Source organism: Hippocampus bargibanti, linkage group LG13 (assembly GCF_051943395.1).
Source record: "Hippocampus bargibanti isolate YZ-2025 linkage group LG13, ASM5194339v1, whole genome shotgun sequence".
NCBI lineage: Eukaryota > Metazoa > Chordata > Actinopteri > Syngnathiformes > Syngnathidae > Hippocampus > Hippocampus bargibanti.
Window position 1 is genome coordinate 9,018,346 of NC_142746.1, and position 144,179 is coordinate 9,162,524.

The 144,179-nt window shown below is 41.6% G+C and overlaps 1 protein-coding gene and 1 long non-coding RNA gene across 2 annotated transcripts; one reads left to right on the forward strand and one right to left on the reverse strand.

Annotated features, from left to right (window-relative positions):
- Positions 1-8,059: 8,059 nt before the first annotated feature.
- meis1b (Meis homeobox 1 b) lies at positions 8,060-111,199 on the reverse strand. Its single transcript, XM_089011410.1, has 13 exons — positions 110,684-111,199; positions 109,515-109,735; positions 108,612-108,753; positions 108,420-108,470; positions 108,204-108,254; positions 105,907-106,053; positions 92,566-92,677; positions 62,753-62,898; positions 36,712-36,788; positions 18,823-18,881; positions 16,773-16,862; positions 15,669-15,773; positions 8,060-8,737 (listed from the first exon to the last, which is right to left on the reverse strand). The coding sequence occupies exons 1-12, from the start codon at positions 110,693-110,695 to the stop codon at positions 15,715-15,717; spliced, it is 1,167 nt and encodes a 388-aa protein (XP_088867536.1). The 5' UTR covers positions 110,696-111,199; the 3' UTR covers positions 8,060-8,737; positions 15,669-15,714.
- A 137-nt stretch (positions 111,200-111,336) lies between these two features.
- On the forward strand, positions 111,337-119,402 carry LOC148889247 (uncharacterized). Its single transcript, XR_016116818.1, has 3 exons — positions 111,337-111,432; positions 113,236-113,446; positions 117,011-119,402. It is a non-coding gene; the product is annotated as an uncharacterized LOC148889247 (long non-coding RNA).
- Positions 119,403-144,179: the final 24,777 nt, after the last annotated feature.

Consider the following 144,179-nt stretch of genomic DNA (forward strand, 5'->3'; position numbering starts at 1 on the left):
AAGGACGAGCGTAGCTCAGGGTCACGCAAGAAGACGAGAATGGACAGCGAGAAGAAAGAGATGTTTTTACAAGACGGATAAAGAAAAGACAGCACAGCAACAGAAGCTTTGCGGCCCCAAGCATGAACAGCTCATCGTTTTCAACTGATGACTCTCAATGTATATATTAGCAAATTCTAAAATGCAAACCCAAGTCCAGAAATCGAATTAAAATCTCAATGATTACTTTTCAAGTTTTGTAGGGAATCCATTTGTAACCCAGATTTGAAATCCAATCATGAATTGGAACCCACACTTGCACTGTAAACGTGTGATCCTACTTGAAACATGAATTTTGTTTTACCGCCATAATTTGAAACTAATCAAACTTGTTTTGAATCGCCAAATCTAACTAAACGTGCTTTGATAGCCCACCGCTTTAAAATGATTCATCTCAAATCCCCCAATTTAAACCTCAAAAATGGCTTTTAACTCCTAACTGAGACCCTAATTCCAACCCTAATTTGAAACCTAAATCAAATTTCAAAACTTCTGGGCAAACCCTTTACAACTTCTTCTTCTTCTTCTTCTTTCGGCTTTTCCCTTCAAGGGGTCGCCACAGCGAATCAGTGTCCTCCATCTTCAGAGGTTTGATTCGCATGTTTGTTTTAGCCAAGCTTTTACGTCAGATGCCCTTACTGACACAACTCTCTGTATTTACATATAGTTTGAAACCTGAACACTGGATTTTAAAGTCAACCTCTGGTCTCGGGTTCAAAGCCGAAAACCCCAATTTGAAAAACCCCTAAGTGATACAAATAACCCCCTTTTGAAAAATCTAAATTCATACTATGATGTAACTACGCGAAATTGGGAGAACGCGCGATCAAGATAGCTAGCTAAATAGCTCGCTAGCTAGCGAGCGGTTAGACGAGGTGATGCGAGCGCTGGCTCACAGTCGGTTGGAAAAGAAAGTGGCCGTTGGTGCTCCCTGCTGTTTTATGTCCCAGGGGAAACATCTTGATCACGGTGTGTTATTCCACAACACGGCTTCTTTCGTGGAAAAACTACCCCTGCCTACACGCCCGCCCGCCCGCTTTCCCCCTTCCTCGTTCGCTCTCACTGACTGACTGCGTTGCTTCATAAAGAAACTGTCCATGCGCCCCATAAATAACACCATGCAGAGCAGAAGACAGCGGAGTCAGCCCCCCTTTCCCGCGGTCCGCGAAAGCTAAAAAAATGCTCCCAAAAAGACGAATGCTTGAATGAACGTAAATCCAGAAACACGTCATTCGTTCATTCGACATTTTGTACAAAATCCGTCAGTCATGCAAGGTCGTAGTTAACTGCCGTGTACGAAAAAGAGCGTTATGTAATTACTGTGATCTCACCTTTCTAAAATGATTGACAAGTTCTGGTGCAGTCAACGATTTTGCATTGAGTAACCACGTCAGTTGCTCATGTTCCACTTGACCATTTTTGGTAATCTAAGTTGTGCTATGTAGGTCGGCGTACAAATGTTACACATAATGAGGCAGTGAGCGTTGGTGTGAGGCATAGTGGGGTGAAGGGGGCAATGGAGGGGGGAGGCTTTGTCAGAGCTATGCTGGATTCGAGCGTTCCTATTTACTTTGCGAGGCCTCAGCCCGGCTTGCGCTCAATGGCACCACTGTGCACCCAAATAGCCAACCCGAGACCTCAAGAACACTCGAGAACCGTCTGCGTGTCAAACCTTTGACAGTCATATCAGCTTGTCCGTTTGCAAAACCCTAAAACAATGTTTGAAATCATACTTCAACCTTCGATAAAAAGGTTTCTTCAGCCGTCATCTGTACTTCTTTGAAGGTGTCGGACATTTCGCTTCTTATCCAAGAAGCTTTGTCAGCAAACTAAAGTCTTACTGGTAGTTTCGGCCTATATATATATATATATATATATATATATATATATATATATATATATATATATATATATATATATATATATATATATATATATATATATATATATATATATATATATATATATATATATATATATATATATATATAAACCTTTGACATATATATATATATATATTCCTACTGTCCAGACGTGGCAGTGCCGGACTCTGCCAGATGAATTGGGCAATCAGGCCAGTCGTCAGTCAGGACAATAGAAGCAATCAGTGAAGCCACAGCGATAAGTCCTCTGCTCCCCCCAACCTGAGAGCAGGGACCAAGCATAGCCGAGTCTGGCACCGCCATGTCTGGACAGTAGGGATATATATATATAGCGCCAAAAGTAAGACATTAGTTTGCTGACGAAGCTTCTGGGATAAGAAGCGAAACGTCCGACACCTTCAAAGAAGTACAGATGATGGCTGAAGAAACCTTTTCATCGATGGACCATTCCTGTACGACTGAGAGCTTACACAGACATACTTCAACCTTGAAATCCAAATTTGAAACACTAACACAAGTTTGAAACCCTAATTTGAGATCCTAATCTTGGGTGCAAAGTCAATTTTGAACCCCTGGTTTGAAAACCTTACCACTCTAATCTAGGTGTGAAACCCTCATTTTGAAACCCTGACATTTATTTGAAGCCACAATCCTTTGTCTTTGGGCAAACATTTTGGCTTCATCTGAATGTTGGGTTTTCATTATAATTATTTGAAGCCATATTTCAAAACCCTAACTCAAATTTATAACTTTCATTTGAAACCCTTTGTTGCGATTCGGTTTCAACCATAACACGTTTCAAAAATTGAATCCAGGTTTCAATTCATCAGAACCGAACCTTCACACGAAGCCAAAATTTGAAAGCCTTACCTTACAGATCCTTGCGCAACACATTCAAAATCCAAGCAGCGTCAAGTCCAAGTCAAAAACGGGGTTTTGCTGATCTATCCATAGCGCTGCTCAACTTCTTTTTCAAGCACTTCTTTTCATTTACCAATCACGGCAGACTCCATATTTCATGCGGCGTTGAATAGCTCATTCATTCATATCATATCGAAAAGGCACATTGACATCTCATAATTCTTCCCAATCGTAAACGCTGCTGTTTTCGCCTACTTGCTTGATGAATGTGCAGAGCAAAGTTCAAAATATGTCTGAATTTTATTCGATGAAACCATGGCTGCAGTTTGTGTGATGAACGCTGACTCTTCAGCCATGTTTTTGTCCTGCGAAAATTTGTGTTATTCAACCATTTTCATTGTAAGGGTAAAAACAATAAAAATTTGAAAGAGAGATTCTTAGAAAAATTTGGGTTTAGGTATGTGACTCTTGATTGGCTTAGTTTGGTTTGTATTTTGTAAACACAAATGTAAAAAAATGTAGGCTAGTCTCTTGACGGGGGAAAAAAAATAATATACAGTACAGTATATGCTTTATAACTTATATGCTTGATATAACTGGCTAGCCCATCGTGGATGCGACTGCTGTGTCCGACAGACAGTCACGGCGGTGGCGATGAGAAAGCGGGCCCCGTTGCATCCACATCTCAAATTCCCAGGCCTGTCCCCCCACCCTCCATCTACCCCCACCTTGCATACTCCCACCGCCTCCATCGATCCTGGCCGGCCTGATGAGGTAACGCAATCACAAACATCAATAAGAAGCGATGTGGGCCCATCATTATGCTGTGACGCTGATGAACGAGCCACCTCGCAAAACGATCCCCCTGCTCGGACCCGAGGGGCTTCGGAGGTAAGGCACCGCTCCGTGCGGGTGGGGGTCCCGCCTCGGCCATCGCCAAGGAGACAGATGACATCTAAAATCTCCCCACCCACCCAACCCACGGCCTTCTTTGCCTTTTCTAGTCCCGGCTCCTTTTGTTTCAAAGGCAGATGCCGCCCGCCTGACCTTTTGGCCAAAGAAAGATTTGCAAAACTTGCAGCATTTGCTTCGTGACTTTTTTTTTTTGCTCACGCGTGGGAATCACTTTGGCACTGGCAAGCAGTAATTGGCACGAGTAAAAAGCACTCTCAATACATTTGGAGATAAAGCTATAATGTATACATTGATGCTGTTTTGACCCCCTGAAAAAATACTCTGACAAGAGCACACCTGCAGTCAAATGACATTCACCCACCAACTAAGCTGTGTATTTTCTAATTGCGTGTTGCACTGTTTATATTGGCGAATTATTTTTTTACAATTATTATTACTTTATTTATTTTATGTTGCTTATCTCAACCGATTATCCGCATCAACTCTCGGACACGGGCTAATGTATAAAGTGCGTAACTACAAAGCTCTTTTGGGCGATATCATGTTACTTTAGGCGTCGCAATTTTGGTTGGAGCAAAGTTACGCCACACTTTGGTCACCGTCTCTCTCGCGTCCTCGATTACTTCCGCGTTTTCTTCTTCGTCGGACTCTGCAATCGTCTCATTTCATTCAATTCTCGAGATTCGTTGACTTTTCTGATTTTATTATCTGAGTCCCGGATAATACATGCATCGGTTTTTATTTTTTATCTACACCAGACAAAAAATGTTTAACTCGTCGTTAAATAAGAGGGAGAAGTACAACTGTCTATACCACAACTTGGTCGTTTTTGTTGTCAACATAAAAAAACGCTTTCGAGTGAAAGAGAAGATCAAACTATATTTTTCTAAATACAAGTATTACTTTTTTTGAAACGCAGGATAGGAGAGAATGGTCGTTTGTTCGTTCGTTTAGAATTAAGTTGCATTCTTCAAGATATATTAAAATGTATTTATTTTCCGAGAAAAAGGTGGAGGCTGCACTTGAAAACATTTGTGTATATATATATATATATATATATATATATATATATATATATATATATATATATATATATATATATATATATATATATATATATATATATATATATATATATATATATATATATATATATATATTAAACATAGAACGTTTTTTTTTTTTTTTTTTTTTTTTTTTGGGGGGGGGGGGTTCCCTCCCGGGGATAAAAAAATGCGTTTTAATCATATTTTCCCATGTACATAATATCTTTGTAAAATATTTCGGGAGGTCAATTTTTAAGAAAAGTCGAGATGGAGAAATTGAATCTATTTTTTTCAGTCACGTTTAACTTAAATCAACATTTGAAATCGAGCATACTTTACCTCATGAATTATTTTTAAAAAGACAAATGGTTAATGTATAAAGTCTTTCCAAAACGTGTGCGAGTTTCTATCCCATTTTTATCAGCTTGAATTTTGCTTCACGTTTGGGTTATTTTGTTCAGTCATTACGGACATTTTTCTTTCTAATGCAATTTATTTTGTAAAGACGGCGTTAGCTATCTAAAAGGGGATCCTATTGTTGCTGTTGCTCCGTTGTTTCATTGAGATTCAGCAGGTGTACCTAATGAAGCGACCACTGGTTTTATCGGTGCCTGGGATCGCGTGCAAGAAAAAAGGCTTATTCAATAAATAACGGGGGGGGGGGGGGGGGCGAATCTGTCATTTGTCAGTAAAAAAGAAAAAAAACCCTAAGTTTCAATGTCGGGCAATAAGACAAGTTTGAAGGGAATGTAGGTCAGCACTGTGTGACGTAGTTATTGTTCTAAAATTTAAAAATATATTATTAATAGCTCGTTTGCAAAATTCTTCAGTAATTTTAATTCGTAATTTTATGATGATTGTGTCAAAAATAATAGACTTAAGCCCAATTAAAACATCTGTCTTATTGGCCAATAACATTAAAATATCATGAATTATGTTTAAAAGTACGTTTAAAACACATTGCTATTAACATGGATATGGAACGAATTGTCAGTTCAAAAAACAAATATAAAATGCATTAAAATATGCATATTTTTTCCTATATGAGATTCCGTATGGCACTCCGAATATTACGATTTGTATTTGCCCTTTAATTCCGTAACATATTACTACAAAGGGAGACTTCTCATAATATCTTCGAAAATGGCGTGAGTTTTCAAACGAGTCTTCTTCTTTTCCTTTCGGCTTTTCCCCTCAGGGGTCGCCATAGCGAATCAATGTCCTCCATCTATCCCGGTTTTGTGCCTCCTCTTCTGAGTGAGTTTTCAAACGAGTGTTTTTTTACGAACTTGTCATTCGTGTGAGTTTTCCTTCACGCTGGAACAGCGCCGAAGCCTCCCTCTAGGGGGCGCTCCAACACGGCCTTTTCCATTTGCGGTCTTGGCTGCTCGCTGGCCGTCTCACCAAACTTCAAACTGAGATCACGACGTCGCCAATCTGTTTTTGGAACATTGTAAAGCAAATGTGTTCACGCCAAAACATTCCAAACATCTGGAATGCGGAAGGACGTTCAAGTATTTGAAAGTAGCAATAATGCAACGCGGTGTCATAAGTGCCGGATTCAGAACGCGGTGAAGATTGAAAGAATATTTAGAATTGCACCTATGTATAGGTTGGCAAAGCCTGACAACATTGTCTGTCTTTTTGAACAATGCTGTCGAAACGTTTTCAAACGTGTTTGTTTACCAATTAAAAATTGCATTAAATTATATTCTTGTTTATGCCTCCAACATTGAAGTTTTTCAGAAGAGATCTCAATAATTATTTTTTTCTAAGTAAAAATAAAAATAAAAAATCCAACAATACATCGACTTTCAGGAGGTTTTTTTCCCTGATTTTAAAAATATATATTTGAAAAGTTTTATTTTAAGCTGCATTTTCCTTTGAACGTTATAAAGTCTTATTTATTCAAAAATGACGATTTGACAAGAATAGTGATTTTTTGGAGGGGGGGACGTTTTTTCTAAAATAAAAAAATAAGAAAGAAAAAAAATAATGTAGAATTTCCCCCCCACCCAAACATGTCTTTTTTGCAAGTGAAGTGTGTGCTTTCTTTATTAGATGTAAGTAGTTTTTGGGGGGCAGGGGGGATTTAAAGAAAAGAAATGCAAGAATACAATCATATATTTGAGACATAAATCTAACTTTTGACAAAAAATAATCTTGGGCATGAAGGAAAAAAATCTCTGTCAATTTTGGGAAAGACTGCGATATCTTGGAAGAAAATGTAACTCGTCCTCACAAGGGTCACAGTTGTGCTGGATTCACGGGCGGGCCTACATGATGGCCCAGTGTGGCCATGACCACCCCTTTGTCACTCTGGCCACCCAAAGGGAAAATATTCATATCTGTGATTTTTCTGCCATTTTCAGATGACTGAATCATTTTACACCTCTAGATAATTGAACCCAAATTATTTATATTGTCAACATATAAAGTATAAATACGCAATTGATCTGAATGCAAACTTGAAAACAGGGGTCTCAAACGTTGGTCCTCGATTGCCGCAATCCTTCAAGTTATAGATATTTGGAATTGTTGTGCTCTTTTGATATGACTTGAATGAATAAGCCGTTGATTACAATTACAAAACGGTCTAAGCCGTTGGTGACAATAGATCACTGGAACTGGCTTGTTCGCGGGCAATCCTGACGATGGATGCTATGTTGAAGAATTACTGAGGTGTTGTGCAGGGCATCGTAGGGTGAAAATAATAATAAAAAACACTATTCAGATTACAGACCCAAACATATAAACACACGCACACACACACACACACACACACACACACACACACACACACACACACACACACACACACACACACACACACACACACACACACACACACACACACACACAGAGGCAATGCCGTTAGCATGTTCAGCTAATGATACAGAGGTCAAGGGTTCGAATCCAGGCCTCGAATTGATGTTGTACGTCCCATATATATATATATATATATATATATATATATATATACACACACACACACACACACACACACACACACACACACACACACACACACACACACACACACACACACACACATAATCGTTTCACACTGCATGTATCGAGATACAGTAAAGTCTCGTTATATCGATATTCTCTGAAGTCGGAAAAAATATCGATATAACCGGACTATCGATATATCCGATCCTGCGGCATGTAAATTTTCTCCTTGCGTTCATAGAAATAGTATCGTAATAAGCAGTACTATCGATATAACCGATATCGATATAACGAGACTTTACTGTACTTATCGGATGTATGCATGTAGGTCTAATGTAGGTCTAAAAAAATGGAAGGGGGTAGAAATAATTGAGGCTTTTTTATACAAAAAACTCTATTAGAAACAACATAATATGCAGAACAATACAATAGCATTTACAATAGTTGTTGTGAGAGTCCAGCATGGTTTGACAGCGCTTGACAGTGTATTTCCTCTTTCGTTCGCTTCCCAAACAACGGGTTCCATATACTTTTTTAATACCTTTCGTGTCTTTCCCATGGCCACATTTCTCTGAAATTTTCTCTTTTTGTCTTTCTTTTGAACCAGCCACCTTCTTTTTGGGGTTCCTTAAGTGCCCTGTCAGCTTTAGAGACATCGGCTTGTCCTCGCGGCGATCTCCCGTCGCTGTCGTCTTGCTCGTCGTCCACCGAACAGTTTTTTTTTGTTGAGGAACGCCACAGGAAGTCTCAACGGAGCCTTGGAAGTGTGATCGAAGAGCAGCACCCACAAAATGGGGCGGGTGGTCAAGGTGATCTTTCTGGACTTGGTGGAGACGGGAAAGGGGATGGCGGGGCGTGGGAAGGGGAGGGTGAGGGCACCTGTTGGAATTGGGCTGGGCGATAATAAACAAGTCCAAGGGGTGTCGGAAGTGCGCAGGAAGGAAGATGGCCGGCGCTGCGGTCGGGACGGAGGGCATCCCCATGAATCCGTATGGATGCCCCCGCATGGCAGGGGACCTCCTGATGTGCCCTGTGGTCCTGAACACACACACAGAAAAGGGGATGGTTAAAAAAAATCAATTCTAAAGCTAATGGTAACAAGAAGCAGCTTGTAATGGAGTTGAAAGTCACACCAGTGTTTGTCTGGACGGTAAAGTCAAATGAGGATATCAGCGTGGGCTGGTTCCATTTTTCGGGAGTGATTCCAAGTTTGACGCCGGCCACAAGACAACCGCGTTTTGTGCAACCGCAATTCAAATTCAAACATTCGTCAAATCTGTCAAGTAAGATGATATCATTGACTCACACGATTTTTTTTCTTTTTTGCCATTGAGCCATTCATTTTCATTTATATAACTTTGTACTTTTCATTTGTGCACTTTATTAAAATATAGTGGGAACGCTGTTGTTCTCAGGACTTTTTTGGGGATTTCCCCCCCCCGTCGGAACAAAGAAAAAAAAATTAGAAGAGCGGATCCAGTGTTCTCAAATTAAATTTTTGGCTCGGGTCAAGAGGGCGTTCACAACGATAAAACAAAATTAGTATTGAATTGTCTCATCATACAAAATCAATAATAAAAAAATGAATAAATAAATAGATAGAAAGATAGGTAGGTGGGTAGGTTGGATAGAGAGAGAGAGAGAGAGAGAGAGGGACAGAGGGAGGGAGGATGAGCGCCAGACAGACAGACAGACAGACAGACAGACAGACAGACAGACAGATAGATAGATAGATAGATAGATAGATAGATAGATAGATAGATAGATAGATAGATAGATAGATAGATAGATAGATAGATAGATAGATAGATAGATAGATAGATAGATAGATAGATAGATAGATAGATAGATAGATAGATAGATAGATAGATAGATAGATAGATAGATAGATAGATAGATAGATAGATAGATAGATAGATAGATAGATAGATAGATAGATCAAACTATACTGTGGTGGGTGAATTTTTTTGGGGGGTCGGGGTTATTTTTTCATGAATTAAAAAAATTAATTGGAAAATATTTTTTTGTCAATTTCTTACAGATTATTAAAGATATTTTTTTCCATGCGAAAAAAAAAGAGTTATTTTCTGGTGAGAGCAATTCTATCCTCCCAAAAAAAAATCAATACATTTTTTAAAATGTCGTTTCATTAGAAAAAGTTTTTTTTTTCAACAATGGCAGCACTGTATTTTCCGATGTAGCACCCCCAATGAAAGGGGTATTTTCAAACTTTTTCCAGATACAGTGACACCTTGGCTTACGAACTTAATTGGTTCCCAGATATATATATATAATAAAGTCACTTTATTTACATTTGTGATGTTTGTGAATTTTCAACTAAATAAGCCTTAAAACTACACACAACACACCTTATTCTATGTATAATAAATGTGCTATTGTATTGTAATGAAAGAAATACACAGCACTATATAATAAAGTCACTTTATTTACATTTGTGATGGTCGTTGATGGCTTTTAATTGACACCTGTTGCTTTCTGACTTGTAAGGTCGTATGAAGCTGAGGCATCACATTATCATTCATCATGTTGATGATTCTCATAGCCAGTCTTTTCTGGATAGAACTGTTCAATAAAAGCCTGCACATCATTCCACTTAGCAAATCAAATCCTGTGTGTTGAGGACCTCATTATGGTCAGCAACAAGCTCCTAGATGTCATCAGCATCCACTTCGTGTCGCATGTTCTGTCCAATGGAAACAATGTCATCCAAAACAACAGAGTCATGAGGATAAAATCCTTCAAAGTCCCTCTCAAGGATGCATGCGGGCCACAACTTCTTCCATGCTGCTTTCAAGGATCGAAGGGTAACATCATGCCAAGCCTTTTGTATCAGCTGAACACAATGATACACATTGAAATGGACTTAGCATATCCGCTAAGCGGCTAAATCAGACAAACGCACACCTCGTTCGTGTTTCTCAATGATCGCCTTCTTCTCCTCGACTGTAATTTTGTTTTGTGTCTTCTTCGGCTGAACACGAGCCTGTGGTGTCTTTTTCGGTCCCAAAAAAGCAAAAGTATCTGTAAAAAAGTCCTTGGAGGCGATCGACGTGTGTGTGTCTCTCTCTATCTCTCGCTCGCTCTGGATCGACGTGTGCATTCAGAGAAAGGGGGTGGAAAAAGGCCGGCTGGGGTACTGTTCGGTCATGTGCCTTAGTATTCTTCCGTACAAGATTACTCAACCAGCCGTGGTGGGCGGTGTGTATCGCGAAAAGTAGTGCGTAATCCAAGGTTTAATGTTCATAAATTTAACGTTCGTAAACCGAAAAGTTCGTAAGGCAAGGCGTTCGTAAACCGAGGCCCCACTGTATAAGGTGCACCTTTAATGAAAAATGTGTAGTCGTGGCGGCCGACAGTCGTTGCAAGACCTGTTGTGACTCAACAATATAATATATAATAAGGCACACCGGCATAAAAAGCGCAGGGTCATCTTTTGAAGAAAATCTAAGCTTTTGGGAGTGCCTTATAGCGAAAAATACGGTATTTATTATTTTTATCTTTTTTGTGTGAAAGGTTCCTGGTGTTGTAAAAAGCCCTGGCTGCACTGCAGTGTGCTGAGTTGGTATTGTGGTCAAAATACCCTTTATTGTATTTGTGGCCTTTTTTTAAAGAGCTCTGAAAGTCATATTTAAGAATGATGTGATGTTTCAGACTAATAAAGGCATCACACTTTGGAAAATCCCACATAAAAAAAATACATTTTCTTTATCCTCAAACATTACCTGCAGTGACAAAGCCAAGTATGTAAACGTGGCAGTCAAAGAAAAATCCATATTTTGGACGCTTAACAAGAACGCGCTGACTTCAAAGAGTCGATGCGTGTGCAGTTGATGCGCGTCGAGTCCCAATAAAGAGCTTGAAGGAGCACAAATTGCTAATAAGGTTTTCCACTAATAAGCCAATCGATGCGCGCAGCTTTAAGGCTTCCCGTGTTGGGAGTCCACAGAGGTCAAAACAACGAGGATGAGCATTCATGTGGACAATAAGTGTGTGTGGGGGCGGGTAGGGGGTGGGGGGGGGGGGGGGTTATTTTACTTTCTTCTTTTATCAGAAAAAATAGTTATTTCCTAAGTTATGAGTATTTAGTTATCTGAGCTTGAAATGGAGGCAGCTGTACAAAATACAATGCAATACATATATATTGGTTTCTATAGCCTTTAACAATAGCTGAAGTTGGAACAAAGCGCTAGCATGGAAAAAAGGGACATGCTGCCCCCTTGCGGAAGGGAAAAACATTGCCAGCGCTTTATAAAACAAAACCTGAACAAATTTGGGAATGGTGTTCTACGTCATATTTTCAATTCCTGAATACATTCATGAATGGCAGGGAATGAGTTAATATGTGAATGAACAAACTCAAAAACAAACTTCAAAATACAAAAATAAAATTCTCATTGTGGTTTGAGGAAAAAAAGGTTTGTCTACTTTTTTTGCTGCTTGTAGTGTTTTTTTCAATAGTTTGAACCTTTAGCAAGCATCCATGGCTCATATTTTATATTATGAAAAAATTGAAATTATGATTTGGATCCAGAGAGTTGGGTCGGGGGGGGGGGGGGGGGGTGTTGTCTGACCAGAGCAAACGGGGCCAAAGGTGACTTGCAAGTTAGCTCGGCGGCGTTCAAAGCGTGAGTGTCTGTGTGTGGGGGGGAGGGGGTCTTCTGCTTGGTATGGCCGACATTATGCATGCTGAAAGGTGTACTGTTTCACAGGGGGGGGGGCAAACTGGAACGTCACTAAGCAACACTAATTGGCTGAGTGCGCCAATGAAGACGATGAACAAGAAGCAGAAGAAGCTAATGAAAAATTCTTCGAAGACATCATGAATCTTTTTTGTACCCCCCCCCCCTCTACATCATCATACACTATTAATTTAATCGCTCACAAAAGACTTTCATCATTTAATTGACCTAGAAAGAATGCCACCAATACAAGCTGATGAAGCTGTAACTCCCCCCTACTTCTTTCCTTCCCTCCCTTTGGTCCATTCCATCTTTCCCTCCTCCTCCTACCACATTGACCCCCCCAACCCCCACGTCTCCTCCCTCCATGTTTCTTGCTCATCTTGACTGGGCCAGGATTCCTCTGGTGGCCCAATTACGGGATTGAGCAGGCAAATTGAGGCTGTTTAAAGCGACGTCTGCTGGGAAGGCGAGCAGCTGCTACCGAGGACCAGGAGAGAGAAGGTACTTGGGCAAGCCAAACACAAACGACTATACACACGACTATACACACGACTACACACACACACGCACACGCACCCACAGACAACAATTCTGTAACTACCTTCCCTCACGGTGAGATGCTTTGTTTTTGTTTTTGTTTTTTTCATAGCGCCGCACTCCGCGTAGGGGGTTAATGGCGTCCATTTCGATAAACTGAATAAGTCAAATCCATTGGTCACACCTCTGCTGATGGCATATTTAATTTGGATCGAGTCAATTAGGCCCTGCTAAGCTCCATAGCCTGCTGGCTACCTCCTCCTCCTCCATCTTTTTTTTTTTTTGCAGTAGTTTATGTTCCCTCTTCCTGTGCCAGCTGTAATCCTATTACCGCAGACTCACACACATCCACACACACATGTATTGGCGTATATATCAGCGTGCACACACGCAAACATTTAATGCGTGTTTTCATTTGGCAGACGCTCAGGTGTGCACTTTCTAAACACTAGACATTTGCCGTACACCGTAACGGTATGTTCCGGAATAACGTGGGAGTCCATTTGGCCTTGGGACATGAGAGGGAGGGAAGGATGGAGATGGAAAGGGCGCAAGAGAAAATAAGAGATTGACGAGAAAAAAAATGTGAAAAGCTGACCTATTGAGAAGAACTAGAAAGCGAGGGAAGCTTAGGCAAATGGGCCTTAAAGGGAAGTCAAGTCACACATTTTCTTTACAATATGTTCAATGCGACCCCCACTCGTCCAAACACGGCATTCTGATCAAAATTGTGTTTGTGACTCATGAGTAAAGGAGCAAAATAAAACAGTTTTTAATTATTTTGAGGGAGCAGCCATGTTGCCATTTGTTAACTAAAAATGACATGACAATTAACTCATTCAATGCCGAACGTACAAAAGTGTGTCCACTCCAGTGCCAGGGTTTTTGTCATTGTCAGTTGAATTCAAGGACCCATAAAATATTGCGTTTAGGACTACATAAACATTCAATGCAGTGTAATAAACCTTAGACTCTCTTCTTTCGTCAGAAAAAAAAGAATGAATTGCTAAATTATATGGGTCCAGACTTATATGAGCTTGAAATGAGGGGAGCTGTCCAAAATACAATGCTATAAATACAGTAAAGTCTCGTTATATCGATATCGTTTGTATTGATAATTGGATTGGATTGGATATGCCTTTATTAGTCTCACAGTGGAGAAATTTACATTTCACAGCAGCAAAGTGATGAAAGGAATGAAAGTAGAAAAACAAAATACATGAGCTGCTGGAAAGGCAGCCACTCTCGCGGCGCCGCAATATCAGAATCAGAATAAGAATCAGAATCATCTTTATTGCCAAGTATGTAGGACACAAGGCTTATTACGACACTATTTTCATTTTCCCGTGTACATTTCTAGTCTTTTTATGTATAATTAGTTCAGTTTAGTACGATTCGTGGTTTTTACGATAATCCGGTTACTACGGTGCTCTTGTTCATCTCCCGCCGGCCATTTTGCTATGTTGCTATGTTTATATGGATACAAAAGATACTTTCTATACAGTACCACCATTATCGAAATCTGTATCGGTCGTGCCGTTGGGCGACTTGGTCACGTGACTTGGTTACGTGACTTGGTTACGTGACCAGCTCCCGTGTCTTGCAGTGGAGCAGACGCCATATTGCTACAGTCTTCAACCATAGCAAAACGAAAGAATTCTGACCTCGGAAGGAAATACAAGGCAATCGTGGCTGTTGAGGAGAATCCAATACAAAATTAAAGCCAAGTATGCCTCAGAAGATTCCCACAATGACGAGGATGAAGAACCAACAAAGACACAAGCGTTGCAAGGTGTTACGGACGTACAATCTTACTTAGAGTTTAAAGAGTTTGATGTGACGTGCAGCAGAATACTTCATCAACGTAAGTAATGTAAACAATGCAGTTTTGGTTTTTCATTCATGTATTTAATTGTGTTCCATTCAGATATCTTTATCGCTTGCAACATTCACTGTTTTTAATATGTTTGTACATGCTGGCGTCCGTGGTTTCGTGTGAATAGAACAACGTGAGGATTTTTTTGCATTGGTTGCATTTTTGAAAGGAAATAGTCATTAAAAAAGTGTAATGACGTTTTTATTTGATGCACAAGTTTATTTTTCACTTCACTACTGTACAAAAAGCATGCTAGATACGTAATCCATGAACCCAATGATAAATTTACATGCCATATCAAAGTTCCCCCATTTACATATTGCCCCCCCTTTTTTAAAGCATTTTTTCTGACTCCCGAGAATATCAATATAACGAGACTTTACTGTATTGGATTATATGGGGCTTTAACAACAGATGAAGCTGGAACACAGCGCCAACATGGGAAAAAAAGCTAAATGCTGCCCCCTCGTGGAAGAGAAAAGAAAAAAAAGAAAAAAAAGCGCTGGTCAGCCTGAGGGCTGACCAGCGCTTTATCGACAGTCCCAGCATTAAAAACAAAAAGCGGAACAAATTGGGGAATGGCGCTCCACATCATATTTTCAATTCTCGAATAAATTCAGGAATGACAGTGAGTGAGTTAACAGGTCTGAGGTAACAACCCATCGCAGCTCACTTGATTTCAGGGTTTGTTCATGTGACTTTCGTCAAAAAAATGACCCCCTTAAACACATTGACGTCCCTGGCAATCGACAGCAAGCGGCCTAAATGGTCGGCCAGATATGTATTTGAAAAAATATCTACAACAAATCTGCAAAGAATGAAAACATATGCGAGTAGAAGACTGCAGACTTACGTTCGCCTCGCTGTTGCGATTGGTCGGCCCCGGGGTGGGGACGGGGCTACATGTAGTGCCACTGACCTTCCATGCCCATGTTCATACCCATACCGCCCATTGGTCCTGAGGAACATCACATTCGAATAAGTCAACGGAAAAAAAAAAAAAAAAAAAAAAAAAAAGTCTTGCAATGTTATGTTGTCTTGCTACATCTTCTTATACAATGGTGATTTTTGTAGAAGATACGCTAATATCATGCTACTATGCTACACTGTAACACAATGATGTTTAGTTGTGACGTCTTGCTATGACGTTGTACACTATTTCACGCTACACTCACCCTGAATAGTGTTGTGCTATGACGTCATGCGACAACACCAGGCTATGATTTGATGCTACGAGGTTACGCGACAAAGATACGCTTCAATGTTACATTATATCATCCAAAAATGTTATGCTATAGCGTACCACGATATATAATACAATACATATTGATTTCTAAAGTGCTTTAACAACAAATGAAGCTGTAACAAAGAGCTACATTCTACGAAGTCGCGCTACCACATCATGCTAAAATGATACCATATTTACCTACGACTTTGCATACGACATACGTTCTTGATGAATTTGTGTTCCTGTTCTCATCCCGAAGAACACTACGTTACTTGGCCACACTATGTGGTCATGCTACAACGCCATGCTACATGACAGTAAAATTAGTAGTTAAATTACATGCTACATGACGTTATGCTACAATTCCATGCTGTTTACTTGATATTACTGTGTTAAGCTTCAACCTTGAGCTAAGACATTTTGCTAGGACCTAATACATTTTTATCACGCAATACCATGCTACATTGTCAAGCTAACTACACAGTTGATAGAGCTGGCGCCGGGAAACGTTACAATGTAGCACAATGTTGTCGTGCTATTAATGCACCTGATGGCGTCGCCTACCGCTAACGTGACATCACAATATGACGCCATGCTATTAAGTCATGGAAGTTTTGTACCGGCCGCAGCTAGCAGAGTCAAGACTCTTTCGTCCGTATTTTTCATACGATGTTCGATGGCCGGTGAACGGTAAAAGAAAGACCCCCCCCCCCAAAAAAAAAGCCTTACCAGGTGGTCTGATTCCCATGTGCTGTTGGCCGTCCATGACGAAGCCCCCCATCGGCTGGCCATCTGGATTATACGGAGCTCCTTGACTTACTGTGTGTGCATATGGAGAAGATATCGAAGGGGAGAGAGAAGAGGGGCGGGGGTGAAGCACAGTGGTCAATTAGCGCTTGTAATTAAGGCTCAGTGGCCGAAGCAGGATCATCTTCCGACCGCTGCACGCACGAACGGGAGCAGGAGAGCCCGTTCTCTTGTAACAGACTTTTTACATCGCTAAGCTCCTCGTGGGCTTTAGTGCTTTAATGAGGTTTTGAACAGCACTCACACAGACATACATATAGTCGCATACGCAAGATGTACACAATCCATTAAAAAAATATATACATGTATTTTTAGATATTGTGTAATGTATTATTTTTATTGTAATTATATTTTGTTAACATATTCTGTATTTTTATATTAAATCTTGTGACAAAAAAAATATATAATATATTTTTTTGATAAATAGGCGCAAGAGTTCATTAAAAGACTGGAGAGCTTGTGCAATAGAAGTCGGTGTCAATTAGTTCCAGTCTGCAGGATGCATGCAGACAGACATGAGCAATCGCTCGAGGAGAATCCATCCATTGATTCCCACCAAAGGAAAAAAAGGAATCAAGTTTTGATTGACTCTTGGGGTTTATTTGTCGCATAGTGATTATTTTTGTCGACCAGCAAACCTCCAACAAGTTCCAAAAGGTGTTTTAGAATTGTGTTCTGTGCCATCATTTTGTCAAGTTTTTGGCAGGTGTTGTTTTGGTTGCCTTGCAGTTTGGGCTGTTTTCAACATGCTTTTTGCTCTGTTTTTTTCTGCATGTTATTTTTCTCCATTGTGCTGAGGTTGATTATGTAACCAGCTTCAAACAACATGTTGTGGTTTTTGCTTTTGCTATTGTTTATCCCTGATAATTTCCAGGTTTCCGAAATGTTCCAACATTTTTTTTTGCACTCTTTTTGGTCTCTGCTTATTAAGTTCTGGAAGTAAATTTCGACAGAGATATTTGTTGTTTCTTCACCTGATTCTTAGTATTATCTACATATGTTATTGCCGTTTTTTGTGTTGTAGCCCGATGTGTATAGGTTTTAACATTTTTTTCACTCCATTTTTTAATTTTCACTCATCGGGTTGTACGCGTTTTCCCGCTTTTTGTATATTTCAAAGGTTATACAACCGGTCCCATTATTTAGTTTTTCCTTCTATTCTCTTCCTTGTTTTTTTTTAAATTTGGCATCCCCAACCAGCTTTTAACAGGTGTTGTTGTCTTGTGTAATTCATTTTAACTTTGTCCCCGGTTCCAACAGGTGTTGATATTTTTATCCCCCAAATCTCCCACACGCAGTTTTATATCCAGGGTCCAACAGGCTGTTGTCGGTGGTTGTTAGAAAAAAAAGAAAGAAAATACAATTCTAATATTCTTTCTGATTCTTGGCATTTAAAATGAATTAATAAAATGCAAGAGGATCGTTTTATTGAATGTGTTTTTTTTTTAGTTTATGGCACAGGTTGAGTTCTAAAGACAATATTTTTCCTTGGACGTTGATGCACTTTCAATGTAAACAGCCGGCGAGAGAACACAATGTGTGCACATCGTAAAACGGGAGGGGGTTAAGGGGGGGGATTCTGCACGGACTCGAGGGCGCTGGGCGAATCAAGTGCAACCCGAGAACGCTTGGCCCATTGTGACGCCCTCATAGAAATCCACTTAGCTCCCACTGAGGCCGTTAGTGGGTCAACTGGAGCAGAAGCAAGATCTCGCCCCCTCTGGATGCCTTTGAACTTTACTGCGGCCCCTAATACCACCCCGACCTCTCACCCCTATTACAGGTAATAAAGTTTACAGCAGCCCAAACTAAGCTGTGGAAAAGGGAGGGTGTGTGTGGTGGTGGTGAGGTGGGGGGAAATAACCTTTCCCTGAAACAGCCACAAATGGGGACAAGATGGTAGTGGGAGTTGCGGAAAGGAGCTCTGGAGCCAAAAAGCTAAACAACTTGTCGGACACATGAAAAGACTTGCCTGCGCGGTTCGACTGGTCGATCATGGGTTGCACTATTCTCCTCCTGGCGTTGATGAACCTGGATGTGGAAGACGAGGAGGAGGAGGAGAGGAGGAGGAGTGGAAAGAGACAGAAAACAAGATTAAAAGAGCTGCTCTGGCGCCCTTGCAAAAATGTGTAGCTTGAAAACAACAAGTTAAAAATAAATAAAAATAAATAATTGGGACCACATAGAAATATTTTAGTATACACAGCCACTTGCTTTTGTGCAAATTGTCCGTTGTTTTTATTTACAAACAGGAACAGGCATAAAACAACAAATAAATAATATTAACTCACTCATTCCACACTGCCAGACATGTTCAAAAAAGTGTCCACTGCAGTGCCAGGGTTTTTGTCATTTTCACTCAAATTTCAGGACTTGGAGAATATTTTATATAATATTTTTATAATAAGTTTTAGGACTACATAAACATTTAGCTGTGTAAGAAACCTGAGACTCTCTTCTCAACAGGAAAAAAAAGAGTTAATTTCTAAAGTATATGGGTCTGGAGTTATATTACCTTGAAATGAAGGCGGCTGTCCAAAATACAATGCAATACATACATATTTGTGTATATCGCACTTTAACAACAGCTGAAGCTTGAACAAAGTGCGAACATGGAAAAAAGGGAACTGCTGCATCCTTGTGGAAGGGAAGAATCATTGCAGAGGCCATGGCCAGTGCTTTATTAGCACCCAAACAAGAAAAAAACGAAACCTGAACAAATTCAGGAATGGCGCTCCACGTCATATTTTCAATTCCCGAATAAATTCGTGAATGGCAGGGAATGAGTTAATAATATCACATGAAAGTGATTTCAAAATGACAATACAATAGTCTGTAGTACTGGATATGTAGAATAATAATATACATTTCAAATAATGAATTAAAAACATTCAAAAAAAATCAAAAAGACATCTTTTAAAATGCAGCAAAAGTAGTCGTTTGAATCTGCTGTTTGTTCATTGTCACACACACACGCACGCACACGCACACAGACACACACACGACACACACACACACACACACACACACACACACACACACACACACACACACACACACACACACACACACACACACTGACTTGCTGTGACCTAACCCCTGGTGAATCGACCCTTTGACCAGTGCAATGACCCCCGAGAAGAGCGAGGCCTTTTGGGGATTTGGGGACTTGATTTATGTGTTCCTGCTGTTGCCCCCACTGGACTCTTGCATTTGACGTCTTGTAAGGGGAGCATTAGCCAAAGGTAAAAGAAACAAAAACTACCCCGCACCCCGTCCACTCAAAAAAAAAAAAAAAAAAAGCAGCATTTCAAGGGCCAGCCGCCCTCGGAGAGAAGAACAAGGCGAAGAGCAAAACAAAGGGGACACATTTGACCCCCTCATTGAGGTGGGGAACGTGTACTTCTTCGGGTTACAAAGTGCTGGCAAAATCACAGAAAAAACAAACAAACACGAGATATGTAATGAAGGATTAAGCGCCATTTGTCAAAAAAAAAAAGAAAAAACATTACTCAAACCTATACTTTGACTTAATAATTTCCGATATTGGGGTTTTGTGTTTTTTGGCGACTCATTCAATTTCATAGACATAATTCACGCACACGCTTAACCATTTTTGGGGCATTTTTTTCTCGCATCCAGTATGCATGGCTCAAATTCAGTGGCAAGAAGAAAAAATATATTGTTTGTCTTTGACTGCTTCAATGTATTAAATGACAGCTCTAAGCCAAAATGACAGACTTTGCGTCTTTTCGTGCATGGCTTCCTGAGATCGTTTTTTGCTTTTTTTATTATTTGGGGAGAATCTGCATTTGATGATGCTAACCAAATTTTATGACGCTAAATTTCAAAGGTAATGTTCGGGAGGAGAGGTTGTCGCTGAAAGGTTCTTGGAAAGATGAACCTAAAATGGCCACTTTAAATTAATGGCACACTTATCGTTTGGACATTTGTTTTCTTTGTTGGTCCACAAAATGTCCATCCATCCGTCCATCCATTTTCCGTACCGCTTATTCCCCATTAGGGTCGCGGGGGGTGCTGGAGCCGATCTCTGCTGTCTTCGGGCACAAGGTGGGGGACACCCTGAATTGGTTGCCAGCCAATCGCAGGGCACACAAAGGGGGCTTTAAAAGAAAATGGCGGATTTCCCCGGTTGTGGTAAAAATATATTCTTGAGAGCATTTTCGGTTGGTCCACCAAGTTTCATGTTGTCAAGTTAAAATGGTGTCGGGGGTTGAATTTTCAAAATATTCTACGAGGAAATGAATAAACCAAAACCGCAAGACTTCATTTGTTGTTTTGGACTTTTTTTGTTTGTTTTATGGTAGCTCTACTCAAGATATCACATAGCTATCAATTTCAAGTAGCTCTGTGGATGAATTAAAAAAATGGCAACAAATGTTTGTCTATAAAGGATCACAGAAAATTAGTGGAAATGGCTGCTTAAAATCAAGCTAGTGAACTTCCTGTGTCTTGATTATATTTTTTTTTGGTGGGTGTACTTATGATCGACCATGTAGTGTGCTTTGTATTGCAAAGACTTGTTTTGCAACTTTGCTGGAATCAAAAATGGGGAATTCTGTGTCTGTTTGGGGTGTTGGTGGAGGGGGGCGGGGTTATGTGTGAGGACAGCAAGGGAGGAATGCGAGAATGTACCGACATGGCAGAGCACCATCAAATGAGGGAACGTCTGGAGTTTTATCACCAACACCCTCCCCTCCCTCCCCCTCCCCAACCCCAACTCTCCCAGGCGGGGGCCCCTTTTCACTGGGGGAGATATGAGAGTCCGAGAGCATTCTTCTAACTCCTCTCCTCTGCGGGCCCTTTAACAGAAGGTCACACGAGGGCCAGCGCTGACTAACTGTTGACCTCCACTTCCCCGCTACAACTCCCTAAAGGAAGGCCCCTTCCATATACATACACACACACACACACACACACACACACACACACACACACACACACACACACACACACACACACACACACACACACACACACATATATATATATATATATATCTCATCTCATTTTCCGTACCGCTTATTCCTCATTAGGGTCGCGGGGGGTGCTGGAGCCTATCTCAGCTGTCTTCGGGCACGAGGCGGGGGACACCCTGAATTGGTTGCCAGCCAATCGCAGGGCACACAAAGACATACAACAGTCACTCTCACACTCACACCTAGGGACAATTTTGGAGTGGTCAATCTGCCTGCCATGCATGTTTTTGGAGTGTGGGAGGAAACCGGAGAACCCGGAGAAAACCCACGCGGGTCCGGGGAGAACATGCAAACTCCACACAGGGAGGCCGGACCGGGACGCGAACCGGCGACCTCTGCACTGTGAAGCCGGTGTGCTAACCACTCGACTACCGGGCCGCCCTATATATATATATATATATATATATATATATATATATATATATATATATACACACAGTAAAGTCTCGTTATATCGATATTCAAGGGAGTCCGAAAAAATATCGATATAACCGGGACTATTGTTATATCCGACCCTGTTTGCATGTAATTTTCTCCGTGCGTGCATAGAAATAGTATCGATATAACCGGGACTATCGATATATCCGATATCGATATAACGAGACTTTACTGTATATATATATATATATATATATATATATATATATATATATATATATATATATATATATATATATATATATATATATATATATATATATATATATATATATATATATATATTGAATGCTTCCATTTTTATACACTGCACATCGGCAAACACGGTGATGCAAGACGGAGGAACTTTTGGCAAGATGCCCTTGTTAGAAAGCCAAGGGTGGTAAAACTGTGACGGCCAAATCCAATTTCCTTGTTTTAGAAAATTGCATTAATTATGCGGCACTTTCCTCATATGGATGACAAAGACGGAGAAATTGCCTCTTATAAGATGATACAGTTGGGATACTTGAGCAATAATGCTGATCATCACAATATTTTGGGTCGTAGTGGATTCCAATTGGATTGGATTCCAATTCCACCACAATACCAGTACGTATTTATTTTTTTGCCAGTGAATTGGATATTGCATTACACCAACGGGTTTTAAACAGTTCAGTTTACTGAACAATCATACTGATGTCACACGTTCCGGGCAAAGTACTGCGATACTTTACCAACAATACAAGACTGTGATGATACAGTGTCACTGAAGGAGATAATATCACAATTCTTTTGTTCATAATCAGAATATAACAACAACTCTTTTGTTGTTATACATTGACATTGTATTGTCACAATACATATGAAATTAATATAATGCCAATGATACTGCCGTATTTTCCGGTGTGTAAGGCATAGCAGACTATTAGGCACACCCCCAATGAATGGTGTATTTTCAGTTTACTGCAATAGTGATAGCATCATGATAGTTTTCCAATAATTTTAAAAGTACCATGATAGGTTGCCTACAATATGGAGAGGATCATGATCTATTGCCACCATTTCCAAGAAGCATCGTATTTCACCAAAGAAATCAGAAGTATCAAAATACGGTGGCTCGAATATTGGTTGCGTCATAGTGTATCAGACTAATGAACATATAAAAAGTCAGTAGAAAAAATAAGCCTCGTTTCAGAGGGGACCGTTACGTCTCGTACATAAACCCGCTCCACCACCCCTCCTTCATGTATTTACTTCCTCGGCCTGTTTCATCACCCCTTATCATACCTCCTTTCTCTGGTGGAAAGTAACAGTCCAGTTTTGACACATATTGGTCAACACCCCCCACCTCTTCACCCCCCCCCCCAACTCTCTCCCCCTGCTTCCTGTCCCCAATGTGCCCATATCTGAGGCCAGATGCACCATGGGGCCTGGAACATAGGAGAAAATGCCTCTCATAATAGCAGCCGGGGGAACAAGAGGCAGAATGGAAAGAAGCGGAGGGTGGGAGAGGAGGGGGGGTTTAGACGCTCTCACTGCGAGCGAGCGTTAACAAGCCGAATGAGAAGACGAGGAGTAAACGGCGAGCTCCTCTTCACCTTCGCACGACCCCCCAAGCCACCATACATGCCCAGTGTTTATAGCCTACCACAAGGCAGCACAATGAGGCTCACTATTCAAGCGCGACCACAATGGTCAAGCTATTTTGGCCCAAAACAGAGCAAGGGAAGTGTCACATACGAGGTGACCCCAAATAAAAAAATGTACACCCGTAGCCACGTCGTGGGAGCCAAGCGCCTGGGAGTTTGAAGTCTCAGCAGGGGCACACACGCACACAAACGCACACACATGCCGTCCATGTGTTGAGCCACAACTAAGGACGCCATGCCGTCTTTGTTGATGCGCCTCCATAGTACGGAAGGCCTTCAAAGAGTGTACAACTTGGGGGAAGACCAATATTTTTGGGGTGACGGGCGTGGAAATAGGCCTCAAAGCTGTCTTTTCAGGCACACACGTCAGTGTAGGCCAGCAAGTGTTTACAGTTTTATGTGATATTGCAGACAAATAACTTTGCTTTAAAGTCTGCTAGCTTAATGCTAATGCATCATGCCGGTGTGCTAAACCAGACGATCGCAATTGACCAGGAGCCCGCGAACTAGAGGTTTGTTTGTCTGTGTGCGTGTTATTTTATATTTTTTGTGTTAGTATCCGAAGAATCTTATAACTTTCAATTCCACGCAATAATATGCATAGGTTGTGCCACTTAGCAGGCTGAAAAAGGTATTACCCTTGACACAATTCATATTTGAATACGAGCAGCTTTGCAACACACATAGACATGCAGCAATACTCTGGCATATATTCTTTATCCTCTCTCGAGAGTGATTAAGAGCTGGGACGGCATCAGGTTTATCCTTCAATTGTTTTTAAAGCGCTATATAAATTGTATTGCTATATGAATTGTATTGTATCTGTGTACACGTCAGGAGAAGAACCAGCACAATATCCATAGAAGTGAAACAAAGAATATTTTAAATTCATTTCTTTAAATCATATTGAATGATTTTACTAAACTAAACATGACCAAACTAAATGTTTTTATTTTAATACAGTATAATAAACTTGAGAAGAATATTATTTTTCCATGTAAACATTTCCATCAACTCACCAAGTATTTTGGTTTGTAGTCTCTTTTTTTCTACGTTTTGAAATGGCTTCCCATTATTTCTACCTAGGATCGGGGGTATGGATTACATATTACATATTAAACAATTCAGATTGTGTTTGTAGTGATTTCCCATATCTGGTATGAAAAGAGACTGGAACTGAGTGTGACTGCCGAGCTAACAGCCTATTCTCAATACATCACACACACATGCACTATACACACACACACACACACACACACACACACACACACACACACACACACACACACACACACACAAGCGCACAGGTGTACGTGCATCGCACGTGAAATGGCCAATTAAAAGCAAGAAATTGTCTTTTTCATCAGCTGCCTCGGCGGTGTGACCAATTGGGAAGTAATTTAATAATGAGATGGTGGAAAGATGCAGATTGAAGACACAAAAGGTTACGTGGCAAGCTCGCTCATTTCAATTCACCATACACGCACACGCACGCACGCACGCATACACACTTACACACACAGGCAATATTTTAGGAGAAAGCTCGCTACACACAAATACACACACAGGCTGAGCAAGGATTATTTGGCCTAGATGGGCACCCGCCAACACCGGTGCACGAAGCATATTCAAAATCTCGGAGAGCTGGAAATAACTGGTAGCCACCACGCACACGCTGCTGCCGTCTGCCACTCAAGGTGATTTAAGAGAGCGAAAAGGAGAAGGCAAGGACTCGGCATCGGCGCTTATCGTCGGCGTTTCAGTGCGTGGATGACATCCATTGTTTGCTCCTCAAACCACAATTAACGCCTCGCCCACATGTGCTTCCTGCTCACAACACATATATATGCACGCACACATGCACATACTGTACATGCAAAGTAACTGTAAAATGGTGAAACTTTTACAGAGGAAAAAAGAGCTAATTTATTACCCTAATAGCACTTGGGATTTAGTAGCACCATGCTGAAATACATACGTGTGAGACATTGTTTCATTTGCATAAGCTGAACTCAACAAACAGACGCAAGGGTGTACAATACCGCGATACTTGAAAATATCCCGATATTTTGACCAAGATACTTGACAGCCGTGCACTTTTTGGCTATCAATATTATTATAACCACAGGGTTAATATGTATAATCATTCTTACAATGCTTTTGTTGTTTTGTGAAACTTTGTTAACGATTCACAACACATCTGGTGCTAATAGTATCGCTATACATTGTTCATGTTTGAGATAGTATCGCGATACTTTACCAATTACGCAGATAATTTCATGCTATCACAACATTTTTGTGTTATCACAAAATACTCTGCCGACAACCGACAGAAACACTGTAATTTGTCGATACAGATAAAATAAGATAAGATCTTGATACAATCACAATATCGTAATACTAGTAGTATAATGATGTTTTCTACCAAAATGTTAACTTTGAGAAACCCGTAGCCTCACAATATATTCAAAAATGGATAACATTGCACCAACAGTACCGTGATAATTTGCCTATGATAGACAGCAAAATGGAACTTGACTGAAGACAGTGATTGAGTAGAATAAAAATACTTTTGAAACTGAGATATACTACTCATCACAAATACCAATAAAACACATTGCACCAATAACGAAAGAATAGCCAGGGATAAAACAGCATCATGAATGATACATAGTCACAGCCACCTTATGTCGACTCAATACAGTAACATATATCAAATATGCTTTTGTTACTTGCACTATGTACAGCTGTTTTTATGAAACTTTTTTGTGTAGTTGTACATCAGGCTTTCTGTAAAGGCTTTCTGACTGACTGACAGTGAAAGCATCACAGTCCTTTTATAATATCAATAGTATCACGATACTATTGTACATACTGGTGAAGTTGTCTTCATACCAATTGTAACAAGTCACTGTGGCACAATGGTACAAAAGAATATGATAAAGGCACAACCATCACAACATGATATGCTCACACACACGCATGCGGTCAAAAACAAAATAAACATTGATCATGCCTTTTGTGGTAGTTTAATTAACATCATAACCGAGGCAATTTTCAAATGAGGTGAGTCACGTCTATAATGTCTCTCTATTACTAGCAGCAACATAGTTTCTCAAACTGGCTGGCACACACGTTGAAAACAAACCAGCATCAGTTCATCTCAACGTGCTTATTCTGTACTTTTAAACATTGGGCTGCAGCACCTCTGGTGGTTCCCAAATCTTTTTTGGGTTTGGGGGGGGGGGGGGGGGGGATCATATCATGAGACATCACCCAAGGCTTCCCACCTGCTTTATGCTTCATTTGACTCATACACAACTCCTGAAGGGATGCATGTGTGAAATGCGGACAAAATGCCCCCAAAAAGTTACGACAGACATGCTCATGATGTCTGTATGTACAGTACATCAATGAGATCATGTTGTGAATTTGTTATTGGGGTTGCCTTGGCGATCGAAGCTTGGTTCTTGCCTAACTGTAATCAGGCGCCGTGTATGCTTGTGTGTGTGAGTGTGCGTGTGTTTGTGTGTGTGCGCGCACATATGTGTGTTTGTGTGTGTATGCGTGTGTATGTGTGTGTGTGTGTGTGTGTGCTGACATTTGTGGGGGAGTGGCATTCATCCGTCCAGCTTTCCAGAATTTTCGAAATGGGGCGGATCTCATGTTTTTTTATTTTTTATTTTAATTGCCATCCCATTCACATTATCTGAATTTCAAAAATAAAAATAAAGGACAAACACATGAATCATGCCAATAAATGAATTTGAGGAATACAAGAATAGATTTTGTCAGTTAAAAGTAAAATGAAATAACTAATTAGAATAAATTTTCAGAAATTGTGAGGGAAAAAGCAACAGTAATCGCCATGCTGGGACAAGCTCCAGGAACAGGGACGACGCCAGTTTGACCCTGGAACGGATTATTTCAATTATCTCCAAAATGCTGTATTTTTTAGGGGGTGAAAATTTCTTTCAACAAATAATCTTGAACTGTAAGAGTCATGTTTACTTTTCAAGCAGTTGGTTGCCATGGATACTGTGTGTGTGTGTGTGTGTGTGTGTGTGTGTGTGTGTGTGTGTGTGTGTGTGTGTGTGTGTGTGTGTGTGTGTGTGTGTGTGTGTGTGTGTGTGTGTGTGTGTGTGGTTGCCCTACATGTCTCCTTGCTCTGTAAAACCAGTTTAGCTGTTGTTTCACTGCAGTTGCAATGGACGCCGGACTGATGCATGGAAGTGCATTCGTGCATGGAATGTGTATTTCACCAGAGAGAGGGTGGGCGAGAGAGTGGGAGATTAGGTGACCCCCACAGCAGCTCTAACTTTAAAGCCCCTTTTAAATTTCACACTTTTCTTATGTTTCCTCGCATCACATGCACGTAATCCCGGCCTCCTGTTAGCAGGAGCTGGATCCAACTGTGTGTGTGTGTGTGTGTGTGTGTGTGTGTGTGTGTGTGTGTGTGTGTGTGTGTGTGTGTGTGTGTGTGTGTGTGTGTGTGTGCGTGTGTGTGTGTGTGTGTGAGATCCTGCTCACATGTCTAAACACAGCCAGTGAGGCCTCCTGACTAATAACAGCCTGGCATGGGCCCAGCCAGGTGACCCCCATCTCACCTCTGCAACAACTCTGCCTGTTAAATGTGTGTGCCCTTTTATGACAGAGTGTGAGTGTGTGTGTGTGTGTGTGTGTGCGCGTGTGCGTGTGTGTGTGTGTGTGCGTGTGTGTGCGCGTGTGTTTATCGGTTTGCAGTTTGCAAGTAACACCCTCTACCTCGTCCATGACAACCATGACGATCCTCGACAGTGAAATTGATCATAATTCCTCAGATTAATGTGGAAACATCCCTCCGCTAAGTAGCACATACATTCATAGAGCGTCATGAAGATGTGGATGATTTGTGAGCAGTGAGGAGAGGAATTCACACATACACACACACTACACTACACTGATTCATGACAGTGAACCTAAGTGTCATGACATGACTAAAAAAAATTGTAGCACTCAATTGAGATGACAGAACTTCCTTTGGAACAACACACTTGACTCAACAGTCGACTTGTGCTCGAGTGTTCTTGACTTTCTATCTTTGTTCCTATCCGTTCTTTTGAGTCGATGCATAGGCAAAACACAATTCTGTGTGTTCTTGTCTTCCCTTGTTTGTGAGGACCACCCCTGACAATCAAACGTATTTCGCATTGATTAGTCCTCACAAATCAAAGATTAGACTGTATGTGCGGTCAGTTGTTTCTATTTTAATGTGACCCTCCAAACAACCCCTGAAAAAATTAGTTGTGATTAAGTTCTACTCTTGTGTGGCACCACTTCTGCAATCCCACTTTTATTTTGTGGATGTAGTCTGAAGAGTTTTGTCCCCCCATGCGTGAAATATGAGACTGTGGGTTCTTGTCAAATCATGGAATGACCCACTCCACCTTAACCCACACACACAAGCAAAAGTGAGCCTGATGACCAAACTCACCGAACCAGTTCATCCTCACAATGCTCTCGACAAAAGCTACCTCTCCGCGGTTTGCCGTAATCATTGTTTGCGTCGGGCTGATAGCATCAACCAGACCGAGGGATTCCCCGGGACTTGATGTCAAATCCTGATAAGCCGGATGTCATGCCTAATGTTGGAGAACTATAAAACCAGCTCCACTACTCTTTTATAATGTCCATCTTCTGCAAGTCATTTACCATCAACAACCCTTTCTAGGAAGACAACGACACTGAAGGGCAAATGTGTTGGCTCCCATTTTTTGGAAAGTAAAAAAAAAAGGCACGCTCAGATGACTTTAGTAGATAACTGAAAACAAAGTGACCCAAAACTGTCTAGAAAAACTAACAAAAAACAGATTGACACTGTTGATAATATAAATAGATACAGTCAATAAATTCAATATATTAGAGGTCATTAAGATAGTGCTCGGGCACCAAACGGTCCCCAAGTTCTAAGAGTAAGTTCTAAATAAAACTCACTGATGATGGGATGTCATGATTTTGTAGTTGCGCTCGGGAGTGAAAAATGATAAATCACAAGCATAGATCTTTCCTAACCGTGAGGAAATATTAACATGACCAGTGTCTTCATATTGAGAATAAATACAGTAAAGTCTCGTTATATCGATATCGGATATATCGATAGTCCCGGTTATATCAATACTATTTCTATGCACGCACGGAGAAAATTACATGCAAACAGGGTCGGATATATCGATAGTCCCGGTTATATAGATATTTTTTCGGACTCCCTTGAATATCGATATAACGAGACTTTACTGTATATAATTATATTCCCCTGATATATATATATATATATATATATATATATATATATATATATATATATATATATATATATATATATATATATATATATATATATACAGTAAAGTCTCGTTATATCGATATCGGTTATAACGATAGTACCGCTTATTACGATATTATTTTCATTTCCCTTGCACATTTCTAGTCTTTTTATGTATAATTAGTACCGTTTAGTACGATACCCGGTTGTTACGATAATCCGGTTATTACGGTGCTCCTTTTCATCCCCCGCCGGCCATTTTTGTTGTTTACATCGATATATCCGTCGCGCCATTGGTCAACTTGGTCACGTGTCTTGTTACGTGAGCAGCTCTCCCGAGCAGACGCCATTTTCAGACGGCAGCTCGTGTGTATCAGACGGCTGCTCGTGTGTCTTCAACAATGGACTGTTTTGGATGCCATCAGAGCAATTTCCAAAGCGTGGAGCACGGTGTCCGAAAACACCATCAAGAACTGCTTCCGTCACTGCAAATTTGAAAATCCAGGGTGCAGTGAGGAAACATCTGCAGCTAACGAAGAGGATGACGACAACATTCCTCTTGCAGTGTTGGCTGAAAAGCTAAAAGTCGCCGACATTGCATCGTATGTCGCAGTCGACAAAGACATTGCGACATTCCCAAGCTCATCAGATGCGGATATCGCAGCGGAGGTCAAAGCCAAGTATGCCACAGTAGATTCCCGTGATGATGATGATGCTGATGACGATGAAGAAGAAGCGACTGAATGCACACCTTTTGCAACTTCGACAAAAGCGTTGCAAGGGGTTGCGGACACGCGATCTTTCTTTGAATCCGTAGAAAATGCATCCGTTTTTTAGAAACGTTATAACTAAATATGTTGCAAATTTCCCCATTGCGGGACGAATAAAGGTATTCTGATTCTGATTCTGAAACAAGATGGAAGTGTTCATATTAAAATATAAAAATGGGAAGCAGAAGAAGATTGATGACTTTTTTAAATAGCTTACATACATACTAATTGCAGTGTTATGTACATGTACTGTTACATGAATGCAAGCGTTTTTTGCAACAATGTTTGTTGTTTTGTCTGCTGAAGCGTCATGATTTTGAAAATGACTGTACATTCCATACTGTGCATTAAAGGGCAACCAACATCACTTTTTGTGTTTCTTGAGTCAGTCAAAAAGCTGTTGTAACGTCACAGCTGCGCGCCGGGATTCTATTCAGCCACTCTCGAACGTCACGTAAGTTATGTAAACGTTGCAGTTTTGGTTTTTCATCCATGTACAGTATTTAATTGTGTTGCATCCAGATATCTTTATTGTTTGCAACAATCACTGTTTTTCATATGATTGTACATGCTGGCGTTCGTGGCTTCGTGTGAATAGAACTTGACGATTTAGCATTGGTTGGTTGCATTTTTGAAAGGAAATAGTCATTAAAAAGTGTAAAGACGTTTTTATTTTATGCACAACTTTATTTTTCACTTCACTACTGTACAAAAAACATGTTAGATACGCAATCCATGAACCCAATGATGAAATTACATGCCATAACAAAGATGCCGCATTTACGCACCCCCCCACAGGATCGGATATATCGATAGTCCCGGTTATATCGATATTTTTTCGGATTCCCTTGCGTATCGATATAACGAGACTTTACTGTATATATATGAAAGGAAATCTATGCAAAACAATTCTCAGACCTGCACCAAGATTTGTTTTCCCGAATCCACTTTGAAAACATATGTTATTTTTGTTTTTACAATGGCCCACCAATTTCACCCCAAGTAGACGTGGACAAACAAATGCGCGCATTGTGTCTTGATGCTATCGCCTACACAAGAAGTTCAAAGAATGTGATTCTCTGCGTTGTTGGTCCTTCCAGAAACGCCTCGATGGGCCCCTCCCGCCTTAAGTAGCCTGCGCTCGCTTTATCCCGGCTTTTAAGATGTTGCTAAAAGCGGCCTTATTGACCCAACAATAGCTCAAACGTCGCCTTTTAAAGGCCCGTGATTAAATTGTGCGCAGGAAGGAGAAACCTGATGACCCTTGAATTGATTTTTACATAAGCAGAGCATGTAAGCGCGACTTAGGGAAAATCTCCTCTGCTTGCTTGCGCGCGTGTTACAATACAAGCATCCCTTTCCTGGTGTGTGAGCGCGTTCCCGCTCCAGGTACCAAATGACAGCAAATGAATGACACGCCATGAGGTCACGACCACAATGACAGCACACAATTCCCGAATGGACTCGGGAAATATTAGCATGTGTGCGCGAAGAGAATGTTACTATGTATGTAAAAAATTGTATTCATTTATTTATTTATCTATTTATTTATGTATGTATTTATTTATTTATTTATTTATTTTTCCTGAAAACATAACATAAAAAAACTAAATACAGTAAAAGTTCTTCATATAATTTCAGCAGACTAGACTGACTGACTTGGACATATATATTTGAGTATGTGACAGCTATCTATTACTTTGAATTTATGACCAGCACAGCTTTTGAGTAGAAGACAAAGACTAGAAGTGCAGGGGGGTGCTAATCTTGCCTTGTGTCATTGATTAAGAAGAACGGTAAGGCCAACAAGTCTATCAGCACCTCACACTTGAACAGAATATGTATAACCGTGGTATAAACAGACATGCATATTCCCATATTGGACAATAAAGCTGACTTTGACTATTTAACATAATACTTCGTAAAGAGTGTGTGCCATGATCGTGAGAACGGACGATAGTCCATGGAGTGAATGGTGAACGCCATGAAAAAAAAGCCACTGGTGTTCAACTTGAGTCATGTGGTGGTTCAGCGTCGCTCACAGTGCCTTTCTTAGTTATATGCAGTGTTTCAATTTCTATTACTTCCTCGAGAGCGGTTTTCGTTAAATAATCCCTCAAAATACTTTGAAATTGCAGTCAGCTGAGAAGCTAAAGGCTAACTGACAACTTGGCACCGACTGCTCACATGACTGCATAGGTCCCCTTCAGGACATGTTGGTGGTGTAAAATGCCCCCCCCCCCTCTCCGTTCAAACGGAGAACTTCCCTGGTGTGGCGTCATGGCGCCAATAATTCATGAGCGATCTGCACCCCACGCCGGCCTTTAGCATTTTTTATTTAATCTGCCGAGCTCCACTACTGCTGCCGGCTCATCAATAATACACAGCGACGTGTGTTAACACATCCATGCGGTGCCAGAGTGCAAGCGAGGGACATGGTCATTGTTAGGATGTGTCATTGTTAGAGGTGAAATGAGTTCAATAGCATATCGCGGATATAATTAAGATTATCGACGATTTCATATCCTATAAACAAATGACACTCACGGGCAGTTTCTTTATCCTCTGCAAAGAGCAACGAATATTACTGCGGTTGAATGAAGAGTCGAAAATTGGATATCATCACATCAGTACGTCTGCATTGTACCGCCTCCAGGTAGTCAAGGTGTGCACACCATCAGGAGCAGCACAACAGAGTTAAATGGAAGCAAAAAAACGAACAAATAAGTAAATAAACATTTAAACAAAGTACACATAAACAAAGTACACATTTTCCATCAGTCATCATCATCGAGGGAAAAAAATGTCTGAGCGGCTCTTTTACATTCCCCTCAGTGTGCATTTGTGTGTGTGTGTGTGTGTGTGTGTGTGTGTGTGTGTGTGTGTGTGTGTGTGTGTGTGTGTGTGTGTGTGTGTGTGTGTGTGTGTGTAAATGAGTGGCAGCCAGGCCAATTGACTCCACCAAATCAGAGGGGTCAGGAGGTAATATCACCGTGGGGTTGCTATGGCGACATCCAATGGAAACTGAGCTTCCAGGACAGCACGATACCACAACATGATGCCAGCACAATGGCAATGCTCTCTGTCCCTCTCTCTCTCTCTCTCTCTCTCTCTCTCTCTCTCTCTCTCTCTCTCTCTGTCTTTCTCTCTCTCTCCCTCCCTCCTCAGCTAACCTTGCTCACTCTTGTATGCTTCACCGTGACAGCGCATTGGAACACAACAACAACTTTCACACAGACAGACATATTTGCACAATATGAGGGGGCAGCAAGATACAGGCATGTTGACTTTAACAGCTAATACCCTCTAGATTAAACAACCCCGGTTTCCCTCTCACATGTATTTGAGCAGAGATTACCCACCCATGATGTACACAGTTCGTGGACACACGTACACACACAGATACACACTTTTTGGTTGGGTGTCTTGGTCCCTTGACATAATACTGTTAAAAAACAGTCTAAAAAAGTACATATTTTCCTTTGCAATCGGTCCTTGAGACTTTTTCTGTGTCCACTTATGACAAACAAAACTTCATATCACATAAAATTAGCAGCACTTTTTGCGGGGGTGCAACTGGATGAATTTTGGAGCGGTTCGTGTTCACCTGGATGCGCGCACCTTCCGAAATAGGTGAGGGTTTTTCAAGCCTGTAGAGGCCTTCAAAAGGCGATTCGGGCAACAAACAGACCAGCTTTTATCTGTGCTCAAAGAATTGATCCCCTCATGGATTTCAGCTAGGTCACCTGATGTGATAACCACCACATGGGCCTCCCTGCGGTACTTATTCCACCCCTTTGTGTGTGTGTGTGTGTGTGTGTGTGTGTGTGTGTGTGTGTGTGTGTGTGTGTGTGTGTGTGTGTGTGTGTGTGTGTGTGAATTCTCCATAGACTGCCTGGCATGCTAATCTGCCGCCTGTCTCTGGAGCTCTTCCCGTTGAACAAAGGCGGGCATCATGTTAACATCATTAGCGGGATTAATCTCCTCTCCTCCCTGCTTATCTTCTCCTCTTTCCCCCTTTTCGTCTCAATTTGGCTCTCCCTCGCTTTTCAGCATTCATTTTTCTTCCCCTGCAGATCAAATGCGGGCCACGTGTAGCCGGGACCGCGCGAGAACCTTTAATTAGCTGCGGCAAATAATGGTGAGCGTGTGGTGATAGGCATCTCTCTGATAAGACCAGGAAAAGATGACCCTCTTTCTACCTTTCCCTCCCGATGCTACCTCAGGTTAAAAGCCTCATTTTGAGTCAAACTCTGCACCCAATTTAAAAAAAGAGGCTCCTTCGAGCTAAGCTAACAAGCTAGTGGAGAATCTTAATAAATAATATGGTGAATTTTTAAGCAGACAAATTGCCAATCTTCAAAGAAATCCCATCAACGGCCAATACTTTAGAGGTGTAATAGGGCTTACAGATGCAAGGATTCGGATGGACTCAAATTTGAAACATTTGGATGGACATGTTCATAGACAAATATATAAAAACGGCTCAGATTTGCCAAAGTGTAAACCCAGCCGAAGAGAAGCTTGTCACAAAGACAGAACAATGTCACTCGGATGTTTCCCAAACAGAGCTCAAGTTAAAAGCTATGTTTTGCATAATACCAAAAAATGTCACTACAAGCAAAGTGAAACAGCTGGGGAACAATCTTAATGAAGAATATCAAGAATTCCTGATGCTTCCAAGAAACATCATTAACTCATTTACTGCCATTCCCAAATGTGTTCAGGTTTAATTTTTTTCTTGCTTGTTTGCCGATAAAGCACTGGCCAGATCTCTGGCAATGTTTTTCCCTTCTACAAGGGGGCAGCATTTCCCTTTTTTCTATGTTCATGCTTTGTTCCAGCTTCTGCTATTGTTAAAGCGCTATATAAACCAATATGTATGTATCACATTGTATGTTGGACAGCCGCCCTCATTTCAAGCACATGTAAGTCCAGACCCATATAATTTAGGAAATAACTCTATTTTTCTGATGAAAGAAGAGAGAAGAGAGAAAGGTTTCTTACGCTGAACTAAATGTTTATGTAGTCCTAACACTCAATATTCTGTGGATCCTAGAATTCAAGTGACAATGACAAAAACCCTGGCACTGGAGTGGACACATTTTTGCACAAAAATATATTCACGGAATATTTTGTATTGAAAACACACAAAAACATTGAATTAAAAACTGTCTGGGAATTGAAATTGGTCATAAGGCCCTTATGCTAGCTAGTTCCAGTTAAGTTAATTGAAAAGATGAAGCTAAGCTAACCAGATAACCATCCATTGCCAATTTAATCATTCATTTATTTGTTTTTGCTCTCTTCTGGGACAGAAATTAAGTGTGTGGGTGAAAAAAAGAAAAGCATTTCAATGTATACCATTCACAATGCAAAAACGCGGACATGTTCAAAATCGCCTGTTCCGTGCTGTGCCACAAACCTTCTGCGTGCCTAATTATTTTGTTTTTAATGCTTTCCAATGCTTGCTTGACTCTTAATTAACGCTGCTTTTCGGAAAATGACTTCGGGCCATATCTGTCTGGATTGATCTACACCAGCGTGATTCCGTAAGCGTATTGCCACTGTGTTTTGGGAACGGGTGGAGGATTGGGGGAGTGGGCGGGAGCGGTAGGGGGTGCTGATGTTGGAGTGGCGGTATTAATTCTGATCACCGGCAGCCGGCATGGCCTGAGGGAAGGATGGGAGCGTACATACATGATGCTGAGCTTCTCTTACCAGTTGTTGACTTGTAGGATGGTGAGGCCCGTGTCTTGTGCCAGCTGCTTCTTCTGTTCCTCTGACGGGTATGGATGCTGCGGCAAAAAGACATAGGTTGAGGTTGATCACTTCCTGTCAAGGGAGGTGTCAATTTTGTTTGGATCGGATCAGGTAAACGTTGCCTCTCGTGTGGCATCATGATTGTTTTTTTTAAAAGCAAAAATCTGAGGGGTCTCCAATGGTTATGAAAATTGCGTGATGCAACTATGGATTATCAAGTTCAAAGACATTCTAGAACTTTCCGACTGACACCCATTAAAAGATTGACATCACTGGATGCATATATTGGAGCCTGTACAGTATATGTATCACTCTTGATTGAAAAAAATCCATCGTGAGCTCAAACTTGTTTTTAGAAGAAAAAAAATCATTGAACATGTATGTTGTATAATCATTTTACCCTAAGGTTCAGATGAATTATTAACTGAATCTAATTCATACAATATTCACGCCCAAATGTCGGGTTTGACTTTGAGAGTGATTGAACGGAGACCACACCAGCCATAAAAGCCATAAAGTGAAGGAGCTTGCATAAATTTGTGATAGGATTAAGTATGTGAAATCACCATCTTATTTCGACTCAATGAACTCACATCAGGAGAAAAAGAAGAAAACAACAACAACAGCGGGAAGATTTAAGCGGCCTAAATTTATGACTGTATGAATGACACAATCGTCAGTCTTATTGTATTTTTTTCAGAAATCAGCATCCTTTCAATACACATTCAAATATGACATGGAAAGTAAGCTGACACATGCTGACACATGCTGAGCACAACAAACAAATGTGTAATATTGGTGTGGCGCCAGCATGTTTATTTCTATTTTTTAAAGGAGAACCGACGTCTCCGGACAAGTTGTGTCCATAATTTGTGAAATGGCTTCAAATGACTTCTACTGAGCGTATTTTACAAAGATTCCACTGCATATAGCTATATTTTACGTTTTAAGACTCGCTCTGAATATTCCAGAAGTCTTGTTTTTCAGTTGGTGACGAGTCCGTACGTGACGTCACTGAAGGAACGCCCCTGACCGAAAAAAAAGGACACATTGTAGCAGTCCTTCCATCCACGTCAATGCATTTTGCTGTGCTTGTTTGGTCTGAAAATGGTGTGTTGCACCAAAAAGAGCCAGAAGAAGGCGACCAAGCTCCATATAAGGAATTTATCAGCCTGTGGAAACGGGCTGATTAATTCCTCACTGGAAGTTCGTCGCCATTTTCTTCCTCTTTGTTGGTGATACATTTCCCCCCAATGTTGCCTCAAAATGGCACAGAATAAATTCTTTAATCGATTGCAAACATGTATGCTTTCCTCTTCAGAACTATTTGAATCATATTCATAACTGGATGTGTAACAAGAAAGCATATTCTCCGAATCTGAAGCCATTGTTTTGATTCTCCAGCAATGCAAGACGTCTTGGCGTGATGTCACGAACTGGGGGCGGGACTTTCTGAAAATGCCCAATTCGCAGCTCAATTTTTTGCAAATTTTGGACACTAAGTCATTTTTATTGGTGTTTTGCATTTGAATAAAAATATCTTACTGCGTGTTTTGGGTATTTTAGATGCTATAAAACGTTTTTCTAATGTCAGTTAGGAAAACAAAAATGTGATGTCGGTTGTCCATTAAGGCTTCCATGCCACACAATGAAGATGACTGTTTTGTTTGAAGGGCGGCAGACAGCAGAGGGAAGCCTTGCTCATCACACCCCCCCTTGCAGCATTCCCCTTGTCCATGTGATGGGCTGTGGGGAAGGAGGAGGAGGAAAGAGGGGGAATACACAAAGACTAATTCCATGCAGTAAGTTATAATTACATGGTTCCCTCAGGCCAAACTGCTGTCCACCCTGCGTGTTGTGCATATGTGTGTGTGTGTGTGTGTGTGTGTGTGTGTGTGTGTGTGTGTGTGTGTGTGTGTGTGTGTGTGTGTTTATGTGTGTCGTCAAACAAGCATGTTACAGTAAGAGTGACAGTAATTCTAGATAGTGTGCCATCCATCTATCCATTGTCTGATTTGCTTTAACCTCACAAGGGTCACGGAAGGTAAACCCAAGCCCCCGGAGAAAACCCACATCGGGCTTTTTTTTTTTGGGCTTCTTCTCCAAGTCCATAGGTACAAATGATGGTAGCTAGCATGTTGGAGCTCGTCATGTGAGCGTATGATGATATGTCACCCCGTCGGAAAAACAAAAGTCAAATGTGGCCAATGCAGTCTCACTCGTTATATGTTATGGGAAGCATTGATGGATGGGAAAGGGGAAGGGTCTATGCAAAAATCTACAGTGCAGAACAAATGCAGCTTGTTTGCGTGGCTACACTGCGCATACGGAGACACTTCCTGCGGCTTTCACATACACCCGGACACCCATTTGCAAAAACTCTTGAAAAACATTCAACCAAACCAGTTGATAGACAGATAAACTGGTAAAGATAAACTAAGAGGTTTGGGGAAAGTTCACCATTAACATTGTATGTTAGCAAACAGAATGAAAGAATAACCAAGTCAAAAGTGTAAAAACTTTAAAAAGCACTACTTTCTCCAATAATAACATATGTACACTAAAAAAAGCAATATGTTTTTATCCTCCCCTCATGCTTTTGTAGCGGGCCAAATGAACTCCAATCTGTCACAACTGTGAAGTTTTAATATGGTGTGTGATACTGCATCTCCTAATGGCCTTTGGCTTGGATTCAGCGTGCCGAGAGAGCGAAAGTGGGGGGGGACGTGTTCTTGAAAGCAGCAGATGGAAAGTTTCAGCGCATCCTCCCCTCCTCCTCGCTCCCTCTGCTCTATCTTAATGATACGTCTTCTCCAAATATACAAGTGCTTTCATGAGAACTCGCAGCCTGCTCGCTGCAAGCATGTGGCTGCCAGGACAGAGGGGAGAGATGTGAGGGAGGGTTATGTTTTCCCTCATCTTATCAGTCAGACTCTTGTGCTATTTTGCCTGTTAATATAAGTAAGTGGGGCCTTTGCCAAATCAAACTACAACGGGGAAAGGCGCATACCTCCACCAAGGCCTTTACAGATTAAAAGCTCATGTATATTTTTTGTAAAAAAAGGCAATGTGAATCCAAATAGTATTCTATTAGATGCAGGATATTTTTGTCTAATCAGATAGCGGCCTCGATGTGTTGCTATGTTAATCTAATCTGCCCAGGTCCTCCAGAATCAGCAGTGCAGGCCAATTTAGTTTAGAAATGCATTAGGTATTGGGACTATTTCTTGAAGCATGAGATTTAAAATCCAATCTGACAAGGCCAGTTGAGCTGGCCAACAAAAACATCAGCCTTCTTCCAGCCTCTGATTGGTTGATCAGAGTAAACCACATCTTTTGCAATCTGTACACACTAATAGATTGAATAATCAGCATTTCTGATGAATGTGTTTTGTTTTTATTAAAATATTGTATGTTACTGTCATGTTACCAGATTAATTTAGATCCCGAATGAGCTGGTCAATGCAACAATGGCAAATGAAAACCATGGACCGATCCCTCTTTGCAACATTAACAATGAATGTACGACAAAAAAGCACACAAATAAAAATGTTCACCGAACATTTAATTTAGCTTCATTAGAGTATTTATATTTGTCTTTTAACTGTTTTGAGACATGTAGGAGACACTTCTCCCAACTCTAGCACCCACAATGGTATGATCCCAATAACTAAAACCAAGTGGAAGTGGCCTGCTAGCAAACAACAAAAGCACAACAAATTCAAAAAAACACTGTCACATTTTAATTGGAGGGCTTAATTTTGTCTTTCCACTGTTTGAGTCACTGCGGAAACATTCCTCGGTGATCCAGTATCAGTAAGGATACGAGCCCACAGACATAACATATTCATCTGCAAAAAAAATAATTTCATAAAGAACAATTAACAAGTTCAGAAAAAAAGTGTCGCATTTTAATAATGCTGCAATAAAAACATATTTCTCCCTAGAGGGAGTTAAGTGTCACATGTTGAAAGACTTTATTTTTGCTGCGGTGATGCTCCGGTTTACAGTGAGGAGGAGGATTATTTCACCGTTTTCATCTCGCCGTGTCAGCACAAACAACCCCTCCCCTGAGGAGTACTGAAAATAGACTTTGACAAGAAACATAAGCGCTGATCTCACCAAATCCAGTCAACTTCACAGCTGCCTGTGATGTTTAAAATGCCGTACATGCACCACATATGACATCTTCTCGTGTGTTGAACTGCATTCTTGTCTTGCCTACTTCCTTGTTAGTGGGGTGGCAACAGCGCTGTGCATGTTTTCAATGTTAAGCAACCCTAGCCTCTATGCTGCCATAACATGCACACTTTTAAAAAGTGCGAGGATGGGGTTGTACACTGTCGCAACCATGCGATATGTCATCAATGTAAATTTCTCCACTGCGAGACTAATAAAGGCAAATCCAATCCAATCCACCCCTACCCCAAAAATAGAGGCTATGACGCTGCACTGAAAAACTGGTGGTGTGGCGATGTCCCATCAGAAAATCATTGCCGTTACCACATGCTGCCCAGATGCCACCGTTGCCAACTAACAAGTGTAGGTTAAAACTTATTAGAAAACGTGCATCTAAAATTCGCATAATTTTGCTTAATTTTCTTCTTCTTTTCCTTTCGGCTTTTCTCCTCAGGGGTCGCCACAGCGAATCAATGTCCTCCATCTATCCCGGTTTTGTGCATCCTCTTCTCGCACACCAGCTACCTTCATGTCCTCTTTGACCACATCCATAAACCTCCTCTTCGGTCTTCCTCTCGGTCTCCTGCCTGGCAGTTCAAGACTCAGCATCCTTCTCCCGATATAGTCACTCTCTCTCCTCTGGACATGTCCAAACCATCTCAGTCTGGCCTCTCTGACTTTCTCTCCAAAGCCTCTAATACGAGTTGTATTTTGTATTTTGAGTTGAATTTTGCTTAATTTTGATATTTGGAATAATTCAGTGAAACAAGACTAATTATTATCAGTTTGTCAAATGTAAACAGCTAGACTGGCTCGTATCATGTCTCGCTAATGATTAACATTCACTTAGTAATTATTTTTGCTCAAAGTAGAATGCTTATTTGAAGATGTATTTGCATATCTTGACATGTGTAAGTGGAAAAGTAAATTAAGCATGTTTTTTTTTGTGGGGGTGTGTGTTTATTGCTGACATTTTGGCTAGTTAAGACTACCATTTGGGAAGGTTTTGTGCAGCGAAGTCGTAGAACTCACGAATGAAACAAATAAATCAAATTATTTGTCGCCACTTGTTACAGTTATAGAAAACTGTTGTACACAGTCAAAGCTGCGATCTTGCTTTCCTTTCCTTTATATTCATCACTCCTTCTCGTGTCATATTGTTAATACAGTAAAGTCTCGTTATATCGATATTCAAGGGAGTCCGAAAAAATATCGATATAACCGGGACTATCGATATATCCGACCCTGTTTGCATGTAATTTTCTCCGTGCGTGCATAGAAATAGCATCGATATAACCGGGACTATCGATATATCCGATATCGATATAACGAGACTTTACTGTATTTTACTGTTGTACTTTGGAGGCTATGGATGGTGGCACATTACAGTTTGTACAAAACATCTTTGTCTTTTTCCCTTACACAAATACTTTCCCTGCCTTTGTATAGTCACAAGCTAATGCTAACTTCTTTAGCACACTACACATGGGACTCTTACTTTTTGCTTGTCCCGCGACCACTATTACACTGCCTTCTCCCAGCAGGATCAAAATGGTGTTACGCTGACAACTGCTAGCATGCTGCTAATGGACGCCACAGAGAGACTTTTATAAACAATCCACAAGCGGGACGTTGATTCCTCTTGTTGACTTGGCAGGTGAGCGACAAGCCGAACAACGGGCTCGCTTCCAGATGGCTAATCCGGGGAGGGCTTTTTCTTTTTTGGCCCGAGGGTGAGATACACACACATATACACACAGATTCAGGAACGTACTGTTTACTCCGAGGGCTGTCAGGCTAGTATGAAGTTGCCTTAAATATTTGTGGAGGTGAGCACATTGTTATGCCAAAACTCTGAGCTAGTGCAGACTTTCCAACATAAGAGGTGCGCATTTCCCACATTTGCTTCCTGTTTAGTCCCCTTTCTATTCGCACAGTTTTGTAATGGGAGAAACGAAACACTTTGTAAATCTACTACAGTAGAGTTTTTGGTATCAGAATCAGAATCAGAATCATCTTTATTGCCAAGTATGTAGAACACACAAGGAATTTGTTTCCGGTAGAACACGCTGCACTAGTATCGTTGTCAAAAAAAAAAACAAAAAAAACTGCTAAGTGGCACTATACAGTTCCATTTTGGCTACTGTTGAAAGAGTTCAAAGAGTTATGTATGTCAACTTTCCTAAATAAAATGTATCATTTTACTTTGGGAAATATCTCCAAACTGGCTTCATTACTCTGGTTAGCCATTAGCTTCATATCCGCCTTGGTAACAGGTCGACAGCCTTTTCAGTATTTTACCAGTTGTAGACACGCTAAGTCTCGAAGCTACTTACAATACGTTCAATTTAAAACAGCATTCTATTAATTCATGAAGGTTACTTTCAATATTGATGTTGTATCAGAAATATTGCCCATCTATTTGTAAGCGTATTATGCATCATGCTTCTATCAAATGGCGCTACCTGAAAATTTTTAACCACTTGCTTTTTATGAACAATTTTACTTCTACTACCAAGTGGGATCACAAATTATTTTCTAGAACCAAAATACATGGTTTATTTCAGAAAATGAGTGGAAGTGAAAGCTGACTGAAATATAAATACCTAACACTAACTACAGATGAGTGAACGACTCAGCAACAAAGTATTTCTATTTTTGGTCACAAATATCTGATACTTTAAGAGTTTTTGCCATGTTGTAGATGGTGACTGACTCATATTTCTTATTAATTGCTCATACTTTTACTCAATTACTGCTTTCAAGTACCGGATAAAAGATTGATTGTACGTGTCTGGCGACATCTGCTGACATTCCATTAGGGAAGCAAGGCTGGACCCAACAAACAAGGCCAGAAAAAGACAGAATTGAAGAAAAACAAAGAGCAAGCAAAACAAGAAACAAAGGCCATGCCCCAAACCTAATTTCCTCTGATTTGCGCCAGTTACAATGCAGCATAACAAAGGACACTCAAAAAATAATAACCTTCAAAAAACACCTAAACATCTCCGAGCTTGTAACATGAATAATTCAACAATTGGCACTTTGTCATCGAGTGTCTCTCCATATCTCCTGGAGACTGGGGAGCAGGAGAGGAGTGTTGAACAGATGTTTTCATGCATTAATGAGCGTTTTTCCTCACAAAAAAAAAAACAAAAAAACAAAAAAACAGCTTTTGTTGGTTTAGGGAATTCCCTCAAAGCTGCAGCCTTTTGGGAAACAAACGGAGTTAGCGGCGCGTGGAAAGCGTCGCTCATCTTGGGTAATTGATCATCATAGGCAGCATTTGTCGAATTCACACTTCAAGCCGTGCAAAATCAGGCTTCATTATGGTCGGAAGTAATGTACAAACACTTGATTGCCGGACTCAAGCAGATTTTTCTGTAATTGGAGTATTTAGGATTGTTCCTTTTTCAACCCTGAATATGTTAAGAAAAAAAACACATACACAGAGATAAACTGCAGGGTGTGTTAAGTTTGCATGCTTTCCCTACGTAGAAAAGGCACATACATACAAACGCAAATCACTTCTCCTTGGTGTCCGTCAGAAACTTCTCCACAAACTTCAACTCGTCCAGAATTCTTCAGCCCGGATCATCACCAGAACCTCATCCTTTCACCACATCATCCCCGTCCTCCAAGAGCTCAACTGGCTCCCGGTCAAATATAGAATCAACTTTAAAATTCTTCTTTATACATTTAAAGCTATCCATAACCACGCCCCCCCCCCCAATACCTATCTGACCTTCTTCAAATTTCTATTCCCTCTCAGATCCTCTTCCTGCATCCATCTCTGTGTGGATTGCCTTCCCATTTCACACGATTTGCTGCTCTGCCCCCAAACTCTGGAACTCACTTCCTCCCAACATTCGTAACATCGATTCTCTTCCCACCTTTAAGTCCCATCTCAAAATCCACCTATTTAAAATTGCATTTTTTATGTAGCTCTTTCTCTTGTTCCCATTTATAATTGTATTTTATTTTGTTGTATTCTAATTGTGATTGTATTTCATTTATTATAGTACCTATGCTTGTCTGTGACTGTAGAGTGTTCTTGAGAGCTTTGAAAGGCGCTTAAAATAAAATTCTTATTTTTATTATTATTACTATTATTACATAAATAGACAATGGGTGAGATTTTTGTTTGCTCGGTAGGAAAATTGACAAAAATGCATGTCATGGTTTTCACTCGTTAAAAGAGCTCAAACCACCAAAATTGTTTAAGGCTACAAAGGAGGGTGCATTGAATTATCTGTGGCCATTCGGGATTGTCGGAGGTGGGTCGGGCATTTCGCCACACTGGCCGCGGCTTTATGGCACGCTGGCGGGCTGCTCGTTGGGCTGCACCTGATGAGCCGGGGCTAATTCAAGGGGTGATTATGTAGTTTACTGGACCACTAAACCGTTTTAAACCCGTAATTACTGACTATTTGAACAAGGGGGCGGAGGGCACTCCAAAAGGCAGCGGTGAACGGCAGCCACAGCTGGAGGTACGCCGTTGTTGCCTCGGGGGGCCGGATCACCACGAAAGTGGAGGACCGATTGGTTGAAGTGTGCCACCCTGGAGGGCAACAGTGGGATCCTCCATGCTACAGCAGTCACTGAGCTTTACTTAAAATAAACAAATAAACAAATAAATACAAATTTAAAAAAAAGATTGTTTTGTGACACTGGTCTTTTTTACAGGGCACTGGCCGAACTGAATTAGTTTTAACCTTTGCCCTCCAAGTTGGATATGCAATCAGGGTTTTTCCTTGGCTGAGAGGCATTGGTCGCAGTTTTCTCCTCAATTAAGGTTTTGTTTAATTTACACTAATTAGTTTGGAAGAATAAAGCTACAAAAAATAAAAAATAAAACCCAAAATGCCATGCGACCAATATGGCCGTTATGATCAGCGCTAGCTTGTTTTGAGTACCCATGCTAGCTCAGTGTTGCTAGTGCTGCTACTTTGTTGGAGCTAAAAATTCCTGTCCTGTGACTATTTCTCAAAAATTATACCGTTTTAAAATATGGATCTATTGTGGAGTTAGTCCTGGACTGTTTGGTCTTGACAGAGGTCTTCACCCTCGGCAATGGGGTCGTTGTTTCGACCAAAAGTCGAAACCAAAACCTCAGTTTGTGTATGATATTACGGTGGTTCATAAATGGGTTTTTAAGGATATTGAAGGTAAGAACACTGGATTTGCCACATTCACAAGTTTGTTTGAATGTGTTATCACTTGATGAATTCACAACACTGCATTACTTTTCGTCTTATTTTGCGTCATTCATTTCACCAGGCTATGAAAGAAAATGTGACTGTCGCCGAAAGCCGATCCCTCTGAGGAAGCAATTTGGGCACACTCTAATAACCTTGCCGATATTATTACGTTATTAGCATAATTACCCTTTTGCCCCTGACGTTTTAATTAGAAAGTCAGTTTAAGGGAGGGCTGGTAAACGCCGAAAAGTAGGTGAGGTAATTTCACAATTGCTCCCTGATGCTTGGAAGGAGGAAGCTCGGTGACGTCTCATTCCATATACATATACACACAGTAGATATTCGCACCTGTCCATGCCCTCTTCTATCATCCCCTCTATATTTAGCTTTTTGTTAGCTTTCTGACACTACAACGCCTGCCCCCCCGACACACACTTATTTTCCTTCCATTTGCCTCCTCCTCTTCTTGTTGCGTTCCTGTTAAGTGCCCATGCTTGGCCTCCTTTCCCCTCCTCCTGCTCATCTTCTCCATCAGTGCACCACTATGACAAATCAATGAGCTAATCCGTCGTAACAAACAAGTGAGCAGCACTTGCTTCATCTCCCGATTGCAAGACAAGGTGAAGCGTGCTAAGTATTCACAAAGAGCGTCAAGAAATAAGAAAACAGGATTTTGTTGAGAAAACATTTTAAAAACTATATCATGACAGGAAGTCAAATATCATGCCCTTCGTTTTGGCTTTGAATTCCACCATCGTGACATGCTGCTCGTCTACATTCACCACCTGCTTGGCTGGATATCGGAATCCGCTCACAACACTGAACACACACGCAATCCATCAATTACACCGGCTTGAGAGGTTGTGTCAGAGGAGCGGGGCGCCTGGTGAGTTAATGTTTGGCACATCTACCTCACAATTCTACGTTTCAGGGTTCTGATCTGAGTTTGGACCTTAATGTGTGGGGTTCACAAACACTCCCGGTACTTGTGTTTGTTTTCTCTAGATACAAATGTCTTTGGTTTCCTTCTACAAAAACACGTGCTGTTTTCATGGTAGTTTCACTGAAGAATATAAATTGGTCCATTTCTCTATCGAGGTCGATACATTACATTATATTACGATAGACACACAGACGGATGGACAGACAGACAGGCAGGCAGGAAGGCAGCCAGTTAGACAGACAGACAGACAGACAGACAGACAGACAGACAGACAGACAGACAGATAGATAGATAGATAGATAGATAGATAGATAGATAGATAGATAGATAGATAGATAGATAGATAGATAGATAGATAGATAGATAGATAGATAGAGCACAATCTGAACACACAAAGCCATTGATGTATGAGCATGCTTGTTTTCAGCTTGTTTAACACAAACACAAATAAATAAAGCACTGACAAGGACACTCAAGCACACAAATACATACACAAGTACATGTGGGGAGGGGGTGGGGGCAGTGGTCATATAAGTACAAGTTATTGAGCTGCTGACTCCAGCCAGAAAATATCCGACAATTCCGCGGATCACCAAAACAGCCTTAATGGATAGCAGCTAACAGCTAGCACTAATCTGATTTCACACCAAAGCAGAGTTAATATATTGCTGGCTGAACACATACACACATGGGCACACACACACACACACACACACACACACACACACACACACACACACGCACACACACACACACACACACACACACACACGCACACGCACACGCACACGCACACGCACACACACACATGCACACACGCACACACGCACACATGCGGACACAAACACCCCCTCCCCACCCCCACTAGGGCTATGCTAAACTTTCTTCAAAGCCATTGAACTTATTTTAAGACGTTATAATGTAAAATTGCTGATTTGATAAATAAAAGTAGCATAAAAAAGTGCTTAATCCATTTTTTCAACTCAACTGAAACTTTCTGGAAAAATGCTGACATTTTGGTGATCTGGATAAAGGAGACGATCGCGCCATGTTCTTCCAACCTTGCAATACCATAAACCTCTCATCTTATCGTGGTTCAATAGTGACAAATTCACCCTGTTGTATTCTTTATCTTATTCATGCAATTATGCAATTGCATGCAATTATGCTTTGGTTGTCAGTGGAAGGTCTTCGGCCGCATGTCGCATCTTGCTCGCCATTTATTTAAAATGTTACCTACTACAATGTTACCTGTTATTAAATCCAATTAGGATTGTTGAGCCTTGGCGGATGTCTCTCAAAAAAAAGCCAAGCTGGTTGTTGTAATAGTGGCGAGCTAAAAGGCTAACTTGTGACTGTATTTTCCACACTTGGAATTGCCTCTCAGTCTCCAATAAATACCACGGCGATGGTGGGGAACTCCGCATTATACCCAAACGTCAATATCACAGTTGCGTGCGTGTGTCTGCTGTAATGCAATAGCGCCCAACCGAGAATGATTTATTATTTTAGTTATTAGTCCCCCCTCCACACACACAGCCATGTTGACAACACACAGTTGATAATGAAAGTGAGTATAACTGTGAAAGAGCGCGTGTGCATGAAGCCATCAATCGTGTCACTGATCACACACACACACACACGCACACACACACACACACGCACACACACACACACACACACACACACACACACACACACACACACACACACACACACACACACGCGCACACACACACACACACACACACACACACACACACACACACACACACACACACACACACACACACACACACACACACACACACACACACGCACGCACACGCACACACACACACATCCACCCACCTTATTATAATGCTGGTGGACAAATTAACTATTAATTAGATGTCACTATGGTGGCCATGTTGCTATGCTACTGTTAGCCACAACAAACATAAAATATAAGCGGCAGTATTACACTAAAGGTGTGGGCCAATGTGGGGGTTGGGTACCACAGTAGCAATATATCTTTTGTATGTTTCAATTCGACCGTCCGTCCAGCTGTACATCTATTCAATCTACCATCGTCCTGATTCACCCATGCACCTATCCCTCCGTCTACCCATTAATCACTTCTATCAATCATCCAACTAGCCATCTATCCAACATAGTTTGACCCAACCACCCCTTCATTCTTCCATGCAACGACTCATCCATTGACCCACCTATCCATCCATTGTTCCATCTACGTCTCCGTCCATTGATCTATCTGTACACCTTCCATGCATTATCCATCACTCCTTCCACCCGACTAGCCCAGCCTACAATCTATCTATCTATCCATTTAAACCCTACCAAGACTTTTTTTAAATACACACTACCACAAATTTCACAAACATATGCTTTATTACTCATTTCTTTACTTTGTGTGGGAGAGGTCACACAGTGCCTCATAGCGAGGGTCCGTCGTGACCTCCCACTCGGGTTACCAAATATGCTCCCGTGCCCCTGTAAAAAAGCAGAAAAAAGGTCCATCCATCATTCTGTCCATCAATCAGAGAACAGATGGCCTTTCATGTAATCTGTGTCGGGACCACTGGCAAGCCCCCTGCCCTGGTCATTCTCCTACCCTCCCTCTCCACACCGAACACTAAGACCCCATGTAATACACTGGATCACTCCCAGTTGCATGCACACTCCCATGGGTCACTATTCAGCAAATATGGCTCATCGTATGATTGTTTTTATACTGACACACGCGTACAAAAAAAGCAAGCTTGTGTGTGAATATAATAATGTGTGTGTGTGTGTGCGTGCGTGGTAGGTGGGGAGGGGTCAGTCAACAAAAAAGATGCCCCCTTGTCTGCCTTTGGTCTCTTGGGCCTGTCAAGAGGGATAATTGATGATGTTTTCATTACAAGGTGTGGGCCAATGTGGGGGTTGGGCACCACAGAATAAGCGCACGCATGTGTGTCTGTGTGTGTGAGTGTGTGTCGGAGGTTGACTCAGCTGTCTTCCTTGACACCAAGTGGCGTCTGATACCTTCAATTTTGGTTGGGTGCTACAGCCCTAAACTATAATCTCTGAATGTTTATTGTGCCCCACAAAAAGATGTTTCTTGATGGCAATCATCACCCCCACCAAACGACAATGACATGAACAATGTTTCCTTCATGATCAAACTTCAACACTTAGTAATTAATATGTTTGAAGGTAAAAAAAAATCAATAATTTATTTTGTAGATGAAAAACAACTGTTATGAACGGGAAAGAAAAAAGGAAAAAAAGTGAAGAGGTCAGCGATACTCATTTGCTGCCCCTTTTGTACAGATGACGGCTGAAGAAACCTTCTCATCGATGGACCACTCCTGTACGACTGAGAGCTTACACAGACATATCTTAATGAGGGCATAAAGTCATATTTTACAAATGAAACTGAAAATTATCAATGTATTCCTGTCAGATGACATTTCTAATCAATGCAGGAATGTCAGAATCATTTGGAGGTGGGTCATGACATATCAGAACAAAATTGACCAAGAAGCTTAGCTATCCATCCATCCATCCATCCATTTTCCAGACTGCTTCATCCGGCTTCGGGAACTAGGTGGGGGACACCCTGAATTGGTTGCACGCAGAGACAAACAACCGTTCGCTCTCACACTCACGGCCAGGAACAATTTAGAGTGTTCAATCCGCCTGCCATGCATGTTTTTGGAATGTGGGAGGAAACCCGAGGAAAACCCACGCAGGCCAGAGGAGAACATGCAAAGTCCACACAGGGAGGCCGGACGGAGTCTTGAAATCACGACCTCTGCACTGTGATGCTGGCGTGCAAATCACTCGACTACCAGGCCGTAAGTCTAGTTAGGGAACTTAAATTATTTATTTATTTGTTTGTTTTAAAGGTTGAACATAATGTCATCATTTTTGTGGAACATAACCAAGACGTGCCCCCCCCCCCCCCCCCCCCGCCCCCAGTTTGAGAATCGCTGGTTTAAATTATAGAGGCCGCAAATAAGTTTAAAAAAAACATCCCTATTTTTTCCATTTAATGATTGCCATGCACACTAAACTTTAATTAATGGATGAAATTGATAAATCGCTCAGCCAGACATCAAATCATCCCCTCTCAGGCGGCTCCACGCCGTACCGATGACAGCACAACACACACACAGAGTGCCCAAACAAACAAACAAACAAACAAACACAGTGTAACACACCAACAGCCCAGAGGCAGTCCCGCCGCCTCACATGAAGCATCTCAGAGCGTGCAAAGAACCGTGGCTTGTTCTCTGACGTCACGGCTGTCATGCTAGGTCGCTGGCATATGCGCGCCGCCGTCTGTCCTCTCTTTGAAAGGCGTCAAAGCGCTGGCGCCTCCGATTCTGTCGGCCACTTAGACTGCATTAAGATCGCAATCGCGTAACAAAGCGGGAGATGTGACTGCGCAGCACGCGGTGGAGAATGGACATTGCATCTTTGTTTGTCTTTGATGGGGAGCTAAAGTCGGACGGTCAGCTGATGTTGTGCAATCCCCCCGCCCTCGTCCTACCCTTCCCCTCTTCGCTCTGACGAAACAACAACAATCATGGGGTAAGCAGCACTGTGACACGTGGCCAGCCGACCGCAGACAGGGAGACTATCAACTAAGTCTTAAGAGAGCTGAATGGCCTTTTTGGAGGCCTTGATGAATCCGTTTTCTTGGCCCCATGTAGAATACAATTTTGCCATCTCTGAACGTTGGAGTTTACCGTGAATCTAGACTAGAACAATGACAATGTTAACCCAATTTACCGAATGTCTCCATTCATCCATCCATCATCTGCCCCTTATCTGAAGTCGGGTCGCATGGGCAACACCTTCAATAGGGCGCAGACTTCCCTCTCCCAAGCCACTTCTTCCACCTCTTCCTAGCGGATCCCGAGGCGTTCTCAGGCCAGTTGGGTGACAGTCTCTTCACCGAAATTTTCAAGTTATAAAGCACCTCAACAGGAAAATTCTGCCTCTTTTTATAAACAAAAATTCAAGATATGAACGGTAAAAATAAAATCTGGGCAGCTCTTCACAGCTCCGAGTTTCCTGAACGCAACACACTTATAGCTCATATGCCATTAGCTATTACCAAGTGTCTTCTTAGCATCCCATTGGCCAAGAGGGACCTCTACCATATGTGTCGTTTGGGTGGAGATAGATAAATGTGTCTATACAGCATGATCGTCATTCACCCCTTGAGTCACAAATTGTTCCGATAGTTTTACGTAAAAGTGAATCACCCAGGAAGTGTTCACCAGTCGAGCAGTCGCTCACTATGTCAATTTTCATCGGATTGTTCAAACCCGACAAAAGCAAACGTCCTTGGATCTGTTCTTTCCAAAACACCAGGCACCAACCACTTCTGAGGGAGAACATGAACTAAAGAGAGCAAAAAATGACGAGGATGCGGGTAAATTTTAAATGACTCTTCTTTATTTTTTACATTAAACACAACTGTCATTGATTTTGCAATAAATCTAAACATTGTTATCTGTATTTTGAGGGGGCTTGGAACAGATTCGGGCATCTACTTGGAAAACGTGTCAACAAAATGTTCTAGTTAAGGACGTAGAGGTACCATTGTACAGTGAGACTTCAGCTTACGAACTTAATTGGTTCCCAGACAGTGTGTAAGCCAAAAAGTGTGTATCACAAAAAAAATCCCATAGAAATCAATTAAAATGGGAATAATCAGTTCCCAGGTTTCCATAAAATACACTTTTCAACTAAATAAGCCTTAAAACTACACACAATGTTGTGTGTAGTACCTTATTCGATGTATAATAAATGTGCTATTGTATTGTAATGAAAGAAATACACTGAACTGTATAATAAAGTCACTTTATTTACATTTGTGATGGTCGTTGATGGCTCTTAATTGACACCTGTTGCTTTCTGACTTGTAAGGTCTTACAAAACAGAGGCATCACATTATCATTCATCAGGTTGATGATTCTCATAGCCTTTTCTGGATTCTGGTTCATTAAAAGCCTGCACAAATTAAATCCTCTGTTTTGAGGACCTCATTATGGTCAGCAACAAGCTCCTCGATGTCATCTGCATCCACATCGAGTCCCGTAGGTGCTGGCAGAGATTTTATTACAACAAAAGACGCGGAATAAAACGCATCATTAGTCACGTGAAAGCATCGACTAAATAATGCCTTTGTGTAAACTTTACACAAAGGCGTTATTTAGTCGATGTGTGAAACACGAACGAGATGTGCGTTTGTGGCATCACATGTGCACACCGCGGCTGTCATGTGAATCTCAGCCTGACACATCTCTCACGCTGTGTGTCACTTCCCTGAGAGTAACATTCTTCATTTCCACCATTGCCACCATCCTTCGCCTAAAAGCTTTACAGTGTTGTGTAAACTTTACACAAAGGCGTTATTTAGTCGATGCTTTCACGTGACTAATGACATCAAAATTGTCACGTGCGAGTTGACAGCTGGGGCGGCGCCGCCGCTCGCGACACTTCAATTTCATTTCATTTCAACGAGTCGCTGAAGCTTTACACTGTAAAGCTTTTAGGCGAAGGATGGTGGCAATGGTGGAAATGGAGAATGTTACTCTCAGGGAAGTGACACGCAGCGTGAGAGATGTGTCAGGCTGAGATTCACATGACAGCCGCGGTGTGCATGTGACGCCACAAACGCACACCTCGTTCGTGTTTCTCAATGATCTCCTTCTCCTCGACGGTGATTTTATTTTTTGTATTCTCCGGCTGAACATGAGCCTGTGGTGGTTTTTTTCGGTCCCATAATAGTAAAATTATCTGCAAAATGCACATCGACGTGTGAATTCAGAGAGAGGGGGTGTGGAAAGTAGCACCAGCTGGAGCGCTGTTCAGTCGTGTGCTTCCGCCGAAGATCCGAAGATCACTCCGCCAGATCCGAAGAGCACTCCGCCAGCCGTGGTGGGTGTGTATCGCGAAAAGTAGTGTGTATTTCAAGGTTTAATTTTCATAAATTTGACGTTCGTAAGACGAAAAGTTCATAAGATAAGGTGTTCGTAAGCTGAGGTCTCACTGTACATGCAATGTTTCTTTTAACACTAAACAGAATGACAATAAATAAATAAATAAATAAATAAATAAATAAATAAATAAATAAATAAAACCACTACGGTTAATATGCATTAAACACCTTCAAATAAATTCAACTATGTTTAGTGTCCTATTCCTATTGCCATTACAGTCCCTAGACTTACACCCAATTGAAAACCCATGGAGCGAGCTTAAGAGGGCACTTAAGAGGAAGACTCAGACAGATTGCACTGAGAGGAAATAGTCTAGGATCTCTCTTTCTGTACTCTCGTATTCCGTGGAACATTATTTGGAAAAAGTTCAGGTGCCGCTCGTAATTGAGGCAGAATGATTAGATAATTCTGTGAATGCAAATTGACATGACCGTTAAATGGCACATTTAAGGAACAAAGTCTCATTTTTTAGCATAATAAAAATCAACGATTGGGGGAAATTGTCACCAAAGATAATTTTGGTTAATATTACTTTAAATTTGAGCCCAACCTCAAAAGACTTTTAAGTGCTTGCTAAATTATATCTACGGTACATAAAATGGTGCATAAAATGTGGCATTGTTTGTTAACTGGTCCTTTCGTTCATCACTCTGTGAAAAAGGACCTGACAAAATGTTTGATTTATGATACCTACACAGCAATTTCCATGCAGCTTTTAAATGGAGGTTGAAGTTTAATGATGATCTCATTGACTACGAATCATGATAATAGTAATAGTGTAATAATAATAATAATAATAATTTCCCCATTGTGGGACGAATAAAGGTTTTCTGATTCTGATTCTTCTTCTTCTTATTATTAGTATTATACTTTTCGTTTTTTTCTGTGTTTCTATTATTTATTTGCTTATTTGTTCTTATTTTGCTACATTTTTTTCCTCTAATTGTCTTTCCAGCATAGAGTGATGCCGCATCACAAATTCCTTGGTAAGATGAAGAATGAAGAGTAAGGGGGTACGACAACAAAGGTCGACTGATGAGGACTTTTCTCTACAAAGTCATCCCTTATAACGGAGGGGAAAAAAATAAATAAATAAGCACAAAAGCGGCACTCTTTCGGTGGCACACTGATGTTTTTGCCCCAGGTGACCGTCGCGATGACATGCTCAGGCTCCAGCAATAAACAATCTCCGACTGACGCCGTCTGAGGCCGACTTTTGCCTGATGCGGTGCCCGCGGGAACGTTTGGCAGATCTGCGGCGATACCCATCTTTCCTGCGAATTACGCGTCGGGAAGAGTGACGAATAGCAAACCACTTGCTAGGCCCACGGATGCCTAATTCTCGTGAAGTGGCAGATTTCCTTAAAATCGCTGCTCGCCGAGAGAAAAAGAAGCATTCCTAATAGATTCACGGGGGCCTCGGCTGTGCTTAAATGGGTAAGCTTTGTCCATTGAGATCAAAACGTGAAGCGGAAAACAAAATTTTGAAAAAAAGATTCTCTCAGTATTTTACCTTGACAATACAGTTCGCTGAGAAGCGGAAAGAAACCGCTAATTCAGGGCATCGCATCGTTTTGCTTTGCGATACAATTTGCGATAAAACTTCAATACCGCTCTTGTCACAGTCCCATCTAATACTTTATTGCCTCGGCTTGAGAAACTTGGTACTTCCCCTGTGACGTTAGAAATAATAAATAGATCCTCCCCAAACTAACGTGCAAATCAACGATCACCTCATCATCACAATCGTCTACATTTAACGACTTTAACAAAAAAAAAAAAACAACAACAACAACAAAAAAGCCAGTGAACTAACTTAAATTATTACTTTTCATTTTGTTGCACATTTTTTTGTAAGAGCGCTGCTATAGCGAAAACTCAGTAGATCACAACTGTGTTGTTACCAGTGTTTGAAATAACGTCTGCCCGGAGTCCCGGCTTACAACTTTTACGTCGGGCGTGCAACTTTCAAAATGTCTCGGCCCAGGTGGCCGACAACTTCTTCAAGAAAAAAAACAAAACAAAACATTTTTTTTTTAATCAAACGTTTGTTTTATTCAATAAAGCAAAAGCTACAAGCAAACCGCTACAAGCCACGTGGACTCCTCTTTCTAAGCACCTTTCAAAATTTTCAAGTACACTTTAAAGTCACGGTATAGTCCGAAGCACGAAACAGGCTTCTGATTGGCTGCCGTGCCGAGTATGCAAATTGCCAAACCAATGTTTGCATACTCGGCACGGCAGCCAATCAGAAGCCTGTTTCGTGCTTCAGACTATACCGTGACTGTAAAATGTACTTGGAAGTTTTGAAAGGCGCTTAGAGAGAGGAGTCCACGTGGCTTTGAGCAGACAACGCAAAGTTAATATTGCATTGTGCAGCATGACGACTAACGACAACTGGAGCAAAATCTTCAGCAAGGGATATTTACGATAAATTAAGCAAAGGAGCATTTGTGGTAGGTACTTCCTTAATTTAAAACAATCAATTAAACTTTGCAACAATGTTTTTTTTTTTCTTTTTGCAATTAGTCGTCTGATTGTGTTTCAAATCCAAACAAGGGCGTGGAAAATCCTACTGGACCCTCCGCACCCTGCCCACCACCTTTTCCAGCTACTCCCCTGAGGCAGGCGCTACCGATCCATGCGCACCAAATCCAGCAGACATTTAAACAGCTTCTTCCTCCAAGCCATTAACTCTTTGAACTCTTCAACAGTAGCCAAAATGGAACTGTATAGTGCCACTTAGCAGTTTTTTTGACGACGATACTAGTGCAGCGTGTTCTACCGGAAACAAATTCCTTGTGTGTTCTACATACTTGGCAATAAAGATGATTCTGATTCTGAAGTTGTGAAAAATGGGGCAGGGAACTTTATGGCCGGGCAGGCAACTTTTCAGAGTTGTCTGCCCGGGTGTCTGCTAACTTTTTGTCATGAGTTTCAGACACTGCTGTTACTCTTATTAAGACTTGTTTTGTTGTCCCCCCCCCCCCCCCCACTTAACTGAGAATAATATCATTCCCTTTATACGATAAGTAGTGGATTTAAATTTGGCCATGACTGACTAATGTCATACATAAATAAGAATAATGGCAAGTACCATATTTTCCGGTTTATAAGGTGCACCCAAAAGCCTTAATTTTCTTCAAAAGATGACCTTGTGCCTTATAGGCAGAAGCGCCTGATATGAGAAGTAATATTGAACCACAAACAGTTCTCGCAACTACTGTCAGAAGCCACGACTCCATTTCCCACTGTAAAAGAAGTAGTGCGGAACCCCAGTCGCTACTGCAGCGCCTTATAATGTAGTTTGCCTCATATTTGGAAAACTTTTATATATTTGTCGATGAAAAGGTTTCCTCAGCCGTCATCTGTACTTCTTTGAAGGTGTCGGACGTTTCGCTTCTTATCCAAGAAACTTCGTCAGCAAACTAAAGTCTTACTGGTAGTTTAGGCCCTCTATATATATTCCTACTGTCCAGACATGGCGGTGCCGGACTCTGCTATGATAGGTCCTTGCTCTCAGGTTGGGGGGAGCAGAGGACTACTCCTTGCCACTCCACTGATTGTTCCTATTGTCTGACTAACGACTGGCCTGAATGCCCCACTTCCACCGGTATCACCTCATCAGTATTACTAATCCTATTTTGCCTAAGTAGGCTGTTGTACGAACAATCCAAATTGAACCTCACCCCACCAAACCAGTTTAAAGAAGGATTTAGTTGTTTTATGAAAATTGCTTCTTTTACTCCCCTTTCCCTTCCGCTTTTATATATTTCCCCTTTTATTATTATTTACGGTCGTTGAACGTGTGCCTTATATTCCGGTGTGCCTTCTATATGGAAAAGGTTTGAAAATACACCATTTATTGGGGGTGTGCCTTAAACACCGGAAATTACGGTAAATCGCTTATATGTTGGCCATATTTTGAAATACTGTCCAAAAATAACAACCACACTGTAGAATTGACTAACCTAAAAAAGGATCTGTTCTGTATAACGAATTAAAAGGAAAAACATTTAAAAAAGAAACTTTGAATTAAACCATAACCCAAAAATCCCATTAAACTTTTGGAGAATCATGTACCCCCCAGTAGATTCTCGATTCACATTTACAGCGGACGGCAACAGTATTGGGATTCAATTGAGATTCAGATTTGTTGAATTGCTCGTGTATTGATACATTGATCATGGATGGGTTCTTCGAGCACATGATGGCTTCTTTTCCGGAGCTTGAATGAATGTGGCTTTTTCATTTCTATTCAAAACCTCACTTTGTGTGTGTGTGTGTGTGTGTGTGTGTGTGTGTGTGTGTGTGTGTGTGTGTGTGTGTGTGTGTGTGTGTGTGTGTGTGTGTGTGTGTGTGTGAGGTTTTGTAGTAGGGAAGGGGAGCACATGTGGGTACACAAGTGCTTAAATTAGACTCTAATTGTATTAACGGTGGATGATGCCTGATTTATTTTTTTATATGCTCTCTTGGTGCATGTTATACATTGAAAGGAAGAATAGATGGCAGCGATGGTGGGGAGGGAGCAGAGGTGGTCACGTTGCTTTTTTTGGTGGGGCTCTGTTTATGAGCTGCGATCGCGGCTGCCTCTCGTTACGGCGCCAGTGTGTACAAATCGGCGGGGAGCTCAGCCAGCGACGGGAGCGTTAGCGATAATGTTGACGAGATTGTATCCCAGTCTGCCAGCTAACACACTAACACCCAACGCCACCCTCCCAGTTTAAGGCAGGCAGCCATGTACGTGAATAACAGTTGGTGGGGTTTGGCGGTAGGGGGATTGATGCCAGGGACGGGGTTTGAGCCATGCCTGTGAATTGCGTCTAATTACCTCATCACATAATTTCACAAATTGCCTTTTCAGAGGGGAGAAGAGTGTGGAGCACGGGGCGCGTCGGAGACCCGAGCTTTCATTTACTACTCATTTCTTGTTAAATTAAACAAGAAATTTGGATGATGGCAAAGGGGGGTGTGGACAGTGGGGTGTAGATTCCAAATGCATGATGGAATACTATGAAGAGGCAGGACCCTTTGTGTTTCTTTCTCAGTGGCCTGAGCTGCAGCTCTGATACTGTATGATTAAGACTTTACGGGGACCAATTCCAGTTCAGTTCACATGTCCGGTTATCCGTACTTGAGGATAACATTACAATGTCACGTTTATTGCTTTCATTTTGAATGACTTGTGTTAAGAAAAAAACTGATACAAACTTAACTTCACTTATTTTGATTAAAAAATAAACCACAACCAGAGTGTGGTTGTCATGATCTGGTTGGCGACCAACGGGGGGGCGCTGTCGGCCCCACCTGCACAGGTGCTGGTCGTCCCGATCAGATTGGCGACCAGCGGGTAGCGACGTCAGCCCTGCCGGCAGCCTCGCAGGTGCTGGTCGTTATAATCAATGACACTTAAAAGGACACCTGGCACGATCATCCGGTGCCGATTCATTGTTTGTTTGCTGTTTGTTTGCTGCTTGGTTGCGGCATGCATCGTGTACGTGTTTGTTTAACCTTGGCGGGCTTTTACTTTTGGTCTTCTTTTGCTACTTTGTATTTTTTCCATTCAGATCATTTTGATGTTTTACATTTTGTTCCTGCTGACTTTATTTTAATACAATTTGTCAAACAACCTCCTGCTCCCTCCTGCCTGCTTTTTGGGATCCGAATCCGCCATCACCACCTCGCAAACCGTGACAGTGGTAGGTAGCTACATATTGTTTTTTGTTTGTTGTTGTTGTGCTGTATAAAACATGCATGCATTGAAAATAATGATCAAAAATAAGATACAGTAGAACTGAGGTGTCAAACTCGTTTTTTTGCCGCAGGCCACATCGCAGTTACGATTTCCTGTTTCATCTCCTCCACATATTACATACAGCATGCACAACAAATTAATGAATAACTAGTTTTCAAATTTGAAGTCAAGAATAAAGACTGCTATTGTGGTTTACATGGGACAATTAGAAATTTTGGTTCAGAATTTAGCAAGCATCATGGAATTTCACGTTTGATTGACTTTGACACCTATGCAGTAGAAGGTATTTTGAACTGATTTTGCTTAAATCTAAAATTAATTTTTTTGCTCTACATCTGGTTAGGATGTGAGTGGTCCGATGTGAGCCCACACCGCTAATAACAGTGATAAAAATGTGCCTCTTCCAGCATTCAGGTCGACCATCCCTGATCTAAATTATTGATGACATCCAAGGACCATTGATCCCCAAAATTATTCACAGTTTGCTGGAATTGAGTTTCAGACATCAGATGAAAACCCCAAAAGATTAAATCAGATGCCGGAACAGCTGGAAGAATGTATCCTGCCACCTCTGAGTCCATCTTCCCCTCCCTTCCACTCAGGCACAACGGCGACTCCCTTGTGGGGACCGAATGGGTCCCACTGCTCTCGTCTAGTTTTGCTGTGTCAACATTTCTCCTGCATGTGCGCTCAATTATTAAATAGACTTGAAAGATAATGGAGGGGGTGGGGAGTATGTCTGCATGTGATTCAATTGGTGTAACACAAAAGACTGAAAATCAGACACTAAGGCAGCCAGTGAGGGTGGCATTAACTGGAAAGTAGCGTGATTAAAATGATGGCAACCCTATAAAAAATGACTCATGCAATAAAAGCAGGCCACGGCAGTTGTTTGCGGATTAGCGTCAGATCGCCTCGCTTCCTCGAAGCATGACGGCTCTAAACTACAGACTCACTTGTACAACAGAACACGCAAACTCCACACAGAAAGCTTGAATAGAACTCACTACCTTTGCAGTGTGACGTTGATGTGCTAACCTCTTGAACACCAGCCTGTTGTCATTATATTACGTATATTGTTTTGGGTTTTTTTTTTTGTTTTTTTTTTTTAAATCGGATTAGCTGGGACTTGGGTGTCTTCGCAAATGGGAAAGGAAAGCCCCTGTCATTTTGCACTTCAGCTGCTTCTTAAAAGGTACATTTTGTTTAAAACATGTTTTAAACCCTTCCCCAACAATTATTTGGTGAAAAACTTTCCTTTTTCAGATATTTTTATGTTCTATATGGTATCATTGATGCTGGCTATGAAAACAGTTGGTAAATCCTGTCCAGTTTGTTCAGCAAAATGATTAGTCCCTACGAGTACAGAGTCAATAATCCTTTTATCAATAGACTGAGAGAAACCAAATGGACTCAGGTCTGCAAGGTTTTCATTAATCGTTATTCCAGGATTTTCTGCGAAAGGATGTGATCCTCTGACGCCTCCTCCCCACTTGTCGAGAAATAGTCATTGTCCGATGAACTGGGAGAGTTATCAGAAGTATTCAAGCTTTTGAGGGAAGGATCATATTCGCTATCATCCCTTGAACTCGACATTTGGGGTGTAAAGCTTGAAAATTCTACCAAAAAATGAATGCAAATGTGGATGCGAACAACACCGTTAAGACAACAACGGTTGTCGGATGAAGTCTCGTCACAAAGTCCTTGAAATCCCACAGCTCTACCCGATCGTGAGGTAAGGTTTTAGACGAGTATCTCAGAGATGAATAGGGGGCGGGGGGTTGACCGTGTTGTAATGGCATACTGTATTTGTTGGCCATTTAGAATTAGAATGTAATCCCAGCCTTGTAGGCTGAGGGAATGAAGCTAGCCGATGGTGTTGGCGTGACATTTCGGGTTGGATGAGTTCTAGTGTGAAGATGAACCCCCCCTTCAAATCCTCACTGAGGGAGGAAGTGCTCCGCCGTGATCTTGTGGTCCGCTGCTGCTGCTATCAGGACATTGAGTGAAATCACAAGCTGCTTCTCATCCATTTTAGGTCTCTTTGAAAGAATGACATATTTGTTTTTAATAAGTGCTCCATCAAAGCGTCAAACACAAGCTGCTAGCCGGGGGGTGACGGCTGCTACGCTTGAAGAAGATGACAACACAAGTGTGTGTTTATGAGAGAGGTGCAGCGTGACATTCGAAGAAAAATGAAAGGAGGATGTGATCCGGCGGCCATTGACGTGATGGTTAGCGCGATGAAAACCAAAGTGGCTGCAGTTGCGTTGAGATATTTTCACACGAAATGTGACGTTGAGAGCAACTGAGGCACAACATTTTGTATATGATACATTGTGTTTAACTGGTGACTGCATGACATTTCTTGGACGAATGAAAATCAAGAAAACAAAGTTTTCAAATCAAATTAGTAACAGTGACATCAGTGACAATACAGGAAGGAGGGGCTTCATTTGAAACCAAACTCACAGAAAAAGGAACAATGTGCGCATCATGAGTGAAAGGAATTCTTGTGTCTCAGCGGCAAGCCTTCTATTTGTATAGACGGAACAGAAACCCAAATGAAATAAGTGGCGTTACCACAAGCCAACTAAATGAAACATTTCTTTTTCCATTATGATTTTTTTGAAGTGGAGAAAGGGGAATCCCAAGTCTCAAAGGGCATAGTAATATTTGATCCACCGACCCATCCAATTCTTAATCCGCTTATTCACACAAGAGTCACGGCCATGCTGGAGCCTATTCCAGCTGACTCCAGGCAGTGGGCGCGAACCGATTGCCGAATCGAATTTAGCATGCATGTTTTTATGGGCGTGGGAGCAAACTTGAGTACCGGAGAAAACCCACATAGACATGACATACAAATGCAAAATTGTGTATTTACTGCTGTTTTTTAAAAACAATCCAAACTCACCGTTAGGTGCTGGAAGAGCCACGCCCGCATGATATTGGTTGCCACCTTGGGGAAAATTCCCCTCTTTTTGTTGCGCTTCTTCTCCTTATCCGGGTCGTCGTCGTCGCCCGTGCTCGGCGAGGCCACACTGTTGTCCAAGCCGTCACCTAAAAATAAAAAAAGGCAAAAATAGAAGACGAGAGATTAGACATGCTATTTGTAGACGTCAGGCACCTCAAAGGGCAATAAAATAGCGAGAAATTCCCGGGCGATGGCGGTGGGGGAGGCGGGCTTTCTATGCAAACGTGACAATAGCCCAAAGTGAATAGCGCATCATAAACACATTCATTTTTTAATACTTTTATAAATATTGCCGCCTTTCATAACCCTCACAGTCAAAACACAGCACGCATCCCAGCACAAAGGACTTGTAAGGTCGCATTTCCCCACTCAGCCATCCTGGCCCGCGCAGAATTGAAACTGACAGAGAGATTTAGTCTTTATTATCCTGGATGTGGGGTGGCTGTGGGGGGGTGGTAGTTATTCCGCCATTTGACTCGCGCTAGAAAACAGTAACACTGCGGTACAAAAGGGGAGACTGCCAAATAAAAGGTAGTGTGAAAAAACCGGCGCTAACAAAGCTAGCTGCTTTTCATAACAATGGTGTCATGGATACTTACAGCAACCTGTAGGGCTTTGATAAGGTGCTATATCAAGGCCAGTTCACCTCACCTGAGGGGCTAGACAGCTTAAAAGGGGTGGGGTTAGGGGGTTCAAAGGCTTTTTCCCCTCAACCTCTGAATTCATTCATATACTGTACCTATATAGCCACGAGCACATCTCACCAATTACTGTTAGCGCTCCATATGGCCCTAATTGTTGCTATCGGTATTCAGAATAAGAAGCAAGATGGCATTCATCAAAGAAACACCAGGAGCGGTAAACAAGCGACTTAGCTGAGCTGCACGTGCAGACTAAATAAATAAATAAATAAAAATCCAAATAAAAAGCTCTGCGAGAATTGGCTGCGGTTATTTATTGATTACACACAAAGCACTTCTAAAGCTTGCTAGGCTTGCAGCGGCGCGGGAGCGACACCTCGCTAAACCGGAGCACATTGATAATTAATAGGGATGTTGGCGCTAATCCGGCTGGAGATGACTTTTTTCCACATCTGCCGCCATCAGCGGAATAATCAGGGGCCTAAAACCTGGGGTCTTTGCTCCCCATTACCTCGGGCAAAAGAATTTCTGAAAGCGCGCCTGCAGGGCACCTGAATTATACACGCCATTAGGCTAGTAAGCACGCCCAGATCCGTCCTGCCAGCTCATGCGATACCAAGGTGCATCGTCGCACATAGGGACAACTTTTTAATGACGTTGCAGTGATAAAAGAAGGTTCCAGAGACAAAGGTGTGAACAATAATAATGCCCAGAGGCACAGGAAGATGGCGGCACAGCCGTGGTGGGTGTGGACGCAACACTTTCAGCCAAAAGGTAGGTTTTCACTACAAGGACATGGAACTTTTAGGGGCTACTTTGAGCTACTATAATGTCTAAATTAAGAGCCAGGAAAATGCTCTGAGTGAAAAAAAGGAGATGCTTGCTAGAGGGCTACTTTACGCCCGGCTCTGAATAGATCTGAATGGGCTATTTCTCGCGATTGGAAAAGATAAATATTAAATACAGTAAAGTGTCGTTACATCGATATTCAAGGGAGTCCGAAAAAATATCGATATAACCGGGACTATCGATATATCCGACCCTGTTTGCATGTAATTTTCTCCGTGTGTCCATAGAAATAGTATCGATATAACCGGGACTATCGATATATCCGATATCGATATAACGAGACTTTACTGTACTTCAAAAGCAGAAACGGTCCCCCAGAACCAAGAATTTCAGATATGTTTGGACTGCAGGAACTACTCTCTAAATTGTGATACTTGAATCGAAGATGCATGTCAACTAGGGGAAGTAGGAGCCTTTCTCGGACCACTGTTGGTTTGGACTGCAGAGAGTCATTATAATTGTCAAGATGTTGTTACAGGAAAGAATGAATACAAAGAATAATCGCCCAAGAACGCATCAATGAATATTGCTTGTTTGGAACTGTCTAAAATTTGGGTTTGGGGCATTTCACCAGGGCAAAAAGAAAAGCCTACCAAAAATTGAGAGCAGGCTCCGGCCTTCTGAAAATATGAAAATGTTATCTTTTGAGTCCCAAGAAATAAAAATGGCAAGAAGGTCCTGGCACTCTTACAGCAGCACCGTGTGGACAGCAGGAACTACCAAATTCAGGTAGGACCTGTAACTTGTCAAACTTGCACCCTTGAGAGGCTTACCACAAAAACTGGTACGTTTGAAGGACCGCTGTGTTTTTGGACACACCGGCACCAAACTGGCACCAAAAAGTCTCTGTTATAACACCTACACACTAAAACTATCATTCCCAGAATGTCACAGCACGTATGGAGTCGTGTCGCCAACACCGACACTCGCACCAGTGTATGTTTATTTTATCTTGTAGGCTTGTTGGTAGGCAAATGGGGTGTCCTCGCAAAATAAAAAGGTGCATGGAAAGTGTTACATTGTCATATTTAAAAATAAATAAATAAATAAAACTTTTGTTCAGGTGGGGACTGAGGACCCTGAAGTTTAGACATTGCGTGAGCGTACTGGCGGGTCGGTCCGTGCAGCCTAGGCGCTTGTAATCCAAGAGCACATTTTCATTGGAAGCAAATGCTCTGAATCCGCTGTAAAGACCAGCTCATGTTCAGCAAAGCCTACAATAACAAACCCAGGGGCTCGTCCCGTGCGAGTTGGGGAAACAGAAGCAAATGTCTCGCTGCTGAACGCGAGCTAGTGAGCCAGTGAGTGAGTGTGCGAGAGAGAGAGCAAGGCAGGAGAAGGAGGGAAAAGAGAAAATCACGACAAGTATCGCAAACAACACGTTAAAAGATCCCTGGCTTGTTTTGTTTTTGGTGCCTTGTCTTATAGCACGCTAACATTTGGAAAAAACGAACAATCAAAGCCCACCCTGGCATCAAAATGCAAAATTGTTTTTCAAAATTGGGTTAGGAAGTGAAAAGGGGGTTTTAAACCAGGGGTAGGGTTTCAAATTGGGTTTCATGTCGAAATTAGGATGATTAGGTTGTCAAATGTAAATTTTATGCAAGGTGGATTGGGCTTTCATTTTCAGGTTTTAAAGCAGGATTTTAAGAAAGGGTTTCAAGCAAAGGGAGGCGTTTCACAATAAGGTTCTTAAATCATTGTGGTCAATTCAAGGTTGTTTGGTTTTCACCAAAAGAAAGTGTTGTCATGATAGGATTTTGATACGCCGTCAGGGTTTCAAGCTAGGGCCAGGATACATGTCGTGGTTTTGGAGGAGAGTTTCACAATTTGCAAGGTGGTGGTGGTGGTGGACTCCAAAATGCAAGTAGGAGGGAGGAGCAGGGTGCATTTGACAAATTGTATGAAATAAAGTCAGCAGGAACAAAACCTCAAACAACAAAGTCATCAGAACACAAATGCCCAAAGTAGGAAACAAAACCATGAGTAATACACGAGAGGACGAAACGAACCGGACCGGGTGAAACAAACAATGACTCGACACTGAATGGTCGTGCCGGGAGTCATTTCAACTGCTACTGATTAAAATGACCAACAACTGTGTAGCTGCAGGCGGGGCCAAACAGTGCTACCCATTGGTCGCAAAATGAAATGTGACAGGGTGTAAGGATTTGAAATATTGGTGACAAATGAAGGTTAGGTTAGGTTTCAAACAAAGCATCTAGTTCAGTGGTTCTTAATCTTGTCGGAGGCACCGAAGCCCACCAGTTTCATATGCTCATTCACCGAACCCTTCTTCCAATGACTGTGCCTACTAACTGCAGACTAGACTAAAGGGTGGACCTCTGTGGTGGAGGATCCACCTGAGACCCCTGAGACCGACTCACCGAACCCTTAGGGTTCGATCGAACCCAGGTTAAGAACCACTGATCTCGTTTCATATTAAGTTATCAAGCTATTATCATGGCTTTAAATTTGGGTTTCCAAACCAGGGTCAAATGTCTACATTAGGGTTACAAACCACATAAATGGTTTCAAACCAGGTTGTCAATTTTAAATCAGAGATTCAAATTCAGGTTGAGAGTAGAAAAGCATCAAGGTGTATCAAGTTAGGCTTAACGTATCAGGGTAAAGTTTTCAAATAAGATTAAAAAAGGACGTGTAGACAAACGTTATGTATTTACCAAATTGGCTTCTGTATTGAAACCCAAAGCCTCCTGACTGACTTTTCCTCGCAGGGTGAGCCCCGCGCACCCCGGTGATGCTTATGCTTACGGTTTTGGTTTCAGTGATGCCAATGCTTACAGTTACCTAGCAGGCAGACGGCGAAGGAAGTGCCGTCAATTTTATCGGCATTACCATTCTTGGCGCAATTTGATACCCATCACCTCGGCCAGGTCTGGGGCTAATTTCTGCAAAGGGAAGAGTGACAGCTACTTCTAGGAGGAAACGGGGGAAAAGGAGGAGGAGGGAAGGAAGGTTGTCCACATGTTGAGGAAATGTTAGCTCGCAAAAGATTCAATGAAATGGGCAGATACATACGTGTGTGAGCGTATGTGTGAACAACTCTTTGTTGTTAAAGAAAATGTGTTTTCACTTCGCTTTTTCTCACAAAGCCTTTTGAGGTTTTGCTTTTTCCCTTTCCTTTATGTAAGGGTCAGGTGACCGCATTCAAGATGGCCGATCTTGCACCAAAGTGACCCGAAGACACTCAAGACATGACAGCAAGCGCAACACAAGCAGGAAGAAGAAGACGATGAGGTTGAAGAAGGGCCGAATCAATGAAGGGTGGTGCTTGGCCGTGGGGGTGCAAGGCCGGATTGTGGGTGCATGCGTGTGTGTGTGTGTGTGTGTGTGTGTGTGTGTGTGTGTGTGTGTGTGTGTGTGTGTGTGTGTGTGTGTGTGTGTGTGCGCGTGTGCGTGTTTGTGTGTGTGTAAGCGTGTATGTGTGCGCAGCATGCATGCATGCATGCATAGATGCGCATCGGTCTGTATGCGTGCGGCCTTTTCTTTATGCATGTTTTTCCCAAGCACGCCGGTTGTGTGTATGGATATGCGGCCGTGTGTGTATATGTGTATGTGTGTGTGTGTGCGTGTGTGTCTGTGTGTGTGTCTGTGTAGCAATTAAGGAGCAGGCCAGTGACTGGAAGGAGCCAGGGGCAATTGAAATGCCCCGGGGCCAACCACGGGAAAGAATATTTTATCAGTCGCCTCACACGCTGAGTACACACACACACACACACACACACACGCACACGCATACACACACACACACACACACACACGCGCGCCCCCCCCCCCCCCCCCCCACACACACACACACACAAAAATGTACAAATTCTCAAGAGCAAAATTGCAATCATCAGTTTTTTAAACTTAAGAAGTCCATTTTTATTTTGGCCATGTTTTTGTATGTGTGCGTGTGTTCTCAATTGTAGTTTTATTGTGAGTTTTCCGGATATCTTGTGCGTTTATATGGATCAAATCCAAATGTCGCTGATGTAAGATAGCATTATTGTACTACAATTTTTGATCCTTTTGAAGGTGCATCGCAATTTTGTGTCCGGTTTATGTACCCTCATAGGGTGTTCTAATAAAAATATTAAGCCAGCAGTGACATCGGGGGATAAATTGTTGACAAAAATATCTTTTGAATATATTTTATCTTGTTGCAAGTACCTACGTGTGTCTACTATTGTGTACCACAATTAAATAAAAAATAAAGAAAGAAAAAAAACATGCACACAAAGCCTGGATTAATCTTTCATCTCCACTGTACATAACAGGAAGGTTGAACAAAACAGCGCTATCAAGAAGACTAATGACGCTTCATCTCTTTAGTGTGACGTCTCAAGGCAAACGCTGACATTATCGAGCGCTATCTAGGCTAATCTGTTATGATCTGATTACGAGCCGTCGCTCGCACTGCGCCACGTTGGAGGTGTCGGACATTTTTACACCGCCCGTGAGGAAAAAAAATGAACAGTCGCCAATTTCTGCCACTCAGTCATATGCAAGAATGCGCCGTCTTGCTTCCGGCGCCACGTGGTAGAATTATGACATTTAAGCTTTCTAATATATCCATTTGTTTCCCCCACAAGTGCCAAAAGCGCAAAGGGTGATGAATATTAGCTTTGTGCCAGATGTCATGAGCACGGAGATCGTTTACAGATGGCAAAACGTTTTTTTTTTTTTTTTTTGTGGTGAAGGTGGTTGGAGGGTGTTTGTGTGAGATTTTATGGAGCGCGAGTTGGAGTTGAGAGGGAGAAGAAGTGCTTTGAGGAGATATCACGTGAAGGCTCATTTCTGCATTGTCAAGTGACCTCCGCCGAGCTCGCTTCCCGTGGGCCCGGGTTGGCTCCTTTTTGGAGGTTCACAAGAAGAACGTCTCACATGACGGCGGGCAGGCCAGACCGAGCGAGACCCGGGCCTTGGGGCCTCGTGATCGTGTTCCACATGGGAGACGCGTCGGCCTCTTGTGTAGCAGGTGAAAAACCCAGCAGAAATCCAGGTGCCGCTCACAGAGGCGATATTCACGCATCAGGGGAAAATCACAACCAGCTTGAATTTCCTTTTCGTACACGTGTGACTTTTTCTTCGTAATGGCATACAATCAAATCTGGAAAAGATCAGTGTTGAAATCCTGTCGATGTTGATAGAACATAACAGCGACATCTTATAGATCATTTACGATGAAACAGTTTCCAACGTGCTACAAATGCTTTTTGCGTTTATATATCGTTTTCCATCAAAGTCAATCCATCCATCCATTTTCTGCTCCGCCTTATCCTCACAAAGGTTGCAGGGCATGTTGGAGCCTATCCCAGTTGTCTTCAGGCAATAGGCGGGGGACACCCTGAACCGGTTGCCAGTCAATCACAATCCACAGAGACGAACAACCACACTTAGGAACAACTTTGAGAGTTCCATCAGCATGCCATGCATGTTTTTTGGAATGTGGAAGGAAACTACAGCACCCGGAGAAAACTCAACTCAACTCAACCCAAACCTTTGCACTGTGAGGTCAAAATGCAAACCACTGGCCCACCTGGCGGCTTACTTTAACTCATTCACTGCCATTCCCGTATTTATTCAGATATTGAAAGTATGACATTAGATGCCATTTTTTCGGGTTTTCGCTTTTCTTGCGCGGGTCCCGATAGAGCGCTGGTCAGACCTCTGGCAATGTTTTTTCACTTCCACGAAGGGGCAGCATTTCCCTTTTTCCATGTTAGTGCTATGTTCCAGCTTCAGCTGTTGTTAGGGCGCTATATAAACCGATATGAATGTGTTGCATTGGCTTTTGGACAGGAGCGCTCATATAACTCCAGACCCCTACAATTTAGGAATTAACTCATTTTTTCTGATGAAAAAGAGAGTCTAATGTGTCTTATGATGCATTATATACTTATGTAGTCCTAAAACTCAATATTCTGTGGGTCCTGGAATTTGAGTGAAAATGACAAAAACCATGGCACTGGAGTGGACACGCGTTTGCACCTGTGTGGCAGTGAATGAGTTAACAAGGATGGGGATAAAATAAATACAAGTCGGTTCTGTTGACGTAATAACAAATCCTCCAGACTGGCAGTCATCCACGGCATCCGAAAGGTAAAGTTAATTTAGCTGAGGCGACATTCTCTCTGGGGCAAACAGCTTTCTTTTTTTTTTTTTTTTTTTGCCCATGCATAAATGTGTGAGAGTAGCTAACAGCAAGGTTTTAAAACACTGCCGAGACAAAGATTCATTTGGACCCTGCTGCTCAACAGTTGATTGAAAGCGAGCTAGCTAATCGTTCAAAATCACTTAACTGCTTCCGGGTTAAAAGCTTTACAAACATCCTTGCCACCAAACGTCATCCACATTGAATTTTCTATTACAAGGAAGTTAGTTATGTTGTTGCATTAATTGTTGGAATCAACAAAATCCATCCTTTACCAGAGTAAAAGTGGACGGTGTTTTGAAGTCAAAATTAACTAACACAATGTGAACAGAAAGAAAGAAAAAAATCCCCATGCACAAACAGCGCATTCCCAGCAATCCTCGCTGGCTAATGCAGCAAAAGGAGGGCGGGCAGTGTGGGAGAAAAAAAAATGGCGCTTATTGTATTCTGGCCATTCATAAGCTCTAAAGCGGGGGTGGTTGGGCAGGGTGAGGGAGAGGGTCTGGGGGTGATAGGGGGAGCCTTCCTTCTCACAAATATTCAGAACATGTTGGAATTCCAGGGAAATTCCAAAGGCGGGGTACACTTTCTCTTTTTACGGCGCCAACTAACAGAAACGCTTTTTGGCTTTTTTTTTTCCTCCTTCGTGGGATGTTCCATGGGGCGACGTTCCAAAAATGGTTACTAGAAGTATTCCAAACAACATACTCTGAGACACAAAACACTCTCTATGACCAAAGTTTTTTTTTTCACTCGACGGAGAGAGGAAAGCGAGAGAAACGTCTACCGACTTGTGCAGCTTCAAGTGCACATAATGACATGTGCTGTGGACAAAAAAAACGGCGGCGTCTAGACTTTTCCCTTCCTGCCCGCGCCGGAGAGCCATGCCACTATTTTGAGATTGCAACGCAGTTCGATCGCATCCCGCCGGCAGGGCTAGATTTCATTTAGCAGAACATGAAAACAAACTTAAAAAAAAATGGAGTGACGTTGTCATGATGAAAAGGTGCAACCGGGTCAACTTCTTTACTTCAGTGCTGAGTCACAAACTGTATGATGCATGTTGTGGTTACACGTGGACTTTTGTTTAATTACTTTTTTTAAGGATGCGATAACAGTCAACGTGTTTGTTATTTATCTTTCGGTGATATGAACACTTGTTCCCTTGAAACTGTGTTTTAACCATTCAAGACGGAAGTTTCTTGATAAAAACATGTTCTATGAGGACCTAAAAAAAGGCGGCCATTTTGTCATCCAAGATTGAGATCAGATACTGAGTTCGATAAAGACAACATAAATTATCCGCACACCTTTCAACTGATTATTTTAATCATTAATTCATTTGTCAATTACTTTTACGAGCAATTGATCAATTGTATCCATATTTCTGTCAAATACAGTAAAGTCTCGTTATATCGATATTCAAGGGAGTCCGAAAAAATATCGATATAACCGGGACTATCGATATATCCGACCCTGTTTGCATGTAATTTTCTCAGTGCGTGCATAGAAATAGTATCGATATAACCGGGACTATCGATATATCCGATATCGATATAACGAGACTTTACTGTATTCAGATCGACACCCCAGAAACTGTTTTGATTCCTTTTGTTCTCACAGCATAGTTAAACTTTGCCAGAGAAATTTTCCAATCGCAATCAGTGGCCGACTACTACTTACTTTTGGGGTGAGGTTGGGGATTCTCGTGTTATCATCATATTGCTTGAGTTTGAGATCCGAGTCTTAAACAACAGATTTAAAATTAATTACAACCAAAGACTATAACATGGAGATTCTGTTGGTTGTTACACACAGAGACCCTGCAAACAGTAGCCCCTTTTACATGAAGCGCAGCTCTTAAGCAGAGATACAACACACATTGAAAGGGAGGCAGTGGAGCGCTTTAACGCTTGTAGCAAAAGGTCAGCTGCCGTGTGCGCGCATCAGCGTGGTGGTGTGTTTTATCACAGAATGTAGGTCATCACTATTTCAGTATATTGTGTCCACATAATGACTGTTAAAGAATTTAGATTATAGAGACATCAAATGTGTGCTCTTCTCATATCTATGACAATGGTTTGTGTGTGTGGGTGTGTGTGTCCGTGTGTGTGACTGAGAGAGAGAGAGAGAGAGAGAGAGAGAGAGAGAGAGAGAGAGAGAGAGAGAGAGAGAGAGAGAGAGAGAGAGAGAGAGAGAGAGAGAGTCAGAGAGAGAGTGAGGTCGAAGGGGCTAGGGGGTGGGAGTGGGCTCCTGTTGACATCGCCATAGGTGACGGCAAAAAATGTCAGCGTAAATGTGACTGCTCTCTCAGTGCCATTCCCCCCCTTGCCCCTCCTCCACCGTAAAGGGTCATCACCAGGGGCCTGCCTTGACACGCCGCAAAACGGCCCCGAGCGCCGGCCAGCGACATGACATTAAACCTATCATCCACACGCACATACACATACAAACACACGCACACACAAAGACACGCAGTTACACACATAAACACAGTCACTGGCTTTTATTCCCACTTCCGGGAGAAAGGGGACGATGATACAAGCTAAGATGGAATTGTCGGGTGATGAGTTCACCCTTTCATGTCGAGCACTTTTGCCGTGCAGCTATTGATTTTGATTTTTTTTAAGGCGCTCATGCCTTTGTGTTTCTGTGATAGTGGCCACCACACGCAGAATAGAAAACCAAAACAACTTGAAATCATCCACGATCAAATGTATGACATTAGACTGGTTATTGATGAAAATGGCAACTTTACACGACAATGATTCGAAATCCAAAATCGCAAAAAGTATGTGAAACCATTTGTGTGAACTTTGGTTGCGCCAGGAGAAGTTGGTCAGCTTATCTGAGGCATGAGACAAGAGTAGTTCAGGAAATATAACACCATTTCAAAATTCGAATATGAATAGTGTTTCCACTATTTACGAAGTTAATTAGATTTGGAAGAAATTTCCTCAGTAGACATATTTTCCAGGTGAAGTTGCTAATCTTTATGAAGATCCCAAAAATTCAGGAAACTCAGAGCTGCGAGTAGCATGCGATGCTGTATTTTTACCGTTCGTATAATGAAATTTCGTATGTAACCAGAGGCAATATTTTCCACTTGAGGCATTTCATAACTTGAAAATTTCACATGAGAAGACATTTGTTTGTAAGTAGAGGTACCACTGGACTAAAATCTTAACATTAATTCTCAAGTGCACAGACAGCTGGCTGAGGCAGAGGACAGAAGGTGCCCGCCTCTTATGTTTTCTAGTCAACAGGCGAGCAAGATCATTTTCTCACTCATGAACCTTGTTTCATGATCAAGGAATTCTAGCGATTGATAGGCGAGCAATACTTTGGATTGCGATCAGAGTAAACACAATGCCGAGAAATAATACAATTAGCTTGCACTGCTAGCATCTACCTGTTAAGTGTGCTCAGCTAAAGGGGCTAAAGTCAGTCTGGACTTGTTACCCCGTGAGAGTGCAACTATGCCAGAGTACCTTGGCCAATAGACGCCCCCTGAACAGCCAGGCTTCATTCCAGGCAGGGTGGAAGTCTGTGTCCTTGACCCTTTGAGACACATGCGATTCATTTTCTCATCTTTTTCTCGCACCCGATTGACTAAATCGAATCGTGGGGAAAGAATGGGATTTCCCCTCCTACCCTCCCGCACTCTTATTTTAGTTAAGCCCGAAGGTTCTCCCTCTTTGTCCCACGTCGGCATTCAAGAACTTTGTCAGCTGACTTTTGGAAAAAGGCCCGCCGCCGTGCCATTGTGCCGCTAAGTGCTCTTGGCTTTTGTATGGCCTCCCACCCCTTCCCACCCTCCCACTTTTCCATTTGACTCCCCTCCCTTGCTATCTCCCACTCTTTGCTCGAAAGGGTTGGAGGTGTCAAAAGCCATCTAAGAGGGTGCCAAACAATTGTGAGAGAGTTAAACGTGAGAATGCTGGTTTCGTCAATAAATCTTCACATCACGTCTTTGGAACCGCTTCCAAACTGGGCCGAGATTTGCCTTTCCTGTTTTGTACTTGACAGATTATTTGTAGTTTCACACCATGGACTTTTTGGGATGATTTCTGGTTGTTCTGGTTATTTCTTCTGCGCCAAGAGCCAGTTATTCTTTGCAAATGAGAAGAATGTTCAGTGTGGGAAGTGGGATGGACAAACAGGTACAACCTGCTAAACTGCCTCGGATCTTGTCGTTTCATTTATATTTGAGCGTTGGTGTGTGGATTAAATTTAACGTTTCAACTTCCTCCTCGCTGTCAGCACGTCCTTGACGGGTGCAGGATGCGAGGAGAGGCCGATGGGGGATTTGTAGTCCTATCAAGGCTCCCCATGCGTACCAGATAAGGACTTGTCGAGAAACAGGAAGTGAGCAGCACTTTTACAGGCGTACTTCCTGCGTGTGGACGGAGTGATACGACCCTTATGTGGGGGCAGCAAATGACGTTGCGGAGTGATAGAGGAATGTCTGGATATTTTTTGAAGACAGTGCTAGTGTCTAAATTTAGTTGTGGGGTAATTTATCGGGATTAAAAGAAAATCCGGCAAGTGGGAGTGCTTCCGAGAGCATCGGGAACCTTTGCAGTGGACATTGTATGCTTGAGAGATCCGATTGGAGACTTTAAATGCCAGGAATGAAACATTTTCAAAACTTGAGGTGCCATTTGTCCTTCTGAGACGTGCAGGAACCCAAGAACCTTTGGAAAGGAGTCTACAAGCTCTGTTGTGTCACCTATTCTATTCCAGGAACTTCAGGTTTCACCTGAACCAAAACAATTAGAAAGGTCTGGACAGCTATTGTTAATTTGGAACATGATTGTCTGAATTCAGCACTGGCGGCAGGGGCAAGAACAAAAACCACTTCTTTCGACAGTATATGATCAACAATGAACTGTACTTGACAACAAGTCACTTTTCTCAGACCATTAGTATTGAAATCCAGTTCAGGAGTCAAAGCAAGGCCCTCACCTTGGGATAGTACTTTTTCCTATCAAGTCTCATCAATCATAGGCGACCTCAACTCAGAACAGGAAGCAAGCGGGGCTTTTTACAGACCAACTTCCTGCTGTGTGGACCGAGTGATATCACCCTCCGAATGTTGGCCCTTTGCGGTCACTTCCTGGAGTTGGCGGGGTGACTTCCTGTAGTAGTATGACCCTTGTATGTGCCAGTGTGTGGGTTTGTGTCAGGAAGTTATCTCAGGTGAGCAATCTCTTATCTCTTGGAGTTTCACTGACTCCGGCAGCAGCAGATGATCGGGTTACGTCCTAATGTGTGTAGCACAAGTCACAAGTGGCCTGCCTTGTGTTACTTTGCAAACATACAAACAAAACAAGAACCACAAGACACCCCCTACCAACCTACCCCCACAACCCCCCCCCCCCCCCCCTGTGTGTTTACCTACAGGTATTTGTTATCTGGCCCTGGCTTTCCTCTAAACACGCAAGTCACCCAGGTCTTTATCTCCCACTTAAAGCCCGAAAGCTGCTATCCATGTCAAAGGGAGCACAAGGAGAGGTGATCCGGCCTTAGGGGAGGTAATGGAAGGTGAACAGGGTGAGGGTGGAGGTGGTTCCCCATTTGCTGAGGGTCAGCCTCGGGTCAAGCTTTGGCCCGGCGGACACCAGCGCACCGTGAGCATCACATTTAAAAAATGGCAATTTAGGATGTGACTTTTTTTAATGTATACTATATTATATATATTATTCAACATTTGTTTTACATGTGTACTGTTGTAAAATTAAAAAAATTAAAGGAAAAAAGTAAACATTTAAGCTGCCCCTACCTATACCCCCCCCAAAAAAAAAGTTTAAGAAAATACTGACAAAAAATAAATAAGGAGGGGGTAAATCGGGGCTTAAAAAACGTAAAAAAATAAAATAAAAAATAACAGTTAATTATTCAGGTATCTACTGTACTTTTAAAAATATATTATATTCTATTTTTTGGTCAATTTTCAAAATGTTAACCTGTCAATTTAAAACGAAAACATACATTAGCTCTTATTTAATATTACTTTTTTTAAGTGCATGCATTAATTTGAAAAAACAACAACAGAATATTCAGTTTTATGTTCAAATAAATTCAATTTCCGTCTTTAAGGACAGTTCTGATGACATCTCAGCTCTCGCCTTATTTTATGTGACCACTCAAGAATGGGCGATATGGGTTCAATGTTAAATCAAAATTGTACACTTATTTCTGTAATTTGTATAAATCTTCCTATTTATATATACCAAGCATTGTATAACCCAGCTGTATTTCAATGTATAGTTCTATCTGCTATTTTATTATGTATCATTTTACTTATGGTTTTATTGTTATGTGCTTTGTTTTATTGTTTTTATTGTGAAGTGTCCTTGGGTGTTTTGAAAGGCGCTTGAAATAAAATGTATTATTATTATTATTATTATTATTATTATTATTATTATTATTTTTAAGCCGCACGTATGGCAGGTTCAAGGCTTAAAGCATAGTTTTTAAGGCCAGTTGTGGCTTCTGTTTTGAGGGAGGAAAAAAATTATGTGTACCCTTTTGCCGGAAAATCCAACTAAATTCCCACGAGAGCGGGCACCATCTTTCCACCTTTAAAGTGTCAGCTTTGTCTTGAGTGAGTCAAAAACATCAGGTGATTATTGAGGGGATCAGGCCGGCGACATCGTAGCAGGAACCCCTCGCTACGTGACGGAACGCGGTGATAAAATAATCCATAGGAATAAATTTAAAGCGTTATCGACCCACATCGGATGATAAAAACAATCCTGCGGGGGTTTGCTAAAATGGTGCCTCTCGTGGGTCTTCTGGGCTGGCATGAAATTGGCTTTGCGTGGGTGTCGTTATGGAGAGCCCGCTGCTAAATTCTCCCGTTCTTTTGTCGGGAAAAGAGGGGAGGGGCGGCGGGTCCGTGCATAATGGTTTTAGCCGGGGAGGTCTGGAACTGTGTCCATAAATTGAATTATTTCAATTTGAGGGAGAGCATGTGAGCAAATAATAGAGAGAGAGAGAGAGAGAGAGAGAGAGAGAGAGAGAGAGAGAGAGAGAGAGAGAGAGAGAGAGAGAGAGAGAGAGAGAGAGAGAGAAGAAAGAGGTGTGGGGGGGGGGGTTGGAAAGAGAAAGACGAGAAAGACAGAGAGAGTGATCATCTCTATTCCACTGCAGGCTCCCATTTACAAGTGGGAATATCAAGTAAATTGCTGGAGATTACAGATGGGGTTTGGAGGGGGGTGTTACCTTGCAGCTGGAAGCGATAGCAGATGAAAGAGAAATGCTGCTACGCTACTTGCGCCACTTTCGGAAAAATTCTACTTTGAGCCATAGATGAGCCACTTTTTTTAAGTTTCGGCGCAACATTTGAATCATTTTTAATGGAACTGATTATTTGTGTACTTGTATTGTCGGGAGTATTATGTAAATTTAGTTCAGGGGTCAATTTGGAAAATCCTGCTCGCATGAGTAAGAACTTTCAAGAGGTCCAAGATGTCTTTTGGGGAGACATTTTACACTGTGAACTGATCTGACGAGAAGCTTTTCAGTTCTGAGAGACAAAATGTAAAAGTTTGTAGCTGGTTGCAACTATTTATTTAAAGGCAGAGTCACAGCAACATATCAACATGAGCTAAAATATGTCGCAGGTGATACACGGCACTCTCATTAATCAGAAGTATTGTCTCCGATCGGGGTCACTCTTTGGGACTTTCAAACGTGTTACGTTTAAAACGCATAACCGGATCCCGCTTAGTTTGGACAGCAGAAAGGATTCTGTTGATGTTTAGCTCTATACTAACTGGCTAAAAGAGGCAGCTGTAAGGACCACAGTACTTTTGAGAGGTAAAGAAACTTTTTAGGGCTGGACTTTGCAATGCACGTCCAAAAGTTACAAATATCAAGTACCACTTCCTGAAATTTGAGTCCTAAGTACAGTCCACCTCTATGGCAATTCCCAAAAATCATTTTTGTTATAAGTTGTATTAAGTTCATCCTGTCTACTTGATATCTAATTTAAAACATATTCCTATCTTACAGACAGTGTACTGTCGGTGTCCAAATACCTGACATGTTTCGGCGTCTACTTGCGCCTTCGTCAGAGTGTCACGTTGTTGTGACGCGCCATTTTCAGCTATTCAGTCAGGTATTTGGACACCGACAGTAAGTAAGATAGGAATCTGTTTTAAATTAAATTTAAAAAAAAAACATTTTTGTTATTGTTCCTGAAGTAGGTCTGACATGAAAAAGACTCTTGGTTCTCTCAACACTACCCCCCACCCCCGTAACAGTGTCTTATTTTGACACTAGTAAATGACCACAGAAATTACATTTAGAAAATAGTTAATGAAAAACCCAACACACAAACATCATTTTTGAACGAGCTCCTGTGGTTGAATAGCTCCATACTGTCAGTGCATGTGATCTCATTGAGTAATCTCCTCTGACAGAAATGCGTGAGTGAAATGGTGTTGGGGAGTGGAGGGGGAGGGGGCCAAATACTGCGAGACAATATCATGGCGAGAGGAGCATATGGCACAGTGGGAGGCAGCAAGCTATTTATCCTCATCATCCTCTTTGGAGGCTAAAATTAGCACTTTTCTGTTTGGAGCTCTAAGCCAGACCACTGCAGCGGGCCTAATAATAAACAGCGGCAACAAGAACAGTAGAAGGAGAAGAACTCAATTGACACAATCACTTCCTGCATCTTCATAAACCTCTGCCCTTCCCAAGACCGAGGGGTCATCTAGAAATGCAGAGACCTCTCGCAAACGTCATCAGAGACCCCCGCGTGTCAGGAAATCCTGTATTTCCTTAACGTGAACCCCAAGCCACCCCACTCCCACCCCCTTTGCTGGTTTAAGAGAATAGGATGACGATGGTGCTAATCTCTTCTCATCAAAAGGCTAAATAAACATTTGTGCAAAGTGTGCGTGTGTTTGTGTGTGCGTGTGTGCGTGCGTGTGTGTGTGTGTGTGTGTGTGCATGCGTGTGTGTGAGTGAGGCAAGAGTGAGTCACATTTGCATATTCTATGCAAATGTGGACTCAAATGTTGAGGTAAAGCACTTAGTCCATCAATCAGTCTTTAGATGAGACCATTTCTTAAGATTGCATTTGAAATATACTCCTTATATTAGCTCCTTAACTGCCATTCCCAAATTTGTTTTTTTTCTTGTTTGGGTGCAGATAAAGCGCTGGCCATAGCCTCTGGCAACGTTGTTTCCTTTCACGAGGGGGCAGCATATGCCTTTTTCCATGTTAGCGCTTTGTTCCAGCTTCAGCTGTTGTTAAAGCGCTATATAAACCGAGATCTATGCATTGCATTGCATTTTGGACAGCCACCCTCATTTCAATCTCATATAACTCCAGACCCATATAATTTAGAAATTAACTCTGTTTTTACGATGAAAGAGGAGAATCTACGATTTTTTACGCTGCATTGAATGTTTATGTAGTCCTAAAACTCAATATTTAGTGGGTCCTGGAATTCGAGTGACAATGAGAAAAGCCCTGGAACTGGTGTTGACACATTTTTGCATATGTCTATCAGTGAATGGGTTAAAAATAGAATATACTAAAACTAATTTACGTAAATAAATAAATAAATAAATTAAATTAATAAATGGCTATTTTTAAGATAGCACACTGACTTGAAAAAAGGACTTGAAAAACGGAAATGTATTATGATTATTACTAAAAATGAACTCCAATGGAAAATCCCAAACTCGTACCATTCTGGGTACTTCCCACCAGTGGAAGCTCAACTTTGACCTTTTCACTTGTACATGGCACATCATTTGAACCATATTATGGATCTATATTTACACTATCAAATGATTCACACTCAGTCATTTGGCCAAAGAAGCACGGTAATTATGGCGTTGCGTTCACCGAGAAATGAAATAAAAGAATTGAGTACTTTTGGAAAACAACCCATTCCGCAATTGGGCTTTGCTGTGCGTTGAACTGTGGCGGCGTGGAAATAGTATCTTTGAGCAAAACACCAGCAATTAGATATCGGCCCGGCGCTTTCAAATTAAAGAAGAGCGCTTCCTGTCAACAAACGAGTGAGGGTGCGCGTACATCATTAGCGGACCCGCAATTACAACATGGGAGCTAAAGATATGCTTTATAGCGAGGATATCCTCCTCCCCCCTTCTTGTGAACCCCCATCCACACCCCTCCTTGAGCATCGCCTCACTGGAGTAAACCAAGTGGATCCTGCTTTTCTTTCTTTCTTTCTTCGTCTTGAACACAACAGCTCACAAATTCAAGAGTTGCTCACTGGCCACTTGATTAAGGACAAGTCCAGGGAGTACAATGCTTGAAAGCCAATTGAAAAAAAAAACTAATCGAGAGTCTTCATGCAAGACATCAAAAGAAAAAAATCACTTGAACATGAAATTATAAATACATTAGAAAAAATATTTCAACACATTAAGAGCAAACAAATACATTCAAGGTCAGATTTTGCATTGAATGTTTTTTGAATGTTTTTCAAAGCTTTTAAATGAAATGTGATCATCTTTTGTTTATTGTGATTTGACACAAAATTAATGTAAAATAATATTATATATATATATATATATATATATATATATATATATATATATATATATATATATATATATATATATATATATATATATATATATATATATATATATATATATATATATATATATATATATATAATCTAGTCAATATTAACTTATTTTCATACACTTAAAGTACAACCGACACCTCCCGACAAGTTGCGTCCATAATTTGTAAAATCACTTCAAATGACTTTTACTGAACGCATTTTACAAAGATTCCACCGCATATCTAGCTAGATTTCACTTTTTAAAATTTCATGAAGTCTTGTTTTCGAGTTGATACCGATGCCAGAAGTGATGTCGTTCTAACGCCCCTGACCGAGAAAGCGATACACAGTGCATTTTGGGTACTTTGTTTTGTCTGAAAACACCGTGTTGATCGCGAAATTAGAAGGAAAGCTACATTAATAAATAACAAGAATCATTGTGTGGCAGACAATTGCGGTAACACGCATAAAGAAGGTGTAAGTTTACACAAATTCCCAGGGGAAAAATCAGCCATTTCCAATGGACCAGAACAGTAGAGCACCAGTCAGAAGCGAACAAGGAGCTGACTTTTAATCTTGAAAGTTTAAACAACTTGTTGTATGCAAAACCATTAAACAATCTACATTGATGTTGACATCTTGTAGCTTATTATTTGTTATTCATGTCCTTATGTGCCACATATCACCGATGTTGATGCTATATTGCTAATTCACAGAGCTTCATATATGCTTCATATGTCGTGTCCTTCACCAGTTTTGTTGCTTGCATACGGCTCAAATTTACTTCTTTAATCGATCGCAAACCACTTATGCTTTCCTCTTCAGAACTTTTTTAATCATATTCATAACTGGATGAGTAACAAGAAAGGATCTTCTCTGAATCTGAACTCTCTGAAGCCATTGTTTTGATTCTGAAGCAAGGCAGTTTGTGAAGGAGTACCCTGACGAGGCATCGCGAACTGGGGGCGGGACTTTCTGAATCTCTCCACTTTTGAGCTCATTAGTGGCAGTTTTGGGCAACGTTAAGTCATTTTTATTGGTGTTTTGCGTTTGACTAAAAATATCAGCCTATGGCGTTTTGGGTATTTTAGTTGCTATAAAACGTTTTTCTGATGTCAGTTAGGAAACAAAAAAATGATGTCGGTTGTCCTTTAAAAAATGATACAATTGTTTTCCGGTTATGCATCTAAGTATAGATGTGTACGTGGAAAAATTAAAAAAAATGTGAGTTAAAATAAATAAATAAATAAATAAATGAATAAATAATGGAATTTGTAGCACATCAGAAATCTAATTCTTTTATTCATCTGAAAAACAAAAAGGGACGAAAAATGAATGCATTGGAAACTACTTTGTTGTGATATGCTCGGTCAGAGGAATAATGCCATCATTCTAATTATTATAACGGTGGTTATCGTTTCACGTCACATGCGACTGCACTCCATCCTACCGACAGCTGTTTCGAATCATTTGGTGACTCAGCCAGAACAAATGCACAACGCAGATGCTGGAGAAATTGAAAATTGGCATATTCCAGCGCTTCTGATGCAAACAGCATGAACATACACTGTTGATTCTCCCTCATATTTGCCCTCAGTCTTGGCCTATGAGGAAAGCAGGACGTGCCTCCGATTGCCGCCGTCGTGCTCGTTCAACAGGCAAACCTTCCCTGTGAGAACCTGACTCCAGTTTCCTCTTTTTTCCCCCTCATCTTAGCTTTTACAACCGCGCCGTCATGTGAAAAGTCATCACGGAGCTGCTTCACATCCATGTGCACACACTTGGACCACTCATTAGGTACACCCTGCAAACCCTGCGCTTGCTTCTGATTCCCACATTTGTGCCTTCGTGTCGGAAGCATTTCCCAGCATGGACAGAGAAGTTGTAATTTTGTTCAGCTTCCTCAAAAACGTTCCTGATGCCTCAAACAGCATGGCTAGACGTATATGGCTCTCTCATCTTTATCTGATTATGTTTAACGACACTATTTACATAAATGGACGACAAAAAGACAAATATATACAGTATATGTGTGTCTGTGAGTATATAAACAAATATTTCTGTGAGCATTGCAAAGCCCTCCGCCCTGGCCAAACAATCGCAAATTGGATCCACGTTCACATACGCAGTACGTGACTAATGGCATGTGTGCATTTGGTCATGAACGCTCAAGAGGTTGTCCATGTAGATGAGCGCCGGTTTTGTATAAGTAGAATTCACGTTCTACCACTGGTGTCAGAGTCAAGGCCCGTGGGCCAGATCTGGCCCACCACATCATTTTATGTGGCCCGCAAGAGCAAATCAAATGGGTCAAGATTCATGATCCTCGCCAAAGTCTGAACCAAAATTTCAAATTTGTCACATCTAAGAGAACCATGATTCTTTACTTCTGATTTCAAAGGACGTTATTCGTCAATATGCTGTTCGCTATGTTTATTATATGCAGAGATGATCCAACATTGATATGGTTTTAACAAAATTCACGCTAAGAACGGCCCTCCGAGGGGAAACCCTAAAGACAATGTGGTCCGTGACAAAAATGAGTTTGACACCCCTGCTGCTATAATCGTACACTTATGTGGGTATCATTGTGTCACGAAATATGAAAATTTGAAGCAATAAAGCCACAGATTTGTTTGCATTTCAGTTGGAATCTGGTTCAACAATTTATGTTTTCTCCACACCTGTTTGCTAATCAACAGTATTTTCCGGTGTATAAGCGCACCCAAAAGCCCTGATTTTCTTCAAAAGATGGCCCTGCGCCTTATACTCCGATGCGTCTTATATATGAAGTCATAAAGAGTCACAACAGGTCTCGCAATGACTGTCAACAGCCACTGACTGACTCCATTTCCCCCAGTAGAAGTTGTGCATCACCCCAGCCTCTACTGTAGCACCTTATAATGTGGCTTGCCTTGTATTTGGAAAACTTTTAGATATTTATATATTATATTTAGAACACTTTTTTCATTCATTGAAGGTGCACCTGATAGTCCGATGCACCTCATATATGGAAAAAGTTTGAAAATACACCATTCATTGGGGGTGCGCCTTATATTCCGGGCGTCTTATACACCGGAAAATACAGTAATGCAATCCTCTAGTTCAATCAGAAGAACTGTCGACATTGCATAAACTAATATGTACTTACTTTGAATTGTTTGAATATTGACTTTTTTGAATGACAGTTAAGAATGAGCATACGTGACTCAAAAATAAATAAAATACCCACGAAGGTTTCTGTTTATCTATAAAAATAGATCATTTGACTTGACATTACAGGTATATTGTTTCCCATGGGATCGATTGTTTTGTGACGATATAACTTCCTCGACGGTGGTAAGAAGGAACGGGCCAGGGCAAATTTCAACTTTATAATACTACAGGTAGTTTATTTTTGCCTGAAAATCTACTATTACTTTCATAAGTGCAGCTGAGTTTGCATTGGAAGCATGGAAGTCAAGCAAAGCCACAGTTGAGCGGCGGCAAACGCTGTGTTCTTTCGACACCGATGGCTTGTTAAAGTGGAGCTAATTCCACACGCTTTGAATCCAAAAGAGAGAAAGCAAGCAAGTGAGCGAACGAGTGAGCGAGCGAGGCCCACGGGGAGAGAATGCGAGACACACACTCGGTTCTCTCTTCCAGTCTGCTGGACAACGGCACCCATTAATTGGCCACTTTGAAGAGGCCACGACGAGCAAAGCCATTGGACGAGCTCGATCCGGCCTCGATCGACCTTGGCGGAGGTCAGAGGGTATGGATCCAAAATAGGCCGGCCTGATCAATGGCAGGCAGGCCAAAGCCGACGAGTTTTGATGCAGGGACTGGGAGAACAATAAGCAAGTGGTTTCCAATATGGTTTCACAGAGACCCATTTCGATATTTGGTAGAACAAAATGTCGATAACGGAATAATCGATTAATCCCAATGAATGAATAAAATAACTTATTTTCTTAGTCTTTATAAGGCATGTTACCCCAACAAAGGTATGAGTAACATGTAGTTCATTTGACTGTTTTAAACCACTTTTATCTGCAGTATTTCTTAACGCAGTCACCTAAAGCTATTTGTTAAACAGAAGAAAAGAAAAATGGGAACAAATTCAGCAATTTTCTTTTTTGGGTCAATTTCTTCCAATCCAATCCATATAAACCAGTCACTTGGTCTCGAGTCGCCCACCTACCCCCTCAAAAAAAATCACAATTTGCAAAGTCGACATTGCATACTCATATTTACATCCATGGATTTACATTGTATATTTTGTCCAGATGTGTCCTTTTTGTCCAATATTTTCATGCCTTTTTTGGATTATTTGGTGGGATTGTATGTATCAATTTTTGAAAAAAAAATGATTATAGAAAATCATCAGAATTTCGTCAACAATTTGGTTTACAGTAAAACAATAACTAAATGGATGTGAAGGCTCGTCAAGTCTACTGTTGTCGCAGCAATCACAGGGCACACAAAGACATACAGCAGTCACTCTCACACTCACACCTAGGGACTATTTGGAGTGGCCAATCTGCCTGCCATTTTTGGAGTGTGGGAGGAAACCGCAGGACCTGGAGAAAACCCACGCGGGCCACGGGAGAACATGCAAGCTCTACATAGGGAGGCCGGACCGGGACGCAAACCGGCGACCTCTGCACTGTGAAGCCGGTATGCTAACCACTCGACTACGGGGCTGCCCAAAGTAAAACAGTAAACCTCTTTATTCTTCTTTTTTTCATTATGCCTCCAATGCAGCACATTTTCCCCCACTTTGAAATAGCAAAGAACGACATGAGTAAGTGCAAGCCTGCTAATGTGACTTAATATAAAATCCCAGATTTAACGAGACTTTTTACACACGGCGCTGCCACCGCCTCGCTGTGAGCAATTAGGAGAAATGCTTTTTTTCCTCTTGGTGGCTCCTGCACCACATTCCCAGCTTGGGTGTTTATGTCCTGACCACAAGCCCGCTGCTGCCATTTTTTCCCCCTTATTTCTTTCTAGCCGCATGGTGGATTGTATCGGCGTATACGACCATAAGTCCTCCACCCCAAAAAACACATTTGTTTGGCACATGTCATTAAAAAGGGAGCTTCTCCTCAGATCACCCCCACCATTTTCACTCTGATGGTGGCGTTAATTAGACCCTCTCTATTAGCCCAGCTGTTTGCCAGCAAGACACTGCCATGGGTTCGCCCTTTGTAAAAAAGCCATTGGCACCAGTCAAAGCTAACAGCTCACAGATGAGAGAGCGGAGGGAGAATTACACGTTGTGTATTTAACCGCACCGCATAACTTGGGGAAAGTCTGCGAGCACCATGTTAATACTCAAATCAAAACTCGATACAAGGGCTAACAAAAAACAGCGACAACTTGGTACCACATTTGAACACAAACGGTGTGACAACATTAATTAAGTGGACAGATAATAACAATACTACCAGGAATATATATTTTGACAAAATAAAAATGATTACTGCAACATGATGTATGTTTGTGTATATTGTGTGTATGGGTACAATAGTGCTCACTGGTGGTCAATATGTAAAGCAAAATGAACAACTGGTGGACTTCCGCTAACAACCCAGCTAAACGTAACTCCTCCCCAATCTACAACTATTTCAGTCTCAGTCACTTCAACACACTTCCTTGATACCAATGCATCCTTACAAGGGTTGCTAGATTCACAGGAGCCGATCCTAGTTGTCTTCGGGCACACCCTGGGGGACACCCTCAACTGGTTGCCAGCCAATTGCAGACATACTATTTCCCTCTTTTCCATGTTAGCACTTTGTTCTAGCGTCTGTTGTTGAAGCGCTATATAAACTAATTTGTATGTCTTGCATTGTGTTTTGGACAGCCACAGCTCATGTAACTCCAGATTCATACAATTTAGGAATGACCTTTTTTCTGATAAAAGAAGCGAGTCTAAGGTTTCTAACACTGCATTGAATGTTTCTGTAGTCAAAAAACTCAACATTCAGTGGGTCCTGGAATACAAGTGACAATGACAAAAACCCTGGAACTGGAGTGGACGCATATTTGCACGTCTGGCAGTGAATGAGTTAACAAATTTGGAAAATGATTGTCTTTGAATTTCAATCTCCCCCCATGAGGATCAAACAATTACCCTTGTTTGTGCCTTTTGCTTTTTCTATGGAAATTTGTATTATTTATTTTATGGGGGCAAGACCAATATTCACGCAGGCAATTCGCTTTACACTCAGATGACATGTTAAGAACGCTCAAATCACATCACGTAAGTGGCCCAAAGGCGGGAATAGAGTGCTCATTCTTGCTTGCCGTGCGAGGGGGGAAACAGAAGAACACACCGCCGAGTGTTTGGTCTCTTTTTTTGGAGCGCCATCCAGCTTTCCTTCTTCCCTCCTCCATCCTTCGCTGTCTGTCAGAAGCATCCAGGGAGCGAGGTGATGTCTGGCCGTATTAAGATATGTATCACCAATTACCCGCAGCATTTGTAAAAGAGGAGAGCACCGGCCCAGAGCCAAGGCACACAGCTCCCTGCAAGGCACGCCGTTACACTGGAGTGTGCAAGGCTGACAATTTCTCACCAAAGATGCATGATAGCAGCTGATGGAGACCCCATGCCCCTAAAAAGTACCCAAAAACATGCGTGTTTATTGAGGAGCTAACTCATCTGGGAGGGACTCAAACCACTGCCTTTCCCCTTTGAGAGGAGCCAAATGAGGTGGCTCGGGCATCTGAATAGGATGCCTCCAAGATTCCTCCCCGGTGAGGTGCTCCGGGCATTGTAACAGTGAGTGGAGGCCTTGGGACACACCTTGCACACGCTGGGGAGACTGTGTCTCCCGGCTGGTCTGGGAACACCTTGGGGACTCTTCGAAAGAGTTCAAAGAAGTGGCTGTGGAGAGGGAAGTCCTGAGCTTTCCCACTGAAGCTGCTGTCACGGCAACCTGACCCTGGATGTTTTAGTTCTGCCATTTCTAGGCAAGCATTCTCAAATGTTACAACAATGTAACAATTTCATAGCAAAGAGGAGAATGTGGGCAAGAAAGAAATGGGCTATTGCAGTAAAACGGAGACTGTGCAGCATAATTATGCAACATCCCGCTGTTATGTGCGTTTATTTCTGTCATTTCTAGCCATGTATCTGCAAACATGACCAAAATGTAAAAACTTGGAAAAAAAAGACTGGAGGCAGCAAAAAATAATCTGGCTACTGCAGCAAAATCGAGAGAATGGAGCGTAACCACAAAGCATCCAGCAGTCAGTCAAGTCAATAATTCTGTTTAGTTTTTCATTTCTTGTCAGGTGTCCTCAAGTATTATAATGGCCTGACAATTGTATAAACAAGAGGAGATTGAGGGGAAAAAAACTGGGAGATGATAGTTAAGTGGAGGCAACCTGACCGTGGAGACTATGGAGTAAAACTCAGACTTGTAAACTAACCCGGTTTTGTTATCTCTGTCCATATATCCTCTAATGTTGCCATATTAAAATCTCGAGGAGGTTAAGGGCAGTAATAAAACAACGTATTGCAGAAAAGTGGAGAATGTGGAGCACACCGTGCTAAGGTATTTTTGCATGCGAGTTTACTGTATTTCTGTCATTCCGAGCTGTGTATCCTTGCACTAGGGAGGATGTTTCCAGCAGTGTCCAGTGAGGCGTTCACAAGGAGAGGGGAAAAAAAAAACACCAGGAGAGCTTGGCTGGCCGACATCTTCCCTCCAGAGGAAGGTGGAAGGGGGCAGGGGGGTTTGACGATAAAGGTGGGACCAGGAAAAGGTCAGGGAGAACTCAATCAGAGGCGGAAGAGTGGAAGGAGGAGAAGAAATCAGGAACCAAAACAACAACAACAGCAGCAAGAGGAAAAAGGCAACATGAAGCAAATGTGAAGAGGAGGAGGGAGCACGTTGTGAGGTGAAGATAAACAAAAGGCGGCGTTTCGGAGAGCGAGTGGGAGGCCGAACAATCGGTGGCAAAATGAAAGCGAGACACTGGAGGGGAGGTGGGGGATGAAAGCGTTTGGGGTGAGGGGACACCACAAACAGATAAATAACCATCTTAACGGGATTACAGAGTGACTGACAGAGGCAAATATGACGCGGTGGAGAGCAATCTTAACCCACATCAACACTGAAACACGTCCAACATGGCCTCCGGTACTCACTCTTGTCCTTGCATGAGCGTGTGTGTGCACATGTATGTGTAATAGACACCACTTGGTGTACCAATAACATATGTAACATGAATCCTGGAAAGACAATACACAATGTGAGACATATGTAAACAGCCGCTAACCCAATTAAAGAATAATCATGTTAATGCATGCTAAGTAGATACCTCCTGGATGGACTGCATGTCCACTTGCTTATTGTCAACATACCTTGCTGCTTTGCATGTATCAAAATGTTGCTGATACGATTTATCTGTCTCTCTCTCTCTCTCTCTCTCTCTCTCTCTCTCTCTCTCTCTCTCTCTCTCTCTCTCTCTCTCTCTCTCTCTCTCTCTCTCTCTCTCTCTCTCTCTCTCTCTCTCTCTCTCTCTCTATATATATATATATATATATATATATATATATAAACCACCTATTTTACATATTTTTAAATGACTCTTGAAGTACATTTACAACTTTAATCGTTTCAAATTATTATTCTTTTTTATTACACTGATTATATTGCATGTTGTAAGGCTTTTCAAGACACTCACAAATCACAACCGAGCCTGAACGCCTCACGCCGCAGAACCTCAACAGTGTGCAGAATTTAGCATGAAAACACACCAAATAGAGGCACGTAGATGATTACAAGCTGGAAAGTGGAAGGGTGTATGGGAATATACTCATTCCATAATTGGAAGGGGATCCAAATGAAGACATGCCGGAGGGCCGAAAATATTTGGACAGTGGCCGACCACAAGCTTATGAACTTCCCGCATGTCATAATTACTGTATGTAGCAAGAAGGGTTGGAACGCTGTAAACACATAGTTCTATGACGGTACGAGACACACAAAGTATATGTAAAGTCAAACACACTCCAGCTGTCACTAGGAAAACATTACAAATTCACTGTAAACTTCTCAGGTATTGTTTTAGCGACGGATGGTTGAAAATCACACGCGAACTCTCTGTGTGAATTTATGGTGATATTTTTACGATGGACAGTATTGCGATACAGTGATATTGTAATATATTAACCATTTCATTCACCAATAATAATAACATGTAACCTGATAACATGATAAACTGTCAACTGTGGTAACCGCTGTGCGTGAAATGGTTTATTTAGAAACAATAAATACAAAAAAAAGATACTGTTTTAAACTCATGATAGACGGTATCGTGGTACGGCGATAGCGTGACAAAAGGGTTAAGAAGAACAGTGTTTCAAATGAAGCTTGACAATCGCACTGCAGCCATATTGATTGATATCTGGTGTGTATCAATATAGTAACACAGCAGCAAATAATATCAAAGACAACTGTATCAACATTTCGTCTCAGATTAGCAACATTTCAACATTTCTCACACAACATTACATATCGTAATTTAGTGTTCATTCTGCAGCTACTGATGACGTCAATCATTTCCTGATGGCGACATTGATCGTATTGCGGTAACTCGAAAGAAAATGAACACAGAGATAAAATTCATCATGAGATTTGACAAATCAGCTGTACTGCAAAAGATAATGATACCAAATCCATCAGATTACTCAACTATTCCATCAAATCATCAATCGGATAATTGATATTAAACAGATTCAACTTCATTTTCCCCCTTCCACGTTTTCTTAAACTGCAGAAAACAAATGACCAACTCTTCACATTCACCCTTTAAAGCAAATAAATGAGTGTGAAACAGAGTCAGTCCGCATTCTTACACCTTTGGAGCAAAGTCAACCAAAACGCCACAAACAGGTGGAACGAGCTCTCTCTACTAACATGTCTGCAACCAGGAATGGTAACGATGACACGATACGATAACACATGCACACATACATAAAAATGTCCACTCATTGGAGCAGAAGCTATCGTGTCGGTGGTGTTTTCCCTGCCACTGATGAACGCTGCACACTCATTTTTAATAATATATGAATTTGACTTTTTTTTCTTCTCCCATCAACTGTAGTGCTAAACGTGGTCCGTTTCATTAGGTACACTCCAGCAACCCCCATAACTGTTTGCGATCACTCTGCTCGATTTTGATGCCGTCAGGGAGTCATTCATGCAACGGAACTGAACACGGAGCACTGCAGTAAAGTGTGGACCACCGAGTATGATGCAACAGTGTCCAAAGCAAAGGCAAGTTTCACAAGTGTGTCGTTTGGAATTGTGTATTCTCAAATGCTACAATGACGCAGCAATTAAGAGACTGAGGAGACACACAGGGGCAGCAAAGTAGAGAGCGCAGAATGGAAGTCTGCAGCATTGGGCAGCTAGGCTGAAACAAGAAGCTCTGCAAGCGTTGAGGTGTGTTTGTTCTGTGTGTGTGTTTATATCTTTAAATGTCACATCATGAGTGAAAATGTATATTCAAGATGTGAATAAGGGCAGTTACAGCATAGTGGAGACTAATCTTACTCTGAATTGAACACTAAGGCATGTCAGCGTGTGTGTTTATCATTGTCATTTAATCATTAAATGTTACAAAGATGTGGCTGGCACTCTTAGAGCTAAATTGAGACTGTGGATGGCAAGAAACCAGGCTGCGACTTATAATGACATTAACATCTACTTATTTTACGGTATTAAAGTGATGAATCTTCTCACACCACAATTGTACAACCGACTGGGCCAGGAGAACCCAAGCTAACGCAGCAATACAGAGACTATGGGGCGCAATCCTATAGCATCCGTAGTTAAGGCATGTTTGTATTCATTTTCTTTGTCACATCTCGCTCATCATCCTCAACTGTTTAAAATAAAAGGCTCCACCTTTTTTTCAGCCGTAGGCAACAGAGGGCAACAATAAACCGGCCCATGACAGCAAAGTGGATTCGAAGGAGCATAATTGTGTAGTGTCCAGCACCAAAGCATATGAGAGTTTACTTATTCTCACTGAGGGGAGATTGGGGACGATACGAAACTGGACCGAGGCAGCAAATGAGAGACTATGGGGCACATTCTTTCAGCATCAAGCACTAAGACATATTGGCATGAAAGTTGATTTTTCAATATTACAATGGCTCTGCAATTGTATTATCGAGATTGAGGGCTGCAGCAACCTGGAGACTATGGAGTATGATACATTACTATTTGGATGCGTTTTGAAATCGTCAGCATTTTTTTTACATGCATTGCAGAAAACATCGATTTTAGAAGACACTGAGGGCAGCAAGGAATGGGTCAGCTGCAGCAAAACAACACGAGTACATACGAATGACAGAATTGCAACAACACCAAAAAGGTCCAGTACACTTTTTTGGTTAATCAATCGGTTACTGTTACTTTAAGGAGGTGTCGGGGGGGGGGGCATTCTGAGCAACAAATCTTGCAAAACTGACGCAGCTGATGTAACGCGCTGATCGACACACGCAACAAAGCGGCGCTCCCTTACCTTGCTCGCTGCTGTTGTCGCCGCTGTGGGACGTGTGCCCGCCGCTGGACGGACCCGGCGTGCCTCCAGAGCGCGTGGACGCCGTGTCGTCATGGTCTCTGTTCCAGGATGTCTGCAGAGAAACAAAAGGGGATGACTTTAGTAGTATTTACAGAGAGAATGCATTTGATTGTGTTGTAAACGTGTTGAACGAGGTGGGTACAAAGGACATGTTTATATTCATTTGAGGAAATAAGATAAAGTCAGCACTCGACTCAATACAAGTGGAAAAAAATGCAGGGTAGGATGGATTTTAGCAGAAAAGTATTTCTTTTTTTTTTTGGAACGTTTTTCTCTCTCTACCTTTATGAAAAATCAACAAAACAATGAGTTCAAAAATGAACATGACTGCCACCTACAGGGCTGGAGGGGAAGAGCAGACATCAAAAGACAGGCTAAAATTCATGTTCTTATTCTGTTGCGTATTTTAGTGGATCTTTTTGTTTTTATTTAGTCATTGACTGCCATTCTTGAATTGCTTCAGGAATTGAAAAGCATGACGTGGTGCGCCAATCCCGAATTTGATCAGATTTTGTTTTTTTCTTACGGGGAGGGGGTGCATTTCAAGCTTCAGTCACACCTCTGGCAATGTTTTTCCCTCCCACATGGGGTCAGCGTTTATCTTTTGTACAGCCGCCCCCACTTTCAATGCAGATAACTCTACAACCAACTAAGTTTGAAGTAAATGTTTTTTTCTGATGAAAGACGAGTCTAAGGTTTCTGACACTGCATTGAATGTTTATGTTTATCCTAAAAACTCAATATTCTGTGGGTCCTGCAATTTGAGTGAAAAAGACAAAAACCCTGGCACTGGAGTGTACTCACATTTGCACATCGTCTGGCAGTGACAAAGTCAACATGAATTGATCATTTTAACCAAGATGTTTTTTTTTTTGGAAAATGCCTGTAGATTTAATTGACTTGTTCCCATGTGTTTGATTTACTTTATTTATTTATTTATTTGTATTTTTAACAGCACTAGACATCGGAAAATATAATATGCGGCAGTCCGATTTGGCAGCAGTAAATGAGCTCGTTGAAATAAGACAACACAAAGAGCCGTGTTTCATTGTCACTCAGCCTTGGCGGAGGTTTCCGCTCTACTTCAAGTGCTGTCATGTCTTTTTTTTCCTGCATAGAGCGCGAGTCTCACACTCATATAAGGGCATGCAGGCACAAGCGAGTGTGCATGACACCATCATATGGAATGAGGGCTGAGGGAAAGACGAGGAAGGGAAAGAAAGAAAAAAAAAGAACGAAAGAAAGCAGCAAGCCAACATGTTGCCTGAGTTCCCAGCTTTGTGAAGCATGCGATCCACGTCTGTCTCCATTTGGGACAAACTGCTAGCAGATGACAACAAGCACAACAGTGAAGAACCAGCGAAAGTGATGTCATCCGCAAAGAAATCAATTCTAATGCATACAGCGCTGCCTAAGAGCCGCGTCAGGGAAACGTGGCTGTGTAGACGCATAAAAAGTGTGAAAATGCCAGCTTACACGTTAGCGGATATCACTAGCAAACGACCGCAAAAAAAAAAACACTATAAATAATTTAAAAATAATAATAATACTCAGAGCAAGAAAGAAAGATTAAAAACAGACATGTTTGCAAAAATGTGCACACCCCCTCGACTGGTAACAGCTGCAGGGCCACTTGTTGAACCCAAACAAAGTTCATGCGGTTCTAGTAGGCTTTACCCAGCATTTACACAACGTCTCAGGATCAGAATCAGAAAGCTTTTAATAGTCCCACAATAGGTAAATTTTCAATCTACAGCAGCAAAATTGAAAGGGGAGTGAAAAGATAAAAACAAAGTAGAGTATTCTACGCATATAGAAATGTCAGAAGACTGAACTGTTTAACCGTGCAAAAATGTTTTAAAAAGAACTGTACATAGTGCAAGATTAAAATTCACAATTGTTATACAGTATGAAAATGTATTGAGTCAAAATAAGGTGGCGGTGCTATTTATAATGCAAGAGTCCATTTTATTTTTTTTCCACGTATGATCATTAAGAAACCTTTGCTGTGTTCTCTGTTCGACGCTTCCGTCACGAATGCGAAATCAAACCTGAGTGGGAAAGGAACAAAAGTGCAAATTTAGAAAAGTGTGCCGTGGACTCGGCATGACCCACAGTACATACATCACATTCTATAACCCATGTCAGATTGTTTCCAGTCTCCGCAAGCTTGCATGTGAATTCTTATATTTTCTTAAGACCAAACGTATCAAAACAGCCCAAAAGGTTTCCGCGGCATAAAAATACCTCTTGGAGTAAGACCAGAAGCGAGGAAGTCCTCCCCCAACACAACCAGAACTATTTGGGACAAAACTAAAGCGAAAGTTTGATGCATACGCTGCCAAAGTGTGACTAAATTAGGAGGAACCTCTCATTGACCGGGTTATTTTCAGACACAAACACACACTTTGTGTGTATACGCTGCAGATGTACACCAGTGCAAAATACATACATAAACACACGCACGCACGCGCGCGCACACACACACACACACACACACACACACACACACACACACACACACACACACACACACACACACACACACACACACACACATGCCTCCTCCAATGTGGCTGCCTCATACTGCAAGCAAACCAGATGTTACCTCTTATTTCGCTTCTGAAAGGGACGAGGGGACTTCAAACAGGAGCTATTACAGCACAGACACACACACACACACACACACACACAAACACGCACACCTGTGAGTCAAAACCAGGCTGATTTTTTTTTCCTTTTTTTCCAAATGAGCGATGGAAGACCCGGCACAGGACGAGGGGAATGTTGGAGGAGTAGAATAAAAAAAATCAACTGGTTTCAATCTAGATCCTTTTATGCCACGCAACTGGAGACAATTGGAGAGTGTTAAAAAGGGGGAACAACGAGGATGATATTCAAGATCAGCGTGCTGCAAATTCAAAACATTGGTGCCTTGGCTCAAAATCGTCGGGCTGCAGAATGATAACACGCAAAACATCGCAGTTGATGACCGAAACATGAATCCATGAGGATGAAAGTCCCCTAAAAATGCATCCTAAAATACCACCAAGGAAGCGTTTAAAAATGTCAAGTTATTCAGACGACGTGCTCAGCACAGGAAACGTGTTTCACGAAATAAGTACAGCGCAAACAACAACCACAAAAAAAAAAAAAAAAAAAAAAAACGTTGAGAAATTTGGATTCAAAGAGCCATGAATTCATTCACTGCCATTCATCAATTTATTCGCGAATTAAAAATATGGCATAGAGTGCAATTCCCGAGTTTGTTTGGGTGTTGTTTTTTCATGCTTGGTTGAGGCCATACGCTGGCCATGGCCTCTGGCAATGATTTTCTTTTCCACATGGGGCCAGCATTTCCTTTGTTCATATAACTCCAGACCCATATAATTTAGGAATTAGCTATTTTTTTCTGATGAAAGAAGAGAGTCTAAGATTTCTAATGCTGTATTGAATGTTTATTTAGTCTGAAAACTCAATAATCTGTGGGTCCTGGAATTCGAGTGACAATGACGAAAACCCTGGCACCGGAGTGGACAGATTTTCTTACAAAAGACTACTTCATGAGACTCTTTAATGAAGTGGGCAAAAAATGGTATTGATAAGACACCAACGATTTGATCCCGAACCTCACACGTGAAAATTGTGATTGCGAGACCCGCTGTGTGCAACTTCTTTGTGTTTTAATTTGAAAATATAATTAGAACACGCAGGACGGAGTGTGGGGAGGCAAAGTTGTGCATTAGCTGTAATTGAACAAAAGAGTGCAGTGCCTGCTGGGAGGTGGCCGCTTAGGCCCCACGGGAAAGAAGGGGTGGGGGTTTGGAGTTGGAAGGGGGGATATGGCATCTCCGTGGGGACGAGGGGTGGAAGTGGGAGGAGTTTATTTATAATCACACAGGCCGCCCTTAGATGGAACCGCTGATCTGACGCGCAATTAATTTAGAGATCACGCGCGTGCACACACACGAACACCCACACGCCCATTGGCAAATACACTACAGACGTTTTTTTTTTCTCTTGTATTAAATAGAAGGACGTTTTGTACACACATATACTGTACACACGGTCCTCCTGATATGTAACAAAAGCACACATACCTTTACTGCAAAGTGCACACATACACAAAAACACAAACACACGCCCTGTGCACACACAGGGATGGGCAATTTCATGCTGGAGGGGGCCACATAGGACACTTCCTCTCGGAAAATAAGTTATTTTTAAATACGGACCCCAACAAATATATTTTTAACATTCCATAAGTATGTTAATACATGGCGGCACGGTATCGAGTGGTTAGCACACCGGCTTCACAGTGCAGAGGTCGCCGGTTCGCCTCCCGGTCCAGCCTCCCTCTGTGGAGTTTGCATGTTCCCCCCGGGCCCGCGTGGGTTTTCTCTGGGCCCTCTGGTTTCCTCCCACACTCCAAAAACATGCATGGCAGGCAGATTGACCCTCTGTGTGAGTGTGATAGTGACAACCAATTCAGGGTGTCCCCCGCCCCATGCCCGAAGAGAGCTGAGATAGGCTGCAGCACCCCCCGCGACCCCAATGAGGAATAAGCGGTACGAACAAATGGATGGATGAATGTTAATACATTCCAATGCCATTCTCACATTTCTTGAGAAAATATACAATTGTATATACATACAATACAATGAATATATACAACTTTTAAAAATATTTTGCGCCCTTAAAAACAAACAGCCTGTAGTCACGGGCTGCATGAAATCTAAATATCAGCGATAAAAATAAAATTTCACCCACAAAAAAAAATGGATCAAATATTTTCTGTAAATATAATACATTTAGGTGGCCATGAAAAAAACAACAATTTACAATTAAGTATTTGATTAAATGAAATACAATCAATATCACCAATGGAAGCCAATCATAGGAATGTCAAATAAGACAAAGATGAATAAAATCAGTAAAATTAACTAATTTATTTAAATTATTGTTTTTATTTTTATTATTTATTTAAACTAATAGTCATAAAATGCTAAATCAAAATTAGGCACGCATGACATGAATAAAAGGATTGAGTATTAAGGTTAAGAAAATAGATAAAGTAAATGGCAATTAAAAGATGAATCCCAATAAAAATAATGAAAAAATAATAATTACCACAATAAAGATTCTCAGAGAGGGTGGGGAAAAATAGCCCAGTGTTTTTTTTTCAGATCACCACAAATGAGATTAAAGTCAAAATAAAGGTTAATAAAATAAATATACAAGTACTACGGTTGGGTGGGCATCAACACCTCAAGATAGTACACAAAGAGGAAGGCTAATGTCTTTGTCACCAATGTTTGAATGTGCTTTGCTCCTTCGATTATCGTCCAATCTTGCACATTGATTTACTTTTCCGGTGATGATCGCAAGCAAAAGTTGCCCCAAAAAAAGTTTGACCAGCCCTGACGTTGACTGAGCAGAAAAAAACGTGACCGGCAGACTGGCACGCAAAGTCACACTTGATTTATTCTGTGTTCTCCTAATGAGCCGCCATTCCTCCTCCCTCGGCATATTCCCTAAATCCTTCCCTCTGCCACCCCCCGTGACCCCCTTGCTGCATGTGCACAAGCTTGTATTCCAACGCTTAATTGTCAAGTAAATTCAATTTCTCTGCTTCTGTTCTGCCTCGCTTTTCGCTAAACTTCTTTAAATCTGACGCCCAGGGAAGCGCACGCAAGCAACCCCCCATCCTAAATTAAGACCCCGCACCCCCACAATCACACACACTTTTTTATCGTTTTTCTTCCCTAATTCGCCATGAAAAGATTTCTCTTGCTGGAAATTGTGATTCGGCATTCCAATTCGGGGTGCTCTCAATCCATGTGTGGGCGGGATGTGGGGAAAGGGGAGGGGGTCCCCATATGCAAGAAAACGAGCAAGGAGAAACGTCGCCTCGCCGATTGATTTGCAGTAATAATAATATTAATATGACGGCTAAGGTGGAGGTGCTGAAATCTTTTTGGAGACGTTCCGCTTATTTACAGGCGGCCAGGGTGCAGGAATAATCATATGTGCATACTTAAGACGCATTGGCGTAAATAGACATAATCCCAGCCAGCCACACACACACATATACATACACACACACACACTCTTCAGCAGCATCACAATGTGAATTGAAGATGACACATACTGAACTACATCCCCTAGAATGCTTTGCTGCTGCAGTTGTCTTCTCCCAATGCAATGTAGCTAAACATTTTTTTTAAATGATGGGAGTTACGATTCTCACCCAATACTGCGATTGAGGAATGATTTTATCTGGAACAATATACAATTGGTTATACATCAACAGTTGACTAACAGAAGAGGCTGTGTCGAAAAAAAAAGACAGATGAACCATAAATTTATCGCCTAACTTCTCATGTTCCACAAAACCATACTTGGACTGCTCTTGTTAAGCACTGAAATTATCTCGACACTCTATAAAAAAATTAAAGATGTACATGAATACATATCAAAGCTCAGGTTCAAATCCAGAACCTAAGAACTCGTTCCATCCACATATCACTGTGTCGCCATCAACAATCATTTTTCTTAAGGGCGTAATTGTGTTTTAAGGAGACATTTGTCGCCCAATTCTAAATAATGCGATGGCGAGTGAATGATGACGGAAAAATACAAATTATATTCGATACAGCACACATTTGGCGCTTCCCTTTGGAGTACACATTACAAAAAAGAAAATGAACCGTGCTCAGTCCATCGCTGAGTGCCACTCTCTGCTTGTTTACACTTTGGGAACCACCCCCCGCTCAATACTATACATCTCCAATTTTGTCCTCCCCAGCCCCACCCCCCGCACTTCGTGGAAAGACCACATTTGTGAATGACATGTTGTTGTGCTTGCCCATTTCCTCATTAGCTTAGCCTAGCTCGGCACGATGGCCACAGCGGCCATTGTGGGAGGCCAGCAGGGGGTTAGTTCGGGTAGTGTGGGAAGGGGTTGGGGTATGGGTGCGAGGGAGAGGGGGGGTCTTCTTTCCATTAGCTAAGTACACACAAGCCACATTATTGTTTGCTCTTCAAACATGGCCGCATGTCAGCCATCATAACTTTGGGGTTACAAAATGGTCTTTTGCATTTTTTTTGGATGGCGGGGGGTGACTTCGCGGACCCCCTTCTTTGAATGAACCTACTTGCTATTCCAGCGGGCTAAGGCGCACACAAGTCACGTGGCTGCCTCTCTTTTGTGACACTTGTTGAATCTGCCACCCCGAAAGGCGGAGGGAGGTTTAGGATGAGGGAGGGGGTCAAATCACGCCGCCACAAAAGTCGCCATTTCAGACATCCCACGCTGCCCACCCCCCTTTCCCTGCACCAGGACCACAGCATACCACCTCCTGCTGCGACTCAGAAGTTTGCTTTGAGAGGAGCCGTTTGAGGCGCACAAAAAGAAGCCCGCATGCGACTCCGGCAGGGGAACGCTAATAGATTAGCAATAGTGGGGCTGACCCGATTAGGAAAATGGTGGATGACACACCTCCCTTCCTCTCCCCTTTCAGCTCAAGGGGTGTGTGGGGATGGAAGGAGGGATCGAGGGGGTCACCCTTTGACCAGGAGCGTTACCTAAACCAACACCGCTGATCTGCAAAGAGGCATTGTTGCCGAAAGATAGCCAGATAGTGCTAAAGCAACCGTTCTTGGGACGCACCATCATAAAGTTGCATGACCCTTTCAATCACAAGAGACCGTATTTAGTCACTTTTTGGTCTTAAAATGGAAACCACCACCATAAACAAGCACAACAACCATTGGCAGGTCTTAGACTAAGCTAACGGCTAACCTGGGACTTCAACCACATCCAGAAAGTAGGGATGAAGTCAAGTTGGATTCAACCAAAACAAGTGTAATCAAAATACCTCTATGGCTCTTCAATGAAGTGGGGCGGGAATATTTTGAAAGGGAAGTTCCAATTATTTCCAGTCTCGCTTGAAGTGGGGAGACTCTCCAGACACCCAGAGAGTCCTTAGCGTGATTAGCCTCCCTCTCCCACTTCGTTAGCTGAATCCACCGCCCTCACCACACCCCAAGCCCCTTCCCCCAGCACTGCATGCGCAATTATGAACACCGCCGTCGACTTTCTACATCCAAATGCCAAGTCGAAAGCTCTTAGGTCAGGGTTCGGGCACTTCCGGTGACTTTTCCAAGCTGCTGAATGGATTCAAATGATCATTCAAGAGTGATGGAAACACCTTGAAGAATAACTATTGACTGTCGATAATTGGTCGCGGCGCATGTTCGCCGAAGTACAAGTTGAGACGCTATTTGATTATCGAGTATACTGTATGTATCTACAGTTAAGGTTTTGGTTGATGATAATTGTGAATGTAACGGTGTAAGAAATTTAAAGGGGCACACATTTTAGGTTTCAGGAAAGAAATGATAAACAATTTAGACGGCAGTGCATCCATTTTGAACATAAACATTCAATTTTAACATGAGCTGCAACTAAATCATAATTCGAAAATGTCTTCCAAACCGCTTCTACACGCCACATATCACGTCCCCAACTTCTTAAAACTCCAGCTGACAAAATAGTTCACATTACTCTCACGCAATTATTGGTTCTCCTGCATTTCAACTAAGGAATGGAACTTTATATACCGTATTTTTCAGTGTATAAGGGGCACCCAAAAGCCTTGTTTTTCTTCAAAAGATGACCCTGCGCCTTATACACAGGTGCACCTTAAATGTGGAAAAATGTGAAAAACGTGTGTTTTTCGAGTGTACCACTGGGAGATGAAGAATCAGCACAAGTTGTGTCAACTCTCAGCAGTATGTCAACCTTATTCTCGTGTCCACTTTGTAAACAGGACATTTCAACCTAAACTCATATGTGCGCCAGTGCATTACAATCAGAGACTTTTTCTATCCGCCTACGCCCCCCCCCTCCTTCTGCTTGAAATTGGCCAGGATTGGTGAGAGGGGATCCCCTCCGAGGAGCAAAAGGAACGGCGACGGGGAAACAGTTAACTCATTCCAACCAGTGTTTGTCAGGCCAGTCTTAACACACGCACACAAACACAAGCATGCACACAAACACATACACGCACTTGTCGGCACACATACATAGCAAACTGGCTTGGTAGCATTCATCAGCCTCCTCTGACTTTTTCACCTCTGCACAACGGCCTGCTCAGGCAAGCTAAGAACAACACGTCTTAAATATTCCGAATATTAGCGGTGTGACACATGCACGGCGGATGCATAATTCTTGAACACTGTCAAGCTTTACAAAAAAAAAAAAAGTTGAATAAATTCAGTCTTTTTTTTCTTTCTCTCGCTGACATTTTCTTTTCTGTGCTACACTCGCCTCGCACCGGAATAAATTGCTTTATGAATAAATGTGCCTTCTTGTTAACATTGCTGCTTTTGTGCAAATTTGCCGGCCGCTCTTGCTCTTCAACTTTATGCCTGGGGGTATATATTAAAAATACATATGTGGGAGTGGGGAGCTGAGCAAGATAATGCGGGTGCGCGCGCACACACAAATACATTCACATAAGGCTAATTCGTTAAGGATGTCGCCAGTGCGGATAAGATGTCACGCAAAAATAACGTCGAGCACAAAATGAAAAAAAAAATGTACAGAACTTTGCAAGCATGCATGTGTATCATGTCAGAAAGTTTTCTTCAGATATATTATTAATGTCTGTGCATTTTGGATCCACCCAATGGGTCTTTATTCGTCTTATTATTTTATGGGTCAAATTGACCAAAGTTAATTGTATAGTATTGGATTTGTTTTTTATCTTAAGGGTGAATTAACTACACAATCAGCTGAAGATGGGTAGACATTTTGTGTTAAACATGGCGTGGGTCAATTTGACAGATGAACAAAATAACAATTATCTGCATCAAAGAGTCCCCTCGAAACACAGAACCAGTGGTTCTATACCTTCTAGTTGTTTTAACGGTAAAATTGACACATGTAAATAATTTGTGTTCATCTTTTTTATGAATTGCATACATCATTGAATACATGGAAATGACAATGACACAATGCAGTAAAAAGGGACCGGATATGTCACATTTTTAGACAGTTAAACACCGCCGCGGGTCAGGCTGACCCGTGAACATTTTTGTCATACTAAAGAAACAACAAAGAGGAGGTTTGGTCACTTCATCGTCTTAATATACTTTTTACTCTCCTGTCATTTTTTTCATAGTTGCTCGAGCAATTATGTTCCTGGGTCAATTTGACCCAGTGGCTGTTTTGATAACTTCATGCCTCGAAAAGCCACTTTTGAAATGGATCATTCCAACTGCAGGACTGATCTGCGCCATCTATAGAAGAAAGAACCACTTTGGACAGAAAAAAAAATGTTGTGGGGATACATGAAGCCCCCTAAAAGAGACGTACGTGGGCTATTTAATTATTTTTCTGGATTAAAAATCAGATTTTGTTGCCTGATTTTCATTTCCATAAACACAAACACACACACACACACACACACCTACACATAAAGAACACCCCAACCACTATTCCTCCCTCCCCCCTTTTGCTCCCAGCCCTGCCATCGAGGCTCTCCCAGCCACTCACCCATACGGACACTGCACACATTTCAATTATTTAGCTTGGTGACATTTTTTTATGTCGCATGCGCCTTTAATTTCATTGACTTGAAAGCACTTTTGCGTTGTGCACAAAAGCTGAATATGAACGGAGTCCCACTAGATTTTGATAGGCAGCATATGGATCATGAGCATTCTCACACACCCACACACACACATACGCACACATACACACGTACACATTGAATAGATTCTCAGTGGTGGGAAACAACAAATACAAAACTTGATTACTGCATTTAAGTCAATATTTCAGGCATTGATCTTGAATATTTATTTGCCCAAGTTTTTACTTTAACTCCCTCGAAAGAAAATAGAGAACTGCTCTTTCTCTTCCATGAGCAAGTTTCGGAAATGCCGTTTCAGTCAAGTGGAAAAAAAAATGAAATGGCGCCATTAAGGTTGTGTAATGTCGTAACATGTGGGCAAGGGGAGCCGCAACTGCAAATAATTGAATGAAACAACCAGTCGAACAAACAAATACACTCATACGGAGCTGCCGTAGGCCACAGATCGCGCCCAGACACTCACACAAACACTAATACCACAGTTCCTGGTCTCGCTCATGAGTCCATGCCCCTTAAAGGACAACCGACGTCTCCGGACAAGTTGTGTCCATAATTTGTAAAATGGCTTCAAATGACTTCTACTGAGCGTATTTTACAAAGATCCCACCGCATATAGCTATATTTTACGTTTTAAGACTCGCGCTGAATATTCCGGAAGTCTTGTTTTTGAGTTGGTGACGAGTCCTCACCCTACGTCACTGAAGGAACGCCCCTGACCGAAAAAAGGACACATTGTAGCAGTCCTTCCATCACGTCTATGCATTTGCTGGACTTTGGTCTGAAAATGTCATGTAGGACCAAAAAGAGGCAGAAGAGGGCGACAAAGCTCCATGTAAGGAATTAATCAGCCTGTGGAAACAGGCTGATTAATTCCTTTCACGGCTTTGTCGCCATTTTCTGCCTTTTTTGGGTGCGACATTTCCCACCCTTGATGCCTCAAAATGACACAGAATAAATTCTTTAATCGATTGCAAACATGTATGCTTTCTTCTTCAGAACTATTTGAATCATATTCATAATTGGATGAGTAACAAGAAAGCATATTCTCAGAATCAGAAGCCATTGTTTTAATTCTCGAGCAAGGCAAGACGTCTTGCCGTGACACCGCGAACATGGGGGCGGGACCTTCTGAAACTGGCCACTTCCGGTTTCAAATTGAAGTACTTTTTAGACACTTTAAGTCATTTTTATTGGTGTTGTGCATTTCACTAAAAATATCATACTGCGTGTTTTGGGTATTTTAGATGTTTAGATGTCAACATTTTTCTGATGTCAGTTAGGAAACAAAAAAAGTGACGTCGGTTGTCCTTTAAGGGCAGACATCCAACATGTGAATACTAGTGAGTATCGTAATTATGTCTTGACAGTCACTTTTAATATATTTTTAGACAATAAAATACAACTCTCTGTATTAAAGTGACACCCTCCCCTTCTAAAAAAAATACAGACGCTCTCAATTTACGAACAAGATACGTTCCGAACGGTCGTTTGAAAGGTGAATTTGTTCGCAAGTTGCTTCAGTGCTATATTTTGTATGGAATGGATCTTTAAGGCGGCCCGGTAGTCCAGTGGTTAGCACACCGGCTTCACTTTGCAGAGGTCACCGGTTCGCGTCCCGGTCCGGCCTCCCTGTGTGGAGTTTGCAGTTTTGGCAACCAATTCAGGGTGTCCCCCGCCTCGTGCCCGAAGACAGCTGGGATAGGCTCCAGCACCCCCCGCGACCCTGATGAGGAATAAGCGGTACGGGGGATGGATGTTTAAGACTTATATAAGTATGTTTAAGGCTTGTATAAGTAACCTGTATTGTTTTTTACTTCTTCTTTCCCTTTCGGCTTTTCCCTTTTTACTGAAAAATAAATATTTAGTAAAATATATGCTCCATAAAGATATGTACATGTACAATTGGAGACAGTACTATATATGTTACAAATAAAATGTTTGTATGTGCCGTTGTTCGTAACTCCAATGTTCATAAGTAGGGGAGCGTCTGTATGCTTTTTTCTGGCGGGGGGGGGGGGGGGGGGGTTATTTGTCATATTTTATGTTTGGTCATGTCAAAAAAGAAAGTGTATTTTTTCCCAGTTCTCATTAGCTATCCTCTACTTAGTCTAAGTGTAAGTACTCTCCCCACCTCTGCTTATTGCACCTTCTATTTGCCTCTTATTGCACCACAATCCACATAAAAGCGGCTGTGATGTGGTGGGAGAGTGGGGGTGGTGGGGGTGGTCTCTCGATAAGCAATGTGCACTCATGTTTGAGGAGAAACACTGACAAGACACCTAATGAAGCGTGCACGGACTGGAGGAGGAGCAGGACGACCAAGGAGGGGATTGGGGGGGGTGGGACCAAAGCAGAAGCAAGATCTGGGAGAGCGCCTCGGCATTGCGCCCCATCCGCCGGACGCGCTCTGCTGGGTTTGAGCTAGGCCAGCATGAGGGGTAGGTGGAGGGTGGAGAAAAGGACTGGCAAATTCAAATGGACAGCAAAGCGGGTCAAGTCTTAATGAGCCAATGAGAGCATTTATGCAGAAAATGTCTCATTCCGATGGAGGGGATGATTAGAGGAAATGGGGGTGGCGAGGGGGGATCGTTTGTGTGTGTGTGTTTGTGTGTGTGTGTACCTGGTCGAGGGCCACGGAGGAACGGGTGATCTCCTCGCTGTCTGACTTGGAGCCCCCCTCGCGGTCATCTATGACGAGGTCGATGGGCATCTTGCCCTTCAAGCAGCTGATGTAACGGTGGCAGAAGTTGTCGCACAGCTCGTGCACCTGCGTGAGGGATAACCAACAGCAATCAGATGCATATTTAGGCGGGACATTTGGGGCAAAATTGAATCTAAGTCCAAAAATAGAGCATATGTACTATTCAGGGGACTTTTTTTTGAATTGTGAAAAAAAATAGGATCAAAATATTTATGACTCCTACGTCATGAGGAAAAATTAGAAAAAGACTTACTCGCACGCCTTTGTCGACATAAAAAAATAAGAGGACACATTAAATATTCTGTAAGGAATGGCAATACTCCAATGGCAGAGCATCGTATGTTGAAGTCACTTTGGATTTTTTTTTAAATAAAAATATCAAAGTTCTCATGAGGTAAAAAGCTAACTTCATGTTTGGCCAAAAAAACATTAAAATTGTAATTATATATATATATATATATATATATATATATATATATATATAATGTATTTATATATATATAATGTATTTATATATATATATAATGTATTTATATATATATGTATAATGTATTTATATATATATATATATATATTTTATAAATAATTTACTCATTAACAAAAATGTAAAAAAAAAAATCCCAAATGAGAGCAACATTTGTTTGAATCATTAAAAAAGAACAACAATTACTGACCAAGATATTAACTATCCCAAAGCAGCACGCCATGAGCTAGCACTTAAAAATAAATAAATAAAAATAACAACAAATAATCAATCAAACTTCCAAAGTCCCAACCAAAATATTAGCAACAGCCCCCAAACCACAAAACAGGCAGCAAGAAATTACCCACATAAAAGTTAATCTTACACAACAAGGACAGTAGACTGCATTCATGCAACTTTTGGGGGGGCGTGGGGGGGGGTGTCACAATAAAATAAATCACTGCCATGCAGGGCACACTTGCAGTGTATTCGCCAAGACAAAAAAAAAAAAAAATGTTTGACCTCCTCTGTCGTACTTGTACCCTAAGCCAAATTATTAGGAACCACTTGAGACAACACACCATTCAAAAAAATGAAAATCAATAACAATAAAAACATAAAACCAATCATCAGTTAATATTTTCGGGTCCAGCCGGGCTGCTTTTTGGGAACTAAAAAATGGATTAACCTTTCCAAAGTACGGCAACCAAATTATTGAGGAGCCGCCCTCAAACAGGCATGCACGGTGTAAGACAAGCCACCAGGAATTAGCCAAAGAGACATTTGAAAGCAAAGATGTAAGTCGATGATATTCAACTAACTTTTTTTAAATTCATCTAAAACACCAATCTTAGGGGCTAAAAAAAAGGATCATACGAATGAATTAGGTCTAATGTTTAGGGGTGCTTGAAATGTCCTGGCTCTTACACTTGCTTTGCTGTTTATAAGAAAGAAAGAAAGAAAGAAAGAAAGAAAGAAAGAAAGAAAGAAAGAAAGAAAGAAAGAAAGAAAGAAAGAAAGAAAGAAAGAAAGAAAGAAAGAAAGAAAGAAAGAAAGAAAGAAAGAAAGATAGAAAGAAAGAAAGAGACATATGACTATGAGTAGTTTGTAGTCCCATTTCTTTGACAAATCATCATCATATTTATCTCGGGAGAAACTATTCTGCACATCTTTACTGTCGTTTTGTAGAAAAATAATCAATCCAAGATGACAAAGTTGACAAGAATGAAGTATTTCTTATATTTGGATGTCCTCTGTGCTCCTAACAGTCAAAATAACGCTCATCATATAGCGGATGCTAGATCTGTGCATGCAGATGTACCTAATGGGGTAGCCAGGGCAGTGCAAGATCACTGCCCACTTCACCCACTTCATCTCGCCTCCCCCCCCCCCCCCCCCAGGAGGGAGATAACCCCAAAAATTGGCAGCGACACGAGGGTCACATGGGCCACGACGAACTTAACACGCATGTGAAAAATCCCACCAGCAGCCACCCCTGCGTGACGATCAGATTTCGAGTACCCCTGGACTGGACGAGAACCGCATCCACCCACCCCGAAATAAAAAATATAGCAAGACTTGTAGAAAAATGGACCAAAAAGTGTTTGGCAATGGTGATTAATGTGCAGGTGTGGGTCAGGTGCTTGGGGGTGGAATGATTGATTTGAATGCTAATTATAAGTGAATCGTAAAAACAGTGATGCAAATTATGAAGACAGAGAAGGAGATCTGAAATCAGATTTCCATTTCTTACCTTTTCCAGCTCCAACAGGTGAAACCGCAACACTTGAATGGCTTGAATCATCTGCAAACACGGAAAAAATATATGCAAATGAACGCAATTAGTGCCTACTTTTTGTTTAACTAAACTTCACATCAAACGATGTGGTTTATATTTGTTGGATAAAGTGCAGTCTAGAAAAGATGAAAACATGCAAACGTCACAACAAAACAATTTAACGTGACTTACCAGATTATCCAATTCTGGATTTGATGAAAATAAAGGTTTTTCTGCACGAATCTAAAAACCAAGAAGTCATGTGATAATCAAGTCAAAAAACACATCACATACCACCAACACCGGTATTAAAAGATATTTAGCCCCCTCCCTGATGATTTTTCTCTGAATTGATTTTTAGTGCTTTTGGGGCTGCCTGCTGACCTGTTTGGCAAACACAGCGATGTCCTCGTTGAAGGACTCTGACGAGCATACGTCCCCTCCCGCCACGCCGGGCTCTCTGGGGGTGCACGTTGCTAATTCACATTTCTCGAAAATCAGTGCAAGCAGAGGGAACAGGGGATGCCTGAATAGTAACACATATACACACATACACCAATACACACAAACGCGCACACACACACATTTAGAGAGTATGAGCACACAATAGCAAATGTCAGCGCTGGGGTCAAGATGACTGCAGGCTGGATTTGGGCAGCCATGCCCCCACCCCCTCCCGCCCCATAATATGTATTTATATATAGTTTTATTTTTGCAACGATTTCCCCGTAGGGAGCCTGTATGCATTCATGCATGCAGAGAGGCTGCAAAGTGAAACACAATTCTGCATGTCATGTACGTACACGTGAAGTGTGTTTAGTTAACAGAATATAAAGAATGAGGTTGAGCAATGGTAACAAGTTGGAAACTATGTAGATATATTTTAAACAATCACTTTATGTCACAACAATATATTTTCTGTAAATTTTAAACAGGCATAAAAAGTGTATGAACAAGCCAGCACTAGTCTGAATAAAAACGCAGATTCCATTTTTAATGGGCTGTGATTAATTAAATTAGCAATGGGTTGTAATATTTCAAATTTATTTAAATTGTTATTTAAATACGCAATTTGCTTTTATAACAACGCATAAAAGTGTATATTATCTCAAATGACAAAATATACTCAGCCCGGTTTAAAAAAAGGGACACCGAAATCCACCGCGACTCCGCGACACGCCGAGGGAGCCCAGCCCGCCAAACCCTCGCTGTCCCCGGGTAACTCAAGCCGAGCTCCCCGCTGAACCTTTCGGAAGTCCCCCACTCAAATCCCTCCGGAGCTCGTACCCGTATATGGCGTCCTTGTCCCTCTTGAGCGCGTCATTTACCGACGAGCCCATGCTTGGGGGCATGGTGTTGGTGTGCGCCGTGTGCGGGTACTGGTGCGCGTGCAGCTGGGGCCCGTGGTTGAGGTGCACGGCCTGCATGGAGCGCGCGCCGTGCGGATCGCCGTACATGGTCGTCGGGATGCCCACTCCGTCCATCCCGTAGTGGGGCAAGTCTTCGTACTGCACCGGAAAGACACAAACACACGAGAATTGCACTATTAAACTCACAAATGCAATTATTATTCAAGTAGCGTTTATGTCAATTTAAAAAAGTATTTTGAAACAAGAAAAAGGGGGACTATTTTAGCCGAAGATAATGACATGCCAAGTGATTTAATTCAAACACACCAATTGTTACTTTTGGAACTGCTTAAAATAACATTGAAGTGGGCTATTCCTAAAATCTAACTTTTTTCACATGGACGTTTTGTCTCATGCCGCGATGTAAAAGATTGGACTAGTGGAATTAGCAAAATTAACTTATCAGTAATGATGTGCGTATGCGGACTTTTGAAGCTTTTCAATCTTAAAATAGAGTATAAGTAAGCATATTTATCACTAAAATATGTCTTTGCAAGACCGTGTACTCACTTGCATTGGACAAAGTGTTGCTTGGTTTAGAACATTTTAAACTAAGTCTTACGGTGTTGATTGGAAAGTTATTTGGAAAACAAGAGACAAAAAGCCTCCGGGCGACCAGGTGCAAAAGCAAGTCAGCGTGACAGATTTTTGCACAGTGTGTCAATGAAATTATATTAGTAGTAATTTCTCGATGAAATATGACTTTCTAATCGTACGTTTCATGCATTTTATGAAAGATAGTGGAGGGGTGTGAGCGAGGGGGCGTTGCGAGGACATCTCAAGTCGCGAGACAAATAAATGTTTGAGGTTTGTCACCAAGAAAAATGCACGGAGTGCTGTCACAAGTCATCTGCAAAAACACGTCCAAGAAAGCAGTGTGTAGATGTATGCGCGTGCGAGTAGGGTGGATGTTGGGGGTGCAATGCAAAACAAGGTCGTCCGTGCGTAATGTTGGATATCCCAATATAAAAAAAAACAACAACCACTAAAACTAACTTTTTTCGTGTCGTCAGCGCGGGGTTGGCTGCTTGCTTTGGTTGTACGTACCCTTTGCGCCATAAGCCTGCACGCCGTTCGTGATTCCAGCCCCACTTAAATCCACTCGGAAGCCAGCCTTGCACGGCGAATTTGAAAATCCAAACAAAAATTGAAGGGAGTTTGTGTTACATTGAAAAAAAGCCAACATAAAAATAATGCAAAATGAAATGTGCAAAATCCTTGGGGATTGTGGTTTGGGGGCTCTTCTCTCCTCCAGCCACCACGGTGCCGGCCAAGTTGAACCCGACCGAGGGGAGTCGATCCTCGGATCTCCTTCTCGCTTCGAGTGCCCCCTTTACCCCCCAAAAACAAAATAATTCAAAGCCTTAAAAGACACCCAGTGGGTCTCATGGCTCGTTTTAGGATCCCCGTGTGTCCGGCGTTGGTTGCTCGTTGGCGGGGTTCCTTCACTGGTTTTGGTCCGCTGGATCGAACACCGGCTCGTAGCTCCCACTCGCGGCCGGGAATGTAGCGTCCGTTCCTGGCTTCGGCGGCTGCTGGCTGCCCGCTCTCCCGCGTCTTGATTTACTTATGCATAGTGGAGTGGAAGAGCTCTAGAGGAGGAGGAGAAGGAGGAGGAGGTGGTGGTGGTGGATGCAGAGAAGGAGGAGGAGGGCTCATCATTCCGACTCGAAGCTTTTCTTAAAGGAACCGTGTGGCGTGTTTATGAGGATGCGTGCGAGTTGTGTGCGCGCGTAGGTCTGTCTGGACTCGAATCCGGAAGCGTTTCTGGCCCGAACTCGTGGTGACGGACTGCGGCAAGTAGTCCCATTCTCGGGGTATGGGGACGAAAAACCAGAGTTCGTTAAAAAATCGCTATTTTAATGCACCCGATGCGCTCATTTACGGCCAAAATTAGCAGAACTTTGCCGCGTATGTCATTGAAATGGACGCAGAATAAATCGCCACTACTCACATCATCTAAAGAACATGAACAATTCATTCATTGTTGCAAATAATGCGCTATGTGATGTAATGCGTGACATTCTTACCACCTAACTAGTCATGTCTGACCGGTTTCGGGGGCTCTCGTTGCCTGCTGCGACAAAGTTTTGTTTCTCTTTTACATGTCAGGTTTCGCGGTGTGTAACATTGAAGAATGAGTCCATCGTGTGAAGAGATGCCACAGAATATGTTTTGTTGGCCGCCTTCGTTTGTTGTTAAATCATGATTCGGAAGTAGTTTGCCAACTGGCTGCCACTCATCCACCCCTGCTGGTGAGCCGAATAGGTCAGTCCAATCCAGGGCCGGCGCTCTGGCCAATGGTAGCGGGCCCCAGAAGGGGATGTTGGAGGGAGGCGCTGGGAATGGCTGTCCCGCGATCGATTCGCGGAATGATTGATTGATTGGTCCGAGGTTATTGGCGAGAATGTGCAAAAGCAAGCACATCATCATCACCGGACTTTCAGTTTATTTACAACATTGTGGCGCTTGTTGGTGGTCAATTTGATGTGTGTGTTTGGGTGGTGGTGAGGGGGCGTGATAATAAATGCTCAATAATAAACGTGCACGACTGAAAAGAATTATTCCATGTGATTTCACTTTTTAGCCACAATTTATCCAATTAAACTATATGCATGCTTGGTTAGTTATTTTATTGATACTTAAAAATCAGCATTATTTGTCTTCAAATGCATTCGAAATACGTTAAGTTGTCACTAAGTTGTACTTTATTGCCTCAATAGTTAGGATATGCTCATATGCAAAAGTACGATAACGCCCCCAATTTCATGTTATGATGCTTGGGAATGTTCATTGTGAGACAAATCAAGGTTTTCTGATTTGTCTCGTCTGAGGGACGTCATCGATATTCGTCATATGCACATAAAGTGGGAACTGAGCTGGCAAAAAAAAACAATAAATGCGTGTACAATAAATGGGTGGACTGTTAAAATGCAATACATGTGATCTCAACATCGATCGTTGAACGACGTAATTAGCATATCTGAGGATAGAAAGCATAGTCAAATACAATATGATATACTTTAACTTATGACGCTATAATTCATTTGCATGCATGTAACAAATTTGTCTGCGATATTTAGTGACAAAGTGATCGTGAAGTCATATTTCTTGCATTAAGGTAATAAAATGCAATCAATGACATCTGCATGTAGTCAGATTCCCCTCATGATATAGTGACGTCACATTTTACGACGCCGCAAGAAATGTAATTTCTGTATGAAGAAAGGTCTTTGACGAGTTCTGTCCTCACATTTCCCATTACATGGATTAATATACTGGATAAGAGAAGTGTGATTTATGTTGATAATAGCTCGATAGCAGCAGAACTTTAAAATAGTGGTGTCATCATTTTTACAGATTTAGAAATTCACATCGAGCTACTATATGGCATTATTTTAAATCTTGACGTCACATTCCCCCAATGTATACATTCTATTTTGTGTTGTAAAATATAGATGAGAAATGATGCAACGTTCAATAAACGTAATTTCTGCAGTGCACAGCATGGCGTCATCATTTGAGTGACCGTATGTACGTATTTATTGATCATGATAGTTCTGCTAATATTAATGTGGGGGCGGGTGCGTACGTTCCAGGCTGCTTCTTTGGTGGCTGGAAAGTCGTCCGTCACATTCAGCGAGGGACGATGGCTTGAGAAGGCCGACTCGGGGGGCGACGAGGTACGCGGGGAAGAGGCGTGTTCGGGCTCCTTCTTCAAGTACTTCCTTCAGTCCTCCTCTCGGAGTCGACCAGGACGCATGACGGACTTGTACGCTCAACCGAAACGACCAAAGTTCGAAATAACTGGTGAGTATGATTCGTCATTTAGATTTTTTCCCTAAAGCATTTTAAGTACGACTGTGTTCTTTAAATTGACTGGATGTGTTTGAAGTGGAATTGTAGGGGAAGTCTAGCTAAGACCTGGACACACAAGGGGGTCGGTCCAATGAGCATCTGGTCGGGCAGTAAAGCAAAGCTAAAGGCGTTTGAAAGTCATTAGGCGACTTCAATTAGCGTCTATATAAACGCCAGGCTCCACTTTCTCCAGCCTCGTTGATGAGCTTCAATAAAATCAGCCCGAAAGACAAACAATACAAGTCAGAATAGTGTTGCGTTTAAAGTGTGGTGTTGTTTTGAAGTGGGAGGGAGAATTCTTTATTTTAAAGAAAATGACTGTTTCCAGTTTTGCGTGCATTTTTTACATTCCACACTAACTGTTCATCGGAAGGTGTCAAAGTGAGTTCAAACGTGTTGCAATCAGCAAACATGCACCCCGACTTTCGAACTAAAGTTATCAGTCCCTCAAAAGTAAAATGAAATGGGAAAATGATATAAATTTCCCCTCTCATATCCGGATTGTTTTACTTTGAAATACTAACATGAATGAAGTCAAAATAACATCAATATTAGATGGCTCAATTTTCAACGGAGTGTTTTCTTTTTTAATTCAATTGATCAACATTTTAACATGAAGCACATTTTTTTTCTTGGTGTGGCGCAAAATAATACAAATGCAGTTTGTTTAATGAGCCCAACATCTACATCGAGTTCACGATTAGTATTTCGTTCCAATTTTATGAACGTCTGCCTGACTTCCTTTTGAAGCGTTTCAGTGCGTCTCCTTCCTTTCGCTTCTCACACACATGAATACTTAATCGTGTGCGCCTCCTCGCGGAGAAGAAGGGAATGGCATACCCATCGTTAACAAGCAACCACGGATAAATACAGATGGTTGTGTCAGGAAGGGCATCCGACGTAAAAGCTTGGCCAAAACAAACATGCGGATCAAACCTCTAAAGATGGAGGACACCGATTTGCTGTGGCGACCTCTTGAAGGGAAAAGCCGAAAGGAAAAGAAGAAGACTGTGCAATGTAGAAAATGCACGATGGTCATCCAGTCATAACATGAGTCTAAGATGTGCATGCAATAATAAATTATTATTATTATTATTATTAGTAGTAGTAGTAGTAGTAGTAGTATTTATTTAATGGATACATATGGCGCAAATTTATTTTAAAACAAAAATATTAGTTAGAGGTGGAACATGATAATATATCAGACCAAATGGCATTAAAAAACAACACGTTTTTTCCCTGGTATGTATTCCTATAATTAATTAAAAACAATTAAAAGTTTGCATGATCAGTATAAAACGACACTGCGTCGTAATTGCAAGCTGTCCCGAACAATGTGGTAATTTCAGGGCAAAATATTAAGAAAAGTTATCAAAACAATAAGCTGTACTCTTGTGCAAATCTTGCGTGATTGGAATATATTTTTAAACACATTCAAAAAATGTATGAAGTCATTTTCATGGTAGATGTAGAAGTTACAACACAGCAAACAGCACTACTACTACTACAAATAATAATAACAATAAGAACTACTTTTTGAGAGACTCAAATATTCATAACTCCAAGGTGTGTATTCATGTGACTGAATGTTTGCTGGAATAAATCAGATCAAAAGTGAGTATTATTATCTGGATAAAAACACAATTTCTTGATTGTAAATTTTTACACGGTGCATATGCCCTCATGTGATGTGTCTGGCTATATGTCAATAAAATGTATTTGTCCTCTAATCTTTAAACCAAATAAAATATTTATCAAAGGCTTAACTGAGCGTCTTGTGTGTTTGTCTTTTTTATTGCAAATGTCAAGCGTGTCTGTGAAGTTAACTTGCTTACTCGGCATAAAGGAAAAAAAAAACATCTGGTGCGGCAGTTGACACTCTTTCACACAGTTGAGTTGTCGGTATGCCGTTCTCTCTGGAAACCCAATTCCAAATTAATTGTGAAGTGCACATGCAACGTGTCAAACACGCTGCGAGGTGTGGCGTCATTCATGATAAAGGAGTGCCAACGCATCAGCGCATCATGGCTAAACCCCCCCCCATCACTCCCTCTCCACACACGTATCTATTAGCTTGCGAGGCACGCCGCACTTTTGATGTCTAGACTACAGGGTAACTAACTTCTGTGTGTACTGTGTGAAATTTTTGCCTCGCTTGGTGTCAAATATGGAGTTATAAAAGTAATCAGGCAACATTAAAAGATTGACTGTTCCCAATAACATCATGAGACAATAAAAGGTACGGTATCGCATTGTGTCATATGATTTAGTGTAATTGTAAAATGACGTATTACATCATTTATCGCATCACTTTGCAATTGGAGTCAAGCACATCACATCGGATCTTAGTTGGGGTATATTATTACGTATCTCATCAAACCGAATAACGTCATATATGGAAAAGAAATCACATCATAATGTATTATAAAAAGAATTATATTGTAAATGTCGCATTACATTCCTGTATCCCTTCACATCATATTGTATCCTCGCAGAACATAGGAAACTGCAGAAAGTGCAAAGCTTGCTGGAGAATGTTACACGGGCAGTGTAGGTTTTGTGGGAAAGCACCTCGCCTTCAAAAAAGAATGAAATTCAACCATGGAGTAGTTAGTCAATAAAGTCCAGGTCGGCGATGCCTTAACACCTTTCATTGCTCACTGTCTGCCTCCCTACGCCGTCCTCACAAAGGGAGACCAAATACAGGAATACTCAGGTTAGCTTAACGCCAGCTACGAGCAGGTATGATGAAAGTGGATTAATTTAAAATTGACCCAAAGTATATGGCTGCATTTTGCCATTAACCCATTGTAGAGCGAAAGATCCTGGAGCTTAAAGTAAGTTATTTTCAACTAAAAAGGGAATACATTCCCATAGGCTGAAACTGTTTTGACAGTGTACAATCCAATGTGTTTCATAAGTAGTGAATATTAAGATTGCTTCAACGCTTGTGACCACGTATGGTGGAGATAAAGCACTTTATTGGTGTTATAATCAAAATGAAGTTTTCATTTTTGGCACATTTACCTAAAACTCAGGCTGGTATAATCAAATATAGCTTCTGGATAGCACAAAGCTAATCTGGGTATTCCTGTAGTTTGTATCCCTTTGCGGGGACACAGCATTATCGAGCCCACAGTGAGCAACGAAAAGTGTAGAGATACTGTCTAACTTAACTGTATTGACTAACTTGTCCACGTCAAAATACTCATTTGAAGGCAGAGTTTTTACATTTCAGAATTCGCTGCTTAAATGTCAAATGAGTAGTGGACGGGGATTTTGGGTGTAAGGAATACCCAATATAATATAGAAAGTACAGGAGAGCATATTTATATGTGTGGAATGATGGAGAGCTTTAAGGATGGAAATACATCAGTCCTTTTGCTTATCGAAAATAAAATCCATTCTCACATTGTGACCAATGGTGACATATCAGACTGGCGAATTAACCTCATCCCACGTTCCCCTCCTCCATCGGATCCTCCTTCTACCCTCACTCAACATTTGCCACTGCAGCTTGTGTTTCAGGTGTTCTAATGGCTTCACACGCTTGGAAGATCATCTCTTGCCTCCCCTGGCCCCCTCACCAAAAAGAGTTGAGGGTGAGGACAGACGGGATGCATGGGTGAGGGGTGGTCACACCTTGCAGGGAGACTGTGAATTGATCAGCACCTCCGAGGGAGGGAGGCAAGGGATGGAGACGCGAGAAAGGACGCGGGGAGAGCGGCTGAGTCAAGGAAGAGGGAAGGAGAGGATGCTGGTGTGAAGATTCATCATGAGTGGCAAACGCCTGGCGGACTTAACAAAAAAAAAAATAAATAAAATGACAATTTGAGTTTGGATTGGACATCTCCACAAAATAATATCGGAGTGTCATCAAGTATTGCTTTTATGTCCACTTGAAAGACACTTAAGTGTGTCAACAACATATGATGACAATAAGGTGTTAGAGTTTATTCACGTGCAACAAAATGTTGCTTTAATGATTTGATGATCTGTATTTGTAACTGGCGGGTATATTGTCATTGGTTGCCATGACAATATATATATTTATATATAGTTCTGTAAAAGTTAACGTTTCTATGTGAACCTTTATATGTGTGTTTTTCTTAAAATCGTTTTCAATATTTTATTTATGTTTTGTCATTATCACTTCCGCTTCTGTGTCATGTGTTTCGATATACGAGAGTAATCGCTAGAGAGACAGAACGAGAGGAACTGCTAGAGAGAGAGAACGACTGTCTAAAGTTTCCGTAAAAGTGTATCTACTTTCAGTTAATAAGGTGGACACGTTTTCACGATGTTCCAAGTGTTCCACAATAAACGTGACATCAGTACGAAGCGTCATGCTTAACCGGGGTAGAAACAGTATTCATTTGTGAATATAAGTATAAATTTTGGAATGTAATAATACAAAACACATACAAGATTCACAGTATCACAATACCAGTTAATTGTATGGCAATTGGATTATCATCGCAATGTAATTAGAGCAAATTGCATTGTGTTAAAAATTAAAACTTCAAAAAAATGGTGTTACCTATGCACCATGAAGTATTTTCACGCAGCGTAGATTATTTTCTTGCAATATACATAAAATAGCTCTGTATCGCGATCCCATTGATATCATTGGAAAACATAATACAATATCATATACATTTATATAAGTCATTTGCTTTCAGTATGTGCATTAGGTTAAACAGTGAATGTGCTGTGGTGTTGCGGAAAATGTTGTTTTTGCAGGACATCAATTGCACAATGACCGTACCGCGATACCATTTGCAACAACGGCCAAGAGTTGCAAGACCCGTAGCATGATTTAGGGTGGAATTCCCATAAATAAAACTTTTCATGACCACCCCCTTAAAAAACCTTTACAGAAAGTTCAGGTTTTATTGTTGAGCAAGTCACTATTTTTAGCCTCAGGAAAGATTTGTAATTTTCCAACGCCAAGTAATAATTTCATTTTTAAAGGCCCTTTGTTTTACTGTGCAGCAGATGAGTCTTTAAACCAAATGCCAGATGATTCTTATTTTTGGATTCAGCTAATATGAAAATATTTTTAAAAAATCAGTGTATTCATCAAAGTTTTGTAGCTGTATTATGTCACTGCTTTAATTTTGCTTTTCTGGTTGCGAGAACGCGGGTGCTAAACGGGTGTGAGCGGCCCTGCGGGCTACAAGTGGAATGGCATTCTCTTGTCAACACTTGCGCTTCATGATTTTAAAAATATAATAACTATATCGGGAGAAGGATGCTGAGTCTTGAACTGCCAGGCAGGAGACCGAGAGGAAGACCGAAGAGGAGGTTTATGGATGTGGTCAAAGAGGACATGAAGGTAGCTGGTGTGCGAGAAGAGGATGCACAAAACCGGGATAGATGGAGGACATTGATTCGCTGTGGCGACCCCTGAGGGAAAAAGCCGAAAGGAAAAGAAGAAGAAGAATATATTTTATTTCTAAGCACCTTTCAAAACTCTCAAGGACACTTTATAGTCACGGGATGAGAACTTTGTTTGTGATTTATTTTTCAATTAAAGCATATTTATTTATAAATAGATATTAAAAAAGACACATTTGTTTTTTGTTCATGTAAAAAGCTGTGAATTTTAACAGAAAATCCAGAATGTTGTGGATTATTTAGAAAAATCCCCTAATATAATGGTGAGTATACAAATGTATTCCACGCCGAAACCTTTGCACTATGTACTTTATTTTATATACAATATATCATTTGTAATTAACTGTTTTATTCAAAGTTAGCATCAGGAAATATTGGTGCAGATTATGCAGGTTATTATTACTGTGATTATTATAAAAATCCAATAACTATGGGAACAGAGAGACATTCTTCACATCGTTTCGATATCTCACTTTTTGGACTATTGGATGGATTATTTTTTAGTATTATTAGATCTAAAAAAATGCTAAAATACATATTGAGGACGACAACAAGACTGTTTCCTCACTTCACCAAAAAAATAATCTCAACATTAAAAAAAAGGAATTTCTCAGATTGAATCACAAGTCTTAATTGTGATTACCTGATTTGATAAATGATCAATGCGTCTGTGTAGGCTCTGTCGTACAAAAAGGTTTGGACTTCTGTACTTCTTTGAAGGTGTCAAATATTTCCTTCCTCATCCGAAGAGCTTCGTCAGCAAACTAAAGTTGTGCTGTTAGCCCAGGTCCTATATCTCATGGGATCCCATGGGATATCTCCCAATGATAAATGATTAATATTTCAGATCCATTATGTTGACCTTTTCAAATGTGTGCACAAAAAAATGAATAAATACATCTAATGCGGCGGTGTACCAAATGTCGTGTCCAACGGAGACCCTCCTGAAGTTACCTCTGGGATTTCATGTCACCTCTGACCTCTTTGCTCCCAAAAAGGAATCTACCCAAGCGCGAGAGATCGTTGCAGACCAACGCAGCACAGAGACATCCGAGTCGATTTGACTGAAAGTGATTTGTCTTCCCATTCGACCGTCGTTGGTGTGTGACAGGCTTGACGTCCTTTGTTATGGTGGCATGCCCGCCTTGCTTTAATTACACCATTTTCTTTTCGGCCTTGAGACGCCAAAACGCCAGGTGTCGGTTTGAAGGGAAAGAAAATCACAATGACAATGACAACACTTGGAGAATTGATGTGTGTTTTTCTCCGAACTCCCAGCTGTTGCCTATTGTTTGCTTTCATTTTTTATGCCACAAAATACTCATTAGAGTCAACAATTCTTCCATTTTTCAACAGAATTCACCGTGTTTTTATATTGTAACTCAACCACCTTAACTCAAACCATTTCTGCCATTTACAGGATATATTTCATGTCAATAGGACATGTTTTTGATGTTTTTTTTTTTTTTTGCATAAATGAAAAAAATCATATTTCAGAATATTCAACTCATTCATACAAAAATAAGATGATCAGCTCTCCACTTTAGTGACCGTTGTCCCTGAAAGTTTAATTACTACAATCTTAACTCATTAACTGCCAGACGATGTGAAAAAAATGTGTCCACTCGAGTGCCATGGTTTTTGTTATTGTCACTCAAATTGCTGGACCCACAGAATAATGAGTTTTGGGGCTACATAAACATTCAATGCAGCGTAAGAGACCTTACATTCTCTTTTTCATCGGGACAAAAAGAGTGATTCCCAAGTTCCCAAAAGAGTTAATTCCCAAGTTATTGGGTCTGGAGTTATCTGAGCTTGAAATGGGTCGGCTATACAAAATACAATACATACATATTGATTTATCTAGAGCTTTAACAACAGCTGAAGCTGGAACAAAGCGTTAACATGGCAAAGGGCTCATGAAAGGGAAAAAAAACATTGTCAGAGGTCTGACCAGCGCTTTATCCCCCCGGAAAGAAACAAAATCAACCAACCACGTCACACTTTTTAATTACCAAATACATTCGGGAATGGAGTGAATGAGTTAATTTAGTCGCTGTGCCTTACCTCCAGATACTATAGTCTCCATTTTAATGTAGCTGCCGTTAATCTCATTTTGAATGAAAAGGAAACATGTTGGATTATTTTTATCGTTCGCCCTTGGTTCATTGCTTCGACGGGTGTAGATGGAGATCGATGGTTAAATCATCACGGAGCCAGGTCTTGAACAGAAAGTTGATTTAATTGGGAGAGCACGGGCATTGCGGTGCGGACGGAGGAGCGAGCATGGAGAGAGAGAGAGACGAACGAGCTGCAGGAGTATTTATGCGGCGCATAGTAATGACGTGACAGGATGTGACGTAATGAAAATGCGACATAGTGTAGGCAAGATATGACGTATAAGGAAGTTCAAAATGTAAACAAAGACTACAGAGCGATGTTTAGAGATGTTTATATGGCGAATTACAAACAACAACAAAACAGATGTCCATCTTTTGTTGTTTGTTAGCGGTAACGACACATTTAATGCAGCGTGTTTCTCTCAGATTCTGACAGCATTTGAAAAGTGAAAGTGAATGTCAGGGCTTGGTCGTAAACGTGCATCTCCTCTCATTATTTTGGTATTTCTTCACACACACACACACACACACACACACACACACACACACACACACACACACACACACACACACACACAAACGCACACGCAACACGCACACACACACACACACACACTCACACTCACACTCACACACACACACACACACACACACACACACACACACACACACACACACACACACACACACACACACACACACACACACACACACACACACATGGGCGTGGGTGGCGTCATGGAAATGAGATGATAAATCGGAGTAGGTCGATAGCCAATCCATAGTCTCTGTGTTGTTGGCTTTTACTTGAGCATAATTTATATGCTGCCTGATCAATAACTAATCTCAGGCCCGTCGTCCACATTGAAATAAAGACCAGAGTGATGATGATGGCCCAGGGAGAGAGCGAGCTGTGCCGGAATGTGAGGGGAATTGATCCATCTTGGACACACACGCACACACCCACATACACACACCCACACACACACTTTGAAAACAGTTTGAAAAACTTTTGGGAGGGATGTCATCTCCGCTTTAATGACGTCATCACAAGGTCTGACAATCACCGTTTATATTTATGCTTTTAAGCATATTTACCTAAAAAGGAGGCTGGAATAATAACTCACCCATCCCTATTTTATTTTATAGTTCCATCCATCCATTTTCGGTGACACTTCTTCCTCATTAGGGTCGCGGGGGTGCTGGAGCCAATCCCAGCCGTCTTCAGGCACGAGGCAGGGGACACCCTGAATTGGTTGCCAGCCAATCACAGGGCACACAAAGACAAACAGTCACTCTCACATTCACACCTATGGACAATTTGGAGTGTTCAATCAGCCTGCCATGCATGTTTTTGGAATGTGGGAGGAAACCGGAGGACCCGGAGAAAACCCACGCGGGTCCGAGGAGAACATGCAAACTCCACACAGGGAGGCCAGAGAAGGACTTGAACATGCGACCTCTGCACTCTGAACCTTGCGAGCTAACCACTTGACTACTGCATGGGCCGCCCTTATTTGATAATTTTAAAAATATTTTATTACATCGCAACCCAGGGCGATTGTATGTCTTTGTGTGCCCTGTGATTGGCTGGCAACTTATTCAGGGTATCCCCCGCCTAGTGCCCAAAGACGACTGGGATAGGCCTCAGCACCCCTCGCCACCCTAATGAGGAATAAGTGGTACGCAAAATGGATTGATGGACATCCCAACCCTGTTTTTTGTGACTTTGGCCAAGGGCTAGATACACTGTCGAATGCTTGCTAAAATGAGTTCTCACTCAATTGCCTGAGATGGAGGAACCAATGGAGTCTCATCGGATAACAGGCAAAACATCTTTTAAGACAACCAAGACACACCATGATCAATATTGCGCAAAAGTATCGGTACTCGTTTCGACAAGCATTAGAAAAGCTTCATAAATTAGAGTCAGTCTCAATCTGAAGACACGAGGGGAGATTCGCATAAAGTGTTGCAGCTGTTCAAGACAAACTGTTGTTGGAGAGTCTGGTGGCATCTTTCGAGATGTGTGTGTGTGTGTGTGTGTGTGTGTGTGTGTGTGTGTGTGTGTGTGTGTGTGTGTGTGTGTGTGTGTGTGTGTGTGTGTGTGTGTGCCTGCATGTGCACGTGTGGTGTATCAAAAGGCCGGCCGGTGGAGCTGTGGGGGCTGAACCCCGTGGCCTCAGATTAGCCCTTGCTTGATAGGATTAGGCTCTAATGACTGTGACTTGGAAGACAAAGCGAGTTTGTGCAAAGAGGTTTATATATGGAAGAATTAGCAGCAACCTTCCATGGCACCGTGCTGGCCCTCGCTTGTGCTTCTTCTTTTTCTTCGGGACCTTTTTTGCTCATCACCGCCGCTCGTCTTCTGCAAGATGTTGATGCCCACCACCACCACCCTCCTCCATCTACGGTCATTTCATTTGTGCAGCCCACAAATATGAAACAAGTTTTCATCAAAGTGGACTAGGAGAGGAGAAGCTAAATGGACATAAGAATAATGACCCTAAATAATTGATATTTCAATGAACATAATGTATTTTGAGAGGAGATGAGTGAGAAACAGGGTGGCGGCAGCTAAATGGAGACTGCGGAGAATAACATTCCAATGTCCAAAGTGAAGGCTAGCGCTCGATTGCTTTCATGGACATTTCTTACCGTGTATCCTCCATTGTTCCGACCATACAACCGCTGCCCTACTTACGAACATTTGAGTTACGAACAACGGTACATACAAACATTTTTGTAGTAACATATGTAGTATTTTGTCTAGTTGTACATGTACATGTCTTGATATAGTATATATTTTATTAATTGTTTATTTTTCACTACAAACCAATACGGGTTACCTATACAAGCCTTAAACATACTTATATAAACCTTAAACATCCTTAAACATACATTCCAAACAAAATATAGCACTGAAGTAACTTACGAACAAATTCACCTTACGAACAACCATTCGGAACGTATTTCGTTCATAAGTTGGGGAGTGTTTGTATAATATTTCAAATAAGATGGAGAGAATCAGGAAAGTGGAGACTGCGGGGTTTAGCATTTCTGGATCCAACATGACAGTAAAACTAAAGACTTGCATGTGTTATTTCTAACTGTGTATCTTTAAATATCATCAATATTCCATAAGGGCAGTGCTGCAGCAACGTGGAGATTGCGGAGTATAACTCTGAAGCGCCCGATTTGGATAGTGAAGTGTAGGGTGCACAAACATATGTGTGTGTGTGTGCGTGTGTGTTTGTGTGTGATTTATCAAAGTGCAAAAATAAGCAACTTAATCCTTGAGTGGTCATAGCATAAATCAGCATACAGTATATTCTTACTGACCTAAGCCCTTATTATTAGTAAATACAGCCACATGCTCACTGAGCTAGAGGCAAGCTTCCAGTGTGTGTGTGTGTGTGTGTGTGTGTGTGTGTGTGTGTGTGTTGCTTACGAAGGCTAAGGAGAGGATAAGGAGATCAGCAGAGGGGGTATATCACGCCTCTTAAGCATGTATACACTTGCTAACTTTTACTTTTGGTGGTGGGGGATAGGATTGGGGGTGCAAAATAAATCCCTGACTCATCAAAGCATGATGGACTCTCCTCACTGCCCCCAACCATCGCCCCTACTTCGTCCCTCCCCTCTTTTGCAAATCTCCAAGTAACATAAACATTTCTGTCGTTTAAATGGAGGAAGATAGAGAGAGAGAAGAAAAAAATCAGTCTTTTAATCTCATTACGAGTTGCTTATTCTTTGGCGATTTCCAAGGCAAAAGCGGCTGAAGAGACGACGGAGAAGGAGGGAAACAAGTTTTGTATTTCTGTAAGCCGCAAACTTTTTAGAGAAAAAGAAGTTGGCCCTAATTCTGTCTCACGCTGATGTTGGGGCCGCTGAATTCTGCAGGGCCGCGCTGGCCCACAGCCTGAGCCCGGAAATTGGATATTAGCTGCGTTGGGAGGGGGGATTCGATGGGGCAGGGGGTAAAAAGGAGCTAGTGTGCGCTCCCGTCACCGGGGAATTGTTGCCGCTTTCCCACTGTGTACGTGTCGGGGCCGCATAGATGCTCATCTCATAGACTGTATCCGCTGCTCCCCGAGCTTCACAATAGGATTTTCCAGCTGCAGCCTCCCGCTTGAATACGAGCATTCCAAATCGTTAAGTGGCATTCTTTTCTTTTGCTTTTCTACTCTTAGAAAGACTTTCTTACTGACTCGCCCGCCCCGCAGACCCTTTGGTCCAACGACATACATATTTCATTGTTTCGTTTCTCTTCCAAAGTACACAAAGTAAAGTTTCTTCTTATTTCCTTTGGGGGAAGTTTCACAGAATGGCAACAGCAGTTCCCCCTCACGGATCTTGACAGAAAACAGTTGTTTGACTGCTAGGCCAGTAGTTGGAGATGTCATGTAAGACAATATATTTTCAAAAGTGCAAAAAAAACAGGAAGCTGCAGCCAAGTGGAGACTGAGGAGTTAGACACACCAAATGGGGAAGCTAACATTACCATTTAATGTCAACATTTCTAGCTATGGACAATAAATAAATAAATAAATAAATAAATAAATAAATAAATAAATAAATAAATGTGGGGACTCTGGTGTCTGATCCTGCAGTGTCAAGCGTGAAATCAAAACCGGAGGGTAAGCTAATGTTAGCAATTGGGTTTATCGTAATAGTTTCTTGTAGTATCTTTTCAAACATTACTCTATTGTAACTATTGCTTCTCAGGGAGGAGACTGAAGGCCAGGTGTGGGCAGCTGCAGCAAATTGGAGATTTTTGAGGATGCGATACTGTGATTATCTCCTTCACTGCCATTTCCCGAATTTATTCGGGAATTGAAAAGCATGGCGTGAAGCGCCATTCCCAAATTTGTCCGGGTTTTGGTTTTTCTTGCGCGTGGTGCCGATAAAGCGCTGGTAAGACCTTCATCAATGTTTTTCCTTTCCACGAGGGGGCAGCATATTTGTTACAGCTGCAACTGTTGTTAAAGCACTCTATAAATCAATATGTAAGTCTTGTATTGTACTTCGTACAGCCGCCCAGATTTCAAGCTCATATAACTCCTGACACATATAACTGAGGAATTAACTCTTTTTTCCTGATGAAAGAAGTGAGTCTAAGGCAGAGATTCTTAACCTGGGTTCGATCGAACCCTAAGGGTTCGGTGAGTCGGTCTCAGGGGTCTCAGGTGGATCCTGCGCCACAGAGGTCCACCCCTCAGTCTAGACTGCAGTGAGTAGGCACGGTCATTGGAAGATGGGTTCGGCGAATGAGCATATGAAACTGGTGGGGTTCGGTGCCTCCAACAAGATTAAGAACCACTGGTCTAAGGTTTCTGCATTGAATGTTTATGTAGTCCTAAAGCTCAATATTCTGTGGGTCCTACAATTTGCGTGAAAATGACAAAACCCCCGCACTGGAGTGGATGGATGTGTGTGTGTGTTGGTGCAATTTGATTTGATTTGCTCTACTTTTCTGAATGTTGTGGGAAATACATGCTTTTTTCCAGATATGTTTTGGTTTTCACAATGACAATCTGGTCAGACCCGATTTTGTTTCTTTGTATTTTGAGTGAAATTGACTTTGTGCTGCATCAGTTCTAAGCTTAAAAACAAAACAAACACAGCCATTCACTGTATGATGAAATGTCTTTTTGGTGACCAGCGTTGACAGATCATTTTAGTTTAATATATTGTCAATTAAATAACTGCCTCTCTCTTTTCTAAATTGCTCTTCATTCCCCCTGCCCCCACATTCCCGCTATCCCCAAATAACGCTACCATGCCGTTGTGCTCGCACCCCACAAAGTACCCCCGTCTCCCGTGGGTAATCCTAAACAGGGACATAAGAGGGTGTGAAATTAAATACATTACAGCATTGCAGATTAAAGTCCTCTGTAGGCAGTTGCTCACCCACATCAAACTGTTTTGCTCCTTAAAGGGGATAACATTTGATCTGGCCTTGAAAGCAATGAGTGGAGGGAGGAAGGGGACGGCCGAGGAGGCCAGGCCACTTTCTGTAGGTCTCGGAAAATACAATGCTCACTGGCGATTGTGTTGGAATAAACCAGTGTTCCAGTGATTTTAAATTTGAAACCCAGCCGTGTTGGCAAATACGGACAAGTGTGGCGCCATATTGGGGGCCAACGCAGGTGATGGTACTGTACCTCTTTTCACAAGTCGTAAAACTTAATGCGCCACATGTGGACGCACTTAAGAAGTATGGAAGTGCACGGAAATAAAACATTTTTGTTGCATTTATGGATCTGGCTCTTTCAATTGAATAACAAACAAAATTTTGAAACCTGAATCCAATTTTTTGCACTGATTTAAAATCTGCTCTCATTTAATAATAATATATTTTTTGATAGTAGTATCCCAAATTTTCATTACGTTTAGTCTCCCCCAGAAACTACATACAAGTTTTAAAAACTAAAATTTCAACTCACTGTGTTGTACTACTTTCGTAATTTGCAAGGTGGTGGTGGACCCCAAAATGCAGGCAGGAGGAAGGAACAGGGTGTATTTGACAAATTGTATTAAATAAAGTCAGCATGAACAAAATCTCAAGCAACAAAGTCATCAGAAGAGAAAGGTCCAAAGTAGAGTATGTGATGAGTAAAACACGACAAGACGAAACAAACCTGACAGGGTGAAACAAACAATGACCCAACACCGAACGGTCGTGGTGGGAGTCCTTTTAACTTCCACTGATTAAAACGAGCAACACCTGTGCAGTTGCAGGCGGGGCCCTACTGTGCCACCCATTGGTCGCGAACCCAAACGTGATAATTACACTCCGCAGTCTCTATTTTGTACAGTTTTTGCCAGTTTTCAGTCTTCGCTCGCATACTAAAGCTGTCCTAACATTTGAGGATCAGCGGCTAGAAAAGACAACAACCATCACATTTAATTTACGACTGTTTTGCTGCAGTAGCCCATTTTACTTACCCTGAGTCCATCTTTGATAAACCGTCAAATTGTTGTTACATTCATGGATCAAGGACTACAATCCACAGTCTTCTCTGAAGTGTAGTGCTCCATATTAAATCTTCCCTCACTTTAAGAGAACCACACGGCAATCTAAAGCCAGGAGAGCCTCGTTCTTCTCATCTGTTGTTATTCGGTTACTGTGGTGTGCTCAATGAATTATGATTTTAAAGTAGAAAACAGACAATTACTGTTTATGCAAAAAAACTTGTGATGTTGCTTTTTCATCTTCTTTTTTTTTTCATCTTGTGGCTTTGGATGGTCACTGACCCGACAGACGTCCGCGATTAGGTCACATGTGCAGGGAAGTCCGACCAGCTGGGATCGGTCCTCCGATATCCCGCTCTCCCCCTTTCTAATGAGTCTCCCGGGGACACCACCTCCCACTTAATCCACTCGTCTATTTTGACTTCCTGTGCTCGAGGAGCTAGCAAGGCCGGTAAAGGTTGCGTGTTCCGTCGGCTGCGGTCAATGACATCAATTGATGCGAGCAGACTACCAGGAGTTTGGGTTACACCACATCAATGGATCCGTAGGGAAAAGAGATATTGGACGCTGACGAGAACTCAACATCAAAGATTTTCAAAACAGAAACACCAACACAAAATGTTGGTAGGCTGTGTAAAAAAAAAAAAAGGGGGGGGGGGAGGATTGATATCCAATTTCCATAAAACGTAGCATAATGCTAGCACTTGGGTTGCGTAGAATAGTAGCTCAAGCATCATGTAAATAGAATTACATGACAGTTTCTAAAGCAAATAACAAACATAACATAAAGGTTTTCTGAAACTAGCCTTGTTAGCTTCCCATGAACTTGACATTTTTGGCAGCAAAAATAATATGCATTTTATATGACAATTATTCAAACGTAAAAAGCTAAATGATAATACAAATGTCACAATCAGGAGAAAACAGCCATGCTGGTTTAACATAATAGTTTCAAAAATATATATTCATTGAGACTGTCTTTCAAAAAGAACATCAAAATAGGCCTATATGAAGAGTACTAAGCCTATTAGCTGAGCTAATGCTAACATTTCAGTTAAAAATAAGTTTCTTTCATAAACCAAATATCAGGCTATAATATTAGCATTTTAGTTACAACCGTATCATATTTTTACACTAACGCTAGGCCAGTTTGCCTTCTCTAAAGGCGTGAGTTTTTGCCAACTGCTTCAGTGTTGACGTCTGTCTTGTGCACAGGTCCTGAGGGGACATTAACATTTGGACAGACGTGAGCGAAGCGCTCCAGAAGCAACAGCTGCCACAGAGACAAAACACAAAAGCCACTCAAAGATCCAAGAGACACAACAGCAACATCTGTGCTGGCCCAGACACAGCAAAACTTATTAAGAGCGCCACAGTTTGGAAAATGTGTTTTTTTACGATCGAGCCACTGGCCGCTTTCGCGTCGGACAAACTCTCCGTCTCGTTAGAACAAGAAGTTTGACACTTACAAGCATTTTTCACGTTGATGATAATCATGAAGTTAAGTTTGTTGTTACAACAAGCTGAGCACTCGGAAGGTGAACTTTAAGAAGGTCACCATCAAACAATCAATAGCTCTTTCGACATATAGATAATGCATCGATGCTTGGAGTGGTGTCGTAAATGTCAAGGCCTTCAATGTACACCAAGGTGAGCCACTTTGTCTTATGTGCACTTAGCTTGTTGACATTGCACTTGGGAGATGGATGTTGTACGGTAACCAGGCGCCTAAAATAATGGCTGAGTCATAGTTTAACAAAACAAATAAATAAACAGATTCAATTTTTCTTCAACGTCTGAGGATGCTGGCCTCCTGTGTTAAAATTAGCCAGATCCACTGTGAAAATGACAATTCATGTCAAACGTTGAAATACAATGATTAATAAACATACAGAATATTAGAATTTGGTTTGGTTGTGCTGTTAATTATTCGTTAACCCATTCATTGCCAGATGTGTAAAAATGTATCCACTCCAGTGCCAGGGTTTTTGTCATTTTCACTCAAATTGTGGGACCCACAGAATAATGAGTTTTAGAACTACATAAACATTCAATGCAGTGTAAGAATCTTAGACTCTCTTCTTTCATCAGAAAAAAATAGTTAATTCCTAAATTATATGGGTCTGGAGTAATATGAGGTGCAAGTGGGGGCGGCTGTACAAAAGGCAAATGCCATAAAACATTGCCAGAGGTCTGATCAGTGCTTTATCGGCACCCCCGTGAGAAAGAACATCGGGAATGGTGCTCCATGTCATGCTTTTCAATTCAGAAATGGCAGTGAATGAGTTAATACTGCGATATGACATTATGTCCATAACCTTCGCTCAAAATCAACTGAGTAGGCCTCAGTAATATCCATAGTGCTTCACAGGGGATAAAGACTATATACCGCAAGCATTGTTTGTTTACATATGTAGCGGCGTCAAATTTTACTTACTGATTCCCTTGGATGGCCAGTTTAAGAAAAACAATTTATTCAACTATTGTGTCTGAAACAAGAAAAAACTTAGAATATTACTCAAATTTATTACATATGACAATCTGAAATGTTGATCCATATTTTAGCAATCATCATGGCAGTTGCGATGTTTGATTTGCTTTCGGGCTGAAAAAAATAATTGAGCGGGCCAATTCTGACCCCTGGGCCTTGAATTTGACACCTGTGCTGTCATGCATTCAAACATATTTCGTAAAAATATCAATGCTAGAGGTGAGTATTTTGCAAGCATAACACAGGGAAATTTACAGTAAGCTTGATCAAAAAACCAGGGCCCGATTCAAGGTCCTATAGAAAAAAAAGATCAAAGCTGAGTTAAAAAAATTCCTATCAACAATAAAGGTTTAACTTGAAATCTGACAGCTCACAAACAGATGCGCTGACATGTTTTGTTCGTCGCTATCAAGCGATGATGGTGTTGACATTCCACTTCCCATCTGGAGATCGTTATTGACAAACACCAGAGACGTGAACTTGACGATAATTGGCACAAACCACGACACAATGCCTGTCAAACGCCGCGTCAAAAGACGAAATGCGACAAAATCTGCGCGGCTTATCTGCCACCCGTAACGGCGTATGCCAACGTCGCGCTAACCTGCCGAAAGCGGCTAATTGTGTCTTCTTTTGGTGACACGTCAATCACCCGGCAGAGACGCGAAAAGGGAAGCACACGAGAGAAGGACATCAGTTCAGTGGTGGAATAAACAGTCGAATCAAGACAGAAAGGAAGCGTAAATCACATCATAGAATTGCTCTCTCACTCTTTCTTTCGTCTTCCCTTTCTTCCTGCTCAGATGGAGGGATTACCTCTCAAGAGGAAGTGTTTTGATTGGGGCACAATGTGCATCCACCCTCTGCTTGATTCGTGGGATCCATGCGGTAAATCCCTTACGCGAGTGAATCGGACGACGGCTGATTTTTTTTTTTTCCGCAAAAGGGGAAAAAAGTTCAGGGGTGACTTGAGTGGGCGAGACACAGAGAGAGAGAGAGAGAGGGGGGGGGGGACAAGGAAGATGTTTAGCAGAAGCCTCATGAACGATTAAAATATGAGAGAAACCAGATGATTTTTACATCTCCTGCCGTCCTCTTTCATGTCACTGAAGGAGTCTTCGGTGTTTTTTCTCCCCCCCCACCCAAAGTCCAGAAGATAAACTTTGATTTATGTTCTATTTATGTGTCCTCCACAAAAGAGTGCGACCGAGGTAAAGTACACAGTGTGAGGACTTGGAAAGGGTGAAATGTACAAAAAATACTGTTCTATGTCTATAAAAATCTGTCTAAGGTTTTATAGTTTGAAAACAAAATGATGAGGCGAACTGAATGTCGTGAAACATTCCGTTTCGTCAGCGTCAAAATCCGGATGCGAATGACGCACTGCACGTTGGGTCTCATCGTCCACTTTGTCTCACCAAGTTCCGCTACTAGTCCTGAAGTCAAAAAAATACTTTTGATTAGCTCGTCTGCGCCGTGGACAAATACTTTTGGGGGCGAATTGGTCAAAAGGTTATTGTGGCAACATTAAATTGAACAAAACACAAACATGGCGATTAAAATTGGGACGAAAGTAAACATTAGATGTCAACTCTTATTTGTCTGCGAAATATGCTGTGTTCTCTTTGTATGTAAAATAGAATGAGATTATTCTAGTTTGGAGTGGCTCAATTTACAACGGTAATACCGTGTCAACAACAGTCTAGAAATCCCCATTTTTCCAAAAGTGCTTTAAGCACTTAAGTTGGCAATTTTGTGTTGGGTTTGTCGGTTGGGCTTGTCTGCCAGAACCAAACTTGGGGCCAAAATGAAGGGGGCGAAAAGGCTTATGTCGGATTTACACTTGCAGCGTCACGCTCAAACGATGTCAAAATACAGTAGAGGCCACCGGGACAAAAGGAGTCGTTACCTGCTGGAAGCCAAAAAACTCCCGACTACCGACACAGCAAAGACGGCCTTCTAATTGAAACTCTTCACTCCCGTCATCAGGATTGGGTTTAACGAGCTGAGAAACAGGCCCCGACAGCTGACTCCTCACTCTGAGTGTATGCGTGTGTGTGTGTGTGTGTGTGTGTGTGTGTGTGTGTGTGTGTGTGTGTGTGTGTGTGTGTGTGTGTGTGTGTGTGTGTGTGTGTGTGTGTGTGTGTGTGTGTGTGTGCAAAGACATATCAGAAGAGCCAGGCCTAGCAGCATTATACTGCATTGTACTTGCAACACACACACACAAAACACACACACACACGGAGGTGGCAATACAAATATTACAAAATACAAATTAGGAAAATTATGAAGGGGAAAAGAAGCTTGAAAAAAGTTGATGTTCAATTCACCTTCACAGAACTACAAAAGTATTTAAGGAAAACACTAAAAAATCCAAATATGTGATCAATTGGATCACATCCACAGATGTTTTTTCATCTAATGCAATATTGATGATTGGTTACAATGTGAAGGCCCGCGGGGCAAATCTGGCCCGCCACATCATTTTTGTCACGATCTGGTTGGCGACCAACGGGTGGCGCTGTCGGCCCCGTCGGCACCTGCACAGGTGTTGGTCATTTCAATCTGTGGCAGCCTGTCACATTCTGGTTGGCGACCAACGGATAGCGCTGACGACCCTCTAATGGCTTCTCCAAATTCATAATGGCCCCCGAGACGAAACCGTAACTACAATGTGGCCCGTGTCAAAAAAATGACTTTGACACTTTGGTTACAGTATGCTCATTGATCAATGACATCAGCGATCGGATCTGCAAAAAAAAAATACGACCAAACAAAATCCAATTCCTTTCTGTGCTGGCATCAATAAACTTTCTTATAATATACAGTCATTTTTTTTCATCGTTGTTTTTCCTTTTTGGGGACGGGGGTGTGGCTTTTTCAAATACAGAATTGGTGTTAATCTCCGAACCTGGAGGAGGAAGGGGGAGTGGGCGGGTAGCACCTTCACACAGAGATCCTGTTCCAACTTTCATTGGCTCCCAGCGGGCCTCATTCGTAACACAGAGATTACCCAAAAGCTCACAAAAGAGGGTGCAGCAAGTGCTGAAGAATGAATGACTCTCTGTGTGGTCATATTATTTGTTATTTTGTTTTTTTTTCTTTGTTTTTTTTTTACTTCAAGATGGCGCCGCGAGAGTGGCTGCCTTTCCAGCAGCTACTGTATTTTGTTTTTCTATTTCTTCTGTGAAATGTCAATTTCTCCACTGTGAGACGAATCAAAGTACATCCAATCCGATCCAAAACCAAAATCCACCCATGACATCACCACATGGACCCACAAGCGGAGTTTAGGGCCCCTTTAGGGAAATAAATGTTCTTTATCATCCCAAGCAATCGCTTGCTAATAATTTCCATAGTCCATTGTTCATATATGTTATTCATTATTTCTTATTCTTATATTTTCGTCCATCACTAAAGTGCAAGGGATGACGTGGGTAAAGTCTCCTCGCACAACGTTGTCACTCGAGCCCCAACTGCTGGTCTTTGTGTGCTCTCTGTGTCAGCTGTCCGTCAAAGTGATTGGCAGACATCTGTCACACTGACGGAATGTCACGGGGAGTTGGCAAGAGAGCCAGAAATGACGGCGGCAAATCTCAATAAACCATCTCCAGACAAAAAGAAAAAAGGATGGGGTGGTATTGTGGGGGGAATGAGGAGAGTGGGGGATTCATAGTTGAAATTCTAATAGTGTTAGGCCACAGGGTTCATGTCATTTCCCTCTGCAGTCCGAACAAATGATTAGAAGATTCCATTATTTGTCCATTATGCATATGTGTTTGTGTGCAAATGGACTCACTTTAGCTCATCTCAGGCCAATATGGCTGCACCCGGAACCAGCTGGGGTCCCCCCGGGTCCTAAAAATTGCTCATCATTAGGACTTAATGCCACAGGCTCTTTTTTCTAACTAACCAGATAATCAATATGTGAAAGGTTATACTCATTGGTGTGTTTTTCCAAAAGAGGAGGAGGCTCTCGGGAAGTTAGCGAATTAGCCTCCAACCTCGGGCCAAAATGAGAATTTGTCTTTGTGTTTACCTTTGGGAGATGTCCACAAACCTCTGAGCAGTTAGCCTGTTCGTCACATAAAAACAACAATAAAACCAACCAAAGCAAAGGTTTTCTGGAAAATACAGGTCGGATTAGACATGAGATGGGAATGATACAGAAATATTGATCCTTTGAAAACACAATCCTCTGTACTAAAATCAATTCCGGAGCTTGAGTAATGCTTGTAGTTATTCAAGTCAACATGAGTGTGAGACTGTGAGTCCTTTAAATTGAACATAGAGATATCAGAATCAGAATCAGAATACCTTTATTCGTCCCGCAATGGGGAAATTTGCAAAAGATACAGACTGGTATCGTGATACCAACCTCTGTTTTACTTGGTATCTTCCTAGCATTACGTCGCGATACTTGAATCGATTTTCTTATCTAGGTCATGCCTATGAAAGAAGACAGGTTACTGGAGATCATTTTTATAGGATATTCTGTGAATCATCCTGATGACCATTTTGTGTTTGGCAGCCTTTTACTGAGCGAGTTGCTTGTTCTGTAGCCACAAAGGGATAGAAGTCTTCTTGTGCCGGTCCCAAGCCCGGATAAATACAGAGGGTTGTGTCAGGAAGGGCATCGAACGTAAAAGCTGGGCCAAAACAACCATGCGTATCATACCTCTGAAGATGGAGGTTGCTGAGTCGCTGTGGCGACCCCTTGAAGGGAAAAGCCGAAAGGAAAAGAAGAAGATTCTGTGAATCATCATATTCATCATCATCATCTATTAATATCAGCGCGATACTAGTTACTATTTTACTTGGTATCATGGCAGTTGGATTATGAACCATGAGTAATTACTTGACAACATTACTTGACATTGGCATTACGAAAGAAATTTGTGGTGGATTTTGATCTCAGTGTAAAATATCGGCACATATTTTCTAATACAGTCAGCATATTTTTCTACTTTCATTCCTTTCATCACTTTGCTGCTGTGAAATGTAAATTTCTCCACTGTGAGACTAATAAAGGCATATCCAATCCAATCCATGTGTGCATCAGGTATCCTTAGTATCAGAGTTAGAGCAGCCTGTGCTATGCTTGATATCATATCTGGGAAGAAACGTTAATTACAAGCATCAAATGGAAAATAATAAATTTTTCCATTACAGTGATACATCGGCTTACGAACGCCTTAGCTAACAAACTTTTCGCCTTATGGACGTTAAATTCGCTAGAACCTAATCTTGGCACACAAACTATTTTTCGGGAAACACACAAAGCGCCACAAAGGCTGGCGGACTAGTTTTCGGCGGAAGAACACCAAAACACACAGCCGGAAAGCCCCACTGTGGCTGCCGGACTAATTTTTCACACCCCTTTTCTCTGAGTGCATACGTCGTTTGTCTTCAAGTATTTGTTATCGCTGATACTTTTGCTGTTATGGGATCGAAAAAGACCCCACCACAGGCTAGTGTTCAGCCAAAGAGGACACAAAACAAAATTATGGTCAAGCAGAAGAAGGAGATCATCGAGAAACACGAACGAGGTGTGTGTTTGTGTGACTTAGCGGCCCAGTACCAGTATGCTAGGTCGACCATTGCTACCATCCTTTGGAACAAAGAAGCTTTTAAAGGTGCGTGTTGTTCAGGGTGTTTCCGTGTTGTCAAAGCAACGGTCTCGGGCAATAGAAGAGGTTGAAAAACCTCTGTTAATTTGGATTAATGAAAAGCAGCTAGCCGGCGACAGCGTGAGTGAAACAATTATTGCAGAGAAAGTACGGTAAACTCACTCATATATCGTCAAGAGGGAACCTGGAAGTTCGTCATCAAATGATGATTTCAAGGCTAGCCACGGATGGTTCAAGAACTGTAAGCGTCGTACAGGAATTCACAGTGTCATTCGTCATGGAGTCAGTTCTGAGGATAAAGCTGCCGAAGCTTACAAGGGATCATTTTTCAACATGGTGGAAGAAGAAGGCTACGTTCCTAATCAATTGTTCAATGCTGATGAGACCAGTCTTTTTTGGAAAAAGATGCCTCGCCGGACTTTCATTGCACAGGAAGGGAAGTCCGTTCCTGGGCATAAGCCTATGAAAGATAGGCTCATCCTCCTTCCTACAGTCCTTATGGAATGTGACTCTCCCTCCCACCTCCTCCCACTCCGTTCCATCAAGCCATCAACGACCATCACAAAGGTAAATAAAACGACTTTATTATACAGTAAAGTTTATTTCTTTAATTACAATACAATCACACATTTATTATACATGAAATAAGGTATATTTTGTGTAGTTTTAAGATGTCTTTCGTAGAAATGTATGTTTTATGGGGACCTGGGAACAGATTATTCTCATTTTAATGGTCTACTACGGGAAATTAATGTTTGGAAGACACACTTTTCGCCTTACGCAAACTTTCTGGGAACCAATTACGTTCGTAAACCAAGGTATCACTGTCTATCACTGGGGAAAGTTGTTCCAGTCCTGGTTTGTCATATTATTGTACGACATTTCTCCACCTCTCGTAATTTTATGACAATGTATGCAGCGACTTGCAGCTATTGTTAGACATCTCTAACAAAATGCACTAAATTTTTTGGAGATGCTTTTGCTAAGTCAATTAAAGGTTGGCCGACACTGAGCGTCCATCATTAAACTCATGTTCTTTCTATTTTTACGGTGGAAAACGAAAACCTTGTCGCTCTTAGGTATTTCATGAACGATATTCATTGAATGTATAAAGTATGAATCCCACGACGCATAGGGGAATACAACTGAACGCAGGTGCACACTGGGATACTCCCGCAACACCGCTATGCTAGCATTAAACATTAAAAAACCCGGAGGAAGAATTTGCTCAGCACACCCCCACCCATTACTGCTAACACAGCTCGCGGTGCTTTGTTGACGGGGGACATTCAGACCCCGAAAACATGTTCATACTTGTTGGGATCAGAAGATGCATGAGCCCCTCAAATGTTGAAATAGTTGTTCTCGGATGAAAATCAAATCGAGTGTTTGTACACATCGCGATTTGTGATTCACCAATTGATGGATATTTTTTGGTTGGTGAACCTATAGTATTTGCTTCCATTTTTTTGCGCCAAGGCTGCAGAAGAAAAATAAAAAAGACACACGGGAAGTAACAAATGCAAGATTGAGTTTTTAAGCGACTGGCGCGTTATTACAGCTGCAGCTGTTCTGAATGTGCTATGTAAATAGTTTTCTGTCTTTGTTTTTGTTATTAAAAATGTGAATCTGAAGAAAGAGAAATAGAAGAGCCCTTTCCTGCCATCTCTGGTGAAGTTAGATGCTTTTCTCATGGCTTTTTGATCCTTCGCACGAGTCCTCACTGATCCGACAGACGCAGAGGCCCGTTTTTCTAGCGGCAATGAGTCGAGGAGGATAAACGTGTTGATGGTGGCAGACGCTGCTGGAATTTCTGTCCCCGATGTGTCAAATTGGTTGTCACCTCCTTGCTCTCCACTTGGCCGTGATCTTTAGCTCCTTACGCCCCCTCGTGCCTCTGCGCAACCCACACCGCGTCCTTTCCTCAAATCCGAATTGCTTCATTTCATATACGTCTTCCATTTCGCACGTTACATCATATTGTAGGGTGTATTTTATTGCATTGCGCTGTTCAATATCACAACGCATTGTGGATCAACGTTGCATTTATTTAACACATCGTATCGCACAACAACGCAATTGGAGTGGAACTTTGATTTTGAAGCACGTGTAATAAACGTTTGGAGAAAAGCAACCAAAAAATGAAACACTTTCTATTTCCTTTTGTAGAACGCCGAAATATTTTAAAGGTGTCCGAGTGATGTAATGAGTTCACTGAGCAATACATGTTTCACTTCAGTTTGTCCATTTGACCTGGGATCAGCCATTAAGTTAAGGTGCTGGATTCACATGATACCCAGATGCTTTCATCACGCATGCAGTCCCCGCAGTGCACATGCGTGTGTGTCTGTGTGTGTGTTGTCTCAAAGGCAGTTAGTAGACAGGCTAGCCAAGAAGATGGCGCAAAACAGGGAATACGCAGAAGTGAGTGAGTTTGTGTGCATGACCAGAGGTGGCAAAAGTACTCACACGCTTTACTTAAAACATAAAAGTCCTGATTATTTTTTGTTCTGTGACATTATTAGTTAACGTATTCATTGCCAAATGAAGTGGAAATATGTGTCGACTCCTGTGGCAGGGTTTTTCTCATTTTCACTCAAATTGCAGGACCCACAGAATATTGAGTTTTAGGACTACGTAAATTTTAGGACTACATGAGTTTTAGGACTACATACACATTCAAGAAACATTCAAACATTCAAAAATCTTCTTTCATCAGAAAAAAAGTTACTTCCCAAGTTATATGGGTGTGGAGTTATCTGAGCTAGAAATGGGGCGGCTATACAAAATATAATACAATACATACATATTGATTTATATAGTGCTTTAACAACAGCTGAAGCTGTAACAAAGCACGAAGATGGACAAAAGGGAAATGCTGCCCCCTCGTGGAAAGGAAAAAAACATTGCCAAAGGTCTGGCCAGCTCTTTATCAGCACCCCGCAAGAAAAAAAAACAAAACCCGAATAAATTTGGGTAAGGCGCTCCACATCATATTTTCAATTCCCGAATAAATTCAGGAATGGCAGTGAATGAGTTAAAGGCCCGCATCAACATATGACTGTACTACAATTTTTACACATGTGTAGCTCACTTGCATTCCATTTTATTTTGTTTTTGTTGTTTATATTTCACAATGCCGTTCTATTTTTCTTTCTCAATAACAGACTGAAAATAAATTGTGTTTTGATAGAGGGAGCTGGAACGGTTTAACGGCATTTCAATTCATTTCAATAAGGAACATTGATTTGATATAAAATGGCAAATCAGGGTATAACAGTACATATCTGTGGAATAAGTTAGAAAAATCTACACAAGAAAAATAAAGTATTTTACTTCATTACCTTCCAACAGTGTGTTTTTTAGCCACAAATACTCTCCCGTTCACAAGATGGTGCATGAAAAACTGAGTGATGCACTCTCATACGCCGGCAGCCAAATCCCCCAGCAAGGTTATAGTGCTAGCATGTAGCGCACAAGTTTGACTTATGCATGAGCCACCTCTGCGCCGCTATCCCGGGAATTCTGATTCTTTTTTCCGACATAAAACTTGCATGGCCTTCCCGGACTCCAAGGAGAGTAAATGATTCACGATATGGTAAGTAAGCAACTCGTGTTAATTCAGCCTTTTGCTGATATGGTATCAAGTCAAGGCCACGGCTACATTTAGCCTCCCGTACCTCTTCAACATGAGGGGAGGCCTCGCGTGAGCATGCACGAAGTGGTGAGATGTGCCGCCAGCGCCGTCGTTTAAGGGTGGAACTAACGTTTTTATTGATCACCTTAGTGTTGAGTCCGCATAGCGAGGTGGAGTGGAACACAAGTCGTTCCTCTAAAAGGAAAATTGTCATAAAGGGGCATTAAAATGTATATTGTGTTAGTGGAATATGAATTAAGCAGCAGAATAAGTTAAGATAAGATAAGAAAACCTTTATTAGTCACACAATAGAGAAATTCCCAATTCACAGCAGCAAAGTTTTGAAATCCAACTGTTTTTAATCCATCTCAGAGGGAGGCCATTTTGCTACTTCCTATCGACTGAAAACTACATCCCAGCTACTCAGGGAATTCAGCTTGCAAATGGCACACGACCAAACGCCGAAAACGTTTTGCTTTTCTCTAAGGGTGTCAATCTCTTTTTTTTTTTTTTGCCGTGGGCTACAATGTAGGGAAGGTTACCTCTCGGGGGCCATTATGAATTTGGGGAAGCCATTAGAATATTTAATCCCCTCAACATATTCCATATAGAGAGCACAACAAATTAATGAATGACTAGTTTTCAAATTAGAATGACCGTCATTGTGGTTTACATGGGACAATTTGAAATTTTGGTTAGGACTTTTGCTAGCATCATGGAATTTCACAAGTTTTATTTGCTTTCGCGGGCCGAATAAAACAATGTGGCGGCCCAGATTTGGCCCCCGGGCCTTGATTTTGACACCTGTGCTCGAAGGCATTGCAATGTCATTTTCCATTGATGGCAAGAAGCAAAATGGCACACCCCGAGATGGATAAAAATATTGGTTTTCATGTTTTATATTCATGTCATTTTATTGATACATTTTCTGGGTATTTTAAATATTTCTATAGTCTGAAAAGGGTTCTTGTTTGTAAGTTTGAAAAGGGGAGTCAATTACACTTTATTATTATTATATTTTCTTTAGTTTATTTTAGTCAACTAAAGAACAGGGAAAAAAATAACATGGTTTTGGTACGAACATCAAATGTTTGTACTGGAAAGTCAATTTGCTCTTGGTTTGTGACCGTAAAAATAATTACAATGGTGACAAAATCATGTTAACATTTTTTTTTACAGATTTTAGCGATATTAAAATGCTAATTGCTATTGGTACTTTCCACTCAACCATTCCTTTTCATTCCTCCACTTTAGGCAACAGCTCAGATACAATTCAGGATATCACTTCCAAAGTGACCACCATCACATGCCCACTTTCCATCACATGCCCACTTTCTCAGAGGATCCACTGGTGAAACATTGGGTATGAGTGAAGGGGTTATCTTCCTTCCGGGTTCGAAAAATAGCCCGGAAAATAACGTGCATTTCATGAGCATTTAGATTGTGATTGTGCCAAAGATCATAATAAACAAGTATAGTTAAAAGTGACATGCGAAATATAACACGATCTGGCCCATTTAATGTATTCATTTATCTCTGGCATACGTGTGATCGACTTATTAAGCCTCCCTGACCCCCACTTAGTCTCTTGCAGCCGCATCAGAGCGCCTCCAAAATTCTAATCAACATTTAAATAGTTTGATGTGTAAGTAAGATTCTGTGAAGTCCATTATTTGCCTCGCTATTTGCGTGAATAATTCAGCCGGGAGAAGGGGGCTGAATTATGGATAAAGTGTACAGTTTGAAGGAGGGTTTCACACGAAGCCCGTGGCTGCAGCATCGCCTGTTAATGATGTCTGGAGATGCAGAACCGGGACGTAACGGTAAGGGCAGACGTCATTAGTGTCAGCGTATCGTTTACTTGCATCTTTTTAAATTAAGGTTTAATGACGTGTTGTGTGAAAATAAAAAGTGGTGCTTGATTTAGCAAGGGGCTGTGGTTTTAGAGGAGGATAATGTTGACTCGATCGACTATCAAATGTCCATTCTTGCTTGTTGTGGTGCATCTGATCTCTAATTGGTTTATCTGTTCAATCAACATCCCCTCTCGATGTTGAGAATATTGCATGACATTTCTGATTTCTTTCACCAATTCCTCATCAAGTTGAGCTCTGCTTGTACTCACTGTCTGAGTCTTAGGCTTCACCACTGGTTCCATCTCACTCTGCTCGGTTCCAGCCTTGGCTTGGTAACTGTCAGACGCCTCATGGACAAAAAGAACGGCATCTTCTTGGGGCAATTCAAGCTGCTGGTTTCCTTGATCCTCTTCAAAACTCTCCAGTTCAGTTTGGTTGGCCCGTGCTGCACGACCTCTTCCTCGTCCCACTTTCTTCATCTCGGCTTCCTCTTATCTTTCTCCACTTCAGCAAGGCGTAACGATCCCACCTTCTTCATGCAGGGTGAAACGATCCCACCACTGCCACCAATTGTCGTGCGGCGAGACAGCAAGCAGGTGGAAAGATGATAAAAGTTGCAGCCAGATGCAGGAAGGGTATTGTGAGTTTTCCTTATTTGAAGTCGCAATGGATGTCGGTTTTCGGCAGACCACTGGTAGCACTGCTCTCCAGGCTGTCCTTTCTACCTCTTCTTCCTCCTCGAAGTGACTGGGTCAGTCTGGTTTTAAAGGTGCTTCACCTGAGCTTCTGGCCAATCAGGTCCCAGTGGCAATAGGCCATTCCAAGGTGGTTGCAATCACCTTCTCAGAGTCAATTAGTGGTCGCCCAACTCTACTATTTTGGATGGGGAGAAATGCATAACTTGCTCCCATCCAAAATCCAGAAACACAAAATTATTTAACATTTCTTTTGGCATCATGACAGCCTGATTCTTGGATCAATATTCAGATGTATTTTTTTTTTTTTTTGGGGGGGGTGTAGTATTTGAAATATATTCTGTAAATCACCGCTCTATATAAATACTTCTGTATTAAATTGTATTGTATTGTATTGTATTGTATTGTACAGTGAAACCTCGGTATACGAACCCCTTGGGTTACGAACTTTTCTGTTTACGAATGTTACATTTATGAAAACTTTACCTTGGCATATGAACTAATTTTCGTGATACATACGGAGCTGCCACAATGAGTGGTGTGTCGTTCGCGAACGAGCTCGTTCTCCTAACAAGAAAATGGTGGCCACTGTTTTTGTCCTCTATTTCCCGCCCCCAGTCTTCTAAAGCCACGTGATTGGTCAAGAACGCAGCAGTGGGGGATGGGGTTACTTGCAGAGAGAGAGTGAGGCCGTTCTCCAAAAAACAAAATGGCGTCTTCGGTTAGAGCCACGTGATTGGTCAAGAACCCAGCAGTGGGGATGGGGAGTTAAACATTAAAGAGACAGGCAGACAGAGAGAGAGTGAGAAAATGCACACACAAAAGGGAGATGACAGAGCTTGAAACCAAAAAAACAAAAGTGTGAGAGTGTGAGAATAGTGAGAAAATGGATCGAAAACAGTTAAAATATCCATCAATCAGGCTCCACAAATAACCAGCACAAGTCATCTATACACTTGATGCAAAAAGCTATCAACCCAGCTAAACAGATCACAATTGATGAAGAACTAGATACAATTATCAAAGAGAAAGTACCTACAAGGGATCATTCCTCAAGATGGTGAAAAAAAGCCTATGTTCCTCATCAAGTGTTTAATGCTGAGGAAACCGGACACTCCATTCCATCAAGCCATTAACGACCAACACAAAGGTAAATAAAATGACTTTATTGTACAGTACAGTTTATTTATTTAATCATAATACTATAGCACATTTAGTTTAAATAAATTAAGGTATATTTTGTGTAGTTTTAAGGCTTAGAAAATTAGAAAGTAGAAATGATGTTTTATGGGGACCTGGGAACGGATTATTCTCTTTTTAATGGTTTCCTATGGGAAATTAATTTTTGGGATACACACTTTTCGCCTTACACACTCTGTCTGGGAACCAATTACGTTCGTAAGCCAAGGTCCCACTGTATTGTATTGTATTGTATTGTATTGTATTGTATTGTATTCCCTTTGGTGTAGCTCCAGGTATTGGAGCTACACGAAATGCAGCCACAGCCACTGTTGTGGCTTTTATTCTATGCAATTCCTAAATGCCCAATGTATGAAAACGGTTTTAAAATAGGCCATTCATTGAAGGTGCACCTTATACTCCCAAGCACCTTATAGTGTTGAAAATATAACAATTGAGTTGAATTGCATCACATTGATGAGAAGGTTTCTTCAGCCGTCATCTGTACAAAAGTGAAGGTTTCGGACGTTTCGCCTCCTATCCAAGAGACTTCGTCAGCGAACTAAAGTCTGACTGGTCGTATCGGCCCCATTTATATATCCCTAATGTCCAGACCTAGTGGCGCCGGACACAGCTATGATAGGTCCCTACTCTCAGGTTGGGGGGGGCGCGGACCCCCCCCTGTGGCCCCACTGATTG

Coding starts and splice junctions, on each gene's coding strand:
- meis1b (XM_089011410.1), bottom strand. Junction 106,054..108,203: donor ACCTGTTGGAGCTGGAAAAG/GTAAGAAATGGA, acceptor TCCCTCACGCAG/GTGCACGAGCTGTGCGACAA. Junction 16,863..18,822: donor CGACCAGTCGAACCGCGCAG/GCAAGTCTTTTC, acceptor ATGCACACACAG/TAAGTCAAGGAGCTCCGTAT.